Genomic DNA, 110325 nt, shown 5'->3' on the forward strand with positions numbered 1-110325 from the left:
AAAATTTTTATGAGTTATCATATAAATTTGATATATTCTAAATCGGTATTAAATTATTAAGAATTGTGATTTGATAATGTTTTGAGTTGCTCTATCTCGTTTCACCAATATCCTACACACTTTTGTATTACCTTTCCACTGACGTATTAATTTATGTTAATGCAGTGATATATAAGCAACGTATTTTAAGCCCTTTATAGAGAATATAGAATATAATAGAGTATCCATCAATAATTACATATTTGATTATTTTAATAATTATATATCTGATTTGACCTATGAATGAATGAATATATAAGCATACCTTTCATGCCTGATTGAGTAATAGCAATAAGATTCTTCATAAAAAATTGAGCAAAAAGTAGCAGAATTGGTCTATTTTATACGTATATCAATTGAACTATAAGGCCAAGCTGACATAAGTATTGCGATGCGAAGAGTTTTGCTTGAAAAAATAGAAGAAATATGTTCACACATGTAAAATCTGATAAAATACCACACGAATTTTCTATTATGAAAGTTTGAATTCAATTCCTAATGAATTTTCTATTATGAAAATTTGAATTCAATTCCTACGGTGATTAATATAAACGCAATAAAAATTTTTAGAGAGTTTTATATTTGTGTATTGATAAGGGCAACCAATTCTAAAAAAATATAAATTTATATCAAATTAAAACTAATAACTAATTTCAAGTAATTTTTGATGAAAATATCACTAAAGTCAAGAAAACATAAATTTGAAAACATATTCGATTTGACCTATGAATAAATATGTAAGCATATGTTTCATGCTTCTTTTAAGTAATAGTAATAAGATTTCCCATGAGAAATTCCTACAGTGATGAGTAAAAAATCTGAACAAAATTTAAAAAAGGAGTTATGAGATGGAAAAGCACAAATCAGTAGGGCTGAGCAGAATCCGGTTCAAACCGAAAAAACCGATCGAACCGAACCGATTTGAAAATTTGGTTCGGTTTTTTATATATTTCGGTTCGGTTCGATTTTAAATTTCAGAAATTTTGGTTATTTCTGTTCGGTTCGGTTTTGATCAGAAAAAAACCGAAAAAACCGAACCGAACCGATTAGGAATAATAATATGTTTTTTCAATAATATAGAGAAATTAAATTATATTAAAATTAAAATATTTTAATTAAATTTTAAAATACTAAAAATAAAGTTTAAAAAATTAAAAAAATATTAAAAATCGAAACCGATCAAACCGAACCGAATCGAACCGAATCAGACCGGTTCGGTTCGATTCGGTTTCTGATCAAAATCGGTTCGGTTCGGTTTTTATAAAAACTAAAATTTCGGTTTTCGGTTTATTCGGTTCGGTTCGGTTTTGAACCGAACCGACCGAATGCTCACCCCTACAAATAAGGAGAGAAGCATGGAAGAGAGACGGATAGCGAGAGTCGCATTACCTCTCTTCTCTTCGTTCTCTTATCATGTCTCTCTTTTTCAAATCTCCTAATTTCACATATAAAAAATTAGGTTAAGACTGAGAGAGACATGAGAAAGAGAGTTTATTTCTTTTTTAATTGTTTCTGTTATCATTCATGAATTTTATTTATTTTTTTTATAATTTAAAATATATATTTTAAATTTTTTGTAAAGGTAATGTTACATGTCATGTTATAATATGATGACCGTTAGATTTTTCCATCCCGTTATGAGGCCGGGCCGATAGTGGCAGCCCACAATCGAAGGCTCCTAAACCCCCCCGAATAAGCCAGGTCTGGCTTTGAACAAGAAACTCAAACTCTGCCGAGCACAAATTTTGATTAAGGACTTCGGCAGAGTTCGTAGATCGGAGCACCGAGAGGTCGGTGGGTTGGGATAGCAACGTTGGAAAAAGCCCGAGCTGCCAAAGATATGTCGACCTAGTGAAGAAGTTGCTAATAAAGAGGATTGCTAGCCTGGCCGAACTCCAACAAGCGAGGTCGACACGACGCCACCTGTCAATGCAGATAGATGGACATGAAAGGCATGCTTCGCATGTAAATAGTAAGACTAAATTTAATTAAAATATACCTCTATGAGTTTAGATATCCTGATAATAGCTTATATTTTATAGATTGAAAAATTCACGCATGCAAATATTGTTTATTGAACTTTTGAATGGCATGAGTTAATATTGTTAGTTAGAGCAAATAGTTACGTTCATCTGAAATATGAAACTAAGTGACACGTGCGACATATTATTGATGAATGTTATTGAATTAACAACGAGCATCCTCGTTATATACGCTCTGTGCAAGCTTTCATTTTGCAAAAAAATCCTGAATCTCACTCAAAGACCTCAGGCAAACACAAGACTGGGATTCCAAAGATCTCCCGGAGCAAAAACGGCAGGCGAAGATCTCAAAGATCTCCCGGAGCAAAAACAGTCGGCGAAGATCTCAAAGATCTCCCGGAGCAAAAAAACGGCCGACGAAAATCTCAAAGATCTCCCGGAGCAAAAACGGCCGGCGAAGATCTCAAAGATCTCCCGGAGCAAAAAACGGCCGGCGGGATCCCCAAGATCTCCCGGAGCAACAGAGACCGGGATCACCAAAGATCTTCCGGTGTCACATGCTCACAGCAAACAGCGGTATATAATGACAACACGCAAAAACAACTCATAAGAACATAGTTCCGACCTCACATAAAATATTGGGGCACGGGACCATAAATGAAAAGCTAAACTCCGATCTCCCAAAGGAGCTCGAGTCATAAGGTAAAGAGACTTTGATCTCGCACAACAGCCAAAAGCGCCAAAGTGCCATGCTGACCTCAAGAGGGTGCTGGAATAGAAATAAAAGAATTTGAATCCGACCTCTCAAAAGAGCTCGGATCATAGGCTAATAAGACCTCGATATAGAAATAAAAGAATTTGAATCCGACCTCTCAAAAGAGCTCGGATTACAGGCTAATAGGACCTCGATCTCGCAAAGTAACCAGCATATAACGAAATTAAACTAAGTCGCCCCAGCGCCTGTATCGTGTAACAATGTGACTTGCTAAAGGCCGATGCAACGCTCACGGCGCCAAAACGCCAAAGCACCATGCCGATCTCAAGAAAATGAGCTCGGTACTGGTAAACCCAATAGGCAGACCGAATTAAGGCGAGGCAAATCCTAAGCAAAATGCATACCAAAATACAGAGCCAAACAAAGAATCAGGGGTAATCATAAGAGACACCGACCTTGAGAATTGACCGCTAGCACTAAACCAGCTCAACTAGCCTAGAGAGAGGTCTAAACAGCAAAGAGCCCGCAAAACGCTCGAGGGTAGACAGCCCAGAAAACACTCGGGGGCAAAAAACCCAACTAACCAATACATACACGAGAGCCAAATGCTCAGATAAAGAATCAAGGAGGCAGGAGCTATGTAAAAAGCCAAATAAACAATTCTAGAAGACCGAATGGGGCAGTAGAAAGCCCTGACTCATTAGGATACAAAAGAATCAAACCGCAGTATGGTCAAGTCCAAAATAGATAGTCCGACCTCTTCAATCCAGGGCCGATCTCTCCAGAAGCTTGGAGGGGCCTCATATCTGGACCGACGAGGCTACAAGTTTATAAAAGAAAAAGTTGAAACCAAACAAACAAGCAGTCAGACTGAGACATAGCCCATATAAGGCTCAACAAGAAATTAAGTCCGACTTCACAAAATAGCTCGGGGCACCAAAGTGAAGAAAGTGAAATTTCGAACTCCTGAGCTCGTGATACAAGCAGCGTCACAGGCTATAGGCGTAAAAGCCTAAGCAAAAAGCAAATAACCGAGCTCCCAACTCGGATGAACTCGCAACACTGACGAGATAGTAAGTCAAAAACAGAAATGCCCTCATGAGAATAAGAAAGACTCGCAAGTCAGAAGCTTAACCAGACTCCGAGCTCTTAGCCCGGATCAGTTTGGCTAGCAAAGTCTCAGTAGAGCCGGCCTGGTCCATCAATTAAGTAGAAATTTACAAGCCAGAAGCCAAGTCTTTGGCTAAGCTTTCAGCCCTGATTAGCTTAAAAGCAAGCGGTAAGGGACTGTGTACTCAATTCCTCATAAGTTAGGGGGAATAGCGTGAGTATTTCATTCTGAAAAAATTTGCACAAGTTGTGCTTGAAATAGTCTAGATAGCTCGGTAGAGTATGAAAAAACAGACAAAGGCAAAAACAATATAAGCATAAGCACAAGACAGGAAATAACTCAGGTATGAACATGAAAAAGAGACAGAAATAAATTTTCATTAAAAGAGAAGTATTACAGCCTATTCACATCATCTACGCAGAATAGGGGGAAGACCGTCCTTAAAGGACTTACATGCCTAGGGGCGCTATCATCTACATAATCTGCATTCATAATATTTACATTGCTGATGGTGAAAGGCTCAGCGCCCTCTTACTCAGACCTCCCAGTACCCTCAAAAGAGGATTCAAGCCGGATAAAAGAGAACCTTCAACGACAACAGATGGGATATAACACTTGGCAAATTCAGTAACATTGTCACCCCTTCTGCTTATTTAAAGCAGCACAATAAAGTCAGTAAAGCGTTCTGAAGGGAAATGGAACAAGTAAATGTTGCAAACCTACACGCATACTATGTTAGACTAATCTTAGCAAATTACCCTTGCTTCCTGGTTTAAACATAGCCGTCAACGCATTGTCCCTACTTGCATATTTGTAAGCTAAACTTTGAATATCACGGAACACATATCGGAAAGCGTCAACAGAAGCTTGACTGAGTGCAGCAAATCTCTGTTTCTTATAGCACAAGCGCTCTACATCAACATGAACAGCAGACTGATCATCTTCGCCATTCCCAGCAAGGAAATCATGACACGAATCTACCATGAACTGCTTTATGATACATGTGTGAGCCGCATCTTGTATTCCATAATAAACTTCAGAAATCATGTTATTTCCTGAATTTAAGTCAGGAGCAGACATCAGAGGTATCACGGAAGTGTCCTTTTTCTTCTCAAGAGGAGGGAGGACAGGAGCCGGTCTCCTAGAAGCCCGGAACTTCTTTGGAATGGGAACCGGGGCAGGCGCTTCGGCAGGGGTAGGATGCTTGCCCTCGACCTCCTCCGCTACACCCCCGCTATCTGCATAACCGGACTCCCTCTCCTCTGTGACCTGAACACCCTCGATTGGGGCCCCCTGAACATTCCCCGCAGGGGGGATCTTAGTTTCACTTGCAGGGACCTTCACCTCAGCTGTGGAGGTCTCGAGTCCCTCTCCAAAAGCATCGCCAGAGGGCAAGGCAGGCTTCGTCGCCGTCAACCCGGATTCCTCGCCCGGTCTCGAAGTCCGTGGAGACCTAGGGGCTTAAACAGCTTGAGTGGCCGAGCCCGGCTCGCTGCAGCTTGACGACCTAGAAGATTTAGCACCTCGAGGGCCCGGCTTTGGAGCTCGGGCAGGAGCCGGGGAAGGAGGCCGGCAAGACGACCTGGACGGTCCTACTTCGGCCACCTGTTGGGGAGTTTCCTCCATCGATCGCCCCGCTAGGAAGGCGCCCGAGGCAGTATTCATGTCTTACCAGGACAGCGCAAAATTCTTAGGGGGCTTAATCTGATCCATTTTCATTTCAGAAGCTGCAAAAAACCCAAAAACTGGACAAGTCAGAAGACTTCTCAGCGAAAATCACAAAAGCAAGATTAAAACAGGCCTCCATGAGGGGCAAGGTAATAAAATCTTCGGCTCGCCTGAACCTTCCTGAAGAAGGCGATGGACAGACTCAACGTGGGTGTGAACCCCCAGCTCAGACAGACAGATTCGAATGAAAACTAGGAAAAAATGGAATTAAGGACAAGCCATATTCCCTCTGCTTAATGAAGAAAATCAAACTCACATCTGTTTGAGGGTTGACTAAATGATGCTAAACTCTAGGTTAACGACATTTGAGAGATTAGAGCTATCCCTGGTAAAAGAAGAAACGTACCATAAAAATAAAGACAGGGGAACGAAGATAGCAGCGTGCACGAATGACAGAGGAAAACTGGAACTGGAAGAAGACGGAGAAAATCTGGAAATCGAAAAGATGATAAGGTGAAAGGGTGTTCTGAAGCAAACTGTATTTAGATGACGCGGTCATAATAATTCTCGGTATTTATCCCCTCATCAGTCAGGCAATAACTGATGAGAAGGTAAAGGGGCATTTGATGACAGCTGGATTTCTCCATCCCGTTACGAGGCCGGGTCGATAGTGGCAGCCCACAATCGGGAGGCTCCTAAGCCCCCTGAATAAGGCAGGCCCAACCCGTTCATCCTCCAGACCGGACTCCTATTTAAGTAACTTAATCAGGCCGGCCCGGCCCATTTCAGCCTTAAAGCAACGGATTCAGTCATTTCGCAGTCCTGTCCACTCGCGCGCCGAAAGGAATTAAATGGTTGCCTGACACAGAAATGGCCCAGGGGTTATCCGTACGTACAGACCTGCACCATAGGGTAGGTGGCCCTATAGCGGAGAAGTCATCTCGCGTGAGGGGGAAAGGAGAATAAGAGGAAGGAAACATTCTCTTTGAGGGGGCTTTTTCTACATTCACAAAACCCTGATAAAAGATATTTTTTCAAGATCTCAAAGATCATCATAATATATTATCTACAAAACTAATCTGACATAAGTTTCACGTCAATATATTACATTAGACTTACATCATCAAATAAAATTAAAATCAATATATCACCCAATATCATTAATACTTTTTACTTTTAGAATGCTAATGATATAAAAATATATCATTATTTATAATAAAATAATTAAAGGGACAGATAGTGTAGAATATTAAAGTAGATATTGCCCTAATTAATATTTAATTTAGAGGGCAATTCATTTCTATACTTAATTTATGATGGATCTAAATTAATTTCAAACATTTTTTAAGAGAAAAGAAAGAGAAAGGTGATTGAAAAGTCGTCGGATTAAAGGCTTTTTTACTTCTTTCTAAGTTTGTTGTGTTTTTTTAGTGGTTTTTCGAGTGTTATAGTTCTTCTTCCCTTGCCTTTGGGCAAGACAAAAATTAATGTTTTAGTTTCTTTTTGAGCCGCCGCCTTCTGATTTCTCTAATTGGTTTTGTTTATTTGCAGTTTTATTTTATTTTTCTCTTTTCTTGTTTTTATAAGTTCTGTTTTATATTTGTGAGCATTTATTATTGAACCTGGTTTGCTATAATGAGAAAAGACCATTTAGCTTTTGAGGAGGGTTTGAATTTTTATTGAATCTAGTTTGCTATAATAAGAAAAGACCATTTAGCTTTTGAGGAGAGTTTGAATTTCGGTGATACTTATATTTTGGGACTACGCCACTATATCCGACGCCTTCACTCTCATACACTATATTTAGTTAAACTCAGAAACATTCTCTCTTCATTTTATTTAGACGATTACATTTTTTTCTATTTTAAAGGCCTTTTTCAACTTTATTTTCCTCGTACATATTGTTATTGGTGTAGTTGTAGTTAATGTTTATTTTATCTTTTGATTTTTTTATATTAGAATTGTTATCTTTTTTGTTTATGTGTTTTTATTGTCTTCGATATTCTATACTTTATTCTTTTGATGACTAAAAATTTATCGGTTCAAATTCAAGTAATATGGTTTGAGTTGAGTTTGATTTAATTGGTTTATTTGCTTTGATTTAATTTGTTTTGTTTAAATTTATTTTGGATGTAATTTTGGGCTGAAATCTTTATTTTTTTAAAATTTTGATAAAATCTTATTTGCAGAAATCTTTCAATATTTTCTATATCTAAATTAAATAGCATTTATTAGTATTTTTTTTTGCAAAAAAAACAAATAGATTACTATTTTTAGTTTTTATGTAATCTTACGCAATCTCTATCAGAGGAGTTATCGTCCGCTCATCGAGAGGATTTGTCTGAACCTGGAACGTTGTAATAGAATTACAGTCATCAATGAGATCAATCTCAATGATTTCATAGAGCAAAAAAGGTAAAGTTTAGAAATAATATATAATTTAGGTATTTATATATAATAATAATAATAATTTAAATAATAATTACGTTTTTCATATAATAGAGTTGAGATTTGTATAAGAATTTAGAAAATTTTAATTATTGCTTATGATAAATAAATAATAATAATAATTATTATTATTAATTACGAAAGCTTCTTCGAAGCAAAATTAATACACGAGTCTCTAATTCTAACACGTTTAAGGAACACCCAGGCGCGTATATATCTAAAACTTGTGCCGGCCTGACTAGTCAAAGACCGGCCGCTCCCACTCGACGACCTTGCGGGTCATATATCCTTTTAAGACAATCCAACCATACATTTCCACGTAATCATATAAAATTGAACATTCCAATTGCTACTCCATTTCCATTAGCCCGTCATTTTATCAAAGTCACAGTCACACGCAAACTGTTCCCCCAAATAAAATCTCCGTTTCTTTGGTCCTATTTCTCTCCTATTTCTCTCCAACTTCCTCTTTTCTTTGCTTCTCCATATTTATATCCTCTCTTGTTTCCTCCATTCTCAGTCCAATTTTGCATACTTTCATCTCTCTCTCTCTCTAATGGCGACGCCCTACTCACCAATAATGGAGCATGATTATGAAGAAGAGAGGTCTACACCAAGTGGGTGCAATTGCTTTCAGCTCTTCTCCTTCAAATGGCATCAGAACGACAATGAATATGAAGATAGATATCTTCTGAACCAGCAGAGGGGAGAAAATCAAAATGGAGAATCATGGGTGGCGAATCAACTGAAGAAGATGAAGGAGGCTTCAGAGGTTGTGGCAGGACCAAAGTGGAAGACTTTCATTAGGAAGGTCAGTGGATATATGAAGAACATGAAGAAACAAAAAAATAATCAGTTCCAATATGACCCAGAAAGCTATGCTCTTAATTTTGATGGTGGTAATGGTAGAGAAGATGATGATTTGCTTCTTCCTGTTTTCTCTTCAAGGCTTGCTTCTGCAGAGCAAAAACGACAGGATGGGTTGTGATTTTAGTGTTGTTCTGCATTCATCCATGGTTGTTTCATTGATTTCTTGTGTGTAAAGCGATTTGATTATTATATTGGCAATTTTTTTAAAAAAAGTTTCAGAGAACCCCAGTTTTCAATTCATCAGGAGTTGGGTTTGTTCAATCTTTCACTTTTTTTACATTCAGAAGAATCTCGGCTGGCGGTAGTCACTATCAAACTGTGCTTCAAAGATTGCATAAGAAACTTTGAAAATTCAAACCAAAATAAAAGATAAACTCTTCAACACTAAGCATTGGCTTCAAGAAATACTCTGAAATTGGAAATTTTCTAACAATGTTCAAAACAAGTAATCTTCCACAAGTTTCAGGAAGCAGCAATAAATATCCTGAGGAATGCTTATTTAATAGGGAAACGTATTTAGAAAAGTTATTAAAGAATTATTGTACAAGAATATGAATCCAAACACATTAAGATAAAACAGATTTCAGATCAAGTCACAATTCATCAAGATTTCATAATAATTCAATTCAATTAATTTCTTTTTAATAATTTTCTTTGAATTGAAATCTTATATGATTTCGTAATAATTTATTTAAATTCTTTTCTTACAAAACGCATCATACCAAACATAAGGTATTGAATTTAGGGGAAGAATTCATTTCTTTTTGGTAGGGTAATCATGGGTTGATTGTTCCTCCCAAATCCAATGAAGTTTCTTCCATATCATCAAAGGATCAAATGGCTAGAACAGATAAAGGCTAGCTTTCTTCCTACTCTTACAAGTTGTGAGCAGACAACTTCAAATTATAAAACAGATGTTCTCATCACAGATATATATAGGAGCACAAACCAAATACTACAAAGTTACAGGCCTGTGGCACAAAAATAAGCTATTTAAACAATCTCATGTGCTTGTTGTTTAAAAAAACAAGGATATATGTATATATATGCATCAGCATGTCTTCAACTATATACTTGTCAACTGGACTTAACAGGTGAGCTGCTGAGTTTAATCCATCTCTCAGAATAGCAGCCTACTTTACCGTGATTTAATGTTCCTGTATAGCCAAGTGGGGGAAATCGAAATAGAAATTTTAAGCTACGCGTATACGTTGATTCTTTCTCGTTGCAGTGGATCTGATGTGATGAACTTCTCCAGTCAAGGATAGCAAATGTAAAGTCCTCCACCAAGTTTTCCCATTTATCCGCCACTTATTTCACCTGCATTGCTTGTTTTCCCCGATAAAATTGGCAAAAGGTTCGAACAAATTTCAAATAGAAGAGAAAGAGAAATATACTGCAACAGTCTGCTTACTTCTTGCGCTTGCTCTTCGTAGTAGATCCTGAAGGATTGCTATGCCAGTTCCTTTTTCTTTGGTTTATGAACCAGTTGTTTATCTGCTTTAACTGCAATCCTGTTTCCTGAACCAGCCTTGCTTTGTCTTCCTCCTAAAACAAATCAAAGCAGACAACAGTTTGAGGAACTACCGAAGAAAACACGGACAAAAGAACATATAGGACATTACATTATACGTACAGTTGGATATGGCCACTTAGAGTGCGATTGCCACCAAGCTTTTAAGAGGGAGGTGGTATCTCCCGGCAATTTTCCTGCCCTTCTTTTACGTAGAATCTCCTCTCTAATATCCACAATCTTCTCTTTGTAACCCTGAAAAGTAAAAGGCGGCTGAGACGCGCTATTTTTGCACGCCATATCATACCAAAGAATATTATGTAATTTTTTACCTGTTTCAGTTCATGCTTTAATTCTTTCCTTACATGCTCCATCAATGATCTCTCAGTTTCAGTGGGGACAAGAGGACCAAATCCCATGTAATCTGCCCCATCCAGACCTCCATCATATAAGTTGGTGTCACTATCTGCCTGGTCATCATCATCATCAGACATTGTTGCACCTGTGCCTTCACCCAGGGATGCACCTGCCATATATCGTGATTAAGTTCTGAGCTCAGAATTCCGATCAGAGTCCTCAAGTAAATGCAAAAACATAGCAAAGATGAAAAAGCGAGAAAGAGATAGGATCTTTAACCACTTCTTTGACTCACAGAAGCCGATATATGGAGTCCGCAGCTCAAGCCAACTTTCTATGGCATGTATTTTAAGGCTTTGCAACAAAAGACAGTTTTACCTATTATTGATAATGACAATGAAGCAAAAGAAAGCCATTGGAGAATATATATCATGATACTTGCACAAAAGCATATCTCAAACACCTTCACAATCCCAATCCCAACACCATAACCCCATATACAAGACAGCCAAGCACTTGCTAACATCCTTAAATTTTACGCTACATTTGAGACTTAAACTGGAACTTCTTTATAATCCATGATTTGAATACACCAACCTAGTCTCCAACTCTTCATCGGTACCAAAACCAGACTATCAATATTGATAATAAACTTAGTATATTTGAATATAATATGAAATCAGATGTTATAAATTTTTGGATTCAAAAGCAAGTATCTAAGACTCGGGGAAAACAACAGTGATATACAGAGGCAAGGAGTGTATGGAATCTGAGTGTTTGTAAAAACTAGCAATGTTAAGAGCGAAAGAGCAAAAGGAGCAACCAAAAAGAAGCAGCATGATTCCTGAAGAATTACATCGAGAGAGATAAACTAACAAAGTTCTTTCCTTTTCCAACATCCAGCCCAACAAACCCAATGTGAACTTACTTTCGTTCATAGAGAAGAGGGATGAGGGAAAAATTACCTGTTAAGCTTTGCAAAGATTGCTCAAGCTCCCAGCAAGCCATTACAGCCTCCATAGCATGAACTCGAACGTGTTGTTGCAATTGGTCTTTAAAGGAACAGAGTAATAGAACATATTGTGTCTACATCAGAAGCGGGGAAAAGTGGAAGAGTAAGGAGATTTAGTTGAAACTAACAAAATTGATAACATATGAGCATTTGAATTAGAAGAAAGGGTAAAAGAATGTAATTGTATATGCATGCATCATGAAAAATTTACCTTTTATAGAACTTGTAAAATCATTGAGTTTGAGATGAATCTAAACAATGAGCCAACCATGTTACTATCGCAGGAACTCGCCATAACTACTCGCTCAATTTACAAAAACAAAGGAAAAAGGGAGGACAGATAGGCTGTGGAAGTGATATCAGTCAATATTCACCATCATCACCATAAAACCTCATATATAGTAAACAAGAGAGGAAGTCATCTTCCACCTTGATATCCTTATTAAGATCTCTATATATAAATTTGTTAATAAATTTTATTTTTTAAATTAAAATTAAATAATGAAAAATAAGTTATCTCGTTGGAAAATATTTTTCATGGGAAACATTTTCCACGAGAAATATTTTCCAAATACAGGTTATTTTTCACAAAACAAACGAAGTCTTAGTTTTAAATTTATATTAATAGATTAAGTAACAATCTTCCAAATAAAATTTAGTTTAAATAAGTAGAAAATTTTAGTTTCAATGAAAAGGTTCTCTCTCTCCATCTCTCCTCTCCTTCATTCTTTCTTCCCGAAAAGAAAAAAATTGGATAGCGTAGTTGCATTCCTTGCTCTACAGTGGCTAAACCAGCCCTACAGTAAAATGAATATTGTGCAACTGACCATTAATCAAGAAGATAAAGATGCTTCATCTTTATCAATCCACTTTGATATGCAGTGAAAGGCCACTTTCAATGGTGACCCATGAAAACAACTCTGTACCATCAGTTCCTTTAAACTTATGAGCTATGAATTCATGATGCTCACATTTGTTGGTAAGTCAAATTCTTATACTTTAGGAACACTTCTTTCAAAGAAACATCAGGGCAAAGCTTCATTAAATATGGCAGTTTCTGAGACAGATTATATTCTCAAATTAATTGAGAGAAATTGATCTTCCCAGAAATCACTTTAATGACTTGGCCGATAAAGGAGAGAGGAGGAATCAATGCCAATCCATTCCCAAAACCTATATTCTATTATATATAATTGAATGCTAATCATCTATAGTTGGTTTTGCAATATGGTTTGTCATCAGCAATCTTATTGCATATATGTCCAAATCCATTAAAGCATCTAACTTTTAGACATAAACAAATAGAAAGAAAGTAGACATATGTTTCAGGTTCTATTATGACAGTAATATCCACTTGTGACTGATGGGATGCAGGTTAGTGTCGGATTAATTTTTCATTACTAGAGTAAACAATTTGATTTTCACGTGTATCCACAACAAAAATGATTTATTCTGCAGAAAATTCAAGTTTGCATTTCATTACAGAACGAATTCAATAGCATAGCAAGGACCATTCCATGTGGCAAGTGGAGAAAAAAGACATCATAATCAACAAAAGAGATTCTCCAAAGCATCTCAAATGTTCAATTATTTTTGTGAAGTTCAACAGCATGATTGATTCCTCTAATGACGAAACAAGCAGGACATTCTGATTCACTTCACATCACAAGTACCATTATGCACTTAGAAACTATTGGCTTTTTCACATCAACTTGAAAGCACCACAAGCAAAAGAGCTTCTTCTTAACTCAACTTCCAAAATGGACAAAACATTGAACAACAAAGAGGAGAAGGACAGAGGATTTTTCCCTTTCATTTCATGCTTCAGATTTTACAAGTTCCATCAATGTACAAAAAGTTGACCCAAAAGAAAAAGTGAGTAAAAGTTTTTTTTTTTTTTTTTTATTTTTTTAAAAAAAAAGATAGTCCCACAATTCTCCATAGCCATTGCATTGTCAGTTCCTAAAGACCAAAACAGCCAACAAAATTCCTAAACATGGAATTGAATAAGGCTAATATGAAACCAAAGAAAATATCCCAGAATTTAAAACAGAAAAAAAAGGTTAATTAATTATCAATAAATGACAATATCAATGAAAATTAATCATAAAACACAGAAAAATTAGATGAAACGACAGCACAAAAAGCTCAGAGAGTGACACACAACGACATAAGATAAACGGATACTAACCATAAACTGATCAAGCTCTTTCTCGTCCACCACTTGGCCATTTCCAAGCACGGAGTACTTAGCCACCACTTCCTGCGACTGAGCGAGCTGAGCGTCGATCCTGGCCAGCTGGTCCACCGGCGTAGCTATCCTCAAACAAGCGACATGGGCTGCTAGCAACTGGTCATAAAGCGGATGACCCAATATCTCCGCCTTGTACTTCGCCCTTTCCCAATTATCCCCACCACCACCGCCTCCATCCATCAACTCATCCTCTCCACCGTTGTTACTATTATTAAGGCCGGCTTTCTCACTTCGGCTCCGGCCCAAAACATCGTCGTTGAGACGGAGTACAGCGTTGCTAAGCCACGCTGGACCAGCAGAGGTCGAGGAAGAGGCAGAGGCAGAGAGTGGTGATTGAAAAGTAATTTCATGTGAAATATGATCTTGAAAAGCCATTTTTGTGCAGAATTAAGCACTTTCACCACAACATTTTGCCAAAAAAACAACACACAAGACAAAAATAAGGCCTCTTCTTGCGGTAGGTAGAAGCTGAGGAACTTGGGTTTGTTTCTTTAATGGAGTCTTACAGAGAAAGCGTGTGTGTGTGTTTTTGACAGAAGAAGGAGGAGAAATGGAGAAGAAGTAAGAGCAGGTCCGTGTGGGTAGACAATTGGTAGGTAATCGGACCGTGAGATTCGATGACACGTGTTGGTTTAGGGATGCTAATCACTCTTATAATTTAGAAGATTAAGCACATGATTTGTCTAAAGCCAACATCTATTAGCACTTGTCTCACTTATCATCAACATTTAATATTATAAACCTTTTCTTTTATAATAATCCATTACATCCTTCTCCTAATCCTCTTAAGCTCAAACCCTAAATTTAATCCTTTTTTTTTTCTAAATGCAAAATTATCTACTCTTATTTCTAAGGAAGTTCAATTATGGAGAGAGAGAGAGAGAGAGAGAGAGAGAGAGAGAGCTTTTGAAAGCAAGCAGAGAGAATTATTACAAAACATTGATTCAAAGCAAAAACAGGACCTAACAGTAAACATCATTGCTTAAGCTTATTCAATGGAAGCAAAGTAGAAGAAAATTCTTCTTGATAAGCTCACTCGCGGGTGATTCTTTTCTCTGTACACTCGCAAACACAGAGACATGCTACTGTGGTTGGTCATGCTTCGCACTGCTGCACACTCACGCGCTGGCTGCGTACTTCTTCTTTGCCCACTTCCGGGAGATCCGACAGCAACAGAGATAGTTTACGAGGAACACGTGTCGAGCTATAGTTTCATGGACCACAAAGTGGGGACATCAATTAGAGCACTTAGATTCTTCCAGCTTTACTATTGTGGTTGGGTGGGGACCAGTTTAGGATTTGACTCTCTTCATTGGTCTATTTTGCTTCGCTTTCTCTGTCGAAATAAGAGAGAAAGTGGTCCCATGGATAGGGATGGCGTGGGACCCATTAAGCTAACTCTGTCTGGACGCTAGAGGTTGACGCTATCTTTTACAAATCACTTGCTATGTTTCTAAAATTAAATATTTAAATTTTTATATAACACATTCGTGTAAATTAAAGATTTTTTTATTTATAATTTTATTAATAAATTAAAAGAAAAATAATAATTTTAAATATTTAAAATACTATCATCAATACTTAAATATTTTTTAATATAAATAAAAATTTTATTTTATATAAATTACACTTCTAATTTTTAAATTTTAACATAATTAATAAATTAGTATTTATATTTTTAAAATTAAATTTTTAAATTTTTCTGTATTTAATCCATCTAAAATGATAGTATTTTTATTTATTATAAATATTAGTTTAAAACTAGTGTATAGTTAAACTTCTTCTAAAAATATAATTTCTTTTTAAAATACTCTTCATAAAAATTTATAACTTATTTAAATATTACTTGGTGATGTTGCTAAAAATAAATTGATAACGTGAGCGGAATGGAGCTGTGTTGTGATTGGCTTATACTGCAAGACTGAGAAAGTGAAGTGGCAGATTTCTACGGCAACTACTCTAACGCTCAAGTTAGTAAACCAGATAAAATGATGAATAAAGAACATAAGAGCATTTATGTGGAAAAATAATGTACCTTTACCTCTGTGGTCATTCTCCTTTAATACTGTAACAAGGTGGGTAAAAATATAGTATTTCTTGATAATCCGATGATGATGTGGCGGCTTGTTGGTAAAGGATCTTCATCGGCTAATCGGTCGGGAATCCTGTGATCAAAGACGTGAAGGGGATCTGCTAGATTGTATCTGTTAACGGTAACTTTCTTATGAAGTCTCGCCCTAAAGTTATGAGAGCGAGTCTTATTCGACATGAGGCCAACCTAATCTGAAGCACTCGAGTCTCATTTTCTCTTTAGATTAAGGCACCATGGTTATCCAGCCCTTCCTTTCTATGGGTGAGACCACGTAATAGTTTATCAAATCTTTGCCACATGGCCCAGTTTTATGAGACAACTCACTGTCTACTTTGGGTGAGTCTCATGTAGCATTAGAGGACCTCCTGTCCCCCGCTGGTCTTCAATTCTTTATTTGAAGATGGCAATTGTTTTCATAATCTGGGTCATATGGCTTGTTTGTCTGAACCAAGCGCATGATGTTCTTGCTTTTTTCCTGCTTGCTCTACCGACCAGTTAGATTTAAGATTTTGTCTTGGAAAAATTTGATCTAAGTGATATAATAATGCCTTAACGAGTTTTCAAGCAATTTTTCAGCCCTTGCAAGCTCCCAAACTTTTTGCAGCCTTGTTGTACTTCCGAGCATTTTTCAGCCTTGATAAGCTTCCAGATATTTTTCTAGCCATTGCGAGCTTCCGGGCATTTTTCTAGCCCTTGCGAGCTCCCGGACTTTCTCTAACCCCGATGAGCTTTTCTGGCATGAAAATGTCTTTGCGAGCTTTTTGTGAAGCGGGACTAACACTCGAAAAGGTCGGCCTGGCTATTTCTGTCTTGTGGCCTAGCATGAAATTCCTTATAAACTTCTTGGGACTAACATCGGGTCTTCTGGCCTGGTTTATACCCACCTTGCGGCTCGGGATGAAAATGTCTTAGAATCTTTTTGTGAAGCGAGACTAACACCCGGAAGGTCGGCCTGGTGTGATATGAAATACTTTAGAAACTTCTCGGGACTAACACCTGGTCTTCTAGCCAGAGGCGTATATCTACCTTGCAGTCTGGCATGAAAATGCCTTAGAATGTTTTCGTGAAGCGGGACTAGCATTCGAAAGATCGGCCTGGCATATTCCTGCCTTCTGAGCTGGCATGAAATTCCATAGAAACTTCTCAGGACTAACACTCGGTCTTCTGGTCTAGCGTATATCTACCTTATGGCCTAGCATGAAAATGCCTTAAAATCTTTTTGTGAAGTGAAACTAATACCCGGAAGGTCGGCCTGGCGTATTCTCGCCTTGCGGCCTGGCATGAAATGCCTTAGAAACTTCTCGAGACTAACACTTGGTCTTCTGGCCTAACATATATTCGCCTTGCAGCCTGGCATGAAAACGCCTTAGAATCTTTTTGTGAAGCGGGACTAATACTTAAAAGTTCAGCCTGACGTATTTCTGCCTTGCGACCTGGCATAAAATGCTATAGAAACTTTTCAGAACTAACATCCAGTCTTCTGGCCTGACGTATACCCGCCTTGCGGCTTGACATAAAAATGCCTTAGAATCTTTTTGTGAAGCGGGGCTAACACCTGAAAGGTCAACCTGGCATATATCTGCCTTGTGGCCTGGCATCGAATGCCTTAGAAACTTCTCGGGACTAACACCCAGTCTTCTGACCTAGCGTATATCCGTCTTGCGGCCTGGTATCGAATGCCTTAGAAAATTCACGGGACTAACATTTGGTCTTCTATCACGGCGTGTACTCGCCTTGTAGCCTAACATGAAATGTATTAGAAACTTTTCGAGACTAACACTCGGTCTTTTGGCCTGGCGTATACTCACATCGCGGCCTAGCATCAAATGCCTTATCATGAGGGGCCCGTGCCCGAATGGCCTTGCTGCCTTTTATGAATTTATTTCCGCAGGCCAACGCCCGAATAATAATGCAAGACCCGTATTCGGATGGCCTTATAGCCTTTTATGAATTGATTTTCGCGGACCAATACCTGAATTATAATGCGAGACCCATGCTCGGATGGCCCGACAATTGCCTTATAGCCTATGTTCTTGTCTTCATGTTTTCATCCATCCAACGATTCTGATTTTCCTATAAAAAAAGAAGCTTGAAGAATGCATCATGGTTTTATTATCATAAATCACAAATATTTCTATAAGGATAAAATAACAGACTCGATCGTCTGACTTAACCGTTTGCAAGACTCGGAGTTTCACTCAAGGGCTAGACATTTGTGATATTCTCCTTATTATCACCCCTATTAACACTTGGTTCTCCTGTAAATACATGAGTAACCCCCACAGGTTCACTGTCAGGGGCTATTTCAGAAACTGTTACATCACGCTCGAGTCTCCTATCTCTTATACTCTTTTTGATGAACTTTCAAAGTGTGTCATTTCTTATTAACCTCTTGATTTTATCTTTCAGATATCGGCACTACTCCATTGTATATCTATGGCTTTCGTGAAAGCGATAGTGCTTGGTCCTGTCTCACTTTCCTGCTTTCTTAGGATTGAGCTTGGGAGGCCACCTAACCTTCTTGTCACTCCTCCTTATTCACATTAGAATATGTGTCCTTGAGTCATCAAATGGAGTGTATTTCTTATATTTACCTCGGGCATTTCTTTATTGGGAGATCGGGTAACTTCTGTGGTCTTTCTCATATCCTTACTTTACTTTTGACTTGTCCTTTTGTCCTCTTCCCCTCTTTCCTGGCACTTTTGGCCAACCTGTACTATCTTCTAGCCTACATTTTTAGGAATATCATCTGATGGCTCATTGATCAAGCATAATTTAGCCACATTTTTATCATAATTATTATTGTTTATTTACACATTTTTTAGTTTAATTTATGATTTTTATCTTGTTTTTACAGAAAAGGAAGAAATTGGAAAATTGGAGAAAAAGTGCAGAAAATTGACAGAAAAGTGATTGGGTTAGTGATTTGCCCAAATCACTGCCCAGATCAAGCTGAAGCAGAAACCTGGAGGCAACAGGCAGAAGTGATATGGGCAAGTGATTTGCCCAAAACACTCAAATCACCGGACAAATCACTTTGACAGCAGAAACTGACAGCAGAGCGGGAAATTGGGCAGAAAACAGAAATCCAAATTTTCAGAAGTCCAAATCCAACCCAATCACTGCCAACATAAAACCAAGAGCCACGAAAGAGTTTCTCATCCAAGGAATTCCAATTGCAATTAAATTCAACATCAAAAGAGGAGTCAAACACCAAATCAAAAAGGGATTTCAAAACCCTAGATAGATAGAATTCTTCAGCTATAAAAGGATCACCTTCTGATCAGGAACGGAGCACCTTCTCCCTCGCCAGAAACTCTGCAGCTGCTCTTCTTTCTTTTCTTTTCATCTTTTTGTGTATTTAGTCCACCATGAGTGGCTAATTTCCTCCCTTTCTAGTTGAAGTTGGTGAATTTCAGATTTTGTGATGAATTGGGAGATTTAAGTCTCCATTGTTAAACTTCTATTTATTTTCAATATTTATGCAATTTGAGCTTTCCATAATTATTACTTTACTTTTAGAATCAATAAGGGCCCATTGCTTTTAAATTGCTTAAGTAATATTGTTTGAATGATTTAGGTCCGTAATTGCTTAGGTTGTTCAAATACACATTTAATCAAATTGCATAATCTAAACTTGACCACGCGGTTGGCAAGGATAGAATTGGGTTTCTCTAAGTCTTAATGCAGTCAACAGTTGTTCGATGCCAAAAGCCCCAAGGACGTTCCTTGGCAACTTGTTAACTAGTGTTTGATTAGCGAACGTTTCCTAATCAAACTAGAACTAAGGAGGAATTTGGATTGTGAGAAGCGTCTTCCACATCCTAAACTAATTTGTTGAGATAAATAGGAGTATTAAAGAATCAATGATCAATTCTAAACAATCTGAAAAAGATCCATACTTCAACTAGAAACTTTTCTCTTATTGATTTACTCAAACTTTAAATTATTACTTTCTTTTCCTATTTAATTTTAATCATCAATTCAAAACCCCCCTCTTTTATTACTTGCTGTTTACCTAGTCATTATTAGGAAAATCTTTGGTGTCAATTCCCTGTGGTTCGACCCTATTGCCACTATCTGCAAATTTATTTGTTGATTGATAATAGGTTTATTTTTGACGGCTTCGACAACCGCTTATCACTCATCTTCTTCAAACTTGTCCTTCCTTTTGGACTGAGTCTGAATTGTCTCTGTCTGAGTCCTTGAGGTCTATACGGAAACTTTCTCCCTCTCTCTGGGAGCCATGAGTGACGTCTCTTTCTAAACTTTGTATTACTAAAAAAAATCTGTAACCCTGTGACGTACTGGGGCATTTGCTCGTTTGCTTCGCTGGCCATAGGGGGTGTGCCTTGTCCACTGCCAGGGAGTGGAAGAAATGATAACATTTTCGTTGGTAGTAATCTTAGCAGCAGCTCGTGAATTATCCTCCATTTCTAAAAATAAAAAAGAAAGATTTCTTTTTAAGAGAAAAATGATAAGTGACCGGTTTTAATCTAAATAAACAGAGAGAATTCAATGAATTTTTCAGCAACGAAACCAAATGATGTTGCTGAAAATAAATTGATGACGTGGTTGGAATAGAATTGTATTGTGATTGGCTGATCCTACAAGACAGAGAAAGTGAGGTAGTGGGTGCCCACGGCAGCCACTCCGATACTCAAGTCAGTAAACTAGATAAATTAGTGAATGAAGAACTTGAGAGTATTTATGTAGAAAAATAGCGTACATTTACCTATGTGGTCGTTCTCCTTTTATACTTTAAGAAGGTGAGTATAAATATAGTATTTTTCAATAATCCGACGATGATATGTTCAATTCGATGGTAAAGGATTTTTCACCGGCTAATTGATCAGGAATTTCATGATCTAAAGCGTGAAGGGGATCAACTAGATTATAACTGTTAACGGTAACTTCTTTATGGAGCCTCACCTTAAAGTTATAAGGGCGAGTCTTGTCCAATTTGAGGCCGACTTGACTTGAAGTGTCCGAGTCTTCTTTTATCTTTGGATCTAAGCGCCATGGTCGTCCGGATCTTTCTTTCTACATGTGGGACCGCGTAGTGATTTATCAAATACTTGCCACATGGCCCAATCTTATGGTGACAGCTCACTACTTATTTTAAGCGAGTCTCATATAGTATCACTTGGTACCATGTAAAAATAGCTAATATTTTAAGTATTTTTTAAAAATTTTAAAATTATAAGTATTAAAATATTTTAATAAATAGAATTTGAAGAAAAAAATATTGAAAATTAATTAAATGAAATAGTATAAATAAAAGTTAACGGAGATTTAAATATTTTTTAAATAAAAAATAAAAAATAAAAATATTTAAATTAAAATAAATAAGAATTAACTTTTAAATATATAATTTTAAAAATACAGATATTAATTAATTAATTATACTAAAATTTAAGAATTTAAATATAATTTATTTATTTAAAAAATAATAAAAATATTTTCACATTTTTAATGGTCAGAATAAATAAAAAAACCACTAATTTAAATAGTTTATAGAAAAATTTAAATATTTAATTTTAAAATTATAAAAATTAATTTATTAATTAAATTAAAATTTAAAAATTAAAATATAATTTACCCTGCTGAATACTTCCATTGAGGGTGAGAAATTAATATCTTCCTTTTATTTTCTTTTCTTGTTCAGATTTTTATAATGCTAATTTCTTTATGGGAAGGATCCCATGAGGCAGCTCCTTTCAATCAACACAATTCTTTAGTCTAAGTAAATTTTTTACACGAGTTTCGGGTGCATGAATATCCGCCTAACATGAAATTTATCGTAGTAATTTTATTTCGAGTCTGATTCTGTTACAGTAATTATATCCCATTCATTATTTTCTCTTATAATTATAAAAAGAAAAAATTAACTTTTTAAAAAATTAAGAAAAATGACTAAACAAACAAAAATAATTTTTCCTGTAAATTTATTTTTTTTTATTTAGTTAGTTATGCTAATAGACAAAAAGATATATCCTACTATTTAAAGTATTGCATGCCTAACAATCATATAATTCCTTTAAATAATATTTAGTGCAAACAAATTCTTTTAACTATTAAAATAGATTAAATAACTCATCGTAAAATGCATAAATCTTTTCATGTTCTAAGAATTAATTAAATAAATCCTTAAATAAATAGATTAAATAAGCCATTGCTTGCAATTCATATATTTTTTTCTCACATTTTACCACATCTATATGACTAACATCTTTTTCATAATATATGCAACATCCATTCCTTATTCAGTTTTAGGGTAAATCCAACTGAGTCGAGATTTAAAAATTTTAAATTCAGTTCATTAAAATTTTTTTAAATCGACTTGAATTTGATAGTTATTCATTTTAAATTTAAGTTGAATATTAATAAGATTGATCTTGACTCGTTTAGAAAATAAATTTAGAGGAATCAAATTTTTATTGAGATTAATTTTAAATAGTTCATGAATAATTTAATTTATTTTCATATATAATAAATTTTTATTTAAAATTAATAAATTTAAAATTAAATTATTTTAATTAAATAAATATATATAAATTAACTCGTAAACGTATAAAGTATGAAGTTTTAAAATTTAATAATTTAAATATTTATAAATTTTAATAATATAATTAAATTATTTAGAGCTAAATTTTAAAGAATTTAAATTTATCTGTATGTGTAGAGTTTAAATTTAATTCCTTTATAATATTAATATCAACCTAATAAATAAAACAGTTTGCAAGTCGGCTAGCGAAACTACTCATGAATTAGAATATGAGCTGAGTTTAGACATTTTAATGAGCCGAATATTATAAAACTCAAATTTGATTCGTTTATTAAATCAAACAAAAAATTAAGTTCGAATTTGACTCATTTAAAAATTAAACTCATTATCGGTTGATGACCGCTGGGTTTCACCATCCCGATACGAGGCCGAGCCCATGATGATAGCTCTAGTCTAAGATTCATAAAACCTCTTAAATGGGCCGGTTCGGACCATTCGACCTTGAAATCAGGCCTCCCTTGAGCCTGATTCTCTTCACCCCAGTTCGGTCATGAGGCCTATCAGGACAGAAAATAACCGACCCATTCACCTAATAGATCTGTTCACGCGCGCGTCAGAGAGAAAATTAAATGGCCGTTCAGCATAAAACGTATGTCTGACGCTTTTGTACGTACATATCCGTATGTCAGAGACAGGTGGCCCAGTAACAGCAAAACCATTGGACGTCACTAATAGATAAAAAGAAAAAATAAAAGGAGAGGAACACTCTTCTCTTAGATCAAGCTTACTAATCATTATAAATCCTATTTTATGAATTTCAGGACATCAATCATTTACGCTTTCATTCAACTCTAGTTATAATTTAATAATATAATCCTAATATTGTATCATTAAATTGTAATTAAATAATGGTGACTATAATAAAAATAATGAATTCATAAAAAAACTCCATAAACTATTCAACAAAAATTAATTTATCAATATGCTCTAACATGCAGTAGATAACCATTATTACATAACAAATAGGATGTAATTGGGTAATACAGAAATTAGTAGTATTTAAAAATAAATAGAATAATACAGAAATTATTAAGCCATAAAAGAATAAATTATGATGATTAAAAGATAAAATTTGCCACTCAACCACATGCCAAATAATTAAATTTTATCTTATGATTTAAATTTAAATTTAAATTATAATTAATATATCAAATAAAATTATTACTTATTTTGATTTTATAGTTTAAATTGTGTTCCTGTCAGCAGGAATGTCTTCCCATAAACTCAACAGAATTCTAATAAGACAAATTTAAGTATTTAAAATTAATGATATATGTTAAATTTTATGTGTGTGATTTATTATCTAAATTTATTTATATAAATAATTAATTTAATATAAATAATAATATTTATAAATTTTTTATATTTTCATATAAATTATATAATGGATTTAGATATTAATAATATTAATGAGTTTGAATAAAGTGATTTATAGATATCTTATTTATTTATATTTTTATTTATTAATTTATTTAGTAGTTTAATGGTAATTTAATAAAAATTTAAATTAAAAAAATAAAATTTGATATTTTTAATAACATTGCATAATTGACTAGCAAATTTAAGCTTTTTATCAAATTATAATTTATATATATAAAAAAAAACAATAAGAAAAAGGGAAAGGGACAGATGGAATGAAAGAAGGATAGGATGCTGCCGTCCAAATATACGATGAAACTATTCATCTTTATATTTTTATAACATTACTTTTCCCTCGTGACATAATCGTAATCATCGTTAAGTTGTCTCTATCACCAATTTTGTAAGTATTTACCTAAAACACAACGAGAAAAAAAAAAACTTTCATATATTTTTTGCATTTTGAAATAATTTTTTTTATTATTATATAATTGTTTACGTCGAGATAAACCTATCACAATTTTTCATATATTCATATTTGATAAATAAAATATTAAAATATTTTATTTGGGGTAAATAAATAAAAGTTCTTTAAAGGGTCACAAAAGCAAGCCTAAAAACTTATTACAAAGAAATATTTGATAAATAAAATATTAAAATATTTTATTTGGGGTAAATAAATAAAAGTTCTTCAAAGGTAACAAAAGCAAGCCCAAAAACTTAATACAAAGAAGTGTCGGTAAGTAGCGTTCTAAAGGAATAGAGTCGAAGTGTCGGTAAGTAGCATTTTAAATGAATAGAGTCGAAGTGAAGTTTAAAAAATTTAAATCTAATTTAATAAATTTAGTTTTACGATAAGTATAATTGAATAAATTCGAGAGATTTTAAATTTTATTCTCTTAATTTTTTATCTCCATTTAAAAATAAAATATTAATATCAATTTATTTACACAGAGTTTTAATTTAAAATTAAAAAATTTTAATTAAATATATATATTAGTTGATAAATTTATAAAAAATAAAATTTTAAAATTTAACTATTTAAATATTTGTAAATTTTAATAATATAATTAAATTATGTAGAGTCAAATTTTAAAAAATTTAAATTTCGCGTGTAATGTTTGAGTTTAATTCTCTTATAATATTAATTTCAGTCATGAGATCGTTTGCGAATCTACTCATAAATTCGAAAATAAATTAAACTTATAAATTTTAATGAACAAAATATTATAGAGAGTTTGACTCTTTCACTAAATAAATATAAAAATTAAATTCAATCTTAAGTCAGTTTAAAAATCGAGTAAAACTTGATTCAATTTTTATTACACTGTAATTCAAAGACAATTTAATTTATTTTGTACCCATCAACCCTTAAGGTTGGACCAAAAGATTAATAATAACTAATAAAGCCCACTATATTTCATCTTAAAAATTCAACCCAATCCAAAGGTATAGGCAGAAAGAAAATATCCTCTCTAGAGTTGCACGTTGAGGCCATAGATCACAGACTGAAACTCGAGAAAAAGTTCAAAAAAAAAAAACAACAATCTCATGCTAAACCAAAATTTCTGGGAGAAGCACATATTTCCAATAGAAAGCACATACAAACCTCAGAACAACCAACGATAAGAAAGTAAGCTTGATTGTTGTGTTCCGTTGTTAGAAACTAAAATTTATCACTAAAACTGTTGTATTCATTTTAATATTTATGAGATATTAATTATATATTTAAAAGTAAATAGACATATTGTTTTATAAAATTTGATATATGATATGCACGTGTGTGGAATTAGAGAATTACTAAGTTAAACTAATTGCAACTTTTATTTCAAAAAAAAAAAACTAATTGCAACTTTAAAAACCTTTAAAGAAGAAAAAGAGAGTTAAAAGAATATGGAGGTAATCTCAGTTAAGAGAGGTGAATAAAGAATAATGGAAATAAACTAAGGTAAGGTAGGAGAAAGAGAAGGGTTTGTGACTTTAAGCTCTCCACAATCACTGATATAGACAGTCTTAAGAGGCCTGTTCCAAATTGCACGGGCGTTTTGGGCTCTTTCATCTCCAAGAAACTCAGCCAAATCATTGAATTGCCTAATTCTTTCTGATGGTTTGTATGTTGGGATTGAAGCTATGGCAGTCACTACATCCAATCCTGCAATGGAATAACTCCAATCACTAAGTAATAATTTCTTGAGAAAATAGAACACAAGTTACTAATCTAAAAATCAAATTCACTCGCCAATTCTGGATTTTATTATTAATCATTATGCAGAATCAGCCCACAAGAAACGAACTGATAAATCATCTCCACACCCCCATCACAATTCTCAAAATTCAATTTGAATTCAACAATAGAAATTGCAAAAGCATGAAATTTTTTAAATGAAATGAGTTGAAGAATCAAGGGTAATTATTTCTTAAATCCATAATTTCTGGGAAAAAAAATAAAAATTCCATAAATTACTGACCTTCAAGCACAGCTCCAAAAACAATGTTCTTGTTATCCAACTGTGGACAAGGAGCAGGCCCTGTAGTGATCAAGAACTCCACGTTCCTGTAATTTGGATCCAGCTTAATATCATCTTCATCGTCATTCTCAGATAAACACAACGAAACAATTCCAGGCCTTGAATGCGTCAGCTTGAACGCCTTAGAATCAACAGTCTCTGTGTTTCTCACCAGCTCTGGTGGAGGCCTCACCTCTCCTTTATCCCTCCTTCCCTGGCGCCCCGCCAGGAAAAACTGACCCGGAAATATTTTGTGCACCAGAGTGTTCTTGTAGGAGGAGGTGGTGCACATGGTCTTGAAGTTGGACACAGTGAGAGGGACCAGGCGACCGTACAGGCCGAGGACGACGCGTCCGAGAGGGACGGTTTCTGTGCAGAGGGTGGAAAGGGTGTCGGAGAGGGTGCGGTCGGGGCGGAAATAGCTGGGACAGAGGGAAAAGTCCATGAAGACACGGTCGGTTATGGTGGTGTCAAGGGGTGTTGGAAGGGGAGAAAGAGAGGAGATTGAAGTGGATAGGAGAAGTGAGCGGCGGGTGATGGTGGGAGTGGCGGAGATGAGTGGAGGAAGATGGTGGTAGTTGTGGGGAAGGAGACGGAGTGATGGCGGAGGTGGAGGAATTACAGGTGAGGCCATGGAAGTGAGTGGACATGGTTGGTTGGGAGGGAAGGAGGATGGTCTACATTTGAGCTGACCGGATGAGATCCTATTATTTGTCCACGCAAGCATTATTATTATTATTATTATTATTATCTCTCTTTTAGATATGTCACAATTATTGCCAAAATATTTTAATTTTATTAAAATAACAGTTTTCGTAATTTAGTATTATATTTTCATCTATTATATACACTACTTAAATAAATAAAAAAATATTTATTGTAATTAATATTTTCTACACTCCCTCCTTTTAACTTGTGTATGTATCGTTGGCTCTATTTGCTTTCAGTTTATTTATTTTCCTTGTGGTGGTGGTGTAGTATTGGATCTCCATGGTAGCTCCTACTTATTTGCCTGATTCCAATTGCCTTAACAGTGTCTTTCATTTCAATTTACTGGCATGAACTGCAATTTTCCAACAAATTCAATTGATATATGCACCCATTTAATGGTTCAAGTATCTGGGTGAGAAGTTGAACATGGAAATAAATGCATTCTTGATTGTAAGAACCTATGTTTGTTCTGATACATGGAAGATAAGTTAAGGTTTTGGGATCATATGATTTTGCAGCTAAAACAAACTTGTAATTGGTATCTAAAGAGCGACGATCAAAATGTAGGACAGTTTGGTTAGTTATATTTTTGTAAGCTTTGTGGTGGGTTGGAGTAGGTTGATATGATTAGGAAACTTAAGCTGTTTCTGGCATTATTAACTTTTGTTGGGCTTCTTGTTATAGTTTTGATGCAGAAAATTACGAAATAATTAAGCTTGTCTATGAGAAAAAGTAAAAAAAATGCAGAGACAGTAAGGAATCACACACTAGGAACACTTCTTTTCACAAACAAAACATTCATAATTTATGCAGATGAAAATTGAAGAGAATTTGGTGCTTAGTTTCTCAGGAAACTTTTGTCTTAAGGATCTCTAACTGTAAAGAGACAGAGACAGAGAGAGAGAGAGAGAGAGAGAGAGGAGATTATCAATCTCTAAGTTCTAAGGTTGTTTGATCTAACTCAACTATGTCAAGCTTACAATAAAGTTCTTTCTTTGGTGCATCTGGTTCTCATTTGCTGGAAGACAAGTCACTGGGAACTGCCATGGACAAAGAACAATCTTTCCATGACTGCTTCATGGGAAACAAAACATTCTTCTGTTGAGGACAGCCTGCGGAGCATACACCTTTTGTCTTGTGCAGTGCACAGTTACAGTTGCGATGATATGGCCTTCGCTCAGTCTCCATATCACGCATAGATAAACATGCATCAAACACACAAGATAGCATTAAGTCAGCTGCTCTCATGGCCATTTTAGCTCTCTCTTCTATGTTCAGCTTGAAGGTCTAAATATGAGATTTTGAAACTCTCTTGTGTGAGCAAGCATTGATGGTAGGAGTATATATATAGAGAGAACGCAAACTGCTTTAATGTCTGCAGAGAAACCTTGTTTTGGTGTTTTTGCAAAAGTAGTAATAAGATGAACGCTTATTCCTATGTTTGTTTCTCCATTGATTGCTTAAGAAAAAAAAAAGAACCAGCTTGACATTATTTGTACTGATTATGCTCAAATATGTCTTGTATTTTAGCAGCCTAGTAGAGTTGGTGAAAAGAAAAACAACAACAGGAGAAGACGACAAGTATAGAACATATAGTTTGGCTTTTGCATATTGGATTTCTCCATATACCTATTTCCAGAGTTTAGATAGACTGCCAATTCTTTACAGCAAGAAAAGGCAGAATAATTAATATAAAATGCTTCATTTTGTTGCATTATAGATCTTATATCTCTCTTTCCCTCTTCTGAATCTACTGTTGTTGATAGCTTGTTGTTGTAGTTTTGTGTGAGGTTGGTCACTTTTCCTTCCAAGTGAAAATGTTATGCATTGTTTCATCATCCCCTCTAGACTTGCATATGGTTTTATGTTTTAACTTTGGTCTTCCCTTGACGTAATGTTTCTGATAATGATTGTATTCAGAAATACATCTTGTACATTTGTTTCTGGATGTTATGCACTTCTCTTCCCATGTTCTTGTTGCTTGGTGCTGCTGTGTGCTGTTATATGGTTTTTCTGCACTAAGAACATGTTTTCCACTGCAAAATCTTACATGCGAGAAAGGGTATTTTCAGCTATGGTTAATAAATATAATGCCAAACCAATGAGAGTTGGATCTAGTGGAAGGAACTAGATCCTCAACTAAGGTCACAAGTTTAAAAGAACCAGTTGGGAAAGCTTCCCATTTGAATCCGATAGTAGCTCGACATCAAATTAGTTAGAGCCAATGGAGCACTACACACCGTAGGGTCTAATACAAAAAATATATATATATACATTCGGTTCGATATTAAACTGAATTGAATAAATTAAAAATCAAAATTTTAGTATTTATAAAAATCAAACTAAATTGATTTTGAAAAATCAAATTGAACTAAACCGATCTGATTCGATTTAGTTTAATAGATTAATAATCTTTTATTTTTAACATTTTATTTTTAATATTTTAAAATTTAATTAGAATATTTTTAAGGTAATATAATCTAATTTTACTATATTATTAAAAATAATATATTATTATTTTGATTTAATTTTTTTGATTTTTTATTAAAATCAAAACGAACTGAAATTATTGAAATTTTTAAAATTAAAAATTAAATCGAATGAAAACTTGAAATAAATAAAAAATCAAACTCAATTTTTAAATTAATTTAATTTAATTAATTTTTTTAATTTAAATTAAATATGTTGACTCTGCTCAAAACGATATATCCATGACTACTTATATCATGTGAGTGCTTATATATATAATTATATAATTAAATTGATTATATTTATATATTTATATATTTATTGTGTATAATGTCTTATATCTATATTTTATATAATGATTTTTTAAATTGAATAATATTTTAAAAAATATTTAAATGATGATATATTAATAATTTATTATAAATAAGATATTTTGATACTATATTCCAGCAAAACTACGTAGTTTTGATAATAAATACGTAGTTTTGATCTGGTTTCGATCTGAAAGAGCTGAAGCTTCCATCTCACTCAGCCAACAGCCCCTGCTCTGTCTGGCATACTCTCCCCGTCTCCCAAAATTTTCCCGTCGTGTACAGAGAACTCTTCAGCTGTAGCCACCCGCCGTATGCCTTGAGCCCTCGATTCACATTCTCCGCCGCTCCGCGTTCAATCAGCGGTTCAACTGCACGACGAGAAGGAGCAGCTCTGTTCGATTCAGCTCTGGTTCAACCGTCGCTATACCACCGCACCGCTGCATTACTTCCATTTCGTCACCGTTGTTCGATTCAGCTTGACAAGGAGCATCTCATCTGCTGCTTCCATTTTATCACTGTTGTTCGATTTCGTCTGCTGCTTCATCCTGCTTTGTTTCTTCTTCATTCGGCTGCTTTGGTCCGGTTAGTATTCCTAAATCTATCGATTTGGTTGTTGAAATTTCATGGGTTTGTGTTTATTTGGTTGAAATTACATGTAGTATTTCAGTCTAAATCGTGGGTTTGTGTTTCTATTGATGTTTGTTCCGACTTCATCAGGATCAATATTATGTGTTTGGTTGAAATTTCATTCTAAATCTGAAATTTCAGAAATGACTAATGACAGACAAAGATGTGCTGCAAACATTGTGTTTTCTGAATCTGAAATTTGAGCTTGAGCTCGAGCTCGAGCTCGATTTCCAAGTGAGGGTTTCACTATAATTTGCATTTGAAATCCGCAAATCTTGGGGAAGCCAACACGAAATTTAGAATTCATACTTTGCTTCATTCGTTACCTTGCTAAGTTCTATAGCCATTGGTATTTCTTTTTCTACTTCTGCTAGCAATTAGTTTTTTTTTTTTTAATTTTCTTTTTAAATCCATTGCGCATTAATTTGTTTCTAATCAAGTAAAAGTTGATTTGAGGGGGAAGTGATAGTATTTTTTTTTCTAATTATCTGGATGATTTATTAAGTCCATATTAGTAAACTGTTGATGATCAGGTGATCCCCAAATCTAGTATTCGGTACCCTCCAATGATTTTTAGCTTCTAGATTTTTCAAATTCAGTTTAGGCTTTAGATTTATTCATTTTTATTTTTTTAATCATAATTTATTTCAAATTAGATTAAATTAGTGATAACTAGTCTCTGTACTGTTTGTTGTTTTTCCTTTTTTTTTGGCCAAAGATGCTAGTTTTTATACTGTTAACTAGTTGTTATGCTGTTGGGTTCTGATATAAATGCTTGTGAAGGTTACTCTATTTGAATTTTCTGTGATACACTTGCAATCTAAATTTTGAACTGAAAATTATTGGGAACTGTAAATTGATTATTGTGTATTTCTTGTACAATTTGAAGAGTGGGTTTCAGTTTTGCTCATACATAGTTGTACTTCTGTAACTTTTTTTTTTCCTTTGTCTGGATTCAGGTATCAGTATTTAGTTCAGTTAACTCTGTGCATGTCTCTCACCCTCCTTGTCTAAGTATTTGAAGGTTTTCAGTTGAAACATCAGCAATAATTACCATCAACTATGATTTGAAGGTTTTCAGTTGCATGTCTCTCACCCTCCTTACCTCCAGACCTTCTCTTTAACTTTCTCTTCTCTTGCTCTTTCCCTAAATCCTGCAATGGGTTTCCTCTCCTAGCTATAACTATAAGAAGGCGGCAAATGATGGGCCCGCCAAAGAAACATTTCCTCCCTCTAATCTTTCTTATCTCCCTTTTCATCCTCTTCTTTTTTTCCCACTATCATTCCCCTCTTCCCATCACCCCTCTAAGCCCTAATCTTAACCCTAATTTTAGTCCAATTAATAATGATAACAAACAACTCAGCCCCCAAAACACCCCCACTTTCACTTTCGTCATCAAGGTCCTCGCTTTCAACCGCCCGGACTCACTCTCCCGATGCCTCCATTCCCTTGCCAATGCTACGTATGATGGTGACACTGTCCATCTCCATGTCTACATTGACCATTTTCCATTTGCCAATGAATCACTCGAAGTCTTGGACCAACAACTGGAGAACTCACATAAGATTTTGGAGTTTGTTGATGGATTTCATTGGATTTTTGGGAACAAGGTGGTGCATTACCGGACTGGGAATATGGGATTGCAGGCGCAATGGCTAGAGGCATGGTGGCCAAGTTCTGATGACGAGTTTGCATTTGTTGTGGAGGATGATCTTGAGGTTTCTCCACTGTTTTATAAGTTTGTGAAGGCTGTGATTCTTAATTATTACTATAATATTAACAGCTCTAGTCCTTCAATCTATGGCGTCTCGCTTCAGCGTCCAAGGTTTGTCCCAGGTACCATTTACTGTTTATTTCTGCTTTTACATTACTGTGAATAATCTTTTTCTACTTTCTGAGTCTTTAGGACCTAAGCAGTCAGTTTGGGATCACAAATTCCTTGATTTGTTGGATCAACTGTTATCCTTATTAGCATAATAGCATAACACTTCTATGCCATTAATCAGATAATAGTTTTCATGGAAAAAGTAACTGAAGTGCTTTAGACCTTCTGCTATGTGATGGAGAAGTAGTTCTTGTAGTGGATGTTAAAATCATTTGATACACTATAAAATCTTTTAGTTGGGCTCGCAGGACATGGAACCACAAATTTTTTTATGCATTATGAGAGCCTCTTGACCGTTAATGTTTAACTATTGCGTTTATCTATTTACCTACATGTTTATCATGGTGGTTTTGCTATCATAGCCAATATATGGACATTGCTCGAGTCAAACTGTCAGTGCATAAGTTGGAGCTACTACTACCCATGGCCTTCAACTTCTTGTTACATGAGTGTTATTATGTGCAATTAGATGGAAAGCACCTGTCTGTGAAGCTGATGTTAAGTCTATGCCTAGGAGGATCTTACTGTTATTACTATCATGATCTCTAGCAATCATAATGACCTGTCCAAAGAAATATGGTTTTTAAATTTTAATGCCTGGTTATTTGCTGCAGGTTGTTTTTATGAGATTTTATGCCTGAATATTAATTTTCTTTTTCGTTTAGTAAAAAAGAAATAGTATGCATATGGTTGCCTTCTTTTCTTGCCTTTATTGCTTGAATCAACTTCCTAAACCTCTTCCTTCTCATTGACTATTTGGAAGAACTTTCAAGGACAGCTGATGTCAGAAGATACTTCTCATGAAAATTGTGTTGATTTTGTGGGCCCCAATGCTTCTGGTTCACCTACTTTTGCTTTTAAAATTTGCATGTTATTTAGACTTACCTTTTGATTCTTTTTTTATATACTTATTATAGGTAAACATGGAAACAAAATACAGTTGGGTAATGGAACACGGATTTTCTTGTATCAGTTGGTTGGCACTTGGGGTCAGATTCTCTTTCCAAAACCTTGGAAAGAGTTTAGGCTGTGGTATGACAAGCACAAGGCCAAAGGCATGAAGCCATTTCTTGATGGAATGGTAAACTGATATTCTCTCCTCGCTCCTGCCATATATATCTCAATTATTGAATACTTTACTCAAAATCAAATTTCTACATGCAGGTGACAACTGGATGGTATAAAAGAATGGGAGAAAGGATCTGGACTCCTTGGTTCATTAAGTTTATTCATTATAGTGGTTATTTTAACATCTACACCAATTTGGGCCATGAGAGAGCACTCAGTGTCTCTCACAGAGATGCTGGTGTTAATTACGGGAAAACAGCTGGACCAGACTCCCAATTAGTGCATGAAAGTTCTTTTGACTACAACTTTCTGGAAATGGAACCTTTGAGTAATTTGAAATGGTTTGATTTCTGTTTCAGAGAAGTACTTCCTGGAAGAGTGGTAAGGAGTGTGGATAATCTTGAGTCTGTCCTTGGGTCTGTACAGAAACAGCAGACCGTTCTGCTTGTCAACATATATGGTACATCAGAAACCATCACAAGGAATCTGTTATGCCACTTTGAGAGTCTAAACATTAAAAACTATATATTTATGGGTCCTCATTCTGATTTTCTGTATGATCTTGCTAGAAGAGGACATCCTGTTATTGATGGCAGCCAGCTCCTTGACAATATGAGAGCACAGAAAATAATCAGACTTCAAGATTCCAGCACAAAACTGGTAGACGTATTGGTGAAAGCTTATGTGACGAAGAAATGTTTGGAATACAAGTACCATTCCTGGATAGTAGACTCAAACATGCTTTTTGTCAGTAATGATTTATTTCATGAGTTTGTCAATACGTGCAATTATGACTTCTGTGCTGGGAAGAGCTTGGAGATTTCCTTTGTCAGGAGCTCATCTTCTGCTCAAAAAATTTGGGCTGACGGTTTCTTGAAACAGATTGCTACAGCAATCGGTCAAGCTTCATTACCCGCAGAGAGTAGAAACTTCATTTACATTGTGGAAAACTTGTTGGAACAAAATGGTTTAAGAATTAACAGGGTTGATGAGACAAGGTTTGGCATGAAGATTGGTGCCAATAGCGTTAATCAATCCTCATTGGAGGCTAGGAAAATGGTTTATTGGTCAATGGATATGGATCTGAATTTGGTTCAAAAGCAGCTTGAAGAATTGGGTATGTGGGCTCTGGATGGTGACTCCTCTTGCAAAGCTGTTGTCTGTCACCAATCATAGCGTTTGATTTCTTTTTTAAAATACATCTTTGCACAATTTGATCTACCGTTTTTTTCTGCATCATGTTCTTTTAGTTCTTCACAGTAAATTGTTGAAGGTGTTGGTTCGGGGAAGTTAGTACAGGACAATTTTTTAGGCTCTCTTTCTGGTTTCTTTCCCCATGCAATATTTTAATTAATTATCTTTAGCTGATCATCACAGTAACCACCCCTTGATGTTTGAAAAAGTATTGTTAAAATATAGATTTTGTTATAGTGAGTAGTGGGTGTTGCAAATTAGCGAATATGAATTTTGCAAGAATTATTTATTAGAATATAATTTTTTCCTATTTATTAGCCACTTAGATTCTTCAAGTACTTCATAATTAATGTAGTACTTATAAAACAATTAGAATTCTACAGAGGCATCAGAGTCATTCATCAATTAAAGTTTCAGAATCTCTCATGAGTTTTGAAGTCCTAAACTTGACTTAGCTTGTGCTAAATTATTTTCGAGAGCTTGAATATTTTTGCAACGTAGTTTTTTTGTACTATGCAATATGTTTTCAATTGAAAAGCCAATGGACTCAAATAAAGTCAGAAAGTTACTGATAATCCAAAACAAAACTCACGGCCCATACCGAAAAAGGCCCAACAACTAAAAGAGGTCCAACACTACACAACATTGAACAGGCAGTCCTCTGGGGAAGAGGTATCATCAGCAACATGTCGAAAGTAAAGCCCAACACCAAACCCAAAAGCAGCAACACCGGAGAGCCCCAACACCACAAACCCAGAAGCAGCAACACCAGTGAGCCCTGCGTACGGAAGAAACAAGTGCCAGCCTTGCATGTTAGAAAATCAAAAAGACAGCACTAATCCTACAATTGAGTAAACAAACAACCAGAGCCAATACTGCTAAAAGATGTAAACCATTTGTTTGCCGCGAGCTGATCACATAGAGAAATTACCTCATGGTGTTTTTAGTCTCATCTAGTTATGGAGCAATATTAAAGAAATCAACCATGCTCCAGCACCTAATGATCATCGGCCTTGTCTCAGATCCATCAACGAGCGATCACCATCACGCAGTCCTCCACAAAACAAAAACGACCATGGCAAAGAAAACAACCAAAGAAAAAGTGAAGAAACTATAGAAAAAAGAGCCTAGGTCATTGAAACCACTCCACCCAGAGGTGGAGCCCGATGGCCGTTTCACTGTAATCCTTGCATCCGCTCTCTCGCTCACTTTCTGTCACTTTCTTTCTCTTTGCTACGCAGACGTGATTTGGAATGCGTTGAAACGTTTGCACGTGTGCTTGTGTAGAGAAAGGAAATGAGCATTATGAGAAGGGTTTTGGAATAACCTAGAAAGAAAAGCAATTTTCGGCATCTGCTTTCTCGTGCCGTGGAACTCGAGAAAAGCTTCCACTTAGTGTTGTTTTCTTAAAGAATTGTATCACTAAGACCAAAGTTTGTCTTAAAAGGAAGTTTTAGTTATTGACTGCAAGTCTTTGACTCTCGCAGACAGACAAAATTAATGTTTTTGGTTGCTTCTGCTATAGTTTGGCTTTGCAGTTCTCCACCAAACTCAACTTTGCCAGTCAAAAATGTATTTATATTTTCTAGGACATAACCAAATAAAAATAGGAGAATTTCATAGCTTTTACCACATGAAATCCTCAGCAAAGTTATTTGTCAACTTGTCTTAACTTGTACAAGAAAAGTGGGACTTGACCATGTGATGAAATAGCAGACAAACAAATTCAAAGGGAGAAAAACTTATTGAACATCAGTTTTTCTTTCTTTCTTTCTTTATTTATTGTCTCAAAGAAGAGCAAAGAGATACTGATAATTTTAAGGAGATGAAATGCTTAGTAAAAGCCATACTTCAATCTGTCTCATCATCGTTTACAAAATTAAGAACATTAGAAGACTGAGAAGAGAATTTGGAAGAAGATGTATCCAAGGATAACGAACATCGAAACAAAGCTTGTTTCTTAGGGAAGGATATATAACTCCTTTGTGGAGAACAACCATTGGAGCAAACAGCTTTTAAGCTGTGAAGAGCACAACCGCAGTTACGATGATAAGGTCTTCTCTCAATCTCAATGTCATGCATTGATATGCTTCCATCAAACACACACCGCACCATCATCTCTGCTGCTCCGGCCGCCATTGATTCTCTCTTCTTTCTTCTCTAGCTACTTCTCTGACTCTACCCAGTTAATTTCTATAGGTTTGGCTGAAGAGTCTTTGGATGTGTTGAATCCTTTGGCATGGTTATATATAGCAGAAAGAGAAAGGATTTGGAGTTTGGAGGGTTGTGTGTCTGCTTGGTCCGTGGAACTCTAAGAAAATTAAGTTTCGGCCATTTGTTCCTTTACAAAGGAGTTAAGAGCCCGAAGACAGGCAGGTGTTTGTCACAGTCTAGGTTAGTCTTGAAATCTTGGTGCTTGACTTTGGCTGCTTCTAGTTTGGTGTTTTATTGCCATTCATGTTTTTTTTTTTTTTAAATTAAAATATTAAAATTGGTTTTTTATTTGGTTCGTTCAAAATTTTAATTTCAAAAATTTCAATTATCTTAAAATAATTTTTTTATTATAAAAATATTTTCCGTTAACTAAATTTTTTTAATATTTTAAATATTAAAAAATAAAAAAAAGATATTTTTTTTTAAAAAAAATTGAAGACTTAATCATTTAAACTTTTTGTGACAATGAGTAAGTAAATCAAGGAGATTAGCCTTTTTATCTCCCTTTTGCTTTAGATAAATAATGCAAGTATTTATCTTTACTCACTCAATTTAAAGCTTAAGTTCATGTTTCTTATTCATAGCTTAGAGCTTTCGAGTTACATTAAAAAATTTAATTTTTAAATTTCATTTGTTTGCAGAAAATAATTTGTATTTGAAAAATATTTTTCGTAAAAAAATATTTACTTTAAAAAAAATATTTTCTATTGATATAACTTATTTTTTATTATTTAATTTTAATTTAAAAAATAAAATTTATTAATAAATTTATATATAAAAATCTTAATAAAGATTTTAAAATGTGAAAAATGACTTCTGTTTTTTCAAACGAGAAAGTCATTTTTCTTAAAATAATTTAATTTTTTTCTTTGATCATAAAAATATTTTTATTAATTAAATCTTTTTATGCCTTAAATGTCAAAAAATATAAAAAATATTTTTTTAAAACAAACAGAACCTTAATTATATATAGTTTTCTCCAAAGAAAACATACCTTTTGACCATCCTTTTCAATGTTATACTAGTTTTATTGCAATATGCGTGGTGGTTGATAATAACTATGCAAGAAAAAAAAAATTATGTTCAAAGTGTATTGTCATTTTAACACAAGCCAAAGGTTCCATTTGTCATGGTTCAGTTATGTTTTTGGCATATTGTTGACAATGACTATGCAAATATCCCTTCTACAATTTTCAGATAATGTTCATTAGCAGTCAAAAGTATAGGTATTTTCTAGGGAAACTAACACAAATAAGTAAATGAATAAAAACAGAATGAAACATTCATAGGTTTTATGAGATTAATCGATTAAAAATTATATGAGACTTGAGAGTTGACACTCATGAAAAATTATAAAAGAAGAGGTACTATCTTGGATGTTTGAATTTTTAAGAAATTTATTAATTCATCTTTATTTTAAAATTAATGGATTAAAATATGTTTTATTTTATAAAATCGAATTGTTTAGATTTTTTTATCAAATAAATAATATGTATAACTAAAATTATAGTGATTAAATAATATAATACGTACGTAAAAATCAAGATTTTCTTATTTAAAGCACTCAAATCAATTTAAATCTTACGGAATTCCTCTTTTAAAATCAGAAAATATTTGTCCTCTCTAGAAAATAAATCAAAATGATTTTCACTAAAAATATTAAATCAAACTTTTTAAGAAAAATTTTAAGAGGATTTCTTTAGAATTTTACTATTTAAAAATGATTATTTCACTCAAAATATTAAAATCAAATATTTTAAGAAAAATTTTAAGAGAATTTCTCTAGAATTTTATTATTTAAGCACCATTTTTTATAACAGCAGCCACAACTTTTCTTTTAGCTGAATTTCTTTCTTTCTTTTTATATTTTCTTACAATCAAATATGTGGCTAATTTCTCTAATTCTAGTTGAATACTGGTTAAAATTTTAATTTTTTCATAAATAGTGAGATCTAAATCTTATTATTTATTTTTATTCTTCTAATATTTATTTAATTTTAGTTATTATTATTATTATTAATTTATTGATCGATTAAAATTCATGTTTATATTTTCAAAATAATATATTATTAGTTTGGATATTTGAGTTCATAATTGCTTAACTTGTTCAATAATAAGTAACAATTAGTGTAATCCACTAAGAAATTGCGTGATCTATCTTAAATTCACCACGTGGTATAATTTATTGATTAAAATTAGATCTCATTAATTTTTAAGGTAGTGAATAAATTAAATTCAATAAATGTTTTTTGAGTTATTTGTTGACTAAGGTTAATTAGTGAATATTTTTTAATTAATTTATATCTAGAAAGAGATTAGTTATGAATAGTATTTTTTATAATTAAAATTAATTTATTAAAATAAATAAATATATTTTTCTTCAATAATCAATTTTCACAATTAAAATAGATTTTATTCTCCGATTAAAATTTATTTGCATTGATTTTTTATTTAATTTTCTCGTAATTATTATTTTCTTTAATATCTTATTTTTACTTTAATTTTACCCTTCATCAAAACTCTCCTTGAATAATATTTTATAAACGTTAACAAGTATAATGTTAAACTCATTAGAACAAATTCCAATTTGCATTAGCACTTATTAAATATATATTTTTTAATTTACTTTCTAAGAAGTGAAATTTAATTAGGTTTATATTATTTTTATAGATATTTTAATTAAAAATAATATAATATTTTTTATCTTTATTTTTATTGAAAAAAATTAATTCGTGCGCAAAAACTTTAATAGACAAATACTAAAAAATTGAGTTTCCTAATATCAAGTCTGAATAAAAACACAAAGTCCTAGGAAGGAGGGAAAGCGGAATGCCTTTGGATTCGTTTCGTGCCTTGTTTGGATTGTGAAATTGGAATTATTAACATAACATAGATTTTCCCAAGAACACAATTTTGACTAGCTAGGAGAATGAATTTTTCAACAATCTTAGAAGAAATTTACACTAATTCTGGTGGTAGCTAGTTGAGAGAGACCTCAGACAACATATATTTCTATGTAGGGATGGCAATGGATCGGGTATTTTCGGGTACCCGATCCAACTGAATCCTAATAGAACGGATTTAGATAGTTATAATCGGGTTTGGGACGGATTCGGATTTTAAAAATAATATCCGATTCGAATCGGATTCGGATTTTATATATAGGGTATCCACCACCCGAACCCGTTTATATAAATAATTAATTTAATATAAAAAATATATTTTATAATAATATTTATAATTTTTTTATATATTTTTATTTAAAAATTTAAATTTAAATATTCTTTAAAAATATTAGATTTTTTAAATGAAAATTATTAATGAGAAATATTTTTTATATAAATTATTAATTAAAATATATAAAATTAAATGAGTTCAAATTTTATTCGGGTAATGATAATCGGATTTGATACGGATTCAGATAGTTTAAATTAATTTTTAATCGAGTTCGGAACGGATTCGGATATTATTAATATAAATCAGATTTGAATTCGGGTAGTTTAATTTTCGCGGGTAGGGATTACATCCCTATTTCTATGTATTGTTTTAGCAAACAATTGGTTAAATTAATTAAAAAACAATTAAAGAAAGATTAATTAAATAAAATTAAGATAAACTCAATTACTTATTAGCTTCATGAAATTGTCGGTTTAATTAAGCCGTTTATTAGCTTCTGTTTTTCTCAGTTTATTTTTTTGCTGATTTAAATTATGTAATAACCAAAATAATGTCTGGGCAAACTTTTCAAAAATAATAATAGATATGTTTGAACTAAAATTTGAAAACAATAAAAAATAAAATAAAATTATAATAATCATTTATATATTATTATAACTTAAAAAATAAAATAAAATAAAATAAAATAAAATTATAATAATCATTTATATATTATTATAACTTAAAAAATAATTTGAAAACAATAGAAAAAGAAACTGGGACTTTCCACCATGGACTAAATACATGACGAGCAGACAAATACAAGAAAATTAAGCATTTCTTGTGTGTAGATTCCGTAACGGTGTTGTGGTCTTCCACTAGCCTCGTTTCCCATGTGGCCAGCTAGAAAGCCCCTGTCTTCAACCTTTGATATAGTGAAGCAGCCCAATTTTTCTAATTTTAAAAAACCACCCTTTTGCGCTGGCTTTTTTATTTTTTTAATACCCAATTTAAATAAGCAATCTCTCCAAGATCACCACTTTACTCTTCTGTTTACAAGTGGTCCTGGGGATTTTTTTTTTTTTTGATAATTATTAGCTTTCTTTAGAATAAATTATATATAAGAAAATTTCTAAAAAAATTTCAAGTATAGTTTCAATATTTTGAAATAAAAAAATTTTTAAATTAAAAAAAACAAAATTCTTTATTACAAATAATAAAATTATTTTAAAAAATCATTCAATTGAATTCTTTTGACGTCCTTCATTCCAAATGAAGGTTTCTAATTTGGTTTGTAATGTCAATTGCTTGAATTTGACATTAATCAATAGCTTTATCAACCCAAAAATTATCTGAGACACAATTAGATACTTGGGAAAATGCCAAGAAGTCATTGTACCTTTTTCTACGAGAAGACCATGTGTTCAACTTGGCTTTGAAAACCTACCCTCCTCCTTCCCTACTTCCTATTGAAACTTCCAAATTTATTACCCAAATTTTAAATTTTTAAAAAATATATATTTTTTGAATCAATATTTAAAAAATATTAAAATTATACTTATTTAATTGATATTTTATAAGCTAAGAAGAAAGAGAGAGGGAGAGAGAGAGAGAGAGAGAGAGAGAGGGGCATTGTATAAACTTTAAATTTACACTAGAACAAAGCAAATGAAAAAATAAACAAAATTTTATCTATCTAAGCTTATTAACAAAGCCATTTTTTGAGGATTTATACATAAAGAGCAGAGCAGATCACCAGATCAAAACATTTCATCGACCAATTAATCCTTCTCAGATCTTACACATGACAGCACCAAAACTCAATTATTCATAAAAAACAAACAAAAGGACGATTGATCATCAAGATTGAAGACAACCCATCAAATCTTTGATGACGATGAAGATCTCGATAAATGAAGTTGCTCATCGCCGTTGCTGTACAATCCAAATTGCTGAGTCGATCTTCCGATTTGCAGAGAAGGAGAAGAAGACGGTGAGGATTGGCAGGAAGCCGGAGCAGAACCCAAAGCCAAGGCCAAACAACCTTCACTCCAGGACCTTCGAATAGGATATGAAACGTTTTTAGATTTAGGCATCCCATGAGGACAAGACTCTTTGGATTTATTATGAAGTGCACATCGGCAGTTACGATGGTAAGGGCGGCGTTCTATGCCTGTGTCGGCGCCGGAGAGACAACCATCGTAGAGATACCGGAAGAAGCCTTCGGCAGCTCCACTGGCCATCTGCCTCCCTCACCTGAAGAAGAAGAAGAATTGGAAATGGCTTTGTAGAAGTGATGGAGCAAGAGAGAGAGACTCTTATATAGAAGAAAAGAAGGGAGAGAGAGAGAGAGAGATGGTGACAGAGTGATTTGTCGGTACTGCGTGGTAATAACCGTGTTTTGGGCCGTTCGAGCCGGGACTCGATTTTGTCGGTTCGAGTAGCCGCTCACGTGGTCGGCTTCCAACTCAAAATTTATCAAAATTTAGTCTTTATTTTTTTTAGTATTAAATAATTTATCAAAATTATTTTTTTTAGTATTAAATATGTTTAGTATTAAATATTTTTTTTAGACATAATGATTCTTGACATTTATCAAAATTTATAATTTAGTCTATTTTTTTAGTATTAAATAATTTAACTTTTAAATTTTTAAGTTATTAATAATATATTTTTTTAATTAATTTTACTTGATTAATTATAAATGAGAAAAATCAATTCAAATTAAACAGATTAAATTAAATTATTATATATTATTAAAATTAAAAGGATTGAATTATTATAATAAGTAAAATTTAAAAAATTAAATTATTATAATTTAATAATAAAATTTACTGAAAAAACTGTTTTTTTAACGAAATAAAATTTAAGGAAAAAATTGTTTAAAAAATAAATAAATAGGGAGAGAAATTTATAAATTACCTTATGTGAATTGTATTTTATTAATCTATTTTAAAAAATAAATAGGGAGAGAATATTTATTAAATTTTATTAAATGTGTTTTTTATTACTGATTTTAAATAGATAACATAAAAAATTAATTTTATTTTGTTATTACACCTTTTTAAATATTTAAAAATTAATAATAAATAATTGCGTTTAATGCACATAATTCCTCTTTTTAAAATAAAAAATTTTCTAATAATTAAATTTAATTAATTTTTTTATTTTGAAAAACTTTTTATTAAAAAAAATAAAAAAAACTCTTATATAATTTTATAAGAATTAATTTAATTTTTTTTATAAAATAAATTATACTAAATGAAAGAAATAAATATAATATTGCTTAATTAAATAAACCCAAACCAAAACGAATCAAAAGCCTGAATTGATAAGAAATAAAATTTTCAAGAAATAAACCGTTTAAATTAAATAAAGCTAAAATGATTAAGGGCAGAATGTTAAATTTAATTATTTTTTAACTGTTTATCTAAATTAATTGAAAATTTTCTATTTAACTCAGCTTAACTCAAAGTTTTTAATTTTCAAATTAATTTTAATTTCTTAATTTGATTAAAAATTAAAAATCTCAATTTCTTAACTAAAATGTTGTTACAGTATGGCTTGGTTTGGTAGCTACAACTAGCCACTCTTATGGTCGGCTTCCATCAGAACTGAAATTAATCAAAATGGCATTTTTAACCTTTTATCTTCATTAATTTAAAATTTTCTATTAAATTTAACCAAATAGCCGTTAAAACTCTGATAGCCCAACCCACAAGTAAAAGACCCATACCGACTGAAGCTCACAAACCGACACAACCAAATCAGCCGAATCGGCCATCCCACCATCATCATCGGCTTCCTCCCATCGGTGGAGAAAAACAACAACCAACGCCGAACAGAAACCCAACTTCACTAGATGAAGACAGAAAAGGTTGTAACTTTAAGCAATCTCTACTTCGTATATGTGCTGATTTGAGGTTTCGTTAGAATTTGATTTTTATTAGGTGAATCCTAATTTTGTTAATTTGTTTCCTTAAATAGGCTTTTTGTTGAAATTGATTGGGGTTAGGGATTGAAATAGCTTGTATTTTGTTGAAGTTGCTTTTTATCGTTTTATTTGGAATCCTTCTCGCATGACTCTTTTTTTTTTTTTTTTTTCATTCTAAGAAAGATAATTTTTTTATTAATTTTTATATTGTATCCATCTTTAAAAATATTAAATTTTATTAAATATTTTTTAAAGGTAATCAAATTAAATAAAATTATATCAGTTAATTAATTGATTTTTTTTTTGAATGAGATAAAATTTCAAATTTAAATTTAATTTAGTTTAACACTCCGAGACTTAGCCTGGTGGAAAGTGCATCCTTGTAGTCTTGAAAGTTCTAAAGTTCGACTCCCCCAACCCCTATTTCAAAAAAAAAAAAACTCAATTTAGTTTAAAAACGAAAATCAAATAAAGCTTCTTAATTTTTTAGTTAAATAAGAAAATAAAAAATGAAGCCCAATAATAGTAATATGAAGCTTTTTTTTTTAAATCAAGAAATTGTAGATAAACTTTTTTTATTCTTTAATTAAATTGAATTTAAATTAAAATTTTGAATTAATTTAAACAAAAAATAGATCAAATGGAATAACCATAATTAAAATTTTGAATTAATTAATTAAAATTTTGAATTAATTAAATTGATTTGAGTAGTACGTAATAATTTATATTCAAAATAAAAATTTAGAGGTAAAATATAATTTATAATTTGCAATAGAAAAATATATATCGCTAACTCAGACAAGTAACATGTGTAACACCTTGGACTATCATTAATTTATATTACCGTTTTGCTTACATCACATTCTTGTTTCTTTTCTCTTTCTATTTTTAGTGAGAGATTCTCTTTACTTCTTTATTTTATTGGATTGTAATTTTTTCTGTTTGAATTTTTTACTTTTTTTGGATCAAATTTTTATTTTCCAGCTACTGGCATATAGCTCTCCTACCTGAAGTGTTTTACTCTAATATGGGTGACCCTTCCCTTCTGAGTGGAAGTAAATATGATTTTATTTTCTTTTTCCTCATTTTATCGTAGATTTATACTAAGAAAGTGATTGGATTTTACTTTATTTTGATATATTTTTCTTTTAAATTTTTATTTCTTCCGCAATTTTTAAATTTCCATTAGTTTTTATCTTTTAAATTTTTATTTCTTCTGCAATTCTTAAATTTTCATTAGTTTTTATCGGTTTAAAACTATGATTATAGTTCTTAAAAGGTTAGATTTGAAACACTATGGAGTCCAAAGCCACCATCTTAAGTTGTGTTGGACATTACCCTTAATAATTTAATTTATAATCTCTAAAATTAAACAGAGTGTTCTGAAATTTAATTTTTAGAATCAAAACAACAAGAATTTATTTTGAGATAATATAATAAAATCATAACGATCAAATTTAATATTATATTTAAATATCAAATCTGTAATAGCTAAAAAATCTCACAAACAAAATTTTCAATGACCACAAGCTCTATAATAACCACAAAATATTATAAAATATGTGACTCATTGTCTAAACTAAACTCCCGGGATCGCCATCTCTTTGTTCTTGATCCTCAGTTGATTGTTTAGTCAGAGTCTCTGACACGGTAGATGGAGGTCTTCAACTATGATATTTCGGCAGATTCTCTCTAATTATGGTTCTCCATGGATAAGGTAAGAGTTCTCTATTTTATGGTTTCATGATGCCTTGGGTCCTTAATCTGTAAAACATGCTTCTCTATTTACTGTTTGGAAGCTCAACGAATGGAGATTTTTAGGGCATTCAAGGCTTTAATGTTGTTCATGTTCGATAGCTGTTGCGCTTTTATAGAAATCACTCTCAAGTTTTCCTTTATTTGCTAGGGTTTGTTTCTTGGATTTATAACTTTGAATATTGGCCCAACTTTGGAACTGCTCGTTTCTTTAGGTCTTGAACCTTTATGTTTTTCTTTGGACTTTTGACAATATAACCAAGTTGTATTATAGTCTATATTGCTGTAATAATGGGCTTTAATATTATATTAATGGTGTTTCCTATTTTAGATAAAAAGGAAAAAAAACAACACATACAGCTTCTTCTGTGCATGCAATTGTTAAATAGGTTGAATATTTATCTACATTTTTATATTAATTAAGATTAATTTATTGAACTATTAATTAAAATTATGACTTATTCATACCTAAATTTATAAAAAAAGAATATAATGATTGAGTAAAAATTACTCATATAATCGATAACTTGTATAAAAAAATTAATTACATATATTATTATTTTATAAAAGCTTAGAATAATCTATTAAAATTTTATTTTATATATTAATGATATAATTAATTTATATTTAATTATTATAATATTTGTATATTTAAATTTTTAATAAGTGACGATTTATGTATTTAATGAAATAATATAAAATAAAATAAGAGGTTGTTAAAATCTTACGGAGGTTTTTGTTGATTTCTTCAATAAAATTCCATAAAATTTATTTTGACATTAAACATATTAAGTTTTAGGAATATATATATAATCTTAAGGTTTTTATTTTGATTTGTGAATGGTTTGAATAAATTTAGTTGTCGGAGAAATGTTGATTCAATCAATATTATTATAAATATAAATTTTACTGTTTTTGCTGTGTTGAAGGATCTTTAAAATATAAATGTTTATTATAATCGTATTTATTTTATAATTAATAATATAATTAAACACTAAAATATAGAATCATTTACTACAGCAGCTAAAATTATTAATTTTAAAATAGTATTAAAATTTTTTAAATAATAATAATAATAATACAATTCACTTAAATTTTTTCAGTTAAGCGTATTGCGAAAGGCTTTGGCCCATGGGCCCATATGAGAGCTTTTTCATTTGGAGAAGGCCTTGCATGAGGGCTTTCAGATCCTTGCCTCCATGCATCTTGTCTTAAACAAGCATCATCAAATTTATTGGTTATCTTTCCCTCCCTAAAGGCTTTATTTTGTTCTTGTTTTAATGCTTCATCTATTCATTCTCTCTCTCCTTTTTTTAAGTTGTTACTATGTTTGATAATTTTATTTTTTTACTTTTCTTTTATTTATTATAAATATGAGATTTAAAAAAAAAATTTCTTAAAATCTAAAAATGCTGCTTCTATTAAGAATAATCGAAAGTTTTTTCATCACTCACAATGATAACTATATATTAGCATTCATTCATTAGAGGACATAACACCAAAAGTTATATAGATTGAGGGGCTAAAATATTATCACTTCTGAAAATGTGTTTTATCGATTAAACTTATCATTTTTTTTTAATTACGTAGTTGTAGTTATTAAATTGAAGTATCGGGCGATTCGATAATATTTTTTCAGGTGAGATTTATTGGATTAAGTTTGTGTATATGTTTTTCCTTCATTATACTCTTATCCATAATGCACTCATGGTGCATGGTAAAAAAAAAATCATGAAATTTACCACATTGCTGATTTTTCTTAAAGATCAAGTTCATTTGTTCTTTTCAAACGAATATACCGTTTCTTATGCGGTGCGGCTCACCTATCCATGCGGTTGCCTTGCACGACGGTGAATGTAGTTACGTGGCCCTCTCAGCATACGGATCTTTGTCCGTACACCTCACTTATTGGGCCCAGACTGTCATCCAACGGCCCAGATCATCCCCGTAACAGTGTAAACCCAGAGGAAGCCTTGAGCCTTGAATTATATCTCATCTCGTCTCCCTCACATCACACGGCAAGTCCAGGTCAATCGCAGCCTGAGCCATGGCTGGAGGAGGCAAGAGAAGAACTAACGGGAACAAAAACAGCAGGAACGACAACAGCAATAGCAGCAAAAACAAGGGCAGAAGGAGATCGAACACAGTGTCGGCGTCATCATCGTCTTCTGGTCGAATCGGAAACTCTCTCTTTGTGGAGGGTGGCGTCTTGTCTGATTGGCCTCTCAGCTCTTCCTACCCAGGTCCCCATCTGAAACTCTCTCTGTGTTTGGTTCCTGAGATAGCAAGAATTTTTTTTTGTCCCGACCTATTTGAGAATAAGTGATCATTTTCTGCTCAGCTAAGGTTAATTTTAGTTTGTTGCAGTTTCTGGCCAATCAAATGGGAGATTTAGTTGGTGAATTGCCATACTTTTGATTTTGTTCTTCTATGCTTAGTTTTGGATTTGAGTTGTTATTGCATTGCAGGAAGAAACCCCAATTCGAATTCCAAGTCTGGTTTAAAACTAAAAGCGCCGTCTGCTTCTAAAAGTGGACCTTGCAAATCCAATGGGAGTGCCTTCGGTTATAACTACCCTTCGGTTGAGCTTCAGGTGACCACTTTGCATTGCAATTTTCTGATTGAGAATTAGTTTTCAGTCGTCACTATAAAATTTCCTGTGGTGGCTGTCTGAATCAAAATGGCGGTTGACAAGAGATTCCCGAGCGGGTTTGGACTGATAATTGAAATTTATCAGCATTTCAGCACATAATTGGTCTTTTTTCTTGGTTTCAAATGATTTCCCCCCTTTTTCTAACTTTGTTTCTGGGCTGTCAAAATTGTATTAAAGCTTCATTAGATGTCAAAGTAGCAATTTTTTTTTTCAATCAGTGTTCCATTGATTGAAACGCCTTATTTTGGGTTTTCTATTCCTCAATGTTTTATAATGTTGTTCAGTTTGGGGTCCAGTTTTGGTGGCTCATTTTTAATGAATGTTGCAAAGATTCTTTAAACTGTTTGCTTCCATACAAAATAGTTGGAGTTGATTTTCCTGAAAGAATTTATTTCTTCAAGCTTCAGTTTTATTGACTTATTTAGTGAAATAACATTTCTTTAATAATGGGACCCTTTTCCCCGCAAAAATAGGATGCAAGATGAGATAGATGTTGTCATTATGATTTCTGAAGATTCAATTATCAAGAGATAAAGTGAGAGTTGCTCAAACTGAATTTCTAAATATCTGCTGCCTAATTTGGGCCTAAATATCCGACTGCTTGAATCAAGCCTGGGAAAAGTTGCTCTATTTCTTAAAAATTATAAGCAATCAATCACTCTAAACAAATGAAGCCACCGAGGTTTTTTCAGGTGTTATTTTTTTTTTTTCCTTTTGGTTGTGCTTTTGCTATTATATTCTATACTTCTTTTGACTGGAATTCTGAAAGACAGTGTTTAAGTGTTTTAGCTGCAGTGTTATTTACTTATTTATTATATTTCACAGGACGGTTTGCACAAAGAATTATCTGTTAAGGGTAATGACAGAGATGATGATCTAGATGCATCGCAACCCATTCTTTTGGTTGATTCCAAGGAGACCCAGATAGTTGCTTATTTAGATGAAACATCACCTTTGAAGGCCGATAATATTGGTTTCACTTATGATTATGATTCAAGTTTTGTGCTTGGTGATAGCTTCCATAGAGGATTGGGGTTCTGTGATGAATCTGAGACAACCCCTGGTGCTATTGGTTCATCATCAAAGCAAATGGATGAACAGCCAGAAGGATCATCTTTTGATTCTTCATTCTCTGAGAAGGAAATGGATGCTGATGAGACTATTAATTGTAAGGTAGGCGAAGGAATGATTGAAGAAGTGCAAACTGAGGCATTCTCTTCGAAGAAAAATTCAGGCTTTTTATCAATTGGGGGCATGAAAATATTCACCCAAGATATATTTGAAGGGGAAAGTGATAGAGAGACGCAAGATGGTGAAGGTTCTGAATCTTCTGAAGTAGGGGAACATATTGATCTGTCTGATAGTGATGTCTCTGAGAATATGTCTGAAAGTGATTCCGATATTGATGAAGAAGTTGCAGAAGACTACTTAGAGGGAATTGGTGGGAGTGACAACATTTTAGATGCCAAATGGTTGGTAGAAAACCATTTGGATGACTCAGACGAGGATAGTTCTTCATCCAGTGGTTCATTTCATGATACCTTAGAGAAGCTGAGTGGTATAGCACTCCAGGATGCTTCTAGGGAATATGGTATGAAGAAGTCTCAGTCAACAAAGAAATATACTGTAGGTGGTAGGGATTCTGGGCCATCAGGTTTGGATGACCTTATGCTTGTAAAGGATCCAAGAACACTTTCTGCCAAAAAGAAGCACATTGCTCGGTTGCCACAGTCTTGGCCTTTTGAGGCTCAAAAGAGTAAAAATTCTAGAAGATTTCCAGGTGAGGTTTGCTTGTGTCCACATATCTTAATCAAACACAATCATGTTATGCTTTGAATCTGATCCTTTTTTAATTGACGACTTTGTAATTTAAAACTGGGGGATGAATATTTTGAGCCAATCTGATATCTTATAACAAAGCCATAACTATTAGTGGGAATACTGGGATCCCCATCCATGATCTTCCTTTATCTCTGTGCGTATTAAGTTATATATACATGTTCATTCATGCATTTTGTGTGGAATCCCTTAAAGTTTTCTGCTTCTGGAGTGTGATGGTGGGGATTAGGCATCTCTGCATCTTTAGGTTTGAATTTGCTCTCATCTGATGTTTTGGCTGTTTTCTCTAATTATATTATAACTCAATAGGTCTGCTTGCAATTAATGTACTATATGCAATTTTAACATGCTTACTATTCAGGTGAGAAAAAGAAACACCGAAAAGAGATGATTGCTGTTAAACGTCGTGAAAGAATGCTGCAAAGGGGAGTTGACCTTGAGAAGATAAATATGGTAAAATGAAAAATTTCTAGACTTATTGATGTTGCATCGTTTCAATTGCTTGTATATCAATCGATGCTACACACACACACACACACACACACACACACACACACACACACACAAGTACTAATTATTTGGAATATGAAGTGGCCGAGATCTATTCCTGGGATCTGTTCATAGATTTCTATGGTCGCAATGTTAGTGGTTCTGCCAAAAAAAAAAAAATGGAACACATGATACTTTACATACTGTGTAAATAAAATTTAATGCTTTTTTATGCCCATTTATGAGGCAATTATCATGTGTAGAAGATAGAACCTCATATTTATTAAATGCTTCCATATTTGATTATTATTATCAATTAAATATAGATTTAGCCTAAACCTTTTGAAAAAAACCTTATAGGTTCATCTTTTATTGTTTGTAGAAACTAGAACAGATTGTTTTGGATGAGGTGGAAATGTTTGCTTTTCAACCTATGCACTCCCGAGATTGTTCTCAGGTATAGAACTCTGTTTCCCCTTTATTTTGCAGCTTGCTACCAATTTTCTCTCTTCTGGCCTTTTGCTTCCCTTGTTACACATTTCTTATTATGGAATCAACTTATTCGTCTTCCGAATCTTTTTGATGTTTCTGAAAGTTCTTATTAATTTTAAACTTTTAGTTATTGAGTTGTCATACTTTGTCAAGTGTATAATTTGGTGTTTGCGAGTATCTTAAAGAAGTGTTACTTTGAAGCTAAGGGCAGGGAGCTTTCATTCTTCATTTCTTTGTTCTCTAGAATATCTGTATAGGCACTTCAGTTTAATTAAAGTATACTTCTAAATGTGGTCAGCATATCATTGTGCACAACATTTTCATGAACCTTTTGTTGGCACCATGTATTTATATGATTTACACAGGCTGTCATCACATATGCAAATGTCCTGACTGTATAAATTTCCTTTTACTGTTAGGTACAACGATTAGCAGCAATTTACCGTTTGCGCAGTGGTTGCCAAGGTTCGGGTAAGAAAAGGTAGGTACTGTTATATAATTGGCATACAGATTGATGTGTGTATGCTTGTGTGAGAAGACAACTCATCATGATTGTGTGCTAATGTTGATGCTGAACTGGTTATTGCTCTGTTTTTTAGGTATGTAATAGTGACAAGAACTCAGCACACAAGCATGCCATCTGCAAATGATAAACTTCGTCTGGAAAAGGTTTCAAATTTTCATCTATTAGAATCTGTCAATTAACTTTTGTTCTTATATTGCGACTAGTTGTTGGGGTTTTCATTATTTACTAGGAAGATCATTGCATGCTGCTACTCCATAAACGTAAGAAATTTATTTCTTTTTTATTTTTATTTCTTTTTAATTTTTAATTTTTAAATTTCAGCTGATAGGAGCTGGAAATGAGGATGCTGATTTCACTGTTAATGAATGCTCAAGAGCAAAATCAGTTACTATGCAGAGAAATAGGGGGAATAAGCCACTGGATGTTCAAGCTCGGAGCAAATCGTTGAAGAACTGTGCCAACAGTCAGAATGTGGGTTCATCAAAGCGACAGGGAGGGAAAAGGTGTTTATATGCCAATCAACCATTGTCATTCATATCAAGTGGCATAATGTCTGAAAAAGTTGATGACATGATAATGGATTCCCAAGAGACTGAAACTACTTCTGAAAATAAGGTCATAGTCAACTCAGCTAAGGTTGGTGCATTTGAGGTACACACTAAGGGTTTTGGATCCAAGATGATGGCAAAAATGGGATATGTAGAAGGTGGAGGTCTGGGAAAGGCTGGTCAAGGTATGGCGGAGCCCATTGAAGTGATCCAAAGGCCTAAATCACTTGGCTTGGGTGCCAACTTCCCTAACAGCATTGATGACCCTTTGGAGAATAAACCTCAAAGCACTGGAAGGTCTGAAAATCATGCAAAGCATAAAAGCTTGGGAGCTTTTGAAAAGCATACCAAAGGTTTTGGCTCTAAGATGATGGCAAGGATGGGCTTTGTTGAAGGCACAGGTCTGGGCAAAAATTGCCAAGGCATTGTCAACCCTTTAAGTGCTGTTAGGCTCCCAAAATCACGAGGATTGGGTGCCAAAGGTTAGAAAGTATACTTTTTTCCTTTCGTTTTCCTCTCCCAGAAAATGAAAGGGAAAACAGCAAACTTATTAGTTTTAACTTCTTCAAAGATATTTGCCAATTTATTCATGATCCTCCATGTTCATATATTGTATTTATGAATAAGGAATATGATTGGTTATTGCTTTATTGGGAATTATTTTTGTCCTCCTTGTCTATTCTCTTTCGAATGATGCATCTTTGTTGTGGTTAGGGCAGAGCACAATTCAGTGAAAACTGAAAACTGAACTGGACTGGCTGGTTCTTTGGCCTAATGAGTTAAGTTTCAGTTTGGGTTTTAAGTTTCATTTTTAACTTCGGTTCGGTTAGGTTAATGCCGATCTTCCTCCTCAGCTGCCTATCAAGTGTCGACCATTTGCCATTTTTCTCTACTCTACCTGAGTTTTCAAAGGTAAAATGTTTTGAATTATTTATCAAATTTTCTCTGCCCTAGTTGTTTCTGCATGATTATCGACTGCATGTGTGATATGTTAATGGAATAATTTATTTTTTATTACTGAATTTTAATTTAAAAATAAAATTTATTAATAAATTTATATATAGAGATTTTAATAAGTATTTCAAGATAAGAAAAATGATTTATTTTTTTAATAAATATTTGGAAATGTGAAAAAATACACAAAAATTACTGTTAAATGAATTTAAAAAATTTCAGATGAATGTTTTCTTACCCATAATATTTTTTTATTTTGGTTTTAATAATGTCGCAGTTAATATAATATATGCATTAAAATATTTTTCAAGTGAATATTTCATATTAATGCTTTTATCACGTACTTAATTTACGTTCTCTTTTTTATCAGACAGAAAATTTTCTAAAAACATTCTCAGAAATTGAAATTCTTCTTGTAAAATGTTAAATTAAACTATTTTCATAAAGCATCTTTAGAATGTGTTTTTAAGAAGGGAAAAAATATAAAATAATATGTTTAATTAATTTTTAAGAAAAGAGAAAGTAAATTTTTTTTTAAATAATAACTACCATCTCAGTAAAATAATAAAGAAAAATGTTAAAAGCAGTTTAATATTATATAAATAAAAGTTAATATGATTTTAAGAAATAAAAATATTATTTAATCTATAAAAAAAGAGAATATTAAAAAATGACATTAAATCTATATTCCACTCTATACTTTTTCATCAAGAATCATATAAGTTTATTTTAACTTTTTTTTTATCAAATAAATCCATAACTTTACATGAAAGACTAATTAAATTCTATAATATTAAAATATTAATTTTTTTAATAATAAAATATAATTTTTAATTAAAATAATATTAAAAAGTGATATTTAAATTTTTTTATTATTTTAATTAAAAATAACATTTAAAAATTATACTTTATTATTAAAAATTAATATTTTAATATAATCTTTAATATAAAATATTAAATACTGAATTATTTGGCTCGTAGTAAAAAGTGTGAGGGTGAATTTGAATTATTTTTATTAAGAAATTTATTAATTTTATGAATTTTAATTATTAAATATTTTACTATTTAATTTTATAAAAAATTAATTAATCAACTCTTAATTTTATATAAATATTTATAATTAATTTTATAATATTGGGAGTATTTAAAATTTTTTTATAATATTTAGTAAGTAAAAAATTAATTAATAAATTTTTAAAATTTAAAAATATTTTAATATATTTTTTAAAATTAAATAATTTATTAATAAAATTTTCTGTATTAAATAGACAATAATAATTTTTCCGAACAGTACATGTCAGAGCAAGATTTGCAGTTGAATAAATTAGGGAAAAAACAAATTTAGAAATTAGCGCATAAGGATTTTGTTATTTGTAATTGTAACAGAGTAACAGGGTAAGTACTGTTTGGCATTTTGTAAAACCGTCCAGGAGGAAATGGATATTATCGTCAATCCGTGAAAAACAAAGAGCCTCGTCGGCAATCTCCTTCCGAAGTGAGCGAATATAAAATCCTTTTGGCGTGCCTTCGACTGCCAATTCTTCACTTTCTTCCCCTCTTTTCACCGAAATCCCATTCTCCGCAAGTCCCCGACATCTCTGTTTGGTGTTATTGAGGTCCTCCTCTCAATTTCTCGCTTTGTATCACTGTATTCACAGGGTTGGTTAGATCTATACTTCTCTTTGTACCCTTTTTGTAGTTTTTGATATCTGTTTCTGATCTTCTACATCCTCTATTCGTAAGCTTTTGCTGTTCTTTAATTATTGCTGAAATTCAAATTCGAATTTTTTGCTTATACACTCGTTTCGTTATCTGGGTCTCCCAGATCTGGCACTCTTCACCATAAGACTCCTAAAAAATGGACTATTTTTGTCATTTTAAGATCTGGGTCTTGACCCTTTGCTTGATTTCCCAATCCGGTTGTGGATTTTACCTTCCTGGTAGTTACCCTCACAAATATAATGTCGGCGAAGGTTTGTCGGTGAAAGTGAATTCGATCACTTCTATTGATACCGAGATGCCATTTAGCTATTACAGTCTACCCTTTTGCCAGCCCCCAGATGGTATCAAAGATAGTGCTGAAAATCTCGGTGAGCTCCTTATGGGAGATAGGATTGAGAATTCCCCATATAGGTTTAAGATGCATGTGAATGAGAGCGAGGTCTTTTTGTGTAGAACTGGACCCTTATCTGCTGATAACTATATGCTTTTGAAGAAGAGGATTGATGAGATGTATCAGGTTAACTTGATTCTTGATAATTTGCCGGCAATAAGGTATACTAAGAAGGACGCGTATCTCTTGAGGTGGACAGGTTATCCTGTTGGAATTAAGGTTCAGGAATCCTATTATGCTTTTAACCATTTGAAGTTTAAAATTCTTGTTCATAAGTATGAGGAGGCCAATGTGGCTGGTGTGATGGGTACCGGAGATGCTGCTGAGGTTATTCCAACAATTGGGGATAGAGGGTCGGATATTCCAGGTTACATGGTTGTGGGATTTGAAGTGGTTCCCTGTAACTTCATGCATAATGCTCAGTCGGTGAAGAACACGAAAATGTATGACAAATACCCATCTCTAATTAAATGTGATCCTACTACTGTCTCAATGCCAATTAAGGAGAATGAGCCAATTGTATTTACCTATGAGGTCACATTTGAGGAGAGTGATATCAAGTGGCCATCAAGATGGGATGCCTATTTGAAGATGGAGGGGTCAAAGGTGCATTGGTTCTCGATCATGAATTCTCTGATGGTTATCACCTTCCTTGCTGGTATTGTCCTTGTCATTTTCTTGAGAACTGTGAGGCGGGATCTGACCCGTTATGAGGAACTCGACAAGGAGGCTCAAGCACAGATGAATGAGGAGTTATCTGGGTGGAAACTTGTTGTAGGGGATGTTTTCCGTGCCCCAACCAATGCCTCACTGCTGTGTGTTATGGTTGGAGATGGAGTTCAGATCCTTGGAATGGCAGTTGTGACAATCTTATTCGCTGCACTTGGATTCATGTCACCAGCTTCCCGCGGAACTCTTATTACAGGTATGCTTATGTTCTACATGATTCTCGGCATTGCAGCTGGCTATGTAGCAGTCCGCCTTTGGAGGACTATTGGATGTGGCGATCACAAAGGATGGGCTTCAGTTGCCTGGAGAGCTGCTTGCTTTTTCCCTGGTATTGCCTTTTTTATTCTAACCATTTTGAATTTCCTACTGTGGGGTAGTCGGAGCACAGGAGCCATCCCTATTTCATTGTTTATCGTTCTGATTTTGCTCTGGTTCTTCATCTCTGTTCCCCTTACCCTCATTGGGGGATACTTTGGAGCAAAAGCACCCCACATTGAATACCCTGTTCGAACCAACCAGATTCCTAGGGAAATACCAGCTCAAAAGTACCCATCTTGGCTGCTAGTTCTTGGTGCAGGGACTCTTCCCTTTGGTACACTTTTCATTGAGCTCTTCTTCATCATGTCTAGCATCTGGCTGGGCCGTGTCTATTATGTTTTTGGGTTTCTCTTGATTGTTCTTATCCTTCTGGTGGTGGTCTGTGCCGAAGTATCTCTTGTTTTAACTTACATGCATCTCTGTGTTGAGGACTGGAAATGGTGGTGGAAGTCCTTCTTTGCTTCTGGTTCAGTAGCCATATACATTTTCTTATACTCCATTAACTATCTGGTATTTGATCTCAAGAGTTTAAGTGGGCCAGTCTCTGCAACACTCTACCTGGGGTATTCTCTTCTAATGGTTCTAGCAATCATGTTTGCAACCGGAACAGTTGGGTTCCTTTCATCTTTCTGGTTTGTGCACTACTTGTTCTCTTCAGTGAAGCTGGACTGAGCTACCAAGAATTGGCACTTTTGGAGAGCAGAATTTTCACTGGTAGCAGATATGACTGCAAACCCTTTACAGTAGTTTTATCTTCTTTTACTTTTGGTTTGAGTTACTTCCTTAGGGAGCTTACCACAATGAAGCAGCAATAATTTCAACCAGTTTTTGCTCTATTCTTTTATTAAATGGGAGATCTTGTCTTTGATAGTATTAGTATGAATATGATAGTGAAAATTAATTCTAGCTGCTGGGATTTTTGTTATTTATTTCTGTGAGTTTTGTGTGGATTTGATCCAGTGATTTCGAAAGAACTGAACTGAACTGAACAAGGAGCTATATACAGTTTTATAGAACGGCAGTAAGGGTGATGTATTTATTAATTTTTTTTGACAGTTTATAGTCTAAGAGGGGAAAGGGAAGAATCAAGGATGTTTCCCAAACCTTAATGTCTATTTTACAGCTTTGGTTCAATTCAATATATATAGTAGACAATTTTAGTTTTCAATTGTAGTTTGATTAGATGATAAATTATTATAATAAGTAATGATGATTTAAATATTCATCAGATCTAAGGGAGATTTAGCTCTGGTATTGCTATTATTAATAAGTTAATTTTTATATTTTTTCGTTTATTTTTAATGAATTTCGTTTATTTTTAGTGGAAAAGATTAAAAAAGAGATGGTCGGATTATTTTTGACGGAGAAAAAAGATAAAATTTTAATAAATTTTAAAAAATTTTAATAAATTTTAAAAAATTTTAGAGACTGATTTATTAAAAATGATAATACTTAAAGACTAAATAGTAAATTTTTTTAAATATTACTATAAAACAGGTCTTATAATTGAGATATAATTTAATAAGCTTTAATCGTTGAATTTGACATCAATATTATGATTGAATTTGACATTAATTTCATAATATTGTAAAAATTAATAGTATTATGTTCTTTAATTGTTGAATTTGACATCAATATTATGATTGAATTTGACATTAATTTCATAATATTGTAAAAATTAATAGTATTATGTTATAAGTAATATAGTATAAATTTTGTTTTATGGTTTTATATAATTAAAAATTACACGTAATTTGATATTATATTAAATTATTTAAATTTATGATTGAAAATTTTAATTCAAAAGGTGATTTGGAATTTCAACCCTGCGTTTCCTCGATAGGCTAAGTTTGTTCTTTAAATCATGTAAGATAAAAAAAAATGTTCAAACTCAAAAAATATTTTTAAATTTAAAGTATTTAAGATGTTTATTACACGATTAAAACATGTATCAAGCTGATATAACATGGTATATTTATTCCACATTCAAAATATTTAACAGACCAACATGGCAAACATTATTTCTATTTAAATTTCTTAATTTTTTTTAAAAAATGAAAGTAATTTATAAATGTAAATAAAATTAGTTAACAATAATCTCATTAAATTATACTTTAATCTTATCAAATTATTTTTTTATAACAATAATTTTCTAAATTATTTTCTAAATAAATCCATCAATTTGAGTATAATTATACGATAATTAAATATATATATATATGCAATTTATATAAATCTAATTAAAATTAAATTTAACCATTATAAATAAAATGTATATATATATATAAAATATATAATTTTCAATATATTTACCTTTTAGATGAATCATTGAATAACTTTTTTATCGATTAATAAAATAAATCTTTTAATTTTTTAGAATAAAATAACTTTAATGTTAAATAATTGTAATTAAATTTAATTATTGTAAAAAATATAAAATAAATTTTGTTTAAAAAAAAATATACATGAAATTTATCGGTATTTTTTTTTAATTGCAGTCGAAGCAAAAATATTGAATGAATTCAAGTGATTTTGTTCTCATATCTTGTGTAAAATTTCCATTTCTGGAATAAAATTTCTCACATATTCAATAAAAAAAAAAAAAAACAAAATTTCAAAAAAGTTTTTATTGGTTCATGTGGATTCAGGTGACCATTGGATTTTTGGAACGTTGGGTCATACACCCACAAAACTGCTTTGAAAATTTACTTTGGTTGTTTTGGGTTGAGAGATATTTTATAAAAGAAAAACAAAATTTTATAAAAGAAAACGAAATTTTACATGAGATATGAGAATAAAATCATTGGATGCAATGACAACTCCTTGGGATTTATGTTGTTGATATGCAAAAGAACTCCCAGTGAAAAGAAAGCTAGTTCTCAAAATCCCAGCAATTGTCTTATCTCCATATCCATATAAAAAATAAAGGCCCTCTCTCTTTTAAGTTATCGACCGACCGGAAAACAAAATTAAAATAAAACTAAATACGAGTTCAAACAACAATAACACTGAGAAATAGGGAGAAAAATCACCTCTAAAAAACTTATCAAAAATTATACAAAAAAAATTCAAAATTACTCTTTTTCTTGCCTAAAATACCGAAAAACAAAATGCGGTTACCAAGAATGCAACAAATAGAAAATCAAAAGATTAAAAAACATGAACTCACTAGCTTTTTTTTCCTTATCACTCCCCTTTCTCTCTCTCTTTCTCTTTGTTTGAATGAGGAGAAATGGTGAAAAGAATTAAAAAAAAATAAATGAAAAGACATAAGTCCTATTTAATTCCTAAATTATACCTTGTTCATTTAAACTCTTAAAATTTTTCAAGAGATAAATAAACTCCTAAACTAAATTAAATAGGTAAAGATAAAATAAAATTGACAGAATTAGACGACATTAAGCTAATGAAGGTAAAAATCTAACGTGGTTCGGTAATTAGTTATGTTTTTATTAATAACTATTTTATTAGTTTATAATGTTAAAATCTAACATGAATTTTATAAATTTTAGGTTTTTATTGTTGAGGATGATGATGATATGGATATGTTTGGAGAAGAGACTTAATAAGAAAAAAAGGTTGCAGAAGAGCATGCAGCTATCGTCAAGGCATCTAAGAAAGAGAGTGTAAGTTTATTCTATTTTATTGATTATATAGCAGACTATATTTTAATTTCATTTATGGGGCTTGTTTTTATTTATTTATTTATTTCTCCTATTAATATAATTCTTTCTGCATCTCAATAGAGTTTCTATTTTGCTTTTGTTGCTTTTGGATCCTTTGATACATTCTTTTCGTTTGGTAATCAATGCCTTCTCTGATTTCTATCTGAGCTGGAAAATCATCTGTTCTAATGGATATTAAATCATAATGGTAAGACTAATATGAAAAAGTTTATGGATACAGTTAGAAATGTTCAGATGGAAGGATTATTGTGAGGACCATGTAAATTTTTCTACTGACTTTAATGACAATGTTCAATTTCAATTGAATTGAATGCAGTGGAAGAAATAGAAAAATAAAAATTTTTATTATTATAGATCACGTTTCAACGAAAAAATAATAATATTGAAAAGAAAATAAATATTTTTTATTTTTATAGAAAAAAGACGAGATCATTTATTTTAGTTGGATTGTCGCAAATTACAAAATATTCAAGTGTTCAATCTTTAACGATATTGGATTGTCGCAAATTACAAACTATTCAAGTGTTCGGTGTTTAACGATATCTATATATAATGAAGATTGAAAAATCTTAGAACGTGCTAAGGAGTTGAGAAGGGAAGAGGTTTTGAGTGCGAACTTTCTGCATTTCTTACAAATTCGGTAGACTCTCAATAAACTTTCTCTAGAGTCTCATAAGAGATACTTTTATACTAAAATCTTAGAATTTTAGTATAATAATATTTATTTATTTATTTAACTAATTAAATAAATTATAATTATAACTCAGAATATTAATAAACAAGTCACATAAATTTTAAGACTACTTTAATTAAGTCCCTACTTAATTAATTAAATCAAAATCGTAATTCTTTCAAATTACAATGGTATCTCAATATAAATTTATTTACAATTAAGTCCTATATTTAATTTATTATTTTATTTTCTCATACAATTTTTTATGTATGTAATCCCTTATCAAATATAATTAACAAATTAATTAATTTAAAGGTCAAAAACATTGTCTAATGATATGTCAAAAGACTATTCAGATATTTAAAATATCAAAAATGATTTGATTTAACTTTCCGGTGCGTGATTTTTTAGTGTAATTAATATCTATTCATCACAAATGTCTCAATTTAACTTTAATATATAAAGTGTGTCTGCAACGTTAAATCATATTAAATCTCATCTATTAGCTATTGACCGATTGAACGAAATTACAAATCTCATTTGCTAATTTTATTTCATGTTGAATGAGAATGGAGAGGCTCTCAAAAAAACTCTCTCCATGGTCCCATAAGAGATCATTTTATACTAAAATCCTCATTTGCTAATTTTATTCCACTTTGAATGAGAATGGAGAGGCTCTCAAAAAACTCTCTCCATGCATGGTCCCATAAGAGATCATTTTATACTAAAATCTTAGAATTTTAATATAATAATATTTTTTATTTTTTAACTAATTAAATAAATAAATTACTATTATAATCCAAAATTTTAATAAACTAGTAATACAAATCTTAGACAATTTTAATTAAGTTCCAACTTAATTAATTAAATTAAAATTGTAATTTTTTCAAATTATAATTTTATCATAATATTAATTTATATGCATTCAATCCCTACTTAATTTAATTTCTCGTTTTATTTTCTTATACAATTATTTACGTGTGTGACCCATTGAATTTTAAATATATTATTAATAAATATAATTATTTAATTAATTAATTTAAAAGTCAATAATATTATCTAGTAACGTGTAAAGACTAACCAAATATTTAGAATATCAAGAGTGGTTTGATTTGACTTTTCAGTACTACATTTAATCCATAAATATGTTTACAACGTTAAATCATATTAGATCCCATCTACCAACTATTGACCAATTGAATGAAATTCTAAATTTCATTTACTAATTTCATTATACTTTACACCAACTGACTAATTGAATGAAATTCTAAATCTCATTTACTAATTTCATTATACTTTACATAATGATTTTATTATCAATGCTAGTTAAGAACATACAAGACATTTCCTAATTTATCTAGAGTGATAAATTTTATTTTAATCACATAAATATTTTCATACGATTTTTAATATATCTAATTATCTTTATTTGTTACTCGCATAAAAGTCCCTATATAAGATTATTTATTGATTTCAAATCAAAATCACTTATACAATCATTACTTGTGTAATCCATAAATATAGGTTATTTTTCACATAAATTTCTGAAACGGATCAACTCAATACACTTATTTATAAAATACACACATACATATTACTTTTAGCTATCTCATATATGTCAACCTATAATATCAGTTGCTTTCTTTAAAAATAAAAAATATAATATATACTATTCTCAATAGATCTAATTATTACTTAATCATACTAAAAATTATTGACTAGAAACATTTGGAGATATTATTTAAATACAATACGAATTTCACGATTATAATCCCATTATAATTTTTCACAGTAATATAGTTTTATGAATTTTATCTTTAATCGAAATTTAATTAAATTAATAATAAAAATAAATAATAATTTTTATATAATTTATTTAAATACTTAAAATATATAAAAAATAATATTTAATTACAACAATAAATTGACCTGATAGGATTCTTGACTAAATGTACTTCAATATTTATACTTCTAATATTTTTATCTATTAAATATCTTTAACTTTGATCATAATTTAATAAACACTTAATTTTTTAAAAAAATTATCTATAGACTATTAAATTTTTAAAAAATATTACTATTAAATACTTAAATTTTAAAAAAATATATATTACTTTTAAATATAAATTTAAAATCATGGATGGACACATTATTTTTAAACACTTAAATTTATAAAAAAATACTTAAAAAATTAGAGATTTAAATAGATATTAAATTATAGATGAGGGACTAAATAATAGCTCATGCAAAATGAAAATTATAAAATTTATCTTGTTTTGACGGAAAGTAAAAAGTAGAAATAAAAGAAAATGGGAGGAAAATAAGGAAATTACATGTCCTAATAAGATGCAAATGAAGTAATTTATTTTCCTTCAAAATGGTGGAAATCGAAAGGAAATAAGGAGAAAATATTTCAATGTTCTTCAAATATAAGAGAAACGTGAATCTGTGGATTTCTCTGCAATTTATACTTTGCATTGTAGTGCAGGAAGTACGTATTTGCTTTCATTTTCTTTCTCTGATTCAACAATGCTCTTTCCATTTGATGCTCCTTCACAGAATAGATTATTGAATTCTATAGAAGAAATATGAGATATAATTATTATTCTCCTAACTTTTAGGAGAGAAACTTAGATTTCTCATCTAAATTATTAATCTATTCAAATAACATAAAAGAAATCATATTTCCTTTTTTTTTTCCTTCGTTTCTTCTTTTAAATCCTCTTACACAATTAGGAATACAAACAAAGGGTTAATCTTAAATCCTCAAACTGATTAAAAGATCAAAGTCTATTAGATTTTTTTTTTTTTAAAAAAAAAAAAAAAAAGAAATACGAATTCGTGTGGTGTCCGTTAATCCGTTATAGGCTTATGGCCACCTCTTCCGCCTTTCCTTCTCCAAATTCTGTTGTGTGTGCCTGAGGAACGAACACAGCAATCAACAATGTTGCCCACTTCACTTTCATCTCTGCACGCCACCGCTTCCTCTTCCGTACCCTCTCTTTCTCCTCTTCCCACATCTTCTCCCTATCCTTCTTCTTCTACTTCTTCTGCTTCTGCTTTCTCTCTTTCTTTCCAACCATCTTCTCACCAGCCACCCCGTCTCCTCTCTTTTTCTCCCAATGCCAATACCCATTTCAGGCGAAACTCAAAAACCAAGGTTTGCTTTCTTCTTGCTTTCATGGGTTATAAACACAAATTCCTACTTAATTTCTTTTGGGCAGGTTTTGAAGGTCAATTGTTCGACAAGTGAACCCTTAAAGGTCATGATATCCGGGGCACCGGCATCCGGGAAAGGCACACAGTGCGAATTAATAGTGAACAAGGTAATCCCATTTCATATTTATGATCTCAGTTTAATTTGTTTGTTTTATCTTTCTTTGTTTCAAGCCATTTATGTGATTCTTATTGTTATTTGCCAAGATCTGGATGTTTTTCCTGAAAATTATAATCTTTCGTAGAGAATTTTCTTGTAATGCCTCAAACACTTTGGTTGCTGCTGAGTTAATATATTCTGAGTGGTGTTTGGACATTTTTTGTTTATTTATTTTTTAATTTTCTCAGAATTCTATTTAACATGATAGTACCATTATCCAATACTGACAGTCAATGTTAAACCTAATAAGATGCCACAATTAAGAATGCTAGGGTTAAGAAGTTGTGCCTTGTTGGAGAAAGTTCTTCCTCCTTTCCATTGAGTAAAAGTAGCTGTGTTGAGCTTGTGATAGAAGATGGCAGTCCCACTGCATATTTTGCTTATTTTTCAGTTTTCTGAAAGAGTATCTTACAGTCACTCAAATAGAGCCAACAGTTTGCATATTTTCACCATTTCTTTTGTTGTCTCTTGATTCTGCAGTTTGGACTGGTGCACATATCAACAGGTGATATACTGAGGGCTGAAGTATCTGCTGGGACAGATATTGGAAAAAAAGCCAAAGAGTTCATGAATGCTGGTCGTCTGGTTCCTGATGAAATTGTGACAGATGTACCAGAGTTAAATTGCTAGTATAGTCTTCTTTTTACTTTCTTTGATGGTCTACAAATGAGTGTTTTATTCTGTAGATGGTAACAGCACGATTATCTCGCGAAGACGTAAAGCAAAAAGGGTGGCTGTTAGATGGGTATCCAAGAAGTTTTGCCCAAGCAGAAAGTTTGGAAAAATTGAAGATCAGACCAGATGTTTATGTTGTGTTGGATGTATGTAAATTTCATGCTCACTCTGTCTCTGCTTGTGATTTGATTACCACCTCAGCTTGTTTTCTTTCTATCCCCTGACCAAAGAAATTATTTGGTAATCTTTTCATTTTCATTTTGTAAGAACTGATATATGCATTAGCATACAACTTCTGCACAAGAAACAAAAGTTCCATATTATTCCATAATATATGAAAAATTATTGAGTGGGTCATGATCACGCTCCCTCCATCCTTCATATTTTCTCCAAGTTTTGTGACATTTCTTAATATATTTGGAGATGTCACTTTAGTTGATAAGTCAAAAAGTATTCATGAAATATATCTCTTAATGCTCAGGTTCCTGATGAAATTCTGATCGACAGATGTATTGGGAGAAGACTAGACCCAGTGACAGGGAAGATATACCACATAAAAAATTTCCCTCCAGAGACTGAGGAAATCAAAGCAAGACTTATAACCCGTCCAGATGACACTGAGGAAAAAGTAAAATCAAAACCTGCATACGCTTACATGAACACTTGTAATACAATAATATTTTGCCTTAGTTGCTTATTGCTCAGTATACATTTATTTTATGTACTTTAAAGGCCACGACATGCAAAGCTGAAGTAAATTAACTAAAATGACTACATTCTTCATTTGTTATTGAGCTATAATTCATACGATACTTATTAGATAAAAGATTATTTTTATAACCCAGCTATAAGTCCAGGCATGCTAGAGGAACAAAATAAACATATGTGATATAGCTAGCTATCATGACTATCAAATGCATCATATTCTCCTTTTGCATTTTTTTGCATTTTAGAAGGCGCTTTCTTTTCTAATAATTGGAATAACTCATCAAAACAGAATTATGTTACAATCTGCTTGAACATATATTCGCTTATGTTGAAAAAGGCTTAAGATGAGGGAGGGAGATATTGTTTCACATGTCACTTGTATAATTTGAAGTGCCTTTTACCCCCATGATATAGAAACCAATGCACATAACATTTTTTTCATGTTTTCAGTGTGTTTGAGATTTTATGTGATGAAAATCATGTTACATCAGAAACTTATTTTCCTATTTCACAATTTCATGGGTTTCACTATTTATAAATGCCCATTTTCCTTTTTGTGAAACAATGTACTCAAACATGTATGCTATTATCTATTTGAAAGCTTAAACTCTTTCAAATCTAACTCAAAGTAATTTTTGACACCTAACAAGTACTTTTTCCTCAACTTGTGTTAGGTAAAGTCTCGTCTTGAAATATACAAGCTAAATGCAGAAGCAATTTTTTCCACTTATTCGAACATTATGAAAAAGGTAACTTTAAACTTTCTTATCATTTCTTTCTTTCATAGATTATCTGAATTCACTTCCAGTAATTTTTTTTATTTCTTACATTATCTTTTAAAAATTCAGATTGATGGAAGCCGTCAAAAAGAAGTTGTTTTTGGAGATATATATTCTTTGCTATCTGAAGTGCAGAATGATAAAGTGAAACGGATTAAATCTGGTAAGAAGTTTTGAAGTGCATGTTGAAGTTATGCATAAGTTGTTGAAGGTTTGTTATGATTTGGGTAAGTTGTTGAAGCATTAATTTGTGAAAAAGTCAAGCTATTTAAGTTTTAAATTTTGCTTTAAAATAGGATCTAATTGAATTGCTTTGATTATTTTTTTTTTATTGATATGTAGTAGATTTTTTGTATTTTTATAGGATTTACTGTTTTCTTGTGACTCTTGTATTTTTCTCAATATATTTAATAAAGAGATATGACTTTATAACCCATAAATATTACTTCTGTTATTTCTCTTCTCCTCTCAAAAATTAATAAATGGTATCAGAGCTAGTTTTTTACGAGTTTATCAATTTGAGAGAGATTCAAAATGAGAAAAGAAAATTGATATGGAGATAAAGGAAAAAAATGCCTAACAAATTAGGCACAAGTAAACAGCAGAATTGAGGCATGACATCCATGGAAAATTCTCGAAGAAAAATACAAAATCAAGCTATTCCAAGAGGAGAACAAGGACTTCTCCAAGAACATAATATAAAGTCATGCCAAGAGGAGAACAAGACCTTATCCAAAAACAACAAAGTCATGCCAAGATGTGAGGACTTCTCCAAAAACATCAAAGTCAAGCTACAAGTAGGCAGCCAAGCACCTCCAACAAAACAAATCATTCACAATACAAGTTTTGGTGGAAGCTAGATGTTAATTGCAACAATTATGACCAAATTGGTCACATAGAAAGGGTATGCACAACTCAACAACAAGATGTTGAAATCAAAGTTGATTTAAATCCAAGAGATTAAATTCCATGATTCCAATTTTGTTTTCATTTTTGAAACAATCAAACATAATGATATTTAAGAAAATGTACACATAACCTGATTTAATTTAACCTAAATTATGGTGATTCAAATACAAAATACCACCCAAAAAATGGAAATATGAACAATTGAATGGAGTTATGTTGTGATCACGTTTCATTTCCATTTCCAAAGCAAACCAAAAGTGCTCTAATATCTCAGGCCATCAATTTTCGCCCCTGACTTGGCATGTTATTTAGGCTAACACCAGGTTTCCACTACTATGTTTTGCTTAATTCAAAGCCATTTATGCTTTCTTGGTGCATGTTTCAAATCCTATACCAGTATATCATATGCAACATTCATAGTAAAATTTTTGAGACTTAATGATTTTATTTTTTTTACAAGAATTTTTTAATATATGACTTCATACTATAAGTCATTTGTGAACTTCAACTTCTATATTTATCTAAGTTTATGTTTTCTATCTTTATTCCAGAAAAGTCAACAGCAAAGAGTGAAACCAGCTCTAATCAGGCACCAGTTTACCAGGTAAATGGTTTAGACTATGAAGTGTACAATTGAATAATTTTTTTTCCTTTCAGAAAAGCAAAACGGTATAAAATTTTCCCTTATATCTTTTTTTTTATTAATTTTCTTTTCAGAATAAATGGAGAGGAATTCCTACTAGATTAAACAATATTCCTCATTCCAGAGAAATCCGGAATTATTTTTATGATGATGTTCTGCAAGCCACACAGCGAGCTGTAAATGATGGTAGAATAAGATTAAAGGTTAGACACAAGTGTTAACCTCTTTTCAGTTAGATATTTGATAACCCAGATCAGCCTATTACATGATTTTGTTATTAATCGTGCAAAAGGTTGCCTTCTATAATGCATTTGTTGAATTCTGCAACTGTTTAACTTTGTCCTGCTGCTGTTTATAATGAGCTTACATTATCATATTAAATTATACATCTGAATGGTGAGAGTTGGCAAAGCATAATACGCCTGATTGAGAGAAATGATAAAGTAACCATCCTCATATTTAGTGAAGGACAGGCAAGCAGCCTTGCGTATATCAATTGTATTTTCTTATTGTTGACATAATTTAGAGCAGATTTCAATTGGCCTTCTTTGGTCTGAATGCGGCTCTATAACCATATATCTTGAATGGCTGAGTTTTAACTTCCAAGTAGCTTCCTGTACTTGTAGTTGCTGTTAAAATGTGTTACTAGAATTCATAATCATGTTCCCACCATTGCATCATTAACTTCTATCTGCTGTTATTCCAAATTGATAGGTGGAGATCGCTATTCCAGAGCTGAACCCAGAAATGGTAAGGGAATTTTCATTTTATGTTCCCTGTAAATTTATTGGGATTTGACCTTCTCTTATGATGCACAGGATGTTTATCGGATAGGTACCTTGATGGAACTGGTTCGAGTTCTTGCTCTTTCATTTGCTGATGATGGAAAACGAGTCAAGGTAGTTAGCATTCAGTGGTATACAGTACTGCAAAGTTGACTTTTTTGACCGGTCATTTAGAGATTTGTTTTGTCTTTCAGGTTTGTGTTCAAGGGTCTATGGGGCAAGGTGCACTTGCTGGAATGCCATTGCAACTTTCGGGTACTCGAAAGATCTTGGAGTTCATGGATTGGGGGGATTATGGAGCTCTAGGGACGTTTGTCAGAATAGGTTCCATAGGTACTAGATTATATTGACAAGTTTTCTTTTATGAAATACTGCTTGTTGCCTCCATCTGCTATTTTTCCTTAATTGATAGCATATATAATCCAGATTGTCTCAATACAGTTGAGGCTTGTATATTGTTGATAACATGATGATAAATAACATAAACAAAAAAATTCTTCCATAATACACCCTGAGTTTTGGGAGTTTTGGTAAATCACTTGCAAGTTGCATTCATGTATGTCTTCTTTGCTGTCCTATAAAGTTTACTTTTCAAAGCATCATCCTTGTCTCTCATGTGTATGATATGTATTCTTCTGAGACTATATGTAGAGGCCAACTAGTCAGAATTTTACTCATGCAATTCAAGAACTTGGTAGAAGAAATAATCAACTCCATCCAATCTAATTAGTTGGAATCCGCTACATGAATCCTTGTCCTCCATTATACCTTGTCTAGAGCTATATTTCAAGAATATCTAAGATGCTGAATATTGTTTGACCAATTTGATCCATGGCCTTCATCTATCTCTATCATTCTTTCACTCTCATATCTTGTGTGAAGAATTCTCATTTTAAAATTACAATGATGGACATCTCCAGATAATTTTTATTGTCTAAATTGTAATGCCGCCTATTCTACAGCAGTTTTCTTCTTTGCTAGCTTTGGTAAATGGTACTTCCGAAGGTTCTAAGGAAAACTTTATGTTATATATCCATTTACTTTGTACAATAATCATTTAATGAGTTCTATTTATCAACTTTTTTAATTCTAGTATTTTCTCTCAATTTCAGGTGCAAAAGAGGTTGAGGAACAGGATGACATCTTCATATTAGTGGCACCTCAAAATGCTGTAGGAAATTGTATTATAGATGTAAGAAGCTAGAGAGAAAACACTTCATTATGTCATTATTAAAGGCAGTTATTTGGCAAAGTGGCATGTTTTAGTCAGATGCTTATTGATTTTAACCTTGTGCTGAATATACAGGATCTAAGGGCCATGACAGATGCTGCTGGGAATCGACCGGTTATTCTTGTCAATCCAAGGCTGAAGGTTAAAAATCATCATTATATACTGTTTAGCTTAATTTCTTTTCGTAGAATGATTTCCTTATTAAGAAAGATAAAGGGTTACATTTATCCTGCTTTTCATATGCATACTTGATGCCTGAATATGTTACTAGGATGCACCACTATAATCAACTTAGTATCAATCCGGATTTAGATGGGTTCAACCACGTGAATTGTTCTCCAGTTAATGTTTAGGTCTTTGGGGCTGAACTCTCTACAACGTGATTTGCTGACATGATCACCTCAGGCTCAGGAGCTAGATTTTCTTCTTATTTACTTTAGACATATGTTGCCTTCTTGGTTGGAAGATTTAGCTATTTCGTCAAAAACTTTTTCTGTGATTCAGCTGTCTTGATAAGTGATACATTAATATTGTAGTTTTATTTTCCCCCCTTCTTTTACTTTTAGCTTTCTATTGAAGTTGCTCTATCCAGAGGCTACAAATAATGGGTTCAACTAAAACAGCCTCCTTGCAAATGTAAGGGAAATTCTGTGTTCATCATCCCTAGATGCTATAATGTGGGAGGCCTTGTGCATTTGGACATCTTTTTCATTCCCTTTTTTTTTTGTTAATTCACTTTTCACACATAATAATTAGTCCTTCCTGTAGCATCAAAATATGTTATTTCAGAAGTCCAAATATGCTGTCTGCAAACAAAACTTGAAACCTTTAGTTTATGTGTATTTATAACATACCCTTGGATCTCTTCAATTTCAGGATTTGCCCGGTTCAAGTGGCATAATGCAAGTAAGTCGATATCAGCAAGCTCAGTTAATTGTCAATATAGGAGGCCATCAGTTCCTAACTAATCTACTTCCTACATAGACAATGGGGCGGGACAAGAGACTGGAGTATGCTGCTTCTTTTGAAAATTGCTATTCCTTCAGGCTTCTCTACTATGCAGGAACTCAGTATCCTATCATGGGAGCTCTTAGGTAACAATTTTACAAATATTAGCAAATTCTTAGCTAAGCATGTTTTTTTATCTATGGTATTTGTGGTGCTTTTTTGGTTAATTCTATGAACTAAACGGCATTTCTTCATATTTTAGAAAATTCCTTATTTTTACCATCCAAATATTAGGGATTTGGTTTCAATGAATGGCTTTTGCGGCTAATGAAGGAGAAGGGACATTTTTATCTTTTCTTTGTGAAGATCCCTCAACCCAATTGCAGCATAGGAATCCAGGCTATAACTAGATATGCTTCCTCAATCTAGTTCTTATCTCTATCCTTGAGTGCACCTTGCCACAGTGGGATTGTTTGGGCTTTGTCACCATGCAGAAACAAGCTTCTAGTGTTCAAAAGTTGTGGTTCTTATACATATAAATTCTGATCACAGTTTTGATTTATCTCCATGAACGCTTTGACAATCTTGTTGAAGGGTGGTTGAAGTGGAAAAATATGAAGAAACATTCATAGGAGTCGCTTAGCAAACCTCTTAGGATCCACATCCCAAATCATTGATATTTCAGGTCCCACAGGCTGAAGATTGATAAGTACCAGAATGGAAGGAAAAAAATGGATCGTCTTAAACCCTTAAATTCCTAGAGCAAACCTGCGCCTTGTTTGAAAGAGAAGGGAAAAGTGGTAGTGTGGGGGTGGGGGATGGTGTGTTTTAAACTTGTCTTCCATTTCCCAACTTTTTTATTGTTACAGAAAAGCTGAAAAAAAACACTCATTTATCTTTTCTACCTTACTGTTAATCACAATTCTGACACGAGTGTTCAGAATATGCACCACTACAATGCAGTCTCACACAAACGTTTTTGCGTTGATACTAAACAAATGGAAAGATGTTTATTCATCTGCCAATTCTTCTAAACCTGAGCTACTTTTATGGACAATATTGAAAAGTTAACTGTTTCCCAACAATTTCAGGATGTCTTATCCATACCATTACGAAATATATAAGAGGGTGGATCAACCTTCAGGAGCAGAAAAGTATGAAATCTTGGAAACATTCAGTGAAAAGCCAAGCAGTGATGATGTAAACAATGCCTTCTTGGGGAAACCAAGGTAACTCATGCTAACTGATTGCTTTCTTATTTTAACAAAGCTCCAAGTTGCTTCTCTTTTCCTTTATGTATAGTTAATTAGTGCTCGCACATATTCTTGCCATAACTTGGGTTGTGTCATTATGATTTACACTCGCAGAAATCAAGCTAAGAAAGCCTCAGGATTTTGGTAAGAAGCATCCACGAATTCCCAAATTAGCAGTCTCACTTGGTCTCATTATCTTAAATTGATCCATTGCTTTTCATTCAGGGGCTTCTTGAGTGGTGTACTGTAAGCAGAAAGCAGAAGAATGAGCACTGCACCCGAGTGTATACACTCAACTAATTCTTAGTTGACTGTATAAGTACCTAATGCGGGTAAGAATTTTCCGGAAGGGGAATGGTATCATGGTCAAGTTTAAGAATCTAAGGTTCCTTCAGATTCTGAGTTTCAGGAATCTGTTGAGTAGCCTGAGATGCAATTTGGTGAGCTAGAATCATTATTTTTTTAGAAAAAATGAAAAAGAACAGCTGCCAAGAAATACTATTAATTATTTATTTTTATTTTCTGTATATATTTTTTTTCCTCAACATTTCTTGTTATGCCAAAAACCTGAGTGTCTTAAGAAATGATGACCAATGTTCATTTATGCAGCTTTCTTGATCCTGCAAGAAACTTGTTTTACTATTCCAACTATAGTGGGGATTGATATTTTCCTAGAGTAAAATCTGTTAATAGAGTTTTCTCCTTTTAGTCCAAATTCAATAGCAAATAATAAAAATTATTTGGAATTGATAAAAATTAAAGAGAGAAAAAAATTAGAATGAGCTTTTAATTTTAAGAGAAATAATAAAATATATGTCAAATAATTTTTATTTATTTTATTTTAGAAAAAAATATTATTTAGTCTCTATAGTATGAAAAAAATTCATTAATTAGTCTCTCGATTTTAAAAAATATATTAAACGTCCCTAACATTTTAAAAAGTGTACTAGTTAGTTTTTCGTTAATTTTTACATTAATTATTTTATTGTTTAGTTTATATAGTTTTGAAAAACTTATTAATTGATCTCTCATATTTTTAAAAGGTTTACTAATTAATTTCTCTATATCAAATGTATTTTAGACTTTTTCATAATATTTAAGAGTTAAAATTGATGGATGGACTAACTAGTACATTCATTAAAATATTAGAGATATTTTAATGCATTTCTCAAAATCGAAAGACCAATTAATAAATTTTTTTATATCATAAGAACTAAGTAATAATTTTTTTTATTTATTAGCTTTCTAATTATACCATCTTAAATATATTAAATTTTATTAAACATTAAAATATCTTTTAATAGATTTTTTGAAAATAAAATAAAATAAAATAAAATTATAATAGTCAATTTATATATTATTAAAGTAAAAATAATAATTTTAGAATAATTAAAAGATAAAAAAATAAATAAAAATTATAAAATTATGAAAATATATATATTTTATAATTACACTATAAACTTTTTTTAATAATGATATTAATGACAATTAAATTTAATGGTTGTTAACTATGGCAGGCAATAATTAAATTATAATTATTAAAAAAAACTTAAGGTACAATTTTAAAACTGGTAATGTTTTAGGGTATTGTTTGTTATTCTCTTCAAATTAATATCCTATTGTATCAGAAACTTAATCTTATTGAAATGTCTCAATATTCTGTTTGACAAAAAAAAAATTGATTGTCTTTTTAATTTTGAATATGGAAAAGGTAAATAATGGAGATGTTTTAAGAATGATGGTTTAGTTGGCTAACGGTCGGTTCAGGGTCTAAATCGATGAGTTTGAAGAATCGAAAAGTGCAGTTAAGCCCTTAACCGATTAACCTTGGTTTTGATTTAATATTATTTTGATTTTGATTGAATTTTTTTCTTAAATTATAAAAGAGAAAAAAAAATCAATTTGATCCAAAACTAGCATGCGGCTGAAATTTTTATTTTGTTAAAAAGATAAATATCATAATTGTTGAATTTAAATAAAAATTATAATAATTTAAATAAAATTTTTTAATAATATATATAAAATTTCTAACAAATATCTGGATAATAAAAAATATAATAGATTAATATAAAAATATTACTTACTTTTTAAATTAATTCATAAAAAATTGATAAATTAATTAACAAATATTTAATCTTCAACAAATTATTTAATTAATTTTTATCATTATAATTGGATTTATTTGTTTTATATTTTATTTTTTTATAAATCAATTTTTGTTTTTATAATATACAATTTAAAATTAAATTCTATTTTTTAAATTAATTATTTAATGTTATACATTTTTTGGCAAATGTATCATTTCTGGACCTTTAAAATTATCAATGCAAATCTATGTTTGGCAAAAAAAAAAAATAAATACAAATGAAAGTAAAATAAATATTATTTCATTTTTTCGTATAATTAATTAATATTAAAATTTTAATTAATTATTTTTTCCTCACCAGTGACTACTCTGTCACCTGATCTTGCTTGCTCTTTCCAGTTTATACTTTACCGGAAAAGGCCAAAGCCTAGGAAAAAGTTAGTGGTGACAAGTGTCACTGTCAGGTCAATTTAACAAGGAATTTTTAGGCATTTAGGCCCACCATCACATGCAAAGTAAAAGTCATGACGCTGAAATTTATTATGTTGTCTGCCATATGAAAAAAATAATTTATTAATTCTAAAAAATACAATAAAATATTTTTAAAGTATTAAAAGTTTATTAATTAATCTTAATTACATCTTATTATTTAATTTATACAGTATAATAAAATTTATTAATTTATTTTTAAATTTTATAAAAATATCTATTAATTAATGATTAAAATTAAGAAATATATTAATTATTAGATCTTTTAAAATATTTTAATTTGTTTTTTAAAATTAAATAATTAACTAATAAATTCTTTTTATATCATAAAATTAAATAAAAATTTATTTCTTATAAAAAAAATTAAAAACTAGCCTAAACCATAAATAAATAAAATAAAATTATTGAGGAGTAAAGCTAGATGAGTGCCTCAGTTCACTCCAAAAATTCAAATATGTTAGGTGTCAATTAAGGCTGATGTGTTACTCCAAACTAAAAATACTAGATTTTATTTTTTAGTTTAATTTTTTTAGATTATAATTAAAATGCCCAAAAAATCATTATTTATCAAAATTTCATAAAATACACTATAAAATTTTGATAAATAATGGACTATATTTAACATTTTAATAATATTTTAAAAATAAATTTAAATCGAAAAATAAAATTTAATATTTTTAAATTTATAATATAATTCTAAAGAAAATTTGAGGCTAACATTCATATTTTTAATTAAAAGTATTATGTTAATTCTACAATTGTATGTATTCTCTATTTATACAAATCATATACATTATGTCACAAAACAATTTTCTCCTTACTTTTAATCCACTAAACCATAATGAAAAATTAAATTTATTTTTAAACAATAAATATTTTACAAAATATTATCATTTGGTTACTTTTAAAATCGATTATTTCTCTATTTATTTTAAATCAGTAAATTATATTTATTTAATTTCCCCTCAACAAAACATTAGGATGTTCACATACTTGGATTAATATATACAATATATAAAAAAAATAAATGAATTTTTATAAAATTTAATATGATTTCTACTTATTTTAAAATAAAAAATTTGATATACATATAAAATTTAAAATTATATATGGATACATTGAAAGATTTAATTATTAAAAAATGCATTATGAAGGTAAACGTTCATAAATTTTGAAATAATTAATTTTTTATAAATTAGAAAATTGACAAAAAAAATTAAAAAAAGTTACTGGATAAGTTAAAAAAAAATACAACAGTAACACAAAGAATTAAAATACATTTAAACACAAATAAAAAACAAACAATCAAATCAACAAAAAAATATATTCAACCATGGCCAAAGTTATATACCATTCGATAAATCAAATCATAGCATAAGAAAACTTAAATTTCTGAAAAAGACAATCACCAACCTAAAATTAGTATGCATCAGAACTCATTAAATATAACCGTATAATTCTAAGATGTCGACGTTAGACTATAAAGATTTTTTCCGAACGAATACAAGAAATTCATTACACAAAACTCTCAAAAAATTAATATTAGAAAACAAGAAATCATACCCAAACTCTCTCCCACTTTATCTTTTCTCTTAAGGCAGAGCTTTCATTCAATTCATCTATTGAATTCATTTGCAATTAAGTGTCCAGTCTTAGATTGTAACCGAATAATTAAATTTAATCGATGAAATTTAATTATTTTAATAAATATAAAATTACTTTAATTTAATTGTTAATTAATAATTTTTAAAAATTCAAATTTCAGTTATCCGTTGATAATCAAAATAATTAAATTTTTATTAAAAAATATATTTAATTATTATTTTTATAATTTTTTTTAATTTTATTCTTATTATTAATTTTATAATCATTGTTCTAAAAAATAAGTTGTATTTATTACTTTCATAAATAAAAAATCACTATTATATTTTTATTCATATATTTGATTAATTTGTAATTTAAAAATAATTTTTTATTTTATTTCTATTACAACGAAAAACGGACTGAATGTTTCAATTTCAATTAGGCTTGATTTTATTTTAATATTGATTTTATTAATATTTTTAAAAAGTGATAAAAATTTTTTAATTAATTAATTCTTTTTTTTAAAAAAAATTTAATTAAAATTTTATTTCGATTCAACTAACCAAATATTCACTTTTATTTGTAATTAAATAAAAAACTACCGTGTATTATCGGGTTTAGGTTGGTGATATTAAACAAACTATTATGATTTTCTTTTATTTTTTAATTACAAAATAGATTTTACAAAATATATCATTTTTGCCAATTAAAAGTTTATAAATATTTTGTATCAAATGAAGAGAATTACAACTTGTTGTAATTTAAAAAATACAAAAAAATATATATATATATGGTAATTGACCAAAATAAAAAAAGAAAATAGTATCTGCTAATATTAACACGTCACCAACTTCTGACTGAAATCTTTGGCTGACTTTGTATTAAACAAGAGATAAAAGAGGAGAGATTTTTAGGTGGAGTCATCCACCACATCCATATCATATAAGTTGAATTAAAATTATACAAATATAAAAATATAATTTAAAATTTATATTACTATAAAATTATTTTCTTCACCCTTCATTTCCCAGAAACATTTCACAGAAAATATTTTTTAATAGTGTTTAATATTTGAGATATTTAAAAAATTGTTAGAGAAATATTTTATTAATTAAATGAAAAATAAATAATTTTTAAGAGTAAATTATCTTATAAATTTTAAAAATTTTATTACTATTATTATTATTTTTTATAATCATTCAATAATAACTTTTATCAGTATTTAATATTTTTTTAGATTAAAATATAAGTATTTAGAAATTATATATATATAAATTATAAAAAAATTATATTTTAAAATTTTTGACTAATTATTACTAAAACAATTGCTAAGTTATTAAGCCAGCCAGTTAACAACGGCTAAACTAGTAGAGTTTATATATAAATTTTATTAATTTTTTAATAATGTAATTAAATAATGAAACATAAATTATTTTTTAAAATTCAACATGGATTAATGCACAAATAATTTGGTAAATTGAATACATCTAAAATAAAAAGTTATTCTGGGGAGAATTGGGAACTTTGGAAAAACAAAGCATCTTATTCAAATGCAGACAAAAGAGTTACAGAGAATGTGATAAGAAAACACTTCCAAGAAAGCAAGTCATGCATTCCAAAGGGAGGAAAACTACCTTACAGAGCCCTCTGAAAATGGAGAAAAGAGTTCTCCTCCTCATGTCCTCTCTGTTTAAAGATATTTAAAAAAAAGAAAATTGACTAATTTAGGCACCTAAATAATTAAAGTTTACTCCTTGTTTACTTGTTAATCAATATATAAGCCTCAAAATCTTCATTTCGGATTCACTAGATGAGAGAATAGTGAAAGACAGAGAGAGAGAGAGAGAGAGAGAGGGATTTCCTTCATAGGTATGAAAGAGATGATGATTTTCTTCTTATCTCCAAGGGATTATTTGTGGAAATTTTATTGCATCAGCAAAGCATAGAAGCTCTATTTCTAGATCACTGCTTCCTCATATGAAAACAAATCAGAAACCCCACTTGTTTTTTTCCCTGCCAAGTTTGAAATCTCACATGTCAATTTTCAAAACCCCAGTGAGTTAAATTGTTCGTTTGTTCTCTCTTCAGTTCCATCACTAATTTTATTAAATTTTCTGTCAAAATGAGAGAAAATTGACATCCAACCCCTCAAAGACTTGAGAGAAATCTGGTGTCTCTGTTACCTCCGGTGGGTTTTGTGAGGAAGAGAAGAGGCTCTGGAAGATGGCAGGAGGATCCTTTGGGCCGGCCGGTGTGGCCAAGGAGAGAGCAGAACAATATCAAGGGAGAGTTACCTTATATGTGATCATTGCATGTATTGTTGCGGCTGTTGGTGGCTCAATCTTTGGATATGATATTGGGATTTCAGGTACTTTATGATTTTTCATTTCCCTTTTGGGATTTGAAGTTGATAGATATTCTCCTATTATTCCTTGTTGAATTTGATGATGACTATGTTTGAGAGAATCTGCCAAGAATTTTTGTGTTAAAAGTAATGAGAAATAAAAGGTAAAAAGGCAAAAGAATATAGCTGTCGCATTGAATTTTTGGGTGTAGAAATGGGGGCTTATTCTGATCCAAAATTGAACGTTTCAATTATGAACAGGAGGAGTGACATCTATGGATGAATTTCTTGAGAAATTTTTCCATAGGGTATATTTAAAGAAGCAACATGCACATGAAAACAATTACTGCAAGTATGATGATCAAAGGCTGGCAGCTTTTACCTCTTCCCTGTACCTCGCCGGAATGGCTGCATCTGTGGTGGCAGGTCCTGTTACTAGAATGTATGGACGCCGGACAAGTATAATTTGTGGAGGTATTAGCTTTCTTATTGGAGCAGCCTTAAATGCTGCAGCTATTAACCTGGGAATGCTCATCTTAGGCAGGATCATGCTTGGTATTGGCATTGGATTCGGGAATCAGGTATACTGTTATGTTTCAAGTTATTGTTTCTTTTGCCAGAAATGTAGATTGCAGTAGTATTTGGCACTTGGGCTGATCATATACCTCTTTGTTGCATTTGTTTCGAAGGCTGTTCCGGTGTATTTATCGGAGATTGCACCGACTCATCTTCGAGGAGGACTAAACATTATGTTTCAGTTAGCAACTACAACTGGGATATTTACAGCAAATATGGTCAATTATGGAACACACAAGCTTAAACCATGGGGATGGAGGCTCTCCCTCGGACTAGCAGCAGCCCCAGCTCTTTTAATGACTGTGGGAGGGATACTTCTGCCTGAGACACCTAACAGTTTAATTGAACAGGGATTCAAAGAGAAAGGGAGGAAAGTATTAGAGAAGATTAGAGGAACCAAAAATGTTGATGCAGAATTTGAAGACATGCTAGATGCCAGTGAGCTGGCAAACTCGATCAAGCATCCGTTCAGAAACATACTAGAAAGGAGGAACAGACCACAATTGGTCATGGCAATCTTTATGCCAACGTTCCAGATCTTAACAGGCATAAATTCAATTCTCTTCTATGCTCCAGTGCTGTTCCTGAGCATGGGATTTGAAGGAACTGATTCCCTCTACTCCTCAGCTGTGACTGGTGCAGTCCTTTGGTCATCTACCTTCATTTCAATATTAACAGTTGACAGATTGGGCAGAAGAATTTTACTTATCAGTGGTGGAATACAAATGATTACATGCCAGGTATGACCTTCGCAATTCATTACTATTAGCATCACAAATTGACCTTAACCTTGTAATCATTCCTTGATTGCATTGGCGAACCAGGTAATAGTGGCAATAATCTTGGGACTGAAATTTGGAGATAACCAGCAGCTATCAAAAGGATTCTCAGTGTTGGTTGTGGTTGTGATTTGCCTCTTCGTGGCGGCTTTCGGATGGTCATGGGGTCCCCTTGGCTGGACAGTGCCGAGCGAAATATTTCCACTGGAGACTCGCTCAGCTGGGCAGAGCATAACAGTAGCTGTAAACCTTTTCTTCACATTCGTCATAGCACAGTCTTTCCTTGCACTGCTTTGTGCATTCAAATTTGGATTCTTCCTCTTCTTTGCTGGGTGGATTACTATCATGACCATCTTTGTTTACATGTTCTTGCCTGAAACCAAGGGAGTTCCCATTGAAGAAATGATATTCCTCTGGAGAAAACATTGGTTCTGGAAGAGGATAGTGCCTGGGGATCCAGCAGAAGTTGAGGACAGCAGGCAAAGCCATGGAATTGAGTGAAGGTGTTATATTTGCAGCTACGTAGCCCATTGACTGATGCAATAAGCAACTCACCTGAGGAGAAATTTCAATATCCCCTACATTTGCTTTTCACATAACAACTCACAGTTGATGTATCAGATAAGCTGATGTGTTAAGAAAGTGTCTAAAAGGGTCAGAACCATTTATATTAATGGTTCCATCAAGAAAGACTTCACGGTTATATTCTAGCTATTGATCATGATAGGTTCTATATAGTTACCACAACAATACACAATAATCAACCATTAACATGTAACCTTTTGCATGAAATCATTTTTACTCTAGATCGTGTTTAAACAGGTAACTGATTAACAAAAATATGCCATACTAATTCTGTGAAGGGAACAAAATTACCTCTTTTAGTTTTCTTTATTTCAAAGACAAGGAGTTAAAGGACATGAAGTTGCATTGCATTAATTAAAGGGGCAAAGCCCTAGTACAGTCAAAGGGCATGAAGCCCAAACCAAAGACATTAACTAGCCCAAAGAAAATAAAATAATTCAGACCAATAGACCAAGGCCAAGCTCAAAGCAATCAACTCTAATATGGTATGGCAATCTCCGGAAGGAAGAACTTGAAAAACTTCATTGCAACACATACAATAGCAACATGTAATTAGGAATTCTCTTGGACAATAACACAAACAATGGCAGAGCATGTCACAGTAACCAAAAGAGTATACAACAGAACCCTAAATTGGCCTTTTAAACTTTTTGGTACAGTAAGCTTTGATGGGAACTCGAATTTCATCAGAGCTCTGATGATAAACTCAATACCAATAGTTGAATTGGCTTAAAATAGTGAATCTAAGTTATTGAGTAGTGTCACACTAATTATATATATAATTCTATTTTTTTGTAAATAATTGAGAAATGATAATAACTATTAAGTGATAATAACTACTAAATAACTTAATGCAAATAGGTTTAAAAGTTATTCGAGTCAGTTTAGACACAACGGTTCTAATTAGTATTAAAATTATTTTGAATCAAAAAATTATATGAAATTAAAGGTATACAAAAAAAGATTACCAGTACCACATGAGGTGGAGCCATTGAACACTAGCGAATTCTAATATTTGAGAGTTAAATTTTAGCGTAGTATAATAAAATTATAATGAAAATATTATGAAATTGTGTGGAGAAAATTATTTTTAATATGAAAATTTTATTATTATCTCAATTTTGAATATATTTTTAATTTAATAATTCAATTTTTTTAATAAATTTTCTCGACTTCCATTTGAATTTATAAAATACTTGTGAATTACTATTGCATTAAATGAAAATTTCTTTTACCTGGTACAGGATTAAAGAATAAGGAAAAAGCACAATAAGAAAATATTTTGTTGTTTTTTCTATCCTACCTGGTGCAGGATTCTGGATGACAAGGATCAAGTACCAAACGACACAGTTTGAGGTCAGCGTTACTTGACCTAATCTAGTCCCTTCCTTATTTAATGCCAGCCGCCGACCCTGACGCTTCCTCTTCTCGAATCCTCGTTCCTCTCCGTTGCGCTCTTGAAAGCTTGAAATCCGAATGCTTCAGAGGTTGAAATAATCTCTACAAGGCTGAAAGCTCTTCTTGGCAGCGTCGTTGGGTCCTTTGTTAAACTTGGCAAGCATCTCTCACTATTTATCTCTCTATCTCGATCGCGTTTGTTGCATTTTGTAGATTACAAGATAATCTGCTGAATGTTGGTTGCATTACTGGTTTTAATTTTTGTGTATATATAATTTTTTGTAGTAGTGATATTGATTATTCAATAATCTTAGTGCAGCTTTTTTCTTTCCTTTAGAATTTACATCTATAATCCAAAATTCCAGATACCCTTTTGATGAGGCTACATTACTCTTGTAGAAGTTCACTGGATTTTTCCACATTTCCAAATTTCGAATCTTGGTGCAGTTCATTGGATTGTCCAATCGCTGCTCCAAAGTGAACCATACTCAAGTCGGTCCTAAATTTGGTTATTGTGGGACTTTAATTTTAGTCCCTTACAAATGGAAAAAAGTTTGTTAGTTGAATTCAGCTTGACCAAAATTCTAGATATTAGAGTTTGCAGTGAGCTAAAGCTTGGTTTCACGATGTCCTACAGTAATAAAGCATATAAGATTGCAGCTGGCCGAGCTGATTGGCTATAGTATTGCCAGTCAGTAAGTTAATACAGCTGCATAAATTTATCTGTGGTACAAAACCAGCTCTTGACTGCAGGAGTTTGGGCAGTGCAAGATAGATGGTACCACACATTGCAAATATAAGATTGCCACACTGCTGCCCTCTTTCAGTGTTGATTTTTCTCTGAATATTTTTCCTCTATTTTCTTTTTATTTTTTCGGATTTTATTGCTTGACATTAGCAATAATGGTACGCAATAATCAGTTGTAGATCATCAGTGCCTTTGTTTATTGTTCACTTTTTTTTTTACTTCTTTTTTTTGGTACTTGATTATCTATATTAGTCAATGTATTCTACCTGTATTTATAACTTCTAAGTTTGTAACTTCTTTCTTATTCTTCATCTTTCTGCGTTGACAAATTTCAAAGGGATTTTTATAGTTTAATCTAATGCAGAATAATGCTATCAGTCTATTACTTCTGGGGAAGAGTATAAGAGTGAAAAAATGCCACTGCTTCCGTTAAAAACCTCATGTAAGAAACGAAACATTGATGGATTCGGAGTGTCAAAACTTGTTTGCGTTAGGAATGGCGTCCTAAATCATTTGATGCTATTCATCTGGGTTATGCTGTTTAGGAAGCTTGATGGAAGGCGTTATCAGGTGAATATTCTTTGCTGTAATATGCTATTATTTAGTTTTGTTTCTTTATTTATTTTTTTTGATATTCATATTCCTAATTGAAACTCCCAGTTGTTTTTTTTTAATACTCAATACTTGGATGAATTCGTTGGTTGCTTGTTCTTTGTTATATGTTCTCTGTTTATTGTTTGCCTAAACCACTTAAAACATGTGCAAATTACAGAGAAGCTTCTGCAACTTGTACAGAGGATTTTCAACATATTAAAATGAGAAGATTCACTGTATATGAATGTTATATGCTATTGTGAAGACTGGGGTGAGAACTGAAAATGTAAGTTTATTTTCCATTTTGATATGTTTAGAAACATCCTCCTTTATGAATTGTTTATGGTTGTAATGAATGCTTGGTGTATAGATATTATTTCAGCTTGAAATGCAGAACAACAGATTGATTAGGCCGCAAACATAGATCAAATGTCATTTGAGGTCACAAGAGATCTTGGTTTGAAACTTTAGAGTCTGTTTGAAGTGGAAATGCAGGAAGGCAATGGCAGAGACAGCTGCAAGAGACTAGATATTGAGGCTATAAGGGGAAGAATCAAATTTAAATGCTAACTGGTAGCCAAATTAACTAACCAGAACGATGTTCCTTCTCTATATTAGGGCACAAATGTCGGGCCAGCAACATGCCTCACCTCTACCCCTTGATTTTAACAAAGTTTTATACATGTGGAATAACTTTTTATGACCAAGAAACTGCCGGTCAGATTGGCTGCTGCTTGGGTTTTTTGTTATAAATTGTTTTTTTATGAACATTATTGTGTAATTAACCCATTTGTTGGATTTCCCTTTTTCTTTGAAACATGTTATTTCAGCCTAGTTAATGAAAGTGATTAATTTCCAATTGCCACATGATTGACCATTTCATGCTTTTAATTTGCTTGGTGACCTGCAAATTATAGGTATAATATTAGAATTTCATTGCATCAATCCAAATGGCAGAATACATTTCATAAACAACAGCTTCTTAAATATTAGGTAACCTTTTGTGCCAAATTGTTAACAGACCAAAAGAGATTCTAAAGTTACCTAAATGGCACATTGACCCATTTCAACAACATCATAGACAAATAAAAAACTTTGCCCCTGTTACTATACATACAAGCCACACCTTCCAACCCGAAAAAAAACAAAATGAAAAAATGGAATTACAGGTATTGGAGTTATATCCTTTTTTTCTTTTTGTCAGATAAAAAGAGTTCACAATTTTTTTTTACACAGAAAAGATGGAAGCAATGGTGAAATCAGTCAAGAAGTCTTTGCTATAGAGGACAGCAAATCTAAAGAAGCTCAAAGACAAAATTTTCTTGCAGAAAATATAACCACCATCACCCAAAGGACTTGGAAGAGAGGATCAATTGGGTGTGTGGTAGAGCTTTGGTGATATTGTAATGAATTTTAATCCTATTATGGTAGATTTTTATAGTGTGTGACTTTCTAAGTTTATAAATAATTGACAATAAAAAAATCAATCACTCAAATATATATTAAAATATTCTTTCCTATTATATTTAGAGTAAAATTCTTTATTTATTCTTAATCCTCATAGAATATGGTTTTACTTAGCATAATGTGCCATAATTAACCAATTAATAATGGAGGAAAATAATTCCATAATGTATAACTATGATTTTACATACTATACATTGAAATCTCATTACTACAAAGTCTTGATCTAGGGTTATCCCAAGTGTCAAATCCTATGTTCTCGTCCTAATTACAATTCTTGTTAATAAAGACCTATGAACATAAGATCTTTTTATATATAGTCATACTTGTTTTGGCCAATAGCTTTGTTAATTAAGAACAATTTAAATAGTATACAATTTTATCCTCGTTTATTTAGTATAGTGAATTCCATCTTAAATAAACTCCTATCTATTATTGAATAATTAGAATTAACATATGTCATTAACCAATATATAGTTTAAACATTAATCATATCAAATTTAAATCAGAGATTATCCTATTAGATGTTCATATATAATAAAAATAACCTCTTTATATGTATATTAGCTAAGCTCCACTAGCTTCATTCATTTTGTAAAATAAGCTAAGTTTAAGCTAATAAATGAATCAATCTCGAATTTTTAGATATTCTGCTCGTTCAAACTTAAAAAGTTCATTTATTTATAGGTTCGCAAGTTTATTTGAGAATATGTTCACTTAATTTTTTTAGTTTTAAACTAAAAATCATTAAAATCGTAAATGTGATCGTCTATTAAGAAACTATTTAAAATATTGACTCAATAAAAGTTATGTTTATCTTAACTCATTTGCTAAATAAATTAAGTTGAAACTTATTAATATTTAATTTAAATTCAAAATAAGTTAAAAGCTTGAATATGAAAGAAAATATAAATTTAAATTTTTTGAATATTAAGTTTAGATATTCAAAAGATATTAGAGGAGGAAAATAATTAAGGAAAATAATAAGTATTATCACTTTGCTTTCTTGGGAAAGAGAGTAAAAACATAAATGAGGGAAGAAAAATAACCTTTTTCTTTAGTTATTTTCGCTCTAAATCAAGGGAAAATAAAGAATTGATATAGCTTTTGTTTTTAATGTAAATCCCTCACATGAACAATAAAAAGAAAGGTACTATGATTAAAAAAAATTATTTAATTTTTTAAATTGAGTGAAATTTATTAATTAGTTTGTTGATTTAAAAATTTATTAAAATATTTTTAAAATATTAAAAATCTATTAATTAATTTTTATTAATTTTAGATATTAAATGTTTTATTATTTAATATTTATAATATAAATAAAATTTATTATTTAATATTTTTAATATAGATAAAATTTATTAGTTAATTTTTTAATTTTATAAAAATTAAATTAATTAGTTTAATAATATTTTAAATTTTTTAATATTTAATAGTTAAAATTAATAAAAAATTAATTAGTAAATTTTTTTAATATTTGATATATTTTTTAAAATTAATAAATTAATTAATAAATTTTACTTAAATAAAAAATTAAATAGTAATCCTTTCTAATTTTTTTCCCTTTTGAGAATGCCTAATAAAACAATCTTGAATTTTCATAAATAAAATAAAATTCTTCACTATTTTCATTAATTTTGACTGAAATTTTTGATAATGGCAACACTCAAAATTTATTTATTTATTTATTTTTTGGCCGAAGCTCCATTCCAAAATTGGATCCACAAAAACGACTTTGCCTTACAGTACCTCTGTTGGCAGTTGGCTGGAAAATTTTGAGCCTTAGACCTCTGTTGACATTTGGCGGATCAAAATATTACACTGAAGGCAGCACCAAACCAAACTCTCATATCGCCGTCCTTCCCTGTCTCTCTCTCTCTCTCTCTCTCTCTCTCTCTCTCTCTTTCTATCCTTTTGGATTTGATTTGATTCCTAAGGAAACCGCAATTCCTGTTTGATTAAAGATGGAAAAATCTATAGACGCTACAACCACCACCACGGAGGTCCACGTCCGGAAGGTTTCAGGAGGCGATAGATCGGAGAGGGATGGGAACGATTCTAGCTTTGGCAGTGGTGGCGGTGTTGGTCGCGCTGGTCTAGAGGACTCGGAGAGAGGGATTTTGGAGTATTTTGGTTGGGTTTATCATTTAGGTACCAATTCTATTGGGCGTGAGTATTGTCACCTCAGGTTTCTGATTATAAAAGGCAAATATGTTGAGATGTACAAGCGTGATCCTCATGATAAACCTGGCATTGTAAGCACTTTTTCCATCTTTATTGCTTTATTTTCTTTATTGCGTTGATTGTATCAATGCGCAGAATTCTCTAGAAGTATGTGGGATTTTTTTTTCTATGTGGAGTCAAAAGCACCTTTTTTAATTTTTAAATTGCTTTTGAGACATTTGAATTAATTAATTTATTAGTATCTTGGAGCTGTAGTTCTAGCTTCAATCGTTACTACGATTATTTGAAGGCCAATTCAAATAAAGAAGAAAAAAGAAGAAAAATAAAGTCCAATTTATGTTGTTGAATTATTTGGTATTTTTTTCTTTTCTTTTTTTTTCCCCCTTTTATTTTGGAAATGGGTGAGTTGTAGCATATATTATCATAGGAATATATGGATGTTCTGCATAAGAATTTCTGCGGATTTTCTCATTGGGCAGAACTACCTGACTATGATAAAAAAAATGAAAAATCTGGCTGTAGAAAACTCTGCATGTGTTAGATGCAAGTGGGTGGTAACTTCAAGAAAGCTGGAAGATCTTTGCTGTGAGATTCTTGTAATCTTGAGAGCTTTGATAACCATGTTACCAGGTTAAGCAATCTGTTTGGGATATTTTGAGTACATGGAAACTTGTATTGTGCCAATAGTTGTAATGGATGTTGAGAACTGTATTTTTCCCAGAAAATTTGAAGGGTGTAGGATAATTGACTGCATCCAGCTGAAGCATGATAGCTTGAAAGGTGCTGCTGCACATCTGTGGTTAGGAATGTTTTGCAAGATATCTTATGAAGTGCAAATCAGGGTTTACATTTTCTTGATTTCAATTTTCCTTGCATTGGTGATGGATGGATGAGCTGTCTAATATCTTTCAGAGATTGATGAGGTTTTGTCTTAGTGAAGGAGGTCTTTTTGTTGGCCCAATTAAGGTCCTATCCTATCTACCAATAGCTATAGATGAGAAGAATAAAAAGTTTATACTAAATAAAAAGAGAGTTGCAATAGTATATTGAAATATGATTATGCAAGTAATTTATTTGCTGAGAAGTTGTCATCTCTTCTGAGAATTTCTTGTGGCCTAAGTCTAACATGGCATCTACTTTCTTCCATCCATAACGGGATTTCATATTTGAGTTGCTTCAATCTTTGGGTAATGTTGCTTTAAGCCCTGCCCTTCGCGCACTTTTGTCCTTTCTTTCAATTTCTTTTTTCTTATCCTTTATTTTAAGAGGAACCGATGTCTCCTTGTAGCGTGCTGTCTCTTGTAAGTGCTAGTCAACTAAAGGAAAAGCTTTCTATAAAGAGTAGAAAGGTAGAAAAGCTGTTATGCTTGTCTTATGGGACTGAAAAGATTCAGAGAGATGAGAATGTAAATGAGGTGGCAGCAAGAAGAGAGCAGTATAAGGGAATGAAAGAAGTAAATGTTATGGGTAGAATGCTGATATTTTATTTCCTTTTTATGAGTAAAGCTATTAATTGAAATCAATTCAGAAAATACCAGATTGTAGGGGGTTTGCATTCAGCTAATCCTACGAAGCAAATTTCCAACTAATGTTACTAACCTAATTTTTTTGGCTCTTCTAAAATACTACGTTGCAACTAAATTTCCAGTAGCTATTGAAATCAATTCAGAAAATACCAGATTGTAGGGGGTTTGCATTCAGCTAATCCTACGAAGCAAATTTCCAACTAATGTTACTAACCTAATTTTTTTGGCTCTTCTAAAATACTACGTTGCAACTAAATTTCCAGTAGCTTCAGACCATAAGCGAAAGACGATCTTGGTAACTAAAAAACATAATTTGTATATTATTTGATGTTAATTTATAAATTTTTAATAAAAATAATGACATTATTATAAAATAGTAAATCTTAATTATCATTAAAATAATTATATATTATTAAAAATAGTAAATCTTAATCATTAAAAATGATAATTATAAATATTCTATAATTTTTTATTATTAATTAAATAAACTTGACTATGTCCATAACCATTTCAAATATAATTGAACCAATAATCAAAATATAAAAATATTAATCAAAACCTGAATTAACCTCTACTAAAAAAATTGAATTTGGTCAATTTGGCAATTTGGTTCAGTTTTTCAATTATAAATGAAGTATACCATGCATACCAGATCTGTATGAATTTGACTCTTTATGTTAATTCCAGTTACTGGAATATTATTTAGTACAGAAGGAGTTTGTCTTGAAGTTAAGTTATTGATTAATGTTCTATCTGTTTATTCACCATAGCTATTCTAGAATAAAGGAGTTTACAAGTCTATTATATTTCATCATTGTATGATTTTTCTTCTTCTTCTTCTTCTCCTTTTTAATATTACAATATTGAACAAGAACATAGTTAATGATTATTTCGTAGAAGTCCTTTGTGCATTATGAAGTTAGAGTGCTGCTATAACTATTTTATGGTTTGCAAAATGGAGCTTTTGAAGAACTGTCCAATCTATCTGGAGTTTAACTGTCTAATCTGTCTGAAGTTTGAGGCAGGTGTTGAATTACATAGCTTATAGGCTAGAAGCTTTAAAATGTGGCTTTGTGCAATTTGAATGTAACGTGTATGATTCTTTTTTCCCTCTTTGTTTAGTCAACGCCAACAAATCAAAAATGATTTTTTTTTTTTGAGGTAGTGTGATTTGGGATTTCCTCAGTTTGTTCTGGTGCAAGTGCAAGATGAACACCTTTTCAATGTCAAACGTTGTTGAACTTGGACCCAAGTTTTAAAAGCCAACGTTTTGTTTATTTTGGGAGTTCCACCATCATTCTAAGTATTTAATATTATTTTTATTTACGTGTAATGCTAAACTTTTGTTCTCCAGAAACCTATTAGGAGGGGTGTAGTTGGGCCTACATTTATGTTGGAGGAGCTAGGACGTCGAAAGGTCAATAATGGGGTGAGCCTTTTAATATATTATGCATTTATGTATTTTTTTTTTAAATTTATTTCAATTATTTTGGGTTCTTGTACTTTCAGATGTTAGATTTGATGTTTTCTCCCTGTGCAATGAGTCTTTCTATTTGCTCCTTAAACTGATCCTGTTCTCAAGTAGCTTCTCATAATTTTCTCTCATGATGTTTATAAGCTTCATTCTTTGTTTTTCCCCTTTGAATTTTGCAGGAAGTTTATGTTATTCGGTTTTACAATCGATTGGATGAGACGAAAAAGGGAGAAGTAAGTTGCATCTCATTGCAATTAGTTGCAAAATTTTTACTTTGTGATCTAAGAAATATCAGCACTCTTTATAGGTCGAGATGTTTTCGTGCAGTGGATATCATTATTCAAGTGAACTAATAAACATTGTTGGTTTGTTCATTCATGGTACAAATCATACTTGTTTTGCTTGGTGACATAATGCTGGTGCGATTGAAAATTTTAACTATGTGCCCACTTTTATTATCAAATCATGTAGTGCCTTTGGTGGTAGCCAGCATGAGAGAAATATTAATTAACTACAGTAGCTAAACCTTAAAAATCTGGACTTTGGCTGATAAAAAAATATTGGTAATATGTATACTAGGAAGAGATCAAGAACAGCAGGAAACAAAGCATTTAACAAGTTATCTAATATTTTAACTTTTAATTATTTTTATTCATACATTTCACTTCAAAGTAAAAACTAAAGGATTAAAAAAAAATCTAAAAATTATTGAAAAATAATAAAAACTTAAGTTTTAAGTTTTGTAATCAAAGTTGTCTAACATTCTAACTTTTAATTATTTTTATTTTTGCATTAACTACAACAATGATTAAAAAATATCTAACATTTTTTGAAAAAAATAATAAAACCTAACTGTTTTGCATAATAGCTTTTGACACCACTCTAAAATATAGAGTTCTTGATTCTTGAAGAAGTGAATACAGGAATATGCAATCCTTAGTAGTCAAGCTTAAAGAAATTTAGGAAAAATTTGTGAAGAGAGCTTGAGAATTGAGAGAAATCTATTTTTTTAGTTTTAGAAATTTGGCTTGGGAAAATGAAGTGATAAGGCAGAAAAGAGGGTTTTTGAGCCTTCAATTATTCAAACATCACATGAAGAAGGCTATCCCTAGCAAGAAGACAACATTTTCTGCAAATTCCTGCAGAGAAAAGGAAGTAATGACTGTTACTCAACAAAATTTTATTGCCGTTAAATAATGACCTTAGTAGCCACGACCTTCTCCAAAACTTGTAAATAAGGGTCGTTACGTTACGTAACGTTCGTTATTTAAAACTATGCTTTGGATTCTAATGGTACTTGGATTTTGGTGACTTGTATAGGTATTTGTAATGGAGGTTAATCTAGATGGTCCTATGGCTTGTTGTAAACTCGCCTTCTCACTAAAGATATTCTCATAACATGGAGTGATTAATCTACTATATATTCCTCTTTGTTCATCTCACAATCTTCATAGAGATTTCTAGGAGGTGTATATACAATGTCCACCTATTTTTGATGCTTAGGGGGTGTAGATAAGATGTGCAGACTTTGTAAATCCTTAAATGCTTTGAAACCGAGTCCTTATGCTTAGACTCGAGTGATTTAGTGAGATCGTTTAGGGGTGTAGTGTACATAAGGGCAAGTGTAATCACTCTTTTTACATGAGCATTTGGAGGTTGGTCTAATCTCACAACACAATAGTATATATTGATAACATTGTCATTACTGGAAGTAACATTAAATGCATCTCTTTTCTCAAATACTTTCTTCAAAGTCCATTTCAAACAAATGACTTGGATAGGGTTTGTTGAAGTACTTGTTACATTGAAGTTACAAAGTGTAAGCAAGTTATCTTTTTATCTCAAAGAAAGTACATTCTTGGCAAAAATAAGAAAAGTAGGTATTGTGCTTTGTAATGCACGATTCACCACTCATAGCTAATCTACATCTTGCTGCATGGGATGGGAGTTCTTTCAGAACCCAAAATGCAGCCAAGCTTAGTTAGCAAGTTGAACTATCATATAGTGACTCGTCCTAATATGGCATACTTTATTAGTATGCCAAGTCAGTTCATGCCCTCTTCTACGGTTATGCATTCGGCAATTTTGGAATAGGTTTTGTATTATTTGAAGGTAGCTCTAGGATGTAGAATATTGTATTGAAATCATGGCCTCTCTAATATTGAATTTCTTTTAAGATGGAGATTAAATGGGACCAAAAATTGACAAGAGATCTACTAAAAGATATTTTAATCTTTTTTGGGAGAAAATTTGGTCTTATGAAAAAGTATGAAATAGAATAGTTTCTTGATCTAGTGCTAAATCAAAATGTGAAGCTACAACATAATGCCATAATTTTTATATGAGGTAATGTGGATGCATCAATAACTAATGAGTTGGTGTTTCATGAATAAACCAAACATATTAAGATTGATTGCTAATTGCTATCCAAGGATCCAATAGAAGGTCATCTTGACTAGATGCATAACAGTAGAGAGTAGTTAGGACATATCTAAAGGCTCTAAATGGAGATCGAGTTGACTATATTTGTAATAAGTTAGGTATAATTAACATTTATACTCGCAGCTTGAGAGGGAATATTATAAATTAGGAAATCAATTAGTAGATACCTAAATCAATTAGCATAGTTATAGGGATAACATTTGTATTTTTTTTCCAATTGGTTACCTTGATTATGTGGGATATATTTTTGCACTATCTTTTTGCTATCTTCTTGCCCCTTTTTTGCATCTTTATACCCTGTTACACACACCAAAATTTTTTTCTTACACACATTGAACAATTTTTATATTTTTCCTTCCATTTATATGTTCATGCTTTTTTGTTTTTTTTTTTCTAATTTACAATAGCTAAACTACCTCATCTAATTATTAATTTATTCTTTTTTCTATATATAGATTCTTTATAAAAACAAGTTATAACTAATTCCTTGTTTCTTTTTCAAGATTGCTTGTGCTTCGGCAGGAGAAGCTCGAAAGTGGATGGAGGCATTTGATAACGCAAAGCAACACGTGAGAAGAATCCACTTGAACTTTGTGAATACAATTTTCTCATGTTGAATTCGTATAGAAGTGCATTGTCTGATGTATTTGTATCGTATTATTTCCACAATCCTATGTGATTTGGCTTGCCTTTGTATTGAAAATTTTGAACTTCATATGTTTTGCGGAAGTGTAGCACTTGATGGATGTTAAATTTGGGGGAGACCTAACTCACCCCAAAAGCTAACTCAAGGGGAGGAGTGCCTATGGCTCATATAAGGGGGCACATTACCCCTTTCCACAACCGATGTGAGATTCAACACACCCCCTCACGCTCAAAATTTTACTGGTGCGTGACATATTTATGGGAGGCCCAACATCGGATGGGGAGGCTCTGATACCATGTTAAATTTGGATCAGGTCTAACTCACCCCCAAAAGCTAGCTCAAAGAGGAGGAGTGCCTATGGCCCATATAAGGGACACATTACCATTTCCACAACCGATGTGGGATTCAATACACCCCTTATGTCCAGAATTTTACTGGTGCATGATATATTTATAAGAGGCTCAACATCGGATGGGAGGCTCTGATACCATGTTAAATTTGGGTCAGGCCTAACTCACTCCAAAAGCTAGCTCAAGGGGGAGGAGTGCCTATGGCTCATATAAGGACACATTACCCCTTTCCACAATCGATGTGGGATTCAACAATGGAAAATAGTGTTTGATTCACCAAGTGTTTCTCATGTTTAGCTCATGACATTCTTCTTTTGCCAGGCTGAGTATGAGCTCTTAAGAGGTGGTAGTACTAGAAGCAAGCTGAACACAGAGACCGAGTATGTGCCTAATATGTGGATTCTTCTCACCAAATGTTTTTTATGTGCGACTTGACGTGAAATTCTAATGTACTCATAATTGTTTTCTGTCTCCTTATAACATCTTGAAAAGGATCAATCTGGAAGGACATCGGCCCAGAATAAGGCGGTATGCATATGGATTAAAAAAGCTTATCAGAATAGGCCAAGGTGGGGTGGTATGCTTACGTTTTATCCTTTTGGTGTTTGTATGAGAAATTTTACCAAATTTATTTTATATTGTTATTTTTTTATAAGAAGTTTGGATACTTATCAAACTAAATACTATAGAATATACAATTGGAAATTTCAAAACCATGAATTTGAAATGCTAAATGAAAACTTTGGTCCCTATCAATACTTAAGTGTGTTTTCTATCCACTAATTAGAATATCATAATTTATTAGGGGTATTTTAAAGGTTTTATGAATATTAAGGACCATGCCTAAAATTTTTTTAACACAAAGCCACTTTAATGTACTTATCATTTTAGCATGTGCAGTTTGGGTGACATTTAATGATTTTTTTAACACTGAGTAATTGTATGTTATAATAATAAGATAAATATTTTTAAACTTATAATATCATTTTTGTAGTTTAATAATTTTTCTTTGTAGTATCAAAATCAATATAATAGGGACAATCAAGAGAGAGTACATATGTATCTATAAGTAGATTTATTTTCCAAATGGGCAATGAAAAAGTGGATGGAATGGTTAATCAAGTGTTCTCTTTTATGTTTAGTTATCATTTATTTAGAATAGTCACTTTAAAAAAAAAACAAAAGTAAAACTAACAGAAAGATTGAATCCAACAAATAATCCCTTGATGAGTTTATTGTTAAACCCTCTAAACCGAAGGCTAAGTCAATTGCATACTTTGTTGTTCTTAACTCTGTTATTAATAGTAGGCTCAACCTCCTATCTTATAAGGCATAGCTAGGGCTGTATGATCTTATCTTTTCTTTTATTAATGATCATTTCTTTCCTTTAAACTGTTGACTTGTCAATTTGTCAAGTGAATAAATTTTGTAAGTCAGTTCAATAGTATAAAAATGTGTTCTTGTTGTTCAGAATATATATTTTAGTGTGCGTTTTTGTCCTTTCATGAGTTTTCCCTCCATGGTACTTCTATGTGAATTTAGATTATGGATGTATAAATAGTTTTTTCTTTAGCAGAAAATTCTTAAGGTAAAGAATATATTATTGACTTGTAATATTTTATCTCTTTAATGTTCAATTTTTTGATTTGAAGTACTTCCTCAACTAATTTAAGTATTTACGTAGCTAATTATCTAGTTTTCTTTTATCTTTTATAGGTCCAGAGATGCTATTGCGTAAAGCGTCAAATTTGAATACTCCTATCAAGTCGGATAGCTATTATGAGGGGGAGATTGGAGATGCAGTTGAAGCACACGAATGGAAATGTGTTCACATGATAAATGGTACTTGTTTATCAGTTGATTAATATCTAACTATGGCCTTTCAATATTCATTTCTCATTGGCGTCCATAATTGTGCTATTCAGTGCTATTCCTTTCACCATTTCTCACTTATTCTTTATTTAAATAAAGTGGTTTAACTTGTTGCTTCTGAAGATATAGCCCTAAATTAGGTGATGAAATGGAGGGAATTGATCCATGTAACTGGCCCCAATTATTTTGGGATTAAACTTTAATATAGCTAAGTTTATATTGTACCTGATCTTAATTTTGATAAATATTTGTTCAAATTTGGATGTCTAATTCTCATGTGCCATTCTTATGATGTCCACAAAGCTTTACTCTCTTTTAAGAAGAATGATGTTTTTGGCTTTTTTCATCCAAAAGATCTAGAACTTTGCCATGGCCTATAATTTGGGGATACCAATTTTAGCCTATGCTTTTTAACTATTTGTTAGAATCCCATAATTATGGGAATCAATTTAGTTTAGCTAATCCCCTGAACTTACTTTCTTTTCCTTTTATAATAGCTTCCCAGTGTAGAAATCGTTAATGTGTATATATAAGAGTTATATGCAAAATCTTTTTTTTTTTTTAATTGAGAAATATAGTAGAAACTAGAAACCTCTGGTTTCATCAACTATTTTATTTAAGCAGGTCCAGGTTGTACCTGTGAAATTATCATGCAAAAGGTAAAATAATCAAATTATTATTATAAAATGACTGACTATGGATAGTGTTTTTTCATTGACATGTATATTCTTCTACCATGACTAAATAGATTTCATTGGGTGATTTTACCTCATAAAATTTGTGTTGTGATCGGAAACTCGGCAAAAGCGAAATATACACTATGATTAACCAAATTAGGATGCGTCAGTTTGGCATTCAGTCAACCTCATAAGTGCACAAAGACAAACAAACTGATAACTACACAGATGGTAGGCCAGTTAAAAGGGAAAGGAGATTAAGCTCCTCGTTGCACTGAGAAATAGCATAAACTGTAATCTACCCTGTTATTGTGCCTACTGGAACACCCAATAGGTAAAATATGATCACCTATTTCCTAGATAGTTTATTGTCATGTTGCTATCTGGCACAAATAACATGATAAGACAAGTTGCTCTGGTCCTTTTGATATGCATATTAATAATAGATCTCAAGGGAAAGAGATAAATTTCCCTTTTAAATAATTTGTTTCATTGGGTTTCAGGTGTTCGAATCTTTGAGGATGTGTCTGATTCCAAGGTAGTTGTCATTATGTGTTTCATATTAAGAAATATCTTACTTTATTTGTTTGTTGATAAACTTTTTTGAATGATTTATCTAAGAAGTTCAAAGGAATCATGTTATGCATCATCAGTATCCATATATTCATTGAAAGCATGGTGGCTGCAGGCATTTTCTCTAAGGCTTTATTTTTTAGTACTAATTCAAATTATTTTTTATATAAATAGCTGAGCATTATGTGAACAAGAAGCCTAAAAAAGCAAAAAAAAAAAAAAGGCAATGTTGATTTATGGACCCTCTATTTTTATAAATGTGTCAAGATTTTTCTCTGCCCAGGCGAGGGAAAAAAGAAAGGGAAAGGAGAGAAATTTCTTATTTGTAGAAGAGATTGGTCTGCTTCCCAATCTCAGCAGTAAATTAGGACTTAAGGAGTGCTGCATGGAAAATTTTATTTCTATAATCACTTGACTAATAGACTGTTGCTTTGTTACACAAATTTTATGTTAAAATTCTACGAGATACCTCTATTGCAATTTCACTGCATCCTGATATTCCAATTCCTTTGTTTAGCAGCTTTTTATTTATAAAATTGCAGAAGTTGTGTGATTCACGAGTTTATCGGATTTGAATACAGTTCTAAAATTTAGTGAAAGAGGTGGCTTTCAAAATATTTCATAGGAAAGACTGTCTGTGTATAAGGTTCCTGTTTGCTCCATATATATATGTGTGTGTGTGTTTTAATGATCAGTTTACCATATATATTGGGGGGGGGGGGGTACGTTTGCACCAAATCATGTTACTTTTTCTAATTGTCGGTTTTGTTGTATGTTTCCTTATGCTGTTTGATTAAAAAAGATGAATTACTGTGTCAATGTGATTGCACTGAGTCACTCAGACTCTTGAAAACTGGAAGCACATGATTCAAAATTGAGTTGGGTAATGGCTTGTTAAGATGCAATATAAAGACTAAGAGGATATTGTCTTTGCATGAAGTTTTATATGTCTGCATATGTATGTTATATGTTTGTGGATTGATTTGTTTCTATCCATGATTGTCTGCGATGCTTGTATTTTATTGTTTTCAATTGAACTGAAATCAGAACTCGTATACATTCCATGAAGAGCCTCACTTCCTACTCATAAATTTGTACTCTTTGTAGAATGATAAAGGTGCTCTTGTAAAGGCTGTTGGTGTCATCGATAGCAGTGCTGATACTGTTTTTGAAATCATTTTAAGTATTGATCGACATCAAAGATATGAGTAAGTTGCTTGATCAGTCTTCTAGAGCTCTCTTACATGGTAATTCCATTTAAACTTTACTAGATTTTACTCATCTGCATTGAGCATGCACTCTGATTTTTTAGCTCATGAAAATATAGATTCTTTTGTTAGTTCTACATTTATTACATAGAAAAGTGCAATTTACATTGTGATTATGCATTTTCAACTTTTAAGCTGTGGTTTTTACATGACAAATGGGCTCTTCATGTGGTTGTCACCATCAGCACAATTAGGACAAATCTCCTGCACCATTTAATTTTTACTGATGTGTCATTGTTATTATTATAAATTTATGTGCCAACAAGTGGATTCCATCAAAAAGAAATTTGGAAAAGTATAAAACCTATTGGGTGTGTTACTTTTTTTTTTCTCTGAATTATGTAAAAATTAACAGAGAGGCTTCAGTTTGATGGAGTCAAAATATAGGGACTAAAATTAAGTTTGAGTATTGAGGAACATATGTATTAGTTCATGATCACTGCAATTTGCAAATCCATGTTCATGTTAAATCAGTGTACTTCATGATCACTGCAATTTGCAAATTTAACTGCAATTCTCACATAAATTTTTAGTGATCTTATATCGCAAGAGATGCTGTAATAAAATATGAGGGGAAAGAGAAGGATTGGCGCAGGGGGAGGAGGGGGGAGGGAGCAAAAGAGGAGAGAAAGTCACGATCATTCTATTTTAATAACTCTTCTCTTATAAAAATTATTGGCTGCAAACATTGCGGAGTGGTATTAATTTAATTCCACATGGTTTTAGAAATATTAAGCATTCAATTTGCAGTATGATATATTAAATAGTCCTCCTTTGTTAATTCTTTAATATTCAATTATACTTGTGTCCTTTAAAAAATTTTCCCCTTTATATGTTGCAGATTTTAATATTAATTTCTTTACATCTGACTTGTTGAATAAAAGTTAAAAGAAAAAAAATCTTTACAGGTGGGATACTTTGACAGGTAACTTGGAGCTGTTAGATGCTTATGATGGACACTTTGATGTTGTGTATGGGACATATGATCCAAAATATCTTACTAGGTAATGTTCTTAGGTAGAAATGACTAGTTCTTCATTTTTATGGTTTGCCTTTCACTTCTAGTTGTTTTTTTAATTCTGCTGTGTTAGCTGGTATTTGTTTGCAAAGTTTATCTACATTTAAACTAGTAGATATGCATGTTACTTGGGTTCTGCATCTACTTTGGTGGCCAAACTCCTAGTAAAATTATCCAAGTCATGTATCAGTATGCACCATTGTGGGGTTTCTATGATCAATAGCAAGTTGGGGGTTAGGACCTGGTTTTGGATTAAGAACTGTATTTTTAATGAGAAGATGTAATTAGTTGAATAGTTTTGAAATTGGAACGGGAGTTGATGTGTAATGCCTAAATGATTGAGGTTCTTATATTTGTGAAAAAAAAGGTCAAACTGTTTATGAAACTTTTTTGCTTCCCTACAAATATATGAAACTTCCATTCTTGAAATCTGTCAGTATGTGGATACAATCAAATTTCATTGGAGCACTTCAATTAGTGGTACCAAGATCCTTATTGTTTTCGTTTTTGTCTGGAATCTGTATGTAAATGTCTGATTCATCAATAAATGAAAGGATAAACGGGGAAATTTTCACCTTGGTTTTGGTTAAACCCGGAAAGTCCTACTTGCTAGAATGATGAGGCCTCATGTTGTGTCCATAGTCAATATCACGTGATAATTGTGCTCATTATATCGTCATTATATGCAATAAAACACTGGACAGGCAAATGTGCTACCCTGTTTGGACATGTAGTGTGCTTCAAATAATCATTATGCTATCACTAATTCACTATATGTATGTCCTTTAATTACCAATGCCATTACTAGCTTTTGCATATTATTGTTGTCGTTTTTACTTTGGTTTTATCATCATTGTTTTCTTACATGGATGAAAACTTTCCTTGTTTTGTCATGTTTTAGATTTGTGGTAAAGCGCAAGAAATCAGTTTCAGATTCCTACTAGAGTTAAATCGATTTTAACGTCCTCTTGTTCTTATGTTATTACTGTTTTTTTTTTCGCTTGTTTGGCAATATCTTTCTCAGGTGGCAATCGAAAAGAGATTTTCTCTTCTCTAGGCAATGGTTTAGCAGCCAGGATGGAACATATAGTAAGCAAACATCAATATTTTTCTTAATTTGGTTACATATTGTCATCAAGTTGCATTCAATGCAATATACTGTGAACATTTTGAGGCTACATAGATTAGCTTCTCTCTTCTCAGTGTCACTGTCAGCACAACATCTTCTTTTTTCAACCAAAGTTTCTGCTGCTGAAAGACAGCTATGCTAGTACTGGTCTTAAGTAATTGGATCATTGGCAATGGTGCTTGGTTGAAGTTCGCTTTGACTACTTGGACAATCTGTGGTTCAGTCCATAGAGGGGCCACCAATGTCTGCCAAGCATAGATTATTTTGCTCTCAGGTGTCACAACATTGTCTGGAGAGGAGAACCCACAACACATACAGTTCAAAGGGGCAACATAGTCTTCAGTTTTGGAATGAGCTGTAGTGTCTATTTCAGAATTCTGCTTGGATTTGGTGTCATTATTTGATCTTCTTTGTGTCTGTTATCTCATCAAATTTTTTGGCCAATGGTTCTAATATTCTTTTATACTTATCTGTGGATTATTTCAAGGATATAATTTTCCACCTATGTGTTTAGCTGATGTGTGTTCATTTATTTCTGCAGCAATCTTGCAATTTCCAGCTGTACATAAAAAACGGCCTCCTAGATCTGGATATCGGCGTACAAAAATTAACCGTAAGAACATCCATTTTGTCATCTGGAAAATTTCTTGAATATTAGAAGCATACATTATTTTCTAATGCTTACTGCTGCAATTGATATGCCATTATCAAAGAATTAGACAAATAATGGGATCTCTATGACATATTTGGCTGCAAATATAATCCAATGTTTAAATCTAGCTCTAAGTTTAAAATGGTACTTGAAAAGCTTGTCTTCACTTATTTCTCTCTAGTTTTCTTCTATAAATGTTTTGGGATTATGGGTTTATATTTCAGATCTTGATGCAGACAATGGAATTGTTTTGCTAGCATTGGTGTTTTTACTGAATAACCTTGATGCATGTTTATAAGCATGCATAAAGAATCTTCTTTTGATCGGTCATCTTTGATTTTAGTTTATTCAATTTCAGTTTTGAATGTTTTCTTTGCCTGTTATGGTCAATTATCTTATCAATGTTGAAAGCTCTCCATTAAACACATGATCCTTTACCGACTGACTTTTTCCCCCTTTAATTGTGACCTGTAGCTTCTACCTGGGAGATTAGGAATTTAAACACACCCATGGGTTCAAATACCATGAGATGTATTGTGACACAAACGTTAGAGGTACATCATGCAGGATGGTGTAGATGGAAGAGAAATCACTGCTCAAAGTTTGAAAAGAGTCTTCCTTATGCATTGTTATCCCAAGTGGCAGGTTGACTGAAGCATTTCTCATCCTTATTTGTTTATTTTTGCATTACATGAAGCTTTTCTACAGTCTGAAACATTAAGTATTGGTTGCCTATGAGATCATCAAATGTATATTGTCTGATCCAAATGAAGCTGGCGATCTGTTTCAGAAGTTTATACAAGTTTTTCAGAATTTTGGACAGCACAGCCACGTAACTTTGTGGGTCTCATGACCACAAGTTCTACAAAAACTAATCTTTGCAGCCATTTGCTATGTATTACTTGGTTTCATGTTACACTTGACAAATAGTTGTCGAGTTAAAGAAAATTACATTTTCATTTAGAGCTTGTGTTGGGAGTGTTATCTTCTGATAAAATATCTGGGAAGCCTCACGCACAAACACCCTTTACTTTCCAATAAAATTAGCACTTTTAACCTTATTGATATTATACTGAACTAGCACTCTGTTGCAGTAGTAATTGTGGAAGACTTTTATGAGAGAATGAATTACTTCCTGTTATTTGGTTATGATAGTTTAAATTATTAGGAAATTATTTTCCTGCGCTTGGAGTATTCTTGTAAAAATTAGTTTCCTTTCAATGGAAAAGACCTCTACTACTTCGTGTTTACCATTTTGTAGTCGAGATGGAAAACTACATGACAAGGTAGGTGTATATCATGATGGCGGTTGACAACATCAATGTTGATGACTGATAGCTAATGCAGCCAACTTAGGTGTATCTATCTATGTGTTTCTTCAATAGAAAAATTGTTTGCCCTTTATAAGTTTGTAAACGTCTGGCAAATAATTTTTCCTCTTGGAAACAAAAAGCCATTTCTATGAGAATTGTCTTAGACCCCTCTGCAAAATTATTCCTTAATATAAATTATATTTTAGGCCTTCTTTTCTAATTTTAGAAATTACTACTCTGAGAATGGATGGAAGAGAAGAATCTAGTCATAAGTTGTTCACAGATAGCTTGCGAAGGTAACCAATTAACTAGAAGAACAGCATGCTTTTATATTAAACTCATATTCTCTTAGGGAAACTAAGAATTTTTAATATGAAAATCCTGGATGTGATTTTTGGACACATTTTCAAGATATTTTATTTCTTCCACATGACATTTATTAATCCTATGAAGTTGGTTGTTCTTGGTCTACTGCAATCAGGTCTGAAGGAATATGTAGGAGCAAATCCAACCCTGAAATCTAAATATGCCACCGTAGTTGTCCATAGAAAAGTTTCTGATGATTCCACCTATAGTAGTGAAAATGAGGATACAGAAGTAAAGGATGAGTTCTATGATGCAATTTCTGCTGATTCATCATCATCAGAAGGGAGTGATGATGAAGATCGACCAAAGAGTGAGGTTGTTCTTTTTTATTTATTCTTTTCTTGCTTTATTGGAATTTGAAAATAATTACTTTTGGATCAGTAAACCTTTCTTGTGCCTTGTGAATTTCTTGTATAAAAGTCTAAAGTACAGTCGCAAAGGGAGGTGGGACAAGTGGGAATGCTGGCCCCCCCTAAACACTTGTAGAAAATCTTAGGCTTATGGGAGCGGAAGGGAGAGGGACAATGAGTTAAAAAGATGTAGTGAACTTTAACCTTTTTCTTAACTGGCCCCTCTTTTCTATTAAACTTTAATAGCTTATACTTTTTTTATTATTCTTCAAGTTGAAGCACTAATTTATTTGGTTGTCATTAAATAAGTACAAAAGTTGAATTGAAAATTAATTATTTAAACTTTTATAGTTACAAATTAAAATTCATTTCATAGTTATTTGAAAGTTGAATGCAAGTTAATCTATAAATCTCTATTACACTATCCCAAATCAAATGGGATTTAAATTTTTGCTCTCTTCCTATAAGTACACTATAAAGTTTCTTTTTTTTTTTTTTTCACTTTGTCTTCTCTCTTGTTTACTCTTTTCTCTTTCACGTCATTAAAAAATTTACCTTATTTCCATATGTACAAGTATACAAAGTTAGTAACTTCTATATGAATTTTGGATTTATTAATTTAGATGTGCTTTTATTTTTATCTTACATGTGCTATTAAGTTGCTATTTACTTGTCTTATTGTTTTACTAATCTTTAACTTTTCATGTCACTTTAATTTAAAGAAGGTGATTTTTATTATTATTAAATATTATGCTATGATGCTATCTAGTCTAACTATTTGCGATTTATATTTATGATTTTTTTCATCTATAAATTTTTAATGTAAGGATTTTACACTTTAATGCCACATGATTTTTATTCTTTTTAAATAAATGAATTCATATTTTTAAGTTATATAATAATCAAAACTATAATTCTGTAATGCTTATATTTACTAAAAAAATTTGTTATGATTTTTTTAACTGGTAAAACTTTCTTATACTTTGAGCGCTATCTTTATTTTTATATACTTTATGCACTTTATTTTTAATATTTATACCAGTGTTTGAATCAACACACCTTGTTTGTAGTATCTGATTGAATTCATCTCATTTATTCATGGAAAATAAAGTAGAACTGTCAAGTGAATCTCTCCTATGATGTAACAGGAAAAGAAAGTGAAATTGAAGAATGTTTCATGGGCCATCACAAGCTTAGCTTTGAGGCGAACTTCAGGTCTTTTCTCGTCTTGGTAGATGTAATTCAATCATTATTTATGTAATGGCATATTACTATATTAGTATGCTTGATGGTCTTGGGATACCGTTTTGTTGTGCCTTGGTTTTCTGGTGTTCTAATGGTATTGTGGGTTTAAGCAAAGAAGCAGCCTCCTTGCAAGTGGAGGTGGTTGCTTATATTTAACCCTCTTTAAATCTTGTGATGTGGGAATTCTTGCACTTTAGGATAACCCACTTTTGTTAGATAACAAGTATAAGCGAAGCTACTTTTGAGTAAAATTATACATATGCATTTGACTGCATGTTCTGCCTTTTCTTTGCTGACATGCTTTGCAAGTCAGTGTGATTTAGCGAAAAAAGAATGCTCAGGTATGGATAGGTCTTTAATAATAGGGCTAGTGACCTGTAACATCCAAATTACTGGTTTATAAATTATAACTGTGGTAGTTTGTTTGAACATCATAAATTTTGGCCGTGAACTACTAGAATTATTGATGTCATTTCTAAGTTTCGCTTTTTGTACACAAGGATAAGTAAAGAATAGCATAGCCTATAGAGAGATTGATTGGAAAACCAATGTCCTAGAGAGACAAATTTCCGGCTGCTATAATAATATCAATTGACAAGAGTTCATGGCTACCATTGATAATTTTTAATGTGGCAACAGTTGGAAAAGCATTTACAGTTTTATTTTTACTGGCTTTTTGATTAAATAATATTACATTCTGATTTCCTTTTCCACCATCTATTTTCTGTACTAAATTATTGTGGATGCAGTTCTGGATGCAAATAAGGAATTGGATTCTCGTGAAGCTCCAATTGATATTGATCTAAGCCAATTCCATGGCTCCTTACCCAAAGGGAAGGATGAGAAGGACTCAAATTGTTGGACTTCTCCTGGTGGCATGGGATTTGTGATTAGAGGAAAGACTTATCTAAAGGATAGCTCTAAGGTCTGTTTTATTTTCTAAATGGATAGACTACATGTCAGAATTTAAAATACAAATGGATAGAGTTTTAAAAACACTCAGTTTATATCAACAGTCAGTTGATAGTGTTTCAACTTGGTAGCTGCGCAAATTGGTTGTGTTCTTTTACTTTTAACAACACTCAGCTTATATTGTGGATAGTGTTTTTTTTACTTACAAACGGGAATTTTTAGGTCTTATCCTTGTAACTTTTGACATTTTAACAAGCACCTCCCCCCCCCCCCCCAAAAAAAAAAAAAAAAAAAACCCTATTTTTCTTCTTGATGTGAATTTTATTATTAACCTGTTTTCAGGTAATGGGTGGGGATCCCCTTCTCAAGCTCTTAGCTGTTGATTGGTTCAAAGTTGATAAGTCCATGGATGGAGTTGCATTACATCCCAAATGTCTAGTACAGGTAAAATCATAGTGGGAAACAAGTATGGTTAAGTTCAACCTATCCATATTTTGTTTTCGGATGAGATTATTAACCTATGGTAGACTTTTGCTCTTGGCGCATTTAAGGAACATCTCTTGCTACTATTTAAATAGATTGGAGAACTTACCTTCTTTTTTTCTTTCTCTTGATTCATCTTAAATGGAATAACTTATTCTCCCCCTTGTCATTATTACTCTCCTCTGTTTTATTTATACATTTTTCTTATATATTCATATATATGTATATATATATATATAAAAACTGGTTTTTAGGTATGATTGGACCTCTCTATATCTTCTCATTAATCAATCCTGTTTGGTTTCCATTTTATTGTAATCCCAACTATATTGCTATACACGAGTCTTTTGGTTTCTATAGGAAAACAAAACATATATTGTATATGAAGTAGATTCACATGATATCTCCTTTAGCTTTGAAAACGGCACATTTTGTATTATTTGATCAAAATACTTGCAGTTTTGCATACTTTGAGTAGTTATTGATCCATTGACTGAACATTCTGAATTTCAGACAGAGGCCGGGAAGAAGCTTCCATTTATCCTTGTCATTAATCTTCAGGTATGTAGGTGAATACATTTCAATCACCCTCAATTTGACATGTTTTCATGAAAGGTGAATGACAAAAGAAATCTGAAAATCTAAGCTTTTTTTCTCCATTGTGACCAATTATCAGTAGCATTCAAGAACTTTAATTTGTAGCAATTGTTGACAGTATGTGCCCAATTGATATGTTGCACCATCGTGACTTGAATATTTTTCTCAGATGACTGGAATGAGATCTAGCTGTAAAATTGAGGGAAAATACAAGCTTTTTAATTCTAGTTATCCTTCTTGCACAAATGAAATTAAGTAAATTCATTAATTCCCTATCAGCTTGTTCTCATTCTAATTAGCATTAAGAGTTATTTACAAAACCTCATTAGCGAGTAATTTCAGCCAGGCACATGTCTTAGTGAGATATATTGGACACAGCTGCACGGGTTACAATTGTTTCAAGTTCTAAAGTTCATGGACCCCATTGATAATTTTATAAGAAGAGTTCATAATCAAAATTGCAAAAGTGACTAAAAACCTGAATTCTGTCATTTGTACTTTTGTAAATGCTTATGAGGAAGCGTTGCATTCTCTTTCTGAATTGTCCATTTGTTTTATGTGAGATTCATTTTTGTTTAATATTTAACAGCAGAACTTGTAGTTTTAATATTTACGGGACAGAGATTTGATTTTCCAAATTAGATGAACTCATTTGGGAGATGCTGTGAAGTTTCTTAATAAAATCATGGATGAAAAAAGGCTTGGAATGTTTCACATGATAATTGTTATCAAGTGGAATTTCAATTGTATTTGTGCATTAGTGGAATATATCATTGTTGATAATAAAGTGAATTAATTCATGCTGCTTGCATTGTAAGATTGTTGGGTGAATGATAAGGTGATCTTCCACTAAAGCCAGTCGTGCTACTTATTGCTAAAGCCATCATTTATTTCTTTGATCTTCCTTCAACTAAAGCCATCATCTTGGAAATAAAGTGAATTAATTTGTGCTACTTACTTTGTGAGGTTGTTGGGTGAATTATAACGTGATCTTTCACTAAATCCGGTATTTCTTTGAGGAAAGGATGAAAACTCTTTTCAATGTTAGGTCATGGCATCACGCAAATCCCAAGTTTCAAAACTTGAGGGGGCCTGCTGTATTTTACTGATAATATTAACTTTGACATGGCCTCTATTTGTGCTTCTCTGTAACTTTACTTCCAAGTTAGTCGTCAGTCTCATGAATCCCTTTTCTTTCATCTTTATTCAGAACCTTATTTTTTTGTTGTGATACTTGGGAATCAGATTCAAATTTATATCTGTTTAAAGGACAAAAAATATACCAGAGCAACAACATACTGCAGCTTTCATTTTATTTGATTCTACATATATTAATAGCAAAAAAAATTCCTGAGTACCCTAAATAAAGTAGCTTTTAGTCCTGTATGATAATGCTAATCTTAGAGGACACTGATGCGGGAAGTTTATTAGGTTGTTGATGAATGGATTGAGAGACATCATTAATCTGATATCTTAAGATATTATTTGTCTTAGAAGTTTCATCTGTTTGTGTCATGTTTCTGTTTCAGATTCCAGCAAAGCCAAACTACAGTTTGGTACTCTACTATGCTGCAGAAAGGCCGGTAAATAAAAGTTCTTTGTTGGGTAAATTTGTTGATGGGACAGACATGTTTCGGGATTCAAGATTTAAACTAATTCCAAGTATCATTGAGGTATCAAACACTTACAGATAGATTATTAGATTGTGGAGAACTTGGGTAGCTTTTCTCTGGTTTGCCTTTGATGGTGTAATGTAGCGTATTTCTTTTCAATATCGGCAGGGATATTGGATGGTCAAGCGTGCTGTTGGGACAAAAGCTTGCCTTTTGGGGAAAGCTGTAACCTGCAAGTACCTCAGACAAGACAATTTTCTGGAGGTAATTCATTTCCATTATTCCCTTCCCCCTTTTATAGCGGCCTTGCTAATAGTCTCCTGAACTTTTTATATTCTCTATGTAAACGAAGCATTATCCTTTTGGTATTTCAGGATTTAGTATCCTGGTTTTGAATCTACCTTATATTTATTGGTGGGAACCTAAGAGGAAGTGGTGGTGGTTAAATAGGACGAAATTTGTTCCTATTCTTACTGTGTTTCCTATAGATATGTTCCATCTTTGCTTTTGCCCCCTCTATTAATAACATCGAATTGCATATTCACTAATGAGTACTAGTCTAGCATGCGGTTTAACAATGCACTTGGAAATTCTTTGTATTTCTAGAAACATGAAAAAGAAAAAGGAGAAAAATGTTATATACCATTGCAGCAATCTCTCTCTCTCTCCCTCTCAATTTTTACCTACACCATTCAGATTATTAGCTGTAATTCAGGTTGGTTTATTTATTTTTCTAGGAGGTAAGAGCATTAGCACTTAGCACACATATTGTTTGTCGTGATGCTTGTCATTTGTGCCCCTTTAATTTACTAGATTATTGCTAAAACCTCCATGCTGCAGATTGATGTAGATATTGGGTCATCCTCAGTAGCAAGAAGTGTAATTGGCCTTGTCCTTGGTTACGTCACAAGCTTAGTTGTTGATCTTGCAATTTTGATAGAGGTTTGTCCTGTTGTGGCTTTTATTTCTAAAAGTTTCCTTGTGATATGAACCTTTATGCACTTGGTATTGTGAATGGCTATGGACCATGACTCATCATGCAGCTTTTCCCCATCATGAAAACCTTTTCCATAAACAAACACAAGTAACCACTGATGCTTTTCTGCTGCTACAGTAATAAAATATTTGAGGTTTTTGTGAATTTAATAAAGGCTTAGTAGAGATGAGTTGAATAGCTCATTATTTCTAGGGTTCATACATTAACATCATGTTAAAATTCCATTGCATCAGCTTGTTGCTTTTCAAATACTTGGAATCTCGAAATGAGTTTTTGTGATCGTGGTATTTGAATTATAAGCTTACGCACTTAGATGTTAAATCTAAACTTGCAGCTGAAAGGATCAAGTTCTTGTGAGAATATAGTCTAATGATCTTTGATATTTCCTCTATTCTTTACCTGGTAGAGTGTAGCTTTACCTTTTATGGCCAATTGAAAAGAATAATGGGCACTGCAGGTCCTCTACAATAGGCATATTTCATTATAGTTTACCTATTTTTCAGTAATAATGCTAAGAAGTACACTTATAATTGGAAAGTTTTTATGTAATCGTTGTGCCACAGCTTTTACCTTCTGTTTGGCATGATTGATTTTGTAAAAAAGAAATTCAAATAAATTTTTGCAAAATTTTGCATGATATCATGTCTTTAGAAAAAAATGAAAATTTGCAAGTTAAAAAGAAATAAAATCTTCCATTTCAAATAAGCAAATTGATAGAAAATAATTAAATTAAATTCTTGTGAAATTTTTTATTCCAAACAAGGCGTTAATTCATAAATCTGAATACACACGATTGAAAGACAATTGGCAGACAATTGGATTCTGGTGGTCAAAGAAAACAAAGACATTACCTGCTTTGTTGTGTTTGCAGGCAAAAGAAGAAGAAGAATTGCCCGAGTATATTCTTGGGACTGTTCGGCTAAATCGGGTGAGGGTTGACACTGCTGTACCTTTGGAGGCTTAAGGTTTTCATTTGTCCACATTTTCTATTCTATCATATTCTCCTTGATTAATGCTGTTGTTTAAGTAGTCAACACATCTTCAATATTTCTTATTTAGTTTTATAGATTATTAAGTGATACCAAGAAGGATTGAGCTATCAAAATTTAGTGAGATGTACATTAAGTGTTACGTGTATACTCCCCCACACACATGAACAAAGATATGGAGGAACAACATTTTGCCCATTTTGTCGAATCGAAACTAGGATCAAACTTGTGTTTATTTTTTTCAGAATTAACTTGAATTTTCAATTTATTTTGGTTCAGTCAACACTTGATTTTGATTTTTGAAAAGAAAAATATTATGCTAGGAGCCAAATTTAGATTATGATAGTAAATTTTTTAAAACTAATTGTCATTGTATATACATAACTTTTAAATTTCTCTAAAGATTACGTTAGGTTGATTAAGAATAATTGGACATCAATCAAATGATATTGGGATTGAAAACCTATAATTCACTCTTTTAAGTAGAAAATTGGAATATTTTGTTTATAGAGATAATGCATCTTCTTTCTTCTCTATATATTGAAAATAAAAAATATATATTTTAACTTAGTTTAGTTACCCATCCAAACAAGTCTTACTAAATGTGAGTGTATAGTAATTTGTTACTTTTACATATAATCTAGTTTAATAGTACTAGTCTTTTAATTATTTTGTTAATTTAATTCAGTGCAAAATGACTTTTAAACTTGGTTAATTTATCGAAAATATTTAAATTTTGAATAAATTAATTTAATATTTAGGTTTGAATGTAATTTTATTTCATTTTTAAAATTAAAATTAAATTATTAAATATGCTGTCAGCACTTTTAACGGTGATGGATTTTATTTTAC

General features: G+C 31.9%; 10 protein-coding genes and 1 long non-coding RNA gene across 17 annotated transcripts; 8 read left to right on the forward strand and 3 right to left on the reverse strand.

Annotated features, from left to right (window-relative positions):
- Positions 1 to 8450: 8450 nt before the first annotated feature.
- On the forward strand, positions 8451 to 9122 carry LOC110599695. The gene has a single exon (XM_021736230.2). It carries the CDS (start codon positions 8520 to 8522, stop codon positions 8949 to 8951), a length of 432 nt encoding a protein of 143 aa, XP_021591922.1. The 5' UTR covers positions 8451 to 8519; the 3' UTR covers positions 8952 to 9122.
- Positions 9123 to 9684: 562 nt separating this feature from the next.
- On the reverse strand, positions 9685 to 14767 carry LOC110599694 (homeobox protein knotted-1-like 3). Of its 2 annotated transcripts, none has more exons than XM_021736228.2 (6): positions 13907 to 14767; positions 11669 to 11789; positions 10679 to 10872; positions 10470 to 10601; positions 10248 to 10381; positions 9685 to 10161 (listed from the first exon to the last, which is right to left on the reverse strand). In XM_021736228.2, the coding sequence occupies exons 1-6, from the start codon at positions 14342 to 14344 to the stop codon at positions 10134 to 10136; spliced, it is 1047 nt and encodes a 348-aa protein (XP_021591920.1). In that variant the 5' UTR covers positions 14345 to 14767; the 3' UTR covers positions 9685 to 10133. The 2 variants fall into 2 exon arrangements, with proteins under 2 accessions (XP_021591920.1, XP_021591921.1); XM_021736229.2 differs by having other exon boundaries at positions 9685 to 10153; positions 13907 to 14758.
- Positions 14768 to 25851: 11084 nt separating this feature from the next.
- Positions 25852 to 27203, reverse strand: LOC110599946 (peptidyl-prolyl cis-trans isomerase CYP28, chloroplastic). Its single transcript, XM_021736586.2, has 2 exons — positions 26457 to 27203; positions 25852 to 26140 (listed from the first exon to the last, which is right to left on the reverse strand). Exons 1-2 carry the CDS (start codon positions 27127 to 27129, stop codon positions 25932 to 25934), a joined length of 882 nt encoding a protein of 293 aa, XP_021592278.1. The 5' UTR covers positions 27130 to 27203; the 3' UTR covers positions 25852 to 25931.
- Positions 27204 to 30166: 2963 nt separating this feature from the next.
- LOC110599945 lies at positions 30167 to 34943 on the forward strand. 2 transcript variants are annotated; one of them, XM_021736584.2, is made up of 4 exons: positions 30167 to 30571; positions 31576 to 32453; positions 33420 to 33583; positions 33667 to 34943. In XM_021736584.2, exons 2-4 carry the CDS (start codon positions 31817 to 31819, stop codon positions 34744 to 34746), a joined length of 1881 nt encoding a protein of 626 aa, XP_021592276.1. In that variant the 5' UTR covers positions 30167 to 30571; positions 31576 to 31816; the 3' UTR covers positions 34747 to 34943. The 2 variants fall into 2 exon arrangements, with proteins under 2 accessions (XP_021592276.1, XP_021592277.1); XM_021736585.2 differs by lacking the exon at positions 30167 to 30571 and having other exon boundaries at positions 32280 to 32442.
- A 7071-nt stretch (positions 34944 to 42014) lies between these two features.
- Positions 42015 to 42377, reverse strand: LOC110600516. Its single transcript, XM_021737374.1, has one exon. The coding sequence runs from the start codon at positions 42375 to 42377 to the stop codon at positions 42015 to 42017; it is 363 nt and encodes a 120-aa protein (XP_021593066.1).
- A 5259-nt stretch (positions 42378 to 47636) lies between these two features.
- Positions 47637 to 53041, forward strand: LOC110599655. 2 transcript variants are annotated; one of them, XM_021736158.2, is made up of 8 exons: positions 47746 to 48066; positions 48292 to 48416; positions 49302 to 50256; positions 50677 to 50768; positions 51187 to 51261; positions 51716 to 51777; positions 51896 to 51965; positions 52144 to 53041. In XM_021736158.2, exons 1-8 carry the CDS (start codon positions 47871 to 47873, stop codon positions 52855 to 52857), a joined length of 2289 nt encoding a protein of 762 aa, XP_021591850.1. In that variant the 5' UTR covers positions 47746 to 47870; the 3' UTR covers positions 52858 to 53041. The 2 variants fall into 2 exon arrangements, with proteins under 2 accessions (XP_043806409.1, XP_021591850.1); XM_043950474.1 differs by lacking the exon at positions 48292 to 48416 and having other exon boundaries at positions 47637 to 48066.
- Positions 53042 to 54637: 1596 nt separating this feature from the next.
- On the forward strand, positions 54638 to 57652 carry LOC110599709 (transmembrane 9 superfamily member 11). The gene has a single exon (XM_021736247.2). The coding sequence runs from the start codon at positions 55183 to 55185 to the stop codon at positions 57154 to 57156; it is 1974 nt and encodes a 657-aa protein (XP_021591939.1). The 5' UTR covers positions 54638 to 55182; the 3' UTR covers positions 57157 to 57652.
- A 6057-nt stretch (positions 57653 to 63709) lies between these two features.
- Positions 63710 to 72790, forward strand: LOC110600222 (adenylate kinase 5, chloroplastic). Of its 2 annotated transcripts, XM_021737016.2 has the most exons (19): positions 63710 to 64003; positions 64068 to 64169; positions 64700 to 64828; positions 64906 to 65040; positions 65376 to 65522; positions 66277 to 66351; positions 66451 to 66544; positions 67842 to 67894; positions 68008 to 68136; positions 68648 to 68683; positions 68752 to 68832; positions 68913 to 69051; positions 69831 to 69910; positions 70025 to 70090; positions 70826 to 70855; positions 70934 to 71043; positions 71989 to 72126; positions 72265 to 72294; positions 72376 to 72790. In XM_021737016.2, the coding sequence occupies exons 1-19, from the start codon at positions 63788 to 63790 to the stop codon at positions 72398 to 72400; spliced, it is 1815 nt and encodes a 604-aa protein (XP_021592708.1). In that variant the 5' UTR covers positions 63710 to 63787; the 3' UTR covers positions 72401 to 72790. The 2 variants fall into 2 exon arrangements, with proteins under 2 accessions (XP_021592708.1, XP_043806516.1); XM_043950581.1 differs by lacking the exons at positions 71989 to 72126; positions 72265 to 72294; positions 72376 to 72790 and adding an exon at positions 71192 to 71978.
- A 5135-nt stretch (positions 72791 to 77925) lies between these two features.
- Positions 77926 to 80716, forward strand: LOC110600050 (sugar carrier protein A). Its single transcript, XM_021736744.2, has 4 exons — positions 77926 to 78677; positions 78915 to 79234; positions 79343 to 79969; positions 80054 to 80716. The coding sequence occupies exons 1-4, from the start codon at positions 78533 to 78535 to the stop codon at positions 80507 to 80509; spliced, it is 1548 nt and encodes a 515-aa protein (XP_021592436.1). The 5' UTR covers positions 77926 to 78532; the 3' UTR covers positions 80510 to 80716.
- Positions 80717 to 81998: 1282 nt separating this feature from the next.
- Positions 81999 to 84198, forward strand: LOC110600637. Its single transcript, XR_002485706.2, has 3 exons — positions 81999 to 83309; positions 83512 to 83619; positions 83704 to 84198. It is a non-coding gene; the product is annotated as an uncharacterized LOC110600637 (long non-coding RNA).
- A 2280-nt stretch (positions 84199 to 86478) lies between these two features.
- Positions 86479 to 109717, forward strand: LOC110631350 (protein ENHANCED DISEASE RESISTANCE 2-like). Of its 3 annotated transcripts, XM_021779146.2 has the most exons (22): positions 86479 to 87052; positions 89862 to 89936; positions 90161 to 90214; positions 92927 to 92992; positions 93741 to 93799; positions 93912 to 93988; positions 95136 to 95261; positions 96472 to 96506; positions 97649 to 97749; positions 98718 to 98813; positions 99852 to 99916; positions 100498 to 100569; positions 101083 to 101253; positions 102403 to 102602; positions 103786 to 103852; positions 104632 to 104807; positions 105137 to 105238; positions 105791 to 105838; positions 107404 to 107547; positions 107656 to 107751; positions 108328 to 108429; positions 109356 to 109717. In XM_021779146.2, the coding sequence occupies exons 1-22, from the start codon at positions 86762 to 86764 to the stop codon at positions 109446 to 109448; spliced, it is 2316 nt and encodes a 771-aa protein (XP_021634838.1). In that variant the 5' UTR covers positions 86479 to 86761; the 3' UTR covers positions 109449 to 109717. The 3 variants fall into 3 exon arrangements, with proteins under 3 accessions (XP_021634838.1, XP_021634839.1, XP_021634840.1); XM_021779147.2 differs by lacking the exon at positions 89862 to 89936; XM_021779148.2 differs by lacking the exons at positions 89862 to 89936; positions 90161 to 90214.
- The last annotated feature ends 608 nt before the right edge of the window (positions 109718 to 110325 follow it).

The sequence above is a fragment of the Manihot esculenta genome, chromosome 14 (assembly GCF_001659605.2).
Source record: "Manihot esculenta cultivar AM560-2 chromosome 14, M.esculenta_v8, whole genome shotgun sequence".
Lineage (NCBI taxonomy): Eukaryota > Viridiplantae > Streptophyta > Magnoliopsida > Malpighiales > Euphorbiaceae > Manihot > Manihot esculenta.

Excerpts from the sequence above, each read along its gene's own strand:
- LOC110599945 (XM_021736584.2), top strand. The coding sequence starts at position 31,817 with ATGATGGGCCCGCCAAAGAAACATTTCCTCCCTCTAATCTTTCTTATC. Across the intron at positions 32,454-33,419 it reads GCGTCCAAGGTTTGTCCCAG|GTAAACATGGAAACAAAATA; the intron begins GTACCATTTACT and ends TACTTATTATAG. Across the intron at positions 33,584-33,666 it reads AGCCATTTCTTGATGGAATG|GTGACAACTGGATGGTATAA; the intron begins GTAAACTGATAT and ends TTCTACATGCAG.
- LOC110599946 (XM_021736586.2), bottom strand. The coding sequence starts at position 27,129 with ATGGCCTCACCTGTAATTCCTCCACCTCCGCCATCACTCCGTCTCCTT. Across the intron at positions 26,141-26,456 it reads TTTTGGAGCTGTGCTTGAAG|GATTGGATGTAGTGACTGCC; the intron begins GTCAGTAATTTA and ends ATTCCATTGCAG.
- LOC110600050 (XM_021736744.2), top strand. The coding sequence starts at position 78,533 with ATGGCAGGAGGATCCTTTGGGCCGGCCGGTGTGGCCAAGGAGAGAGCA. Across the intron at positions 78,678-78,914 it reads ATATGATATTGGGATTTCAG|GAGGAGTGACATCTATGGAT; the intron begins GTACTTTATGAT and ends AATTATGAACAG. Across the intron at positions 79,235-79,342 it reads GCATTGGATTCGGGAATCAG|GCTGTTCCGGTGTATTTATC; the intron begins GTATACTGTTAT and ends TTTGTTTCGAAG.
- LOC110631350 (XM_021779146.2), top strand. The coding sequence starts at position 86,762 with ATGGAAAAATCTATAGACGCTACAACCACCACCACGGAGGTCCACGTC. Across the intron at positions 101,254-102,402 it reads ATTGTTATCCCAAGTGGCAG|GTCTGAAGGAATATGTAGGA; the intron begins GTTGACTGAAGC and ends TACTGCAATCAG. Across the intron at positions 107,752-108,327 it reads GACAAGACAATTTTCTGGAG|ATTGATGTAGATATTGGGTC; the intron begins GTAATTCATTTC and ends TCCATGCTGCAG.
- LOC110600516 (XM_021737374.1), bottom strand. The coding sequence starts at position 42,377 with ATGGCCAGTGGAGCTGCCGAAGGCTTCTTCCGGTATCTCTACGATGGT.
- LOC110599695 (XM_021736230.2), top strand. The coding sequence starts at position 8,520 with ATGGCGACGCCCTACTCACCAATAATGGAGCATGATTATGAAGAAGAG.
- LOC110599694 (XM_021736228.2), bottom strand. The coding sequence starts at position 14,344 with ATGGCTTTTCAAGATCATATTTCACATGAAATTACTTTTCAATCACCA. Across the intron at positions 10,873-11,668 it reads ATCTTTGCAAAGCTTAACAG|GTGCATCCCTGGGTGAAGGC; the intron begins GTAATTTTTCCC and ends GATATATGGCAG. Across the intron at positions 10,162-10,247 it reads ACGAAGAGCAAGCGCAAGAA|CAATGCAGGTGAAATAAGTG; the intron begins GTAAGCAGACTG and ends GGGGAAAACAAG.
- LOC110599709 (XM_021736247.2), top strand. The coding sequence starts at position 55,183 with ATGGACTATTTTTGTCATTTTAAGATCTGGGTCTTGACCCTTTGCTTG.
- LOC110599655 (XM_043950474.1), top strand. The coding sequence starts at position 47,653 with ATGCGGTTGCCTTGCACGACGGTGAATGTAGTTACGTGGCCCTCTCAG. Across the intron at positions 50,769-51,186 it reads ACCTTGAGAAGATAAATATG|AAACTAGAACAGATTGTTTT; the intron begins GTAAAATGAAAA and ends TATTGTTTGTAG. Across the intron at positions 51,966-52,143 it reads ATAAACTTCGTCTGGAAAAG|CTGATAGGAGCTGGAAATGA; the intron begins GTTTCAAATTTT and ends TTTAAATTTCAG.
- LOC110600222 (XM_021737016.2), top strand. The coding sequence starts at position 63,788 with ATGTTGCCCACTTCACTTTCATCTCTGCACGCCACCGCTTCCTCTTCC. Across the intron at positions 64,170-64,699 it reads GCGAATTAATAGTGAACAAG|TTTGGACTGGTGCACATATC; the intron begins GTAATCCCATTT and ends TTGATTCTGCAG. Across the intron at positions 64,829-64,905 it reads CTGATGAAATTGTGACAGAT|ATGGTAACAGCACGATTATC; the intron begins GTACCAGAGTTA and ends TTTATTCTGTAG.